Source organism: Delphinapterus leucas, chromosome 7 (genome assembly GCF_059928025.1).
Source record: "Delphinapterus leucas isolate spDelLeu-1000000601 "Yukka" chromosome 7, BTC_Dleu_Yukka2, whole genome shotgun sequence".
Taxonomy (NCBI): Eukaryota; Metazoa; Chordata; class Mammalia; order Artiodactyla; family Monodontidae; genus Delphinapterus; species Delphinapterus leucas.
Window position 1 is genome coordinate 70,433,332 of NC_143135.1, and position 138,931 is coordinate 70,572,262.

At 42.2% G+C, this 138,931-nt stretch overlaps 5 protein-coding genes across 8 annotated transcripts; 4 read left to right on the plus strand and 1 right to left on the minus strand.

Annotated features, from left to right (window-relative positions):
• Positions 1-954: 954 nt before the first annotated feature.
• On the minus strand, positions 955-11,784 carry CWC15 (CWC15 spliceosome associated protein). Of its 2 annotated transcripts, none has more exons than XM_022561372.3 (7): positions 11,673-11,784; positions 10,364-10,497; positions 9,661-9,773; positions 9,001-9,089; positions 7,712-7,825; positions 4,179-4,297; positions 955-1,360 (listed from the first exon to the last, which is right to left on the minus strand). In XM_022561372.3, the coding sequence occupies exons 2-7, from the start codon at positions 10,492-10,494 to the stop codon at positions 1,231-1,233; spliced, it is 696 nt and encodes a 231-aa protein (XP_022417080.1). In that variant the 5' UTR covers positions 10,495-10,497; positions 11,673-11,784; the 3' UTR covers positions 955-1,230. The 2 variants fall into 2 exon arrangements, with proteins under 2 accessions (XP_022417080.1, XP_022417079.1); XM_022561371.3 differs by having other exon boundaries at positions 10,364-10,502.
• Positions 11,785-38,340: 26,556 nt separating this feature from the next.
• LOC111171322 (lysine-specific demethylase 4D-like) lies at positions 38,341-40,524 on the plus strand. Its single transcript, XM_022566914.2, has one exon. The coding sequence runs from the start codon at positions 38,921-38,923 to the stop codon at positions 40,484-40,486; it is 1,566 nt and encodes a 521-aa protein (XP_022422622.2). The 5' UTR covers positions 38,341-38,920; the 3' UTR covers positions 40,487-40,524.
• Positions 40,525-54,490: 13,966 nt separating this feature from the next.
• On the plus strand, positions 54,491-55,858 carry LOC149748765 (lysine-specific demethylase 4D-like). The gene has a single exon (XM_089915414.1). It carries the CDS (start codon positions 55,010-55,012, stop codon positions 55,736-55,738), a length of 729 nt encoding a protein of 242 aa, XP_089771540.1. The 5' UTR covers positions 54,491-55,009; the 3' UTR covers positions 55,739-55,858.
• A 26,854-nt stretch (positions 55,859-82,712) lies between these two features.
• LOC149748766 (lysine-specific demethylase 4D-like) lies at positions 82,713-85,239 on the plus strand. The gene has a single exon (XM_089915415.1). The coding sequence runs from the start codon at positions 83,165-83,167 to the stop codon at positions 84,728-84,730; it is 1,566 nt and encodes a 521-aa protein (XP_089771541.1). The 5' UTR covers positions 82,713-83,164; the 3' UTR covers positions 84,731-85,239.
• A 2,725-nt stretch (positions 85,240-87,964) lies between these two features.
• ENDOD1 (endonuclease domain containing 1) lies at positions 87,965-123,451 on the plus strand. Of its 3 annotated transcripts, none has more exons than XM_089915416.1 (3): positions 87,965-88,382; positions 113,851-117,875; positions 121,108-123,451. In XM_089915416.1, the coding sequence occupies exons 1-2, from the start codon at positions 88,083-88,085 to the stop codon at positions 115,051-115,053; spliced, it is 1,503 nt and encodes a 500-aa protein (XP_089771542.1). In that variant the 5' UTR covers positions 87,965-88,082; the 3' UTR covers positions 115,054-117,875; positions 121,108-123,451. The 3 variants fall into 3 exon arrangements, with proteins under 3 accessions (XP_089771542.1, XP_089771543.1, XP_089771544.1); XM_089915417.1 differs by having other exon boundaries at positions 113,851-115,253; XM_089915418.1 differs by lacking the exons at positions 87,965-88,382; positions 121,108-123,451 and adding an exon at positions 112,220-112,613 and having other exon boundaries at positions 113,851-115,108.
• The last annotated feature ends 15,480 nt before the right edge of the window (positions 123,452-138,931 follow it).

The following is a 138,931-nucleotide window of genomic DNA, read 5'->3' on the forward strand; positions in this document are numbered from 1 at the left end:
AGTTGGAGATAAAAGTGCTTCAGTACTATTAAAGGCTTTAAAAAAATACTAGTCAAGGTATTCAAATTTATGTGTAAATTGCTCAGTTGGAAGAAAAAAAAAAGCAGGGTATGAACATGGTCAAGACCTGGGCTATGATTCCAGCTCTACTCCTGACTCAGGTTACATACAACCTGTGTCCAAGCTTCCACTGGGGATCCTAGAGAAGGGGGTTTAAATAAATAGCCAGTGATAACTAACACATTATTTTTGCTTTAAAAGTTTTATCTTTAACCTTACCAAACTCAACATCATTCACAGCTGAGGAATCCTATAAATGCGTCTCTATCTGTAGAAGGCTTAATTTCTGGTGTCACATTTTCTATCAATGTGACATCCTTAAAATCCCAGCCCAGGTTTAGGGAAACTTCATTTTCCAGCTGTGTACAGACCCTCCCACTTCCTGTATCCATATCCTCCAAGATAACAATTCTATTTCCAAAGGTTTTATTTCATGTATTGTTTGATGTTAAACTCTCCAAGGTTTTGCATCTAATGAGTGTCAGTGTGCAAGCTCTACCTATCTCATTCAAGAGAAACATGGCAGTTGAGTAACCAAAACACAGGTGAACGTCACGTGCTTCCTAGGCATGCTTAAGGAGCTCTTGTTTTGGGCTGAGAAAAAAGAAAGGGGCGCCTGCACAAGTGAGAGGTACCCCATGCTCCCTGACACACACTCAGGGTGCTTCCTGTTTGATGACACTCTTCCATACCAACATGGTGGTCCAAAATGGAATCTCTTTAATTTTTCATCACACTTCTAAAAGATACAGAGGAGATATGAATTAACTGACTTTAAGCCAATGTTAGAGATATGAGGAGAAAAAGTTAACACAAAGAAATACAACACACGAAAGAAAATATGCAATGTTTTATAAGCTGCACACATTTCAACAAAAAAGGTGGGGACACAGATTTGACACAGATTATTAAAAATATTTATTAAAAGCAGATTCCTTTTCCCATATTCAAAAGAAAAACATATGACTGGAAATACTGAGATGGCAACTGGTTAAACCAATTCCCAGTCCTTATCAAGTTAGGAATCAATAAAGGAAAAGATATTTTGGAACTTAAAATTAGGGAAGCCTATACACAATTTTGATGGCAGGGGAAGAGAAAAACAAAACAACCAAAATAAAGTCATATCGTTTACATTTTAGAGCCTTTAATTAAGCACATAAAACTGTACTATTTAATATATTTCTCCATGAACTTTTTGTGAAATTCAGATCGCAGCGTATCATTTACAAATCTTTTGTCTTTCTTCTGATCATCTACACCTTTTGCACAGTTCTTGAAAACAACATCATCATCCCACCTGAAAGAAAAAAAGAAAATAGAACAATCTTACAATGCTTGTATCAACAGACAAGAACACCCTGTGAACTGTAAAGCTTATTCATCACACAAAAAGATGCTCAACCTGTACATCATTCAATGTAGCAATTACACCCAAAAGAATAAAGTAATTCTTAATAGGCTGTTAGCTTGCTTTTTTATAATAGGAAGGGTAATCCTTATTTAGAACATACACAACATTCTTATCATTTCTCCAGTATAAGAAACTTTGAGTTAAAAAGAAGAAATTACATAAATATTTAATGTTTTCAGGTCTAAAACAAAGAGGCAGTACCTGGTTCTACCCTGATTAGTATAGACAGCTCTAGATGATAGCTGGACGATTTACTATAGTTAGATTATGTGGTTTTAAGGATTTTATACATACTCTTTTATCAGTTAACATTTAGTAATCATTCACTGTAGTATTTACAATTTAGGGCAAAAGAAGAAACTATTTGGGTAAAACAATTAAGGCTCATATATTGGCTCACATCTACATTAAACACAAAGCAAGAGCAGCTGAAGAGCTTAGGGCAGGAATCTCTAGTTCTTTCTCCTGGCTGGATTTCATAATGTGTAAGCTTAAAAAAAAAACCAAAAAAACACCCATGGATGGGCTACAAAATACATGTTTTATAGAAAATAAAGATTATGATTTGAAAATATCATCTAGCATATAAAACACAAACCCACATATGTAATACATAAACTCTCAAAAACATATATAAAATGAAAGCCTATATAATGTGTGTGTTTGCCTGTGGACGTATGCACGCTAGAAGAAACTGCACATCGAAAATAAGCAAAGAACGTGAGCATCTTTGAAAACAGTGTTTTAAGTCATCACTGGTGCAGTGCAGAGAAATGTGAAAAGCTGAGCAGAGCTAGGTCAAATGTGATCTGCACATTAAGACAACATGTTTCAGTCTCCAAACGATTTTATCTGCATCCAAACAAGGCAGAACTATATAGCTTAATACAAATATAAATCAATGTAGTTTTTTCTCTACCCACTCTCTCCTCAACTCACTCCCCACAGGCTTTGACCCCTCCCTCTCAACACCAGCACTGCTCTCCCAGGGCCCAAACTCCAACCGCCACTTTGCAGTACCCACTTCACTTGGCCTGTCAGCAATATCTGACCTAGATAAATACTCCCCTCCTCTTGAAACTGTCTGTGTGGCTCCAAGGCACCTACCAGCCTCTTTCGGTTCATTTCTTCCCCACTGGCTGCTCCTTCTCAGCCTAGTTTTTTTCATTCATAATTCATATAATCAATATTTACTGAGCACCTAGTATGTACCAGGTACTATTCCAGGTAGGGACAGCTAATCATCTACCCGACCTCGAAATATTACCCCAAGCTCAGTCCTCTGGCCTCCTCTCTGGCTATACTCATTCACTAAGTAACCTCATCTAGTCTTCATGGCTTCAGGAAACTTCTGTAAGTTGACAGCTCCCAAATTCATGATCTCTAGCCTGGGCTAACTCCAGAACTGTGTATCAAGCTACCTACTCAACATTTCCACACAGACATACATATCATCCCAAAGTTACCATGTCTTAAATCGGTCCCTCCGCCTCCCCACCTCAGTTCACATTCTTCCCCATCTCTATCCTTTCAATAGCTCGGGTCAAATAACTTGGAGTCTAGTCTCTAATAAAATGTCACCTTTCTTGCAAATCCTCCCTTGCTTACGCAATTGCCATTGTAAAGACTTGTTTTTGTTTTTTACTATGAATGAGTCAGGAAGCCACTGGATGGTTTAGAACAGGATTGAGATCTTTTATTTTAAAAGGACCATGATGCTGCTATGTTAAGGAAAAAAACTGGGGGTAGGGATGGAGAGGGTGGTGAGCATGCAAGCAGACCAGTTAGGGGGACTGCATCACTCTGGATGGAGATGGCAGCAGTGGAGGTGGTGAGAAATAATAGATATGGTTTAAATGTTAAGCCTACAGCAGGGTTTCTCGAACACACACACACACACACACACACACACACACACACACACACACACACACACACACACACACACACACACACACACACACACACACACACACACACACACACACTGTTGTCCTTAGGAAGGTCCCTGGCTGGCATCTGGAAACTTGGATTGCAGGAATCTTCTCACTGTCACTGTGTCTAGACTGTCTGTACAAATAATGTGGTTTATGAACACCTGCTTTCTTTCCGGGACTCTCAATTTTGGTATGTACTAGGCAGAGGTTGCCTATATGAGCAGCCAATAAAAACCCTGCGAGTCTCTAATGGGTCTTCCTGGGCAGCAACACTGCACAAATGTTGCTGCATTTTCATTACTAGGGTAAAGAATGTGCTCTGTGTGACCCCTTATAGGAGGGACACAGCATAAGGAAGCACACACACTTCCTTCAGTGCCTTTTCCCTTTATGATCTGGCTGTGTATCTTCACTAAGTTAGTCATGAGAACAGCTACATGCTGAGCCCCCTGAGACCTTCTAGTCTCTGAATGTGAAGGATGGTTTTGGGGACCCTTGACATATATGTAAGCTTTGTAGGGTCAAGGGCTTAGTGCACTGCTCTGTCTCTAGTACTCAGAACAATCTCTGGTACACAGCTGGTTACTATAAATATATACTGAAAATAAGTTTATTTTCTTTCATTCTCCTTCCATTATTCCAAAATGTGATGGAGAAAAATATCAGTGGAAAGTGGGTATTAGAAGCTTTACATAATATAGTTTGCTATAAAACTCATAATGTGTGTGTGTGTATACATATCTCTCCAACCCATTATTGTACAGTACCTTCTTTTAACTTTGAAGTTGGCCTGAGGTTGGGATGGGCCAGTGAGATTAAGGAGAGGGTTTCCGCTCAGAATGTTTTCCATACGAATCCTTTCTTCTTCAGCCTTTTGTTCTTGTTCCTGCCAACAAGAGGGGAAGATTCATATTTACTTATATTACTTCTGGCATCAATCCTATAACTCATATTTTAAAAGACTGTTAAGATTTTAAGAGGGAGATTGGGATAAGCATCAAGGTAGTATTGCTTTTTCTTTGTTTTTAAGACATACCAGAAAAGTCTCACTTATCAAAATAAAATAATTGGGCATGTTCATTATAACCATTTCATGCTTGCCATCATACATTCATTAGTCTCTTTCTGACTGACATTCTTGACTTGCATATTTAAATCTATTTTCTTTCTTGAAGTACATACAAAATTACATAACTGTTTAAGAGAGTACATCTATAAATATTCTAATAATTTAAGAAGATATTAAACATCAAAAAGACACATTTAGCAAAGGAATTATCTCAATTTTTAAGGAAGGGTTATATATAACTGTGATTAAAAATAATTTTATTTTGAATTACTAACAATGTAAACTCACATCTCTAGGACTGGTGACAAGTTATTATTAACCAAGAATTATGTCATAAAATAAGATAAACCATCGTGTAAAAAATTATATTCAGTAAACATGCATTTCTACTAATTTACCTGAGATTTACCCATTTTATTCTTATGATTTATTGTTAATGACTTTCTATTTTTATCTCTCTCATCTGTTATCAGTTACATGCTTGTCTTTCTTCACTTTTATTTTAGCATTAACCTCTTTAAACTCAAATCACCCTCAGTCTCCTTCTTAGAATTAGAAACATAAAATGTCTAAAATCCTTAGCCATAACTTCTAGATCTATCTGATTCCATGCTATCTTAAACCAAAGATAGATCCCACTTTGCTGTGTTTTGGGGGTGACAAAGTTGATGACTTAATATACCAAGGGAAAAAGGACTTTCTGGAAGTCTATTTATAATGAGCCTGTGTTAGACCACTCGGAAAAATAACCTGATTTTCTATACAGGTTAAAGATACTTCATTTTAATAATCAAGTGTGAACAACTGATTTAATTTTTATGAGGCCAAATAATTGGGAGGTGAGAAGATGCAATTTTCAGGGCAATTAACAGGAAAATTCCTTTAAGTCATCTTCAGACTTTAAGCAAGCAAAAGTGAGGAGCATCCATCATAGATTAAGAACAGATAGCTTTCTAAAAATTATATACTTATTTTTAACAAATTATATTGATGCTAAAAGTAAAAAGACATATCTCTGAGATGCTAGACAAACAGGAGCTCAAGCATACAATGTATCCAAATTTATAATATAACAACATAAGTGATGTAATAAGGTCCTGATCATTTTACGTTCAGAATATTATTTCCTTTAGAGTTACTGGTTGTCATACATGGCACTGGGGAAAAAAGGTGCCAACTCTTTCCATACTCAAGTACCAGATACACTGTTTCACGACTATAGGTATAAAGGATGGACAGCCTGTGGTTTGGTCAAATCTGAACCATCTTGTTTTGTAAATAAAATTTTACTGGAACACAGTCACAGCCATTTATTTATGCACTGCCTATGGCTGCTTGTATTACAGTTAGCTGAGTTGAATAGTTGTGACAGAGGCTGTATGGCCTGCAAGCCTAAAATATTAACTATCTGGCTCTTTACAGAAAGTTTCCCAGCCCTTGACACAGGCTGACTGGTTTGAAAACATTTTGGAACACCTCAAAAACCAGCCACTAGAAAGCCAGACAGGGAAATGGGGGACAGATGGAATAAAACTGTCATTCGAATCCAAAAAAAACACCAACACATTTTGTACAAAGAAATCAGAAGAACCTTGCAAAATTGCCAAGATCTTCTGTCTAAAATGTTTATGCTCCTTAAAGGTCAACCAAATGCATTTAAATGTCTCTTTGCGTATCCACAGCTATTAGGGAGGCCAAAAGAATTTGGAACAGAACAACTGCCCTCTTGTGGTGAGCCAGTGTAGGAATGGTCTTATAATTTTACAGGAGTTATGCTATCATATGCCAAATTTTGACAAGAATTGTATTTTTAAATATTTTTCTTCTTCAAATCTGAATTCTAGCAGTCTTCAAAGCCTATCCCAAAATCTTCCTCTTTTCTGAATTCTTCCCTGACCCTTCTGATCCATTTGAACTCTACCTCCCTCGGTTCTAACCATTAACCTACACCAGTCTTTTCCCCAAGTCTCTTTCCTTTTTTTAAATAGAGCAATTCTTGGTTCAAATGAAATCTTACACAGAAGCCCATTAAAAAAGCTGCTCTTTTCTGGTTGAAAGTGGAGGCAGGGACTTCCCTAGTGGTCCAGTGGTTACGAATCTGCACTGCCACTACAGGGGACATGGGCTCGATCCCTGATCGGGGAACTAAGATCCCGCATGCTGTGCAGTGTGGCCAGGGGAGAAAAAAAAAAAAGTGGAGGCAGATATATCTACTTGAGTGTCTCACAATACATCAAGTTCAGTATGTGCCAAACAGAGCTCATTATTTTTCCCTCCACTGAAACATGCCCATCCTTGGGCATTCCCTGATTAGTGTATAGCACCAACATCAACCCAGAAACTGCCACAGCTAATCAGTCACTTTCTCTGGTCAATTTTATCTCCTTGATAGCTCTATCAGCATCTGTTGACTTCTCTCAAATCCAACTCCTATCATGCAAGGTTCTCATAACTGCATGTGAGGGTTATTGGAACAGTCCCCTACTCAGTTCTTTCCTCTACCCTCCACACCTCAGCCAGAGTAATCTTTCTAAAATGCATGCCCAACCTTACCATCTCCAGCTGAAACCGACTAGTTCCACAGGTCCTTTGGAAGAGAGCTCAAACTCCTTTAGCACTGGTCTACAAATCTCTAGTGCTCTGACTTGCTCTTGCCTCCCAAGTTTTGTCTCTTACTGTTACTACAATGGGTAATTCACTCAAAGTTTAAAGGTACATACTATGGATCCTATTTAATTCGTCTATCTTTGAGTTAGACATTCTTTCCTTCCATTGTGTAAATGTAGAGACTGTGGGGACTCAGAGAATCTAGGTTATATAAAATTTATTGACAGATGGCCTCAGCAAGTGCCTGGAAAGAAGGCTGGGTCAGAAGACAAGGAGAGAGATAAAGACGGCCTCACTACACCTGTGGGTTCTTTGTAGACTATGACTACATCTTAATCATCTTTGATTCTTCTGACACTTAACACACTGACTATATATCTATTGAACAAATAACTGAATGAAGAGCATTTTGATGAGTATGTCTGAACTATTTGGAAAGAATTTCTAACATAACCAGGAGACTTAGGATGTCATAGGAATCACCAGATTTATAGTCCTACAGGTCTTATAATATTGAGACATGGTAAGGATGATTTCTAATATAAGGTGATATTACTTGATTTAAAAAACACTTCTACTTTAGTTTACGTGAGAAGATGTAAATATTTAACATGCTGGTTTTACCTTCCTGGCCTGCTCTTCAGCTCTTTCTTTTTTTATTTTTTCCAGCTCTGCAAGAAGAGCTGCAGTATCATCATCATCACTCTCCTCTTCAAAATCTTCATCTTCATCTTCCTCCTAAAAAAGAATGGTGATGGCCCAGGAGATGGGAGACAAAATAGATTATTCATTTTTTTCCATAGAAGTGGCACTCATCAAATCTTTGGAGCAGGATTAATTTTCCTAGAGGGAAAGATAAATGTACCTAAATACGGTTAAAATTAGCAACAACCAAAAAATAAAATAAAACCCCACAAAAAAGCTTACAATTACTTACTAAAATGTCAACCTCTGATGTATTTTAGACATTATAACAGCAAAGAGTATAATGAAGTACCTTTCAAATTTACATAGTCAAATGGGAATTTACATATGAAAATATTTCTAAAACCAGAAAAGGAACACTTTATACTAAGTGTTACAAAGTATGATACACACTACATACTTTGACCCTGGGAGTCAAAATAATTTTATATAGCTCAAAACAACTAGGAGTTAAAGACAGTCAAAGATACAGAAAAGGGTGCTAAATTCTCAGAAAAAAATAGTTTCAAATGAATAATCATTATATCTCACTTAAAACTGAGTTCCTTATATTGAATTACTGAGTTAATTTTTAATTTAGTCTGTCAACTCTAGAATTACTAATATATATGCTTATTAGATGCTACCCTTGAAAAGTCACTCAGATTTTTCCTCTGTATGTAGAAAACTGCAAATTAATTACAGACTGTGCAGTCCCACTAAATTTTAATGTAATTAAAGTGCCAATCCTTAAAAACCTTCCACTTAGATCACATTCCTCCCTAAGCACAGAGCGAGCCATTAAGTGCATTGAACATCTGGAAGGGGCATCATTGGTAGCAAGTATGGAAAGGCCCCTACATTCACTGCAGGGGATGCTATCAATAAAGAGCCCAGTCTGAAGAGTGCCCTCTGAAGAAGAATAACTAGTCCAATTTCCATGGTTTAATACAGGGAATTATTTTTTAGGGAAGCGTATCTTTTAATAGATCTCTTCCTTCTTTGGCTCTCCAGAGATCAAACTTGAAGTTTGATTAACCACAAGATAATGCTTTTTGTTTTAAAATAAACTATAGAGTTTAGCATTGAAGTCAGAGCTATAATTGAATAATAGTAAGTAAAAATAAATACAAATCGCTTCTTAAAGCCAAAAGAATAGATAAAAAGGTATTTCAGAAAAATGGTAAGTAAATTACTACATGGAGATGAGAGGAGGAAGTAAAACATACATCTGTTAGAGGGTCGTCTGCATCGAGGTTGGCAGCGGGAATCTGGTCCAACCGAGGCTTCTTTGACACTGAAGAGGAGGTTGTATGTTCTGGGGGAAAACAAACATTATCTAGCTTACTGAATCAAATCCTGCATTTCTTATAACATTTTAGGGACCTGTGGGCAAGAAGAGCTTAGGTCTTAAGCATGACAGTAGGGATTATAACCACAGTGCCTGGCAAATAAGCCCTTGGCAGATATTTACTGAATGAATGAATAAAAGTATTGATTTTAATATGGGAACTGTAACCTCTCTCAGGAAATTTAGGAAATAGTTTACATATGCTAGAAATAAAAATGGAAGAATTTCATAGACAGAAACCATGGGGCCTCAAAAAGTCTGGCTGTGTAAGCAGTTAAAAACTCCTTGATCTGAACTGAAACAATGGTTGCTAAATATCCCCAGATCACCTATTTCTTTCTAAAACATAAAAAGATGGAATTGGAATCAACTTCATTATCATCTCTAATCCAATCAAATCTTTCAAGAAACTGTTATAGCTCACACCCATATTTAAAAGCAAACAAACAAAAATAGTAATCCATTCCAATTACCACATGAAAGAAAAACTACTGTCAACATAACGTTATGAGAGAAACGTCTGGGGTAGTGTTGGCACCTCGGGTTGGCCGGTCTCTGTTCTTTTCTCTTGCAGCAGCTCTCTCTCTCTCTTCCAACTCTCTCCTGAAGTCACGGTTCCGAACTTCTTCAGGGGCATCCTGAGTAGTCTGTCTAAAGTAGAAACAAAACAGGGCAGAAATACTTCTAAAAAACACATGGCTGTAGTAATGGAAGACAATTCACAAAAAGCAACTTTGTCCTGAGTCCCTGAAGCATAAAGTCCCATTGGGGGAAAGGGACAAGATCACCCTAATCTGAAGGTTACTAATAGGCATCCTGTGATGTATCCAATATTTCAAGAAACTCAAACTAAATCACATACTTTCTTATAATAAGGCTGCAGGCTGATCAAAATGTCTTTACTTTTGGTTAGTATGTTAATTCACAGCTGGTGAGAGTAACACTTTTAATCTTATATTGATTAGTACTGACAGAGCCTGGTGCCTCTGAAGTAATGTATTAGTTACTGTTCCATCTACATATGGAAATTCATATGTTAATTGGAATTTCTGCTTAAGGAATATCTAGTAGCATTTTACAATCATAGAGCATAATTTTAGTGTCAGAAACACTATTGCATTCTACTCCTATGAAAATAGGTAAGTAATAATAACCCACACATGGTACTATCTCATGACCATGTCATTCAACAGATTTGGTCTTGCTTTGTGAAACAAGAAAAACAGAAAAGGCTTCATTACCTATATTTTATCTTTGTATGAGAGGGTAGGTCTCTGCTTGAATATTGCTTTGAGAGTTGGCTCAAATCACCTTCTCCTTTTCCTCTCCCCCCTCTTGCAGGTTCAAAAGTTGGCCTAGCTGCTGTTGTCATCTTCTATGCTTTGAAGAAAAATAGTGTCAAGTTATTTCCCATATGATGAACTCTCATTTTATAAAGTATTAATCAATATCCCTCCTTGTGAAACAATTTCCCTAACTTATTCCCCAAAACTTATAAAATAACCTCAAAAGCTCTGAACAAAACAAATAATGAGGCTCAGGGTGTACAAGGAACATGGCAGATATCTAGTCTGTCATGAAGATATGAGTTTGTGTTCCTGTTCTCCTTCTGGCTCTGTGACCTCCGGCAAACCACCAAGCTTAAGTTTCTGTCATCTGTGGAATGGGGATACTCCTAATAGGATTATTAAGAAATGATGAGACTTGACATGTCAACACCCTCGTAAAATACAGTACTGCCATGTCCGAGTTTTAAAAAATCTCAGCTCAACCTTACTCCACCAGACTCCTTAAGGTTCCCATTTTATCTAAATCTCACACAGCAGAAAACAGGATAGTAACTACAAAAACTAAAAAGATATATAAAAAAATCACTGACAAAGCTACCGAGTGTCCTGGAAAAAAAGCTAGATTTTGATGACAGTTAGAGGCAAAGTTCTCCAACAACCTTTTGTTGATCCAATTTTCTCCAGCAGCCAACGTAATACAAATCAGATCTTTTGCAAATTACAATTTAAGAAATGCTCAAAACACAGGAACCCACCCCCAAAGGTTATGCTACTTTTGCTTTTGAGCAGCTAAAGGATACTGCATAGCAGACGTGGCTACTAAAACATCCTCAAGCGTCGGAAAAGCAAGTGTCGGGGAAACTGGGGGAAATGGTCCACTTCTCTCGATTTTCAAAAAAACGGGAGAGCGATGTACCCAGAGAGGGAGAAACAGGGTTGCCGGCCTCTGGGGGCGCCGCCGCCCCCCACATCCCCCCGGGTTATCATTACCAGCGCCTCTGGGGGGTTCACCTTCGGGCTGTCCCCGGGAACCCGCTGACCCTTCACCCCTGCCCCACTCGGCGAGGGGTGGGGGAGCCCGGACCCTGCTTAACGCTGTCTGCAGAGTCATCTTCACGTTGCGCTCTCCGCTGCCAGCCCGGGACTGGGGACGCTCCTGACAAGCGCTGAGCTCCACCACCCGCCCGCCGCTCCAGGGCCTCCTCTGCCCGCGCTCGCTTCTCCGCCTCCGTCCCCAATCGCCCTTTCCCGCCCCACTCACAGTCTGCTTTCCTGCTGCCGCTCACTCTGGCCGAGCTCCGATGCAGTTGCCTCAGGAGATCATACAGACGCCATTTTAAATCTTGGCTCCCAGAAACCTCTGCGCCCAGCGCTAAAGCCCAAGACCCGGAAGCAAACCCCAAGCTCTTTAGCCGCCTTTCAGAGGCGGAGGCGGGGACCAATCAGCGGAGGCCAAGGTGGAAGTCGGCGTGACGACATCAAGGGGCGGGGCTGAAACTGCCAAGGGGGCGGGCATTTGAAATCAGTGCTTAAGAGTAGACCCTAAGCATCATTTTATACTTTCAAGAACCAATTACTTAATGTCTCTTCCGTCTTTTACTTTTCCGACCCCCTCCCAGACGCCTTCATTCCGGTACTGCGTGGACGGAAAGCCCCGGGTAGCAGACACCACGTCCCCGGCTAGCGAGAGAGAGCGTAGAAAAGGATTACACCAAACTGTTTAAATCCAACGGCTCCAGCTCCTTTCTCCTGAGCTAGACCCAACAACCCTAGAGAGTTGGGCTACGGAAAGACTAGTATTTTCATTTAATTGGATATGAAGAAAGAACAAATATGTACGGGGGCAACCACGATCTTTATAAAGGTACCATTCCTGCAAAAATATTAGTCTTCAAAGCAAAGGTTGTATTCGTATTGTTTGTTAAAATTTTTATTTTTTAAAAAGCCTGAGTTCTAGTGGGAGGGAAGGTGTCACTGTTAGAGCTTCCTTATGTATTAACCGACATGGAACTTTTAGAACGGTGGGCCCAACTGCCAGGAGCACTAGATGCAGTTATTAATGTAAGATGGCTACTCAGGTGTTAGGTGAAGTTTTAATAAGGCAGCGAACAGGAAAATGAGAAATCACCAATCGTGCTTACTCTTTCCCCGTAAAAAACCACTCTGGGAGCAGGGATCTTGTTTGCTTAGTTCATCTTGGTATCTGATCACATAGTCCTTGGCCACAGTAGATGCTCAATAAATATTTGTTGAACAAATGAAAATTCAACTCCCCCAACTTGGTTTCAAATGTAAAAAGCTCATAAAATTGAACATAGAAAAGCTTTTTACCCCTAGAACTCTTTCTTTGAACTTTACATGAAACAAAACAATAGAAAAAGTCCCTTGCCCCATAAAGTTCAAATCTTGATTTTTCTTGGGGAAGCTATTACTCCCCTAGTCTTACACATCTCAGTAAAGGACACTACCATCATACTAGTTACTCAAACCAAAATCCCAGGGCTCCTACTTAAGTTCCTTTTCCTTCATTTTTCTCATCCAGTTTATTTGCAAGTCGTGCCAATTCTACTTTCAACATACACCCTAAATTTCATTCCACTGCCCAAGTCCAGGCCACCATCATTTTCCGCCTGGATTGTAATTGCCCCCTAATGATCTTCCAGCTTCCACTTTTCTCCCACAGTCAGTTTTGCCTGTAACAATGAGAGTGATCTTTTAAAATTGTGAATCAGGTAGTGTTACACTCCTGCATAAAAATCCACTGCACTTAGAATAAAAGTCAAATTTCTTAATGTGACCTGAGGTTTCTTAGGGTCTGGTTCCTACCGATCTCTCTGGCTTCACTTCTAATCAATCACTTTCCTACACACTAAGCTCTAGCCACAGCCAACCCTGCATTTCTGTTTCACAAGCAAGATTCCTTTGCACTAGCTTATCTCTGCTGTCTGTGCCCCAACATAGCTGTATTATCATTCTTCAAGTCTCAGCTCAAATAATCACCTCCTCAGTTTTTCCCTGACATCTACATTTGCACCCCTGTCCCTCCAACACACAAATACCATCACATCACCCGGTTTTATTTTTTCATAGTACTAAACACTACTGAATTTATTCTGTTCATTGTTTATTGCCTTGTTTCTTGTCTGACAGGCAGCATAGCAAAGTCATTAAGAGAAGGGGATCTATAGCCTGACTGTTTTGGTTCTAAATTCCAGATCTGCCCTTTCCTAACTGTATCCTCAGGCAAGTTATTTTCCCTTTCTGTGCCCTCAGTTTCCTCATGTATTAAATGGAGATAATTTCTAGACACTACCACATAGTGTTATTATAAGGATTAAGCGAATTAATACTTGTGCTTAAAACTGTCTCAGCAAACAGTATTTGCTAAACAAATGTTAGTTATTATTATTAATATTATTTTTATTATTATTGTCTATCTTCCTGTATTAGAACATAAGTTCCAGGAAAGCAGGAACCTTGTCTCTCTTGTTCACTGGTGTATCCTCTGCATATAGAACAGTGCCTGGCACATAATAGGTGCTGAGTAAGTATTTGCTGAATGAATGAATGAGTGATTGATGCACTGTGAAGTAGAGGAATGACATAACAATGGCAAGGAGGTGACACAAATATAGAAAATACCCCTGGTTTTTATGTTCCAACTGCCCTTATCAGCCCTGAGTCAATCACCTGGATTCATTTACCTCCCATTTAACCACCTTATCTTTTGGTCACCAACCATGATTAAATAATCATCCCTGTGATTTCATTAACACCAACGTATAGTATAATCAGTCCAAAAAGCTTTGGCTTAAATGGTCTGAAAGTATTAATAAGAAAAAGAAATTTAAAAGTTTACTTAAATGATTTTAAAGTACTAGTAAAAAACCAAAACTCTATAAAGTTTTTTACTTAAATGACATGAAAGTATTAGAAAAAGAAAATAAAAGTAAGTAAAAAACTTAATTCACCCTCTCAGCTGACAAAAAGCATATATAACCTCCCAAGAATCCTCATAAACCCATTACCACAAAAATCTAGTTGGGCCCTTAATGCTGCCTGCAAATCTTCTCATACTCCCCTAATTGTTTATTTTCCCACTCTGCAATATTATGATTTCCCACATTCCCCTCTTTCTTCAAATCTACACACCTCTTTCACCATCCTTTCCCTCATTTCCTTTCTCAGGAATGGGTGATCTGACTTCTCTGAGAAAATAGAAGCTCTTTTTCTTGGAGGATTCCTCATCTCCCCGCAAGCAGATCTACCGAGCTGCCTTTGACTATTTCCTTACATTCAGCTTTCATGTGCTGGTAGAGATGAGGTGACCCTAACCTTCTCCCTGTGTTCTGGGTCCAAATCCCTCCAGCCTTCTTAGTGATTGGCATCCTGCTATATTTTCTGTCTCTCATAATCTATGAATCCATATCTTTCAGATGATTCTTATCAGCTTTTGGATATGTTGTAGTATGCTTTAACCTTAAAAAATGCTTCTTCATTTTAATATGGCAACGGTCATATTAATTCAATGTGAAAAGGACTTTTCATATCATAACTGTGAATACAAAACTGACTATTCTTATGTCAGGATATAACGTAGGAATTCCAGCTTCAAAGTTTAAACAAACACTGCAGCCAGTTGAATTAAACATCTGAAAGGGCAGAAAGAAATCATAAAAACCTAGGAAGAAAATTTAAGAGACTATTTGTACTACTTGGGGTCTGTAAAAGGCCTTTTGATCAAGGCAGAACACCTAAGAGCTGTAAAAGAAAGAATTTAAAAAAATCATCTATATAAAAATTTAATTTTATGGCAGAAAATGCCCAAAATGAAGTCAAAAAATAAATGCTAGATTAACAGGTAAATCCTGTAATGCCTATAGCATATAAAATATTACTACTGCTAGTACTACTACTACTAATATGCATAATATAAAAAATACAACAACTCAGTAAAAAAATGGACAAAGAGTATAAGCAGGCCATTCAGAAGAAGCAATTCCAAGTAGATAATCAACACGAATGACACACAACCTCTCTATTAGGAAAATGAAGGTAAACTAACAATAGATCATCACATTACAGCATCAGATTGGCAGCAATTTTTGAAAGTTAATAATACAGCTGGATGGGATAGGGGAAAAGGGGATCCAATCAGACAGTGAGGAGGCATTGGCTCCCATTTCCCTCACAATAAAAATTAAAGGTGCTCACATGACCTATCATAAGGCTCCCCCGTACTTAGTTGACCTCCTGTCTTGCTCATACCTGTCTAGGCTACAAGCCTTCCTGGTGTTGTTTGAGCATAACACCTGCCTTAGGGCCCTTACACTAGCTATCTCCTTGGTCGAGAACACTCTTACCTGTCTTCAAGTCTTTGGTCAAGTGAGGTCAGCTAACCATGACAGCCCTAATTAAAGTTGCAACCATGTTCCCACTTTGTCCTTCCAAATCTTGCACACCTTATATCCCTTATCCTGCTCAACTTTTTTACGTAGCACTTATCATCATCCATGATCCTATATAATTTAGTTATGTTTATTATTTCTTTATCTATCCCATGCAGAATATAAACTCTACAAGGACAGGAATCTGTTTTGCCTGGTGAGGTAGGCCAAGCATCTAAAACAGTGCTTGGTACCAATAGGTGCCCATAAATGTGTTCCAAATGAGTGGATAAATGAATGAATGAGTGAGTGAGTGAGTGAATGAGTTTTAACAGGAAAAAAAAAATCACATTTGGATGTAAAAAGTTATTGCCTTGGGCTTCCCTGGTGGCGCAGTGGTTGAGAGTCTGCCTGCCGATGCAGGGGACACGGGTTCGTGCCCTGGTCCGGGAAGATCCCACATGCCGCGGAGCGGCTGGGCCCGTGAGCCATGGCCACTGAGCCTGCGCGTCCGGAGCCTGTGCTCCGCCACGGGAGAGGCCACAACAGTGAGAGGCCTGCGTACCGCAAAAAAAAAAAAGTTATTGCCTTAATCTCTTTTATATTTTAAAGGAGAAAAGAAGTCATTTTCATTCTGCTAGTCTGAAATCCAGATTCGAAATGAAGATACGCGAAGACGCAGAAAGATGATTTCTTTTCAGGAAAATGAAAAATCATGTGATTATCAGGCTCTATATGTGTTATCAAAATTCTAATTCAATCAGCCCACCCTTAATCCAAGCTCAGCTCTAATTCAATCAAGCCTCCCTCCTCTTCCAATTGAATCACTTCCCCAGTTTTAGTAAACCCTCTCATTTGCAAAGTTACCAACCCACAAAGTGTGAAACTTTTGCTTGAAAATGAAGGAAAAAAAAACAATGGTCACAAGTCAGAAATCACACTTAAAAAATAAAGTGATATAAAATGACATCTGTTTAAAATTTTTAACCTGAAAATGACCAATTTTCTAATATAAAAAGTTGGTGCTTTAATCTGTTTTGAAAAGTGAAAAGAATAGAAAAATAAAGTAGCTTGCTTTCTACCAACAAAATCCTGTTTTTAAATGAAGATGCTCTGGAGCCCAGAGAGATGCTTTCCTGGTGATAACCTCAAGATGAAATTTGCTGATGGTACAGGCTAGGTTACTGGACAGTATTATAAGTTAAGCACTTCTTACTTAATCGGAGCACATGGCTACCTCACTAGCTGGCCAGTCAGTTATTACTAAGACAATTAAAAGCAAACGTATTAAAAAACAGTTAAAACTAAACAACTAAAAATATAGAAAATAAAGGGGTAGACAAAAACAGGCCAGGCAAATTCTAAACAACAAAGAACCTTATGTAGCAATATTAATTATCAAAAATATTCTTTAAATAGTATAGCATTAACAAGGACATTAATATGGGCATCTTATTGCATCACAGAAATCCACTAGGAAATTGTTACAATCATGAACATTTATTCAACTAACTACATAGTCTGGAAAAAATATGAAGCAAAAATAAAAAATTAAAAGAAAAACTGCAAATCCACAATCATGGTGGGAATTTTTTTAACATAAACTTCTCTCAGTTTGATAGATCAAGCAGACAAATTCACAACATTGATACACAGAAACCAGATTGTGTATAGATATGTATGCTTATTGCATTTATTTATGCATTAATATATATTGCATTTATATATGGATATAAAATCCTTCAACCAAAACAAGAGAATACACGTTCTTTTCAATAAACAATGAACATGTACAAAATTTAATCAAGTATAAAGCCCCCAAATAAATTACAATAAATGCCTATTCATTTTTAAATGATAATATTTAATCTTGTCAATTTTGAACTTTATATAAATGAATCATATGTGTTCTTTTGTGCTTTGCTTTTTCCCTTAATGTGTATTATGTGTAGCTGTGGTATAATATATAGAATTTCATTGCATAAAAATACATAGTATAACCTATTTATTCTAATAATTATGCTTCCAGTATGTGTTTATTACACATAATGCCACCATGAACATTCTTGGAAATGTGCAGAAGTGCATGTGTACACATTTCATATATATATATCCCATCATCACGATAAGAATTCTTCTTGTCCCATAATCTCACCACACTTGATATTGTCCAACTTTTCAATTTCAGCTCATCTGGTGGGTGTATAGTGATATCTTATTGAGGTCTTAATTTGTATCTCCTTGAGTACTAATCTCCTTTCATATTTTTATTGTCCATTTGGATTTCCTTTGTGAAGTATCTGTTCAGTCTTTCTATTGAAATTTTTTTCTTATTGATTTCTATGAGTTCTTATTACTTTGGGCATCAGTTCTCTGTTACTTGTTTGTGCTGTGCATAAATTTTTCACTTCTTGGCTTCTTTTTTTGGTATATTTTGATATACAAAAATTAATATGAGGGTAGTTCAGTTTATTAATCTTTTCCTTAGTACATGGTATTTCTTTATTAAGTAATTCTTCCCTACTTTAAGGTTACATTGATATTCTCAGATGCTATCTTCTGAAGGTTTTATAGTTAGGCCTTTCACAATTCTACCAGGAATTCATTTTTGTGAATGGTGTAATAGAGGGGTCTTGAAATCTGGTAAAGCAAGCCTTCTCAGCTTGTCCCTCTTTTATGAATACTTTGCTATTCTCTGCCCTTTGCACTTCAATATAAAATTTAAAGTGTCATGTTCTATGAAAATACTTTTGGGATTTTGATTGTGATAATGTTGAATCTGTAGATCAATTTAAAAGTTGACATTTATACAATATTGAGTCTTAAAATCTATTAACAGGTTATGTCTTTTCCATTTATTTAGATTTTCTTTAATTTCCCCTAAGTAGATTTATATTGTCTTCATAGAAGTCTTGCAAATTTTTGTTAGCTTTAGCCTTAGATACTGCTTAATTTTTAATGCTATTATAAATGGCATCTTTCTTAAATTTTAGTTGTCTAGTTGTTCATTGCTGATATGTATAAAGATAATTGTTTTTTGTATATTGCTATTTTAAATTCAGAGACTGTTCTAAACCCTCTTATTAAGTAAAATAGTTTATTCATAGAACTTTTCAAATTTTTACATATACAATCACTTCTAAGAATGACAGCAGTTTTGTTTCTTCCTTTCTGATCTTTTCTCCCCTCCTCCCCTTTTTTTCCTTGCCTTCTTACATTGGATAAGACATCCAGGACAATGTTAAATAAAAGAGGTGATCACAGGCATCCTTGTCTTTTTCCTGCTCTGAAAGGGAAAACTTTTAATTACTAAGTATGATGTTTACTGAAGGTTTGGGGTAGATGTACTTTATTCAATTAGAAATTTCCCTAGAATTTTTGGTTTGCTAAATGGATGGCAGATTTTATCAAACACTTTTCTGCGTCTAATGAGATTGTCTTTTGATCTGTTACTGTGTGTTATTATATTAACTTATTTAACTATAAACTAACCTTTCATTCCTGGAATAAACCCATCTTGATTATGATGAATATATTGCAGGAATCAGTTTACTCAGATTCTATTTAGGACTTCTGCATCTATGTTCATAAGTGAGATGCCTATTATTTTCCTTTCTCATCATGTCCTTGTACATACAATTTGTATCATAAAATATGTTGGGAAATATTCTTTCTTTTTCTGTTCTCCAGGAAAATTTGTCTAATATTGGAATTACTTCTTCCTTGAATATTTGGTAAAATTTGCTGGTGTATCCATTTGGGGTGTAGAGTTTTCTTTGTGAAAAAAGTTTTGATTACTGCTTCAGTTTCCTTCATGGTTATAGATATACTCAGCATTCTATTTCTTCTTGTGTCAATTTTGTTATTTACATTTTTCTAAGAATTTATTTATTTCATCTGAATTTTAAAATATGTTGGCTTAAAGTGCTTTTCAGTATCTTTATTTTCTTTTATATGCCTGCAGAATCTATAGTGATGACCTCTTTGTCTTTTCTAATATTGGTTATTTCTGCCTTCTATTTCTGGTCTTTACCATTTTCGCCAGGGGTTTGTTGATTTTATTAGACTTCTCAAAACAACCCAGCTATTGGTTTTGTTTATTCTCTTTATTTTATATTAGTTTTCTATTTCATCAATTTCTGGTCTTATTTTTATTGTTTTCTTTGTTCTACTTTCTTTTCTGTACTTCGACTTTCTGTGATGGATGCTTAGCTCATTTAATTTTCCAGTCTTCTTTCTTTTCTTAGATATTTATTTAAACCTATAAATCTCCCTTTTAATACAGTTTACCAGCATCCCATCAGGCTTGGAATGTAGCATATTCACTCTCATTTGGTTTAAAGCATTTTCTAATTTTATTTTTATTTCTTTATGATTACAAGGTTTATTTAGAAATATATTTTTAATTTTACAGAATTGGGAGCTACCTAGTTATATTTTTAATATTAATTTCTAACTTTATTATTTTGTGGTCAGAGAACATGTTCTGCCTTCTTTCAACCCTTTGACATTTGTTAAAACCGCTTTATGGCCAGAGTTTTATGGTCAATTTTGCAAAATTTCCATAGTACTTGAAAAAAATTATATTCTGCAGTTTGGGAGTACAAAGTTCAATATATGAACTTTAGGTCAGTTTTTAAATTGCCTCACTCAAATATTCTATATGGCTTTTCAGCTACTTGATCAATTAGTGGGGTCCTATTTTATGCCTTTCTTCTCTGGGTCTCTGTCATTCTCAAAAGTATCTCAGATTAGGTGATAAATGATAGGATGCAACGTAATGTTAAAATTGAGAACCACTCATGAAAATCTGAAATGAGTGTAGAATTTCTACTAACTCAGCCAATAGTCAACATTTTACTGGAGATCATATCTAATTATATGACTTCCATTCCTAAGCAGCTCAAAAAAAAAAGAAAGAAAAAAGAGTAAAAAAAGCTATGACTACTGGAAAAGAAAAGATATATTTTTTGTATATATTTTCAGAAAATAGTATCTACATGAAAAACTCTAGAATCAATGGTCAAGCTAATAGAACTAGTAGGACATAAGAGGAATAAGGTTTGAAAAGAGATATAAGATCAATTAAAAATTAATAGAGAAAACTGTCCATAAATTACTAAAAAATTACACTAAAAACTACAAACTTCCTTAGAATATATCTGAGGAAACAATTATATGTCTTTATGGATAAAATTCTGAAACTTTATTGAAATACACACAAGATCTGAATAAATGGAGGAATATACCAATTAATGGGTGGGAATGCTATGTCTACACCAAATTTTTATTTAACTTAATGCAATTTCAACTCAGATCAACAAGGTTTTTATAGAACTTGAAAAATTTATTCTAAAATGTATACTGAGATTTAACTTTACTAATCTAGTCAAATTAATTCTGAAAAAGATGAATAAGGACATTGAGACTAGCCTTACCAACTATCAATACTAAGTATAAAGCTATAGTAATTTAGACAATGTAGTTTTGGCACAGAAATGGACAAAGAAATCAAAGGACTTGAATGGAAAGGTTAGAAAGAGAACCATACTTATTTTGGAACTTGACATATGAGAGTGAAGGATTCCAACTCAGTGGGAAAATGGTGGTAGACAACTGGACTTCTACAAAAAAACCGCAACAACAATATAGATCCCTACCTCCTAACAACAATGTTCTAAATGAGTGAAACTAACATGAAAAACAAAGAAATTAAAAGAGAATAAAATCTTTGTGACTTCAAAGATAAGTGGGTTACTTAAACAAGACATAAGGGAACAAAACATAATGGAAAATATTAATAAATTTAGTTATACTTAATTTTTCAAAATAATCTGAAAAAGATACCATAAACAGATTTAAATGGAGGTGGTGGCTAGGATAAGATATTTGAAACAATACAATAGACATAGAATTAGTATCCCAAACATTTAAAGAACTTTTACAAATCAGTAGAGAAAGAAAAACACTCTAACTTAAAAAATAGGTAAAGGATATAACATAATTATCAAAACACATAAAAGGCCAATAAATCAATGAAAAAGCATTCCACCAGGAAACAAGTCACACATTAATATTAATAACAATATAAAGGAGATCAATTGTTTTGCCAATCAAATCACCAAGAGCTAAAAATTTGACACTGTCAAGTGCATCTGGGGATATGGAGAAAGAAACTCTCTTACTCTGCTAGTGAGTGTTAATTAGGAAAGTCAATAGATAAGCAACATGACATTGCCTAATAAAATACAAAGTGTAGTTTCTCTACAACTTCTCTACAGTTTCTCTAAAAACCAAAATATCTAACCTAAATTCTCACATATAATCACTAAGACACATGTAAAAGGTTTTTAATGCAGCATTTTTTACAATAAAAAACACTGGAAGTAGTCTAAGTACCCAGAAATGCATAAAAAATATATTCTTATGACAGACTATGTATGTATATATATGAATACATCTTGAAGCTATTAATGTTTAATTTAAAAATTAGAAAAATATTATATATTTGATATAAAATAATTTATAGAAAAAGCAGATACACAAAATAACACTATATATGTGGATACACATTACACACACACACACACACACACACATCCACAGGTAGAAAATACACCAAATTCATGGTAGTTGTTGTTTCTGGCGTTGGGGAGGAGAAGGAGATTAGGATTTGGGGTTTAGATCTGAAAGGGACTTCCACTTCATCTGAAATATTTATTTCTTCTATTTAAAAGTACTTGAAACAGGAAGAAGACCCTTCAGAATGTCTGTTCAACATTACACTGGGGATTCTAGTCAGAGCAGTTAGGCAAGAAAAAGAAATAAAAGGTCCAAATTGGAAAGGAAAAAATAAACCTACCTTTATTGATAGATGGCATGATTTTATATAGAGAAAATCTTAAGGAACAACTACTAGAACAAATAAGTTCAACAAATTGTGGGATATACAAGATCAGTATACAAAAATCAGTTGATTTCTATACACCAGCAATGAATAATCTGAAAATTAAACTAAGAAAATATTCCATTAACAATATTGTCAAAATGAATAAAATGCTTAAGAATAAATTTAACAAAAGAAGTGCAAGACTTCTACACTGGAAACTACAAAACATTGTTAAAGAAGAGCTAAATAAATGGAAAGACATTCCATATTCATGCATCAGAAGACAAAATTGTTAAGATAGAAATACTCCCCCAATTGATCTATGGATTCAGGGTGTTCCTTATTATAATTCCTGCTGGCTTTTTTTCCCCCAGAAATTAAAAGTTGATCCTGAAATTGATATGTAAATACTAAGGACCCAAAATAGCCAAAACAGTCTTAAAAAAGAATAAAAATTTTGGAGGAGTCACACTTCCCCATTTCAAAACTTAACTGCAAAGCTACAATAATCAAGGCATTGGTATAAGGATAGCTATATAGTTTAATGAATAGCTGTATACTTAAATGGAATAGAATCAACAAAATTTGAAGATATTTCAACAGTGAAAGAATAGTCTTTTCAACAAATGTTGCTAGAATAATGGATATCCACAAATGGAAGTCTGAAACCGACTCCTTACCTCACACCATACACAAAAACTAAGTCAAAATTGATCATAGACCTAAATGTAAGCTAAAACTATAAAACTCTTAAAAGAAAACATAGGAATATATCTCCATGATTTTGAGCTAGGCAATAATTTCTTAGCTAAAATACCAAAAGCACAAGCAATAAAGAAAACTGATAAATTAGATTCATCAAAATTCAAAACTTACGCACTTCAAAAGACATACTTAAGAAAGTGAAAAGATAACCCACAGACTGAGAGAAAATATTTGCAAATCATATATTCAATAAAGGACTTATAATTAGGATATACTAAGACCTCTTGCAACTCAATTATAAGACAAATACAAAAATGAGCAAAGGATTTGAATAGAAATTTCTTCAGAAAAGATATATGAATGGCTAATAAGTATCATAATAAATGTCCAGCATCATTTGTCATTAAGGAAATGCAAATCCAAGCAATGAGATAGGACTTCACACTGACTAGAATTGCTATATATAAAAAAATAGACAAACAGTAACAAGTGTTGGTGAGGATGTTGAGGAATTGAAACCCTCACACATGGCTGATGGAAATTTAAAATGTTGCAGGCACTTTGGAAAAACAGTACAGCAGTTTCTCAAAATGTTAAATATAGAGTCACCGTATTATGACCCAGCATTCCACTTCTAGGTATCTATAAAAGAAAAATAAAAGCATATGTCCACTCATAGACTGTACATGAATGTTCATAACAGCATTATTCATAAGATCCAAAAGATTAAAACAACCCAAATGTTATGAGCTGATTAATGGATAAATAAAAATGTGGTATATTCATGATAATGGCATATTATTCAACCATAAAAAGTAACAAAATACTGATACATGCTACAACATGAACCTCAAAAACATGCTGAGTGAAACAAGCCAGACACAAAAGACCACATATTATGATTCTACTTATATGAAATGTCCAGAATAGGCAAATCTATAAAGACAGAAAGTAGATTAGTGGTTGCCTGGAACTGAGGGTGGATATGGGCTGTGACTGCAAGAAAGTGGACATGAGATTTCTTTTTGGAGTGGTGGAAATTTTCTAAAACTAGATTGTGGTGATGGTTGCACAGCTCTGTAAATATACCAAAAATCATTCAATTGTACACTTAAAATGGGTGAAATTTTTGTTATGTAAATTACATCTCAATAAAGCTGTTTAAAAAAACCACTTGAAGCAAATATGACAAAATATTAAGATGTCCATTCTGGCTGGTTGGAATGCAGGGTTTTGTTACACATTCTATTTTCTTTATTTTTAATGTTTCTCAAAAACAAAAATATTAAGACACCATAAATTCCTGGGCCGCAGTTTCAAATGAGATGGATGCATAAATTTACAGTCTTCTGATTGTACTCTTACCTTCAGACACTGTCAGTTGTCCCCATTCCCAAAGGAAATGACTTAGAACATTCTTAGTAAAGCTTACCAGTCATACATAGCAAACCCAACTCTTTAGTGCCTGTTAAACATAAGCCAAGAATAACTAGATGTATAAGGAAAAAATTTAACATGCAAAACAGAAACCAAAACATCCTAGAAGAGTGAATTCAGAGAAAACAGACATATGTAGAGAGCAAATAAAACTTTTACAAATCCCTATTAATATTTCAAGAGAGAGAAGAGAACATCTACAGCCATGAAAAATATGAGAAATCTATAATAAAAGGAATATTCAGAGAACAAAAAGAATTTCTGAAAGTCAAAAATAATTGCTAGAATGTTTGGAAAATAAAAGAACAAAGATGGAAAATAAGAGAAAAATAACATAAGAAAATTAAAGGATCAGTCCAAGGGGTTTAATATCCAATTAGTTATATTTCCAGAGAGAGAAAACTGAAAATATAGTGGGAAGAAATATATTTTTTAAATGGAATAGAAAAGTTCTCAGCAACAAAGAATATGAATCTACATCAAATCTACCACAATAGTTGACAAAAAAGACTTACCAATCATATTTTAATGAAATCTCAGAAAATAAGGAACAAACAAATAATCGTAAAAGTGTTCAAGAAGTGAAAATAGGTTGCACACAAAAAAATCAGAGAACAGATTTTGGATGTCTAGAAAGTAGAATTTAATGCAACGATATCTTCAGAATTCTGAAAGAAAAGCATAAAGGTAGAACACAGACATTTTCAGACATGTGGACTCTGGTAGACTGTTGTTATATTTGTGGCCAATAACTTTAGAATGTCCTTTTTATATTTGAGGAAATTCCCGCATTATGACCCCTGCCTTGCCAAGGTTGAAGTCATAGCTCAGTTATCCAGCATCTATTGCAGCAAAGACATAGGCATATGACATTGGCTCTTCCAGACGTTTCCTTGGAAGAGCTCAATCTGAAGAAACGTGTGGAAGTCAAATTTGCACAGGATCTGTCCCTAGAGGAGGGTGGTGAGACACTGAACTTTCAGAGGCAGCAGTGGCATAGCTTCTAGTTGGTAATGTCCCTTGCTCAGGGTCTTTGGTGCCTTTGACCAGAGGAGGTATAAGAATACTTTAATATGGATGGTCGGATAATTTGGGTGTTGTTCCTGGAAGCACAGTCACCAAACCCTATTCTCTGGTCCTCCTGGAGATTCTGTAAGCTACTTCACAATCTCTAATGAATCTTCCAAGGATGCTTCTGGTGGATGTGCTCCACCAACACAAGGAAGTAAACCAAGAAAAAAGACTGAGATGGGCGGGGGGTGGATTAAGGGATCTAACATAATAGGGAAAAAGAATCCCCAGGATTACAGTGGGTAGAAACCCCAGGATGCAGGCTGTGCAACAACCTAAAGACTAAGCAGTCCAGATTCAGTTAAACATATGGAGGGCTCCAGGAAGAATATTTCTGAAAAGAGAAATCGGATTTAGTACGTGTTGTGTTTTATGTATTTAGAAGAGATTTGCACTGCTTGAAATGAGTTTGGGAATGAATTAATATGTATAAAACCGAGCAAATGAAATAAGACAATTACTAACTATAGGATAAATAAAATTTTGTTTATGAAAGGCAGTGCAATCATGGTACACTACATGACTCAGCTGTATCTAATATTACATGGTAAAAATTCAGACTTGATTTAACCAAAAAATTTGATATGAGAGGCTGGGGTAGAGGAAGTCTATGTGTGCTGGGATGGAGCATAAGAGAACTAGATGGACGTCTTTTTTGTTTTTTTTTTTAACATCTTTATTGGAGTATAATTGCTTTACAATGGTGTATTAGTTTCTGCTTTATAACAAAAGTGATGAGTTATATATATACATATGTTCCCATATCTCTTCCCTCTTGCGTCTCCCTCCCTCCCACCCTCCCTATCCCACCCCTCTAGGTGGTCACAAATAGATCCACGTCTTTTATAGTCTGTGTCCACAATATCTAAAACTGAAAAGTCTAGAAATACCGGAAAAACAAAACATAGAAAATAGCTAAAATATGTAAGAGTGGTTGCCTTTGAGGAGTGGGAATGAGGGAGAGGAATTATATTTGTCAGGGTTCTTTATTTGCATTCTACAGAATTTACTACAAAGCAAAAGAGGTGTGTTCTGTTTTATTTTTAGTTTGTTTTTAAGTATTCAGTAGTTTATGGAATCTCTGGGAACATTTCAAGAACCAGGATTATCTGCTACTCAAGAAATATATTTAAAATTTATTTAGAGTCCAAAGAAGCATATGTTAGAAGTTGCCTTAAAATTCGAGTGGCTGTGTCTTGGAGATAGGGGTTCAAGAAGACTTCTGCCCTTCTGCCAGATACCACTGTGGCTGCCACAGTATCCATGTAAGAGGAAAAAAAATAGAGAAATCTCTGAGGTTAATATTCCCAGGCTCAATTTATTATATGTCACAATGAAGTCATTATGTGACATTTAAGTTGCTGATTTAAAGGCCAAGTCCTCATCTTTGTCAGGATTTAATTTATGCTGTTTAATCAGTGCTGTGCAGGTCTGACACTTCTCCTCTATATCCATACTCCTGGATATTCCTAACTAGGGAGTCCACATCAAATATTGGCATTCGAGATAAAAAGGTCCAGGAAAAGGCACCTTTTAATCTTCTCTTTTCCACGAAGCTTCTCAAGAAAGGAATGTTGAAGCTTGTGGAGCAGAATCATGCAGGTATCTTAGAGAAAGAAGCAAGCACATCTCATTGAAGGGATTTATGACTTTAGACAAGTGCCCATTAGAGGTGAAAGCAAACTGTCAAGTAAAACAGTCTGGAGAGTTCCCACATCAACAGTTTGTTTTAAGCAAACGACTGTAGAGGACAGTCGTTTCCGAGACCTAGGGTTTGTAGAGAAGAATCCCTCAAGTAGGAGAGTCTTCTTGAAAGCAGGGATTGTAATTTAGATAAGGGTAAGAGAACAAAAGTGAGGGAGGAGGCACATAGAGTCAGGGACAATGGCTAGATGGATTTGACTGAAGCTGGGAGCTTGTTTAAGGAACTATTGTGAGACACATTTGGGGAAACAAGAAGAGATAAAGATGGTGGTTTAAACACAATCGTTTATTTGTTCCCTCCAAAACTACGCTGGAGTGACGATAACAGGATTTTTGTTTTAAGAAGTAATATACCAAGAAAATGGTAAAGGAGATAATATAGTAGCAAAACTTGAAAACAGATGGACAAGTAGAAACTGATTTGTCAAACCCAGGAAATTTGAATGCTAAATTGGCAGTGACGAAAGCCAAGAAGCAACACAATTCCTTAATTGTCTCTAAGAACCCAGAAGGCTTAGGATTTCATGGCACCAGGTGCCTCTGGAAGTGGCAGTTAAAATGAGGCTAAGGAGGGCTTGTGGAAAGTCTGTCTTAGGAGCAGTGAGAACCTCAGATCCCCTCCCTCTGGGCAGCAGGGTAAACTGCTCTCTCACCCTGAACAGAAGACTAAGCTTCATTTTCTAGAGCAGGTGAAAAGGATGGTCTCTGGACTGGGAATTTCCAGGAATTGTTGAGAATGTGGTTGTTATAGGGAAAACCAATTGATTTAGTGAACTTCCCAAGCTGGATATTGGAAAATTCAGGATGCATTTTCCATGTGGTGGGGAAGCCAGGCCTGTCCCCTCAGGAGGAAGATTAGAAGATTCTTCACTGTTGAATATCACCAGTCATAGAGATACTAGCATCAGAGGATCAGCCAGGAAACAGCCCAGCCAGATCACCATACAGGGAAGCATAATCTCCAAACTCATCCACACACCCTGAGCTTCTAAACAGTTCTTTATGCTGTACTCTTATATGTGCGCCTACTAGTAAGGATCACCAGACATTTGAGGCAAACCTTAAACATGAAAGATAGAAACCAAAACAAAACAAAACAAAAGAAAAAAAAATAAAAAAGAAGTTTCAAAGAAACACACTGTACAGGAGGGAAAAATACCTCCAAAAGCCACTGACATTTTAGTATTTTCTGAGACATGAAATAAGTGCACCTGTGAAACAAAAATAGGACAATGGTGGGGGCAGGGAAGGAAGCTATATACACCTGAAAAAGCTAAGGGGACAGAAATGAGCTGTTAAAAATTAAAAAGTTTGATAGGAGAAATGAAAAAGACAATAGAAGTAGGTTTATAAGATAAGGATGAGAGAAAATTTCAGAAGATAAAGCATAGTGAGTGATAAAGGGATAGAAAATTAGAAGAAGAAAAGACACAAAAATTGGAGGTCCAGTCCATGCGGTCTGATATCAAAATACAGGAGTTAATGTACAGAGGGAAAATCTAGAGGAAGTTGTCAAAGAAGTAACTAAAAAGTTTTCATAAACTAAAGAACCAGAATTTTGAGATGGAAAAATTTAAGAGCACTGGGACAAAGAAAAGCTCCTATAAACTAATAGAGAGGAACACAACAAACTAGGACTAGGAATCATACTTACATCTCCCTTATTCCTCATACCATACTCGCAAAACTATAAAAAAAGTTAATAAAACAAACCCCAAAACCCCAGTTAGAATTAAAGGTATAATTAAAATCCAAATTAAAAATACAATTAACATATAAAAAGGAAAAACCCCATAAGATAATATTTATCTGTCTCTGGATGAGCAAATAACTTCCTAAGTTTCTAAACATAAAGGCCATGAAAGGCATTACAAAGGAAAAGACCCACTCAACATTTTAATATATTAAACTGAAATATATGCCTAAACCATTTAAAATTAAATATAAATTAAAGAAATGGCAAACTGGGAAAAAACTATGAACAGATAAAACAAAGGGTTTAATATGTAAAATATTCACATGAGCAATATGTAAAATGTTCATATACTGTGTAAAATATGTGAAATAGTCACATAATGTATAAAATGTTCATGTAAGTAGATGAGAAAAAACACTAGAACCATATTACAGAAAAATGGGCAAAGGATATGAACCAATACAAATGGCTAGATTCACTGAAGAAGAAAAAGTCAATCTTAGTTGTAATCTAAGAAATATAAATTAAAATTAGAGCTACATTTTTCACCAAAATTTTTCACAATAATTTAGTTTACAAATTATTAAAGATTGTTTTTCAGAGTAAGTTAACGGTGAGGATGTAAAGTGATATGTTTCTGGAAAGTTTGGGCAATACATGTTAAGGATTTTAAATGTTTAAAACTTGCAATGCAGTAATACAATTTCTAGAAATCTAATCCAAGGAATTTCATTATTTAACTACTGTTATACCAAATATACTGATCTAGTTACTGAAAAATATAGGATATTTATAAGGGATTAGGAATACTTGTGGGAAAGTAAAAAACAAAATAACTGTCCAATAATAGGGGGAACGTTGAGTCACTTATCTCCATCAAATAGAATTTATTTAGCCATCAAATATTATGGTTATAATTACTTTCAATAAATGGTAAGTAGACTTTCTAACTTGAGAAGAAATTTATTAACCACAGCATTTAGATATTGGCTGTCAGCAGAAACAATGGCTAACATCTGAGGCATTCTGTCAACAATCCTCATTTGAAATAATAGCTTTGAAATATGCACGGAACATAAAAGACAAGAAGGCTTTCCTGCTGTCTTGAAATTGTTGAGCAATCTGTACAATAAGCAAACAGGACAATAGCCACAGTGAGAGGATTTATTAAACTGACTTCACTTCTTACCTTCCCCAGTTTAAAACACACACACACACACACACACACACACACACACACACACCAGGAAAGCTTGGAGGAATTATTTTTGAAAGACTCCTAATTTCCAGAAATCCATCAAGTCTAATCATTCTGCTCAAAATACTTTTCTTCAATTGTCAGGTTTCCTTAGATGAAGAATTTCTGTGTTACTGGGGATACCATGAATAAGGGTAAAATGGAAGAGTAACTGAAACGAAAGGGTACTTATTCTCAACTAGTACCTGGGGTTCCAGTTGAAAGAAACATGGAGGCGGTTTCACAGTAAAAGCAACCATCTGAGACCCATAGAGAAGACATTTGTCTGGAGCACTGAAGGATCACCGTAATTGTAACTGGCAAATTCTGAGAAGTTTTGATTTGCGCACAGAGTTACTCTTACAAAATCAGAGTGTTTCAGTTGGATGCTCAATATCTGAAGACTAATGTGTATCTAGATTATTTATTTTGTACAGATGGAAGCCCGGCCTCATTCCTCCTAGGAGCCTTAGAAATGTAAAAAGGAACTAATTTAGTTTATAAAACAAATACAGGGGACTTCCCTGGCAGCCCAGTGGTTAGGACTCTCTGCTTCCACTGCAGGGGCACGAGTTTGATCCCTGGTCAGGGAACTAGGATCCCACATGCCACGTGGCAAAGCCAACAAAAACAAATATGCAACTCTAGCCTTGTTTTCGTTGTCTATTAATAATTCAATAAGAAATGAGGGCCTGTGTGATCTTCATAATCAGCATTTTATGGTTTATTACGGGAAAGGCCCTTAGCATGGTATTTAAATTTTTGACATTAATTTTCCTTCTAAATTGTTTCACTTTTCACATCTTTAGAGGAAGTTTTCATATAAAATGAAAAATTTGATTATAAATTTATATAGTTTTAAATAAAATCATTGTAGAAGAATTTTGAAGATTAAAAATTAGGGTGAGATAGGCAGATTATCACGATACAGGTAACTGCTACTTATAGATCCTCAGGGTCTAGCTTGAGTGGTGACAGCTATAAGTAGGAGAGGAAGGCAAGCTGGATCCTTGGTTCCTTATATAAGGAAGGAGAGCACAGGAAGCCTCCCTGGGGTATCCAGATGTCCCTGGGGCCTCACAGTAGGCTGTTGTGGGATCCCCTGTCATCACCGACTCTATGTCTAGGGACAGGGAGATGTAATAGCCAATGGTAACTAGGATACTGTATTCCCATCCTTAGAAAAAAAGATTTCTAAAGGAGGAAGTGAATTTCAGGAGAAAGATGATCAATTTGTACTAAACAAGTTGATTTTCAGGGGCTCAGTGGCCAGTCAAGAAGGAAAAGCAAATCAGAAGCGCAGGAGTAAGTCAGTGCTATTCGAGAAAGCTATGGCACTAAATAATATCTTTAAAGAGAGAGTGTGATACTAAAGAATGCCGTGAAGATAAAAAGGAAATTTAAAGGGAGAAAAAAAAATAGTTCAAAGAGAGATGAGAATTGAGCTTTGAAATAAGACTGCATTTGTATAGTAGAAAAAGAAGTGGGACCAAGGAGAAAGAAAAGAACCGGAGAAGACTATCAGTACCCTGGAGGTCAGAGACATTTTAGGAGGAAGGAGGTGCGCCATGAATCAAAAATGTAGAGAGATAAAGTGTAACCCATGGAGCAGAACTTGGGAGACAATGTGATGATTTACAGAGATGAATTTCAGTGGAGAAGTGGGGTCAGAATCAGAAGACGAGAGAGACGAGGAAATGCTTTTGTAAATGTAGATTATTTTGTTTATGTTTTGACATGTTGGGTATTGAAATGAAGGAAAGAGAATGGATGCAGCTTAAATCAGGAAACAGACTGATGACTGATTATTTAACACTTTACAGAGGTGATAGTGATCATTTAATTGACCATAGTTTTGGAATGCATGGGAAGAGTCCATTTAAGGAGTTTAAATGGCAAGATTAGCCCTGGAGAGGGGGAGTATCGTCTCTTCTCCTGAGATAGGAGAGTAGGAAGAAAAATGGGGTGTAACCAAGAGGAGAGAGAATGCAGTGTGCGCCAAATGATTTTAGTTACTTATTTTTTTAATAAACATTTTTGGAGTGTGCACTATATAAAGTACCAAGATCCCTTGGAAAATATGAAGATGAACAGTACCTAGACAATGCCCTCAATGTGGTTTTATATGGAAGATAAGACAAGTGCAAATATAATTCTAGAGATTGAGAACACAACCTATTAAGTTAAATATAAATTTTTCTACACCTCAGTTTCTTCCTCCATAAAATGGGAATAATGATAGTACCACCTATGTTTCAAGCATCCCATTCTCTTTCTAGCTTACATTTCCTAGTGTTCTAATAGAAGTATTTGACCTAATGGAGACATTCAGCCCATGAATCGAACACTGTTTCATTCTCTCTCATTGCCCTCATGTTCTCATTTCCTTTTTTACCCGGGATAAATTTACTGGCCCATCATTTTAATCACTCTCTTATCCCTCCATCCAATCCAACAAGTCACTTGTTCCTCTCTCCTTGAGATACACGTGGCTGGAAAACCCTAACCCTGATGAAACCTTACTATTTGCTTTCTTCCCATCTTTTGAGTCCCTTTCTGCATGGAGGAAAATTCCACAGAGTCATACAATATGAGTTCAGGAAACACATCCAGACCAAGGCACACATAGGCTCTGCATTTCTTCAGCATCTACATGAAGAGGCGTCTCATGTTGAGGAGAGTTTTGTTCTAGTGGAAGCCCCTTCCCCATTGCTCTTCCTTCATATAGGGCTTTGATGACAGCCACTTTATTAGGAAAGGGACCTTCAGACTGCTTGGGGAATTAAGCTGCCTAGATATCATGTCAGCCATTTACAGGAGCTGTCTGGGAAAGCCAGCAGCCCTGTACTTTAGGAGGCACCTGGAGACTTTGGATCCTTTTGGATGCTATAGCCGTCCAGTCATAGAAGGAGTCTAGGCTAGCCTACTGTTCAGGCATCCTAGGATGAACATCTAGGGTCATTTATGAACAATCCTTCTCCTTCATAACAATCTATCCCCAAGAAGCTTGAGTGCTCATCAGGTGTTTCTGAAATAGGAAGAGAGACATCATTTGATTTCCACCCAATCTTTAGAGGCTGAGTTAACTGTATTTGTCACACTCCCTCAGGGATGAGCTAGATTGTCAACCACTTCCCCTCCCCACCATTTATTACCAATATATTCTATAGAGACCTCGAGATTGTTACTTTTATCCTTTGACATTAAAGTTGGAAAAGGAGAAGAGTGCATTGATCCTCCATTACCTACCTTCTGCGTATTCCATGGTGCATGAGGCTCCAGGGCAGAGGTACAAGGAGCTAATACGGCTCACTCAAAGGGCCCCTGCCATCAGTATTCGGGTCTGCAGCAAATATTAATTTGATGCACTCTTACAAAAGCTACCAGCAGGGGTCACAGAGAGCAAGCCCTTCCTTGGCTATTATTTTGTCCTTGATCCCAGACCCAAAGGATAAAGGTTTTATGTTAAAGCCCAATAGTGGTGACCTCTTTGGGGAGAGGGGTGGTAGAGGATCAGGCCCCAGCCCCAGCTTCCTCTTGTCTTGAATGGACCCCAGATAACATATAGGGACCTCTGGCACCTCTTGCAGACCACAGGAGATGTGGGGAGTTTCTATTACTTGGAACAATGGCAGGCCAGCTGATTTTAGTCTTATTGGGGAGACTACAGGGTGAGGAAGGTTAAATGCCTTTGTTCTCTAAAGACAGTTGAGCTCTTCCTCACAGATTTCTTTAGCATGGTTTTCTTCTCTCCCTGGTTCTTGTGCTGACCAGATACTACTGGTGTTTAATGCCCTGACCACTGTGCTAGCTTCTCCCATTCTGGCAGCTTTCCCAGGGAAAACCCTTTGTTCCTAAAAGGACCCTGAAATTTGTATTACCTTTAGATCCCATATATTTTCTTGTAAGAAATCTTAAAGGAAAAATTTCAGGCAAAATACCTGTGCTTTGTGGGCTGATAACATTAAAAATGAGGTATTTTACTAGACAGTTGGGAGAGATGATTGCATTCAATTGTGTTGGAATAGGGAATGATGGAGTTAGGGTGGGGCTGATTTGAGTAGAATCTGGAAGAGATACATGGGTACTGACCAACAGTTCAAGTTTCATTTGGAAATATTTTCTTGAGAGAGTACCTGTTTTCCTGGAAGGAAAATTGTCTCTACTTTTATCCAAAGCAAGACGATCAGAGGAGACTTCACTGACAAGGTGATGTTTGCGCTGAGGCTTGAGAGTTGCCTGGGTGCAAAGACCATCAGACAAGAGTATACCGGCCTTTTTTGAGACACAGCCAGGAATGTGTTTGGAAGGAGAGAGCAAGGAGCAGGGTAGAAAGGGGTGAGGTCAAGAGGTGATAGTGGGCCAGATCACTTAGGGACTTTTAGGACATTCGAAGGATTCTAAGTGGGGTGGAATAGGTGTGCCTGACGTTTGAGGACAGGGGAAACTGAAAGAGAATATTTGAACAGTGGAAATGAGGGGAGTTTAAGAGGATTAGGAAACAGTAGTAAGGGAACACTTGTAATTCGGTTAATGAGATAGTTTGCTTCGTTTTTTTTTTTTCTTTGTTTATTTGTACACATATATTTTTTGTCCTAAAATTATAACTATTACATATGCTCCATACAGTTCAAGTTGAACTTGGCATATACATAGTGAAATTTATATTTGGCATTGTTTTCAATATGGTTTTTTTTCACACACACGCACTGTATTTTATTTTTACAGGAGATAAATAAACTGACACCAAGCATTGTAAATGGATGAGCACAAGAAAAGCAACAATGACTGCAGTTACCAAACACGAAACACACTCATACTATGTCATAATAGCGACATTCAGTCCAGTAATCTTCCGCTGTAACAGCTCCTTTACTTTGCAGTGAAAATTGACTTGTATAATATTTGCCTCTGAGTTCTTGTGGGATTGTTTTTTTTTAATTCAAACAGAAAGTCACAAAAATGATAATCATCTTCCTAAGTTCACTCATTCCCATGTAATTATTTTTTTTTCTTCTTGATGTTTTGTAAGGCACTTTTATGAATTCATCAGTTTGCCATTAGAGTTCTGAAAATGCTTATTCGTTCAGTTACACAGGATAGATAGTTACCAGAAACCTGTACTTGTCAGAGTGTTTTCCATGAATTCCTTGAAGATGAAACCCTTTCATAGGAACATTTTTGCAAAAGCATCAGAGTACACGCAGTACTCTCTGTAAATGATAAAAGACTTAAAAATGACCACAGTTAAAGATTTGACGAAAGTTCATAATAATGCAATTGACAAGGAAATTTACTTATTTCTGAGATATACATTTTAAAGTAATAACTAGAATTATGACTTATAACATTATACCAGAACATATAAGATTTTTAGAAATTTCATGTAATGTCAGAAACATTTATATTAACGTATTTCCATACAAATAACCCAAAAAAGTTTATTATTAGTTTTTTTGTTGTTGTTGTTTGTTTGTTTGTACTGCAGGTTCTTATTAGTCATCAATTTTATACACATCAGTGTATATATGTCAATTCCAATCACCCAATTCAGCACAAGCACACCAGCATCCTCACCCCACCACAGTTTTCCCCACTTGGTGTCCATATGTTTGTTCTCTACATCTGTTTCTCAACTTCTGCCCTGCAAACCTGTTCATCTTTACCATTTTTCTAGGTTCCACATACATGCATTAATATACGATATTTGTTTTTCTCTTTCAACTAACTTCATTCTGTGTGACAGTCTCTAGATCCATCCACGTCTCAACAAATGACTCAATTTCGTTCCTTTTTATGGCTGAGTAATATTCCATTGTATATGTGTACCACTACTTTATCCATTCATCTGTCAATGGGCATTTAGGTTGCTTCCATGACCTGGTTATTGTAAACAGTGTTGCCATAAATATTGGGGTGCATTCGTCTTTTAGAATTATGGTTTTCTCTGGGTATATGCTCAGTCGTGGGATTGCTGGATCACATAGTAATTCTATTTTGAGTTTTTTAAGGAACATCCATACTGTTCTCCATAGTGGCTCTATCAACTTACATTCCCACCAACAGTGCAAGAGGGTTCCCTTTTCTCCACACCCTCTCCAGCATTTGTTGTATGTAGATTTTCTGATGATGCCCATTCTAACTGGTGTGAGGTGATACCTCATTGTAGTTTTGATTTGCATTTCTCTAATAATTAGTGATGTTGAGCAGCTTTTCATGTTGATGCATCTCTTTTTTCTACCTTTAATGAGAATGTTACTTCTGTTTCACTGTTAAGAATGATCCTTGGTATTTTTTACCTTGAAATTCTTTATCTTACAAAACAAGTTTCTCTTGATGCTTTGCAAGTAAGAATTGTAAAATCATGAATGGATTTTGCATTTCATCAAATGCTTTTTTGATACCTATAAGACGATGGTATTTTTCATTTACTTTGTTAATATTCTGAATTATATCATTAAATTTTCCAATGTTGAATCATCCTTCCATTCTATTTGGTCATGATGTATTATAATTTTATTATATTGCTGTATTTCGTTGGATAACATTCCATTTTATGCTTTCATGTGTGCTTATAAACAAAGATGGCCTGTAGCTTTATATTTTATTGTCCTTTTTTCGTTTTGCTCTCAGAGATGAGAATAGCTTCATCTGAGTAGCTTTCCAACTTTTTCCATACTCTGAGACAATTTGCACAATAAGAGTTAACGTTTCTTGCAACTTTTCTAGATTCACATATAAAATGATGTGTCTCCTGGACTTTCAGCAGTCATACTTTGAACCAGCTTCTTATACTGGGGTATTATTCAAGCTTTCTGGTGTTTCTTGGATCCATTTTGGGTATGTTTCCTCTCCAGAAAATTATTCTTTTCTCTTATCTTTTGAAAATCTTGCTGTCAAGTTCCTCCAAGGATTCTCTTTTGAGATTTAAAAAATCCTTTTGTGCACTATTTCATTCCTAGTGGTTTATTTTCCCCTTCTTTCTTAGGCTCAGTTACGCCCATGGTTTACTGCTATCATTAATTTCTTCCAAGAATAATTTTGGTCATCAGTGTTTGGTGTTGTATGTGTTTTCTTTCATTAACTTTGTCTTTATTCTTTGTTATTGTTTTACTCCTACCTCTTCTTTCTCTTCTTCTATTTTGTAGCTTCTTCAATTGAATGTTTAGTTCATATATTTTCAATCACCCTTCCTTTTCCTTTTGGTATGATGAAAGATATCTGTCTCCTTTAATGCTTTTAACCCTAAACTATATTTCAAATTTTACTTAAATAATTTAAATAAATTTAAAAAAATTATTTCACAGAAATTTGTAAAAATCATCATAGCTTGATGACTTATGACAATGAGCCATTCTGATGGCTGTGTAACCAGCACCTGGCTTCAGGGTAGAATATTCACATTATTCTAGAGACTTCCTCACACCCCCCACTCACAACCTGTCTCTCTCACAAAAGTAACCACTACTCTGACTTCTAACATAGATTACGTTGCCTCCTTTTTCTCTTTATATAAATGGAAGCAAAGCATAGGTATTCTTTTGGGTCTGGATAATTTTGCTCACTATTCTGTTTATAGAATTATTCTTATATTTTCATGTACTTCTTCTTTATCTTCATTGCTGTATTGTATTCCATTGTATGAATACACTACAGTGTACTTAACCATTCTAATGTTGACTGGCATTTGAGTTGTTTCCAGTGTTTGGCTACTGAAATAATGTTGTTCTGAACATTCTTGGACTTGACTTTCATTGCACAGACACACACATATCCTAGGCATGAATCATAGCACATGGGTAAGTTCAGTTTTAGTGGATTCTGTCCAAATAGTTTTTCAAAGTGAATGTAATGATTTCCATTCTCCTTACCAGAGTACAGGAATTTCCAGTGTTCACAACAGCACCATTTCTTGTACTGTCAACCTTATGACATTTTAGCCTTTCTTTGAATATGCAATTATAGTCCATGGTGGTGTGTTATTTGTAGTTCCCTAGTAACTATCTCCAAACGTTAGTTTGCAACCTGTCTGTATTGTATTTTTTCTTAGGTTTTGTTTCCAATACTGCCCTGAAGACACGACATTTGGGATACCCACCCAGGGCTGGGTGATTCACTAGACCTCAAGAGGCCAGAGCCAAGTGTCGACCAAGGACATCACAGACTTGCAGGCTCAGCCAGCATCAGTCCTGAGCAAGGCTTCTGCCCAGCGTGGAGTCCCCTGCTGAATCAGCAAGCCTAAGAAATATTATCAACTCATTGCATTAAAGTCTACTGGGGGTTCCTGCTGATATACTCCAACCCATTTTTGAAAAAGTAGTGTTTTCCATCATCCTCACCTATTCAGAACATAAGTAAAAACCTGGGAGTTTCTTGCTTATTAATGAAAGCTATGAAGTCTAAGTCCAACTGGGCCCAGAACCCAAGTTGTAGCATAATGGTATTTCATCCAACCAAAGAAGAGTTTAATGATTTCAATACATACATTGCTTATATGGAATCCCAAGGTGCACACCGAGCAGGCCTGGCCAAGGTAATTCCACCCAAGGACTGGAAAGCCAGAGAGACCTATGATGATATCGATGACATCTTAATAGCTGCTCCCCTCCAGCAGGTGATTTCTGGGCAGACAGGAGTGTTTACTCAATACCACAAAAATAAGAAGGCCATGACTGTGGGTAAGTACCGCCACTTAGCAAAGAGTGAAAAATATGGGACTCCACCACACTTGGATTTTAAGGACCTGGAGCGAAAATATTGGAAAACACGCCCCTATGGTTCACCAGTATATGGGGCTGACGTCAGTGGCTCCTTATTCGATGAAAACACGAAGCAGTGGAACCTTGGACACCTGGGAACCATTCAGGACCTGCTGGAACAGGAGTGCGGAGTGGTCATCGAAGGCGTCAACACCCCCTATCTTTACTTCGGCATGTGGAAGACCGCATTCGCCTGGCACACGGAGGACATGGACCTTTACAGCATCAACTACCTGCACTTCGGGGAGCCCAAGACTTGGTACGCGGTGCCCCCGGAGCACGGCCGGCGCCTGGAACGCCTGGCCAGGGAGCTTTTCCCGGGCAGCTCGCGGGGCTGTGAGGCCTTCCTGCGGCACAAGGTGGCTCTCATCTCGCCCACGGTCCTCAAGGACAACGGCATCCCCTTCGGTCGGGTCACTCAGGAGGCTGGAGAGTTCATAGTGACGTTTCCCTATGGCTACCACTCTGGCTTCAACCACGGCTTTAACTGCGCGGAAGCCATCAATTTCGCCTCCCCGCGCTGGATCGATTACGGCAAAGTGGCGTCGCAGTGCAGCTGCGGGGAAGGCCGTGTCGCCTTCTCTATGGACGTCTTCGTGCGCATCCTGCAACCGGAGCGCTACGAGCTGTGGAAACGCGGGCAGGACCGGACCGTGGTGGACCACACGCAGCCCACGGAGCCCAGCAGCCAGGGCCTGAATGCCTGGAGGGAGGTCCCCGCGCCCTGGGGAGCCGCTCTGGGCCTCAGGCACCACCAGCCACGCCGCGCTCGGCGCCCCCGTGGGCCTGTAGCCGCGGACGGTGAGACCCGCCACCGAGTCCCTGTGACTGCTGTGTCCCGGCGCTCCTCGCCGCCCTGGGGTTCTTGCTCGGCCGCCCAGTTCGAGGCTGCGGCCACCTGCACCTCCGGGGAGCCCAGCCCAACCCAGCCGCCGACCCCAGGTCCATCCGCCCCGGATGGCCACCCAGCTGGAAGGTGTGGCCCTCGTCGTCGTCCTTGGGAACAGGGGACTCAGGATCCAACTGCTCCCCCCAGGGCTAAGAGGAGGCTTTCCTTAGTCATTGCTCAGGACCCAGAGGCTCAGCCCCTGCCTGTGGATGCACCCTCGCTGGACAACGCTGACCCGCTCAGCCCTGGGCTCCAGCATCCCGCCAAGGCTTCTGGGTGTGGTTGTGGCCCTGTCCCCTAAGCCCAGGGGATGCCTTTCTACCCCACTGCTCTTGCGTGGGGATCCTTTGAAACTGGTCGCATTGACATTTCAGAGCTTTGGCTATTTGCAGGTCACTAGTCTTGCATGAGAGTCCCTCCCGTGCTACCGCTGGACCTGCTGGGTCCGTGGTGCTTACCAAATTGTCCAAAGTTTTTTCTTCCTTCCAGACCCTGGAATCTTTGGACACTGCTAACTCCTGTGTCACAAACTGAGGATTCATGCACTGGACACTCTAGTGTCTCTGGAAACTAGGTCCTGCTGAGGTCGCCAGAGCCCAATCTACCTCAGACTCCCATCCCGTGGGCCAGCTCTGGATGCTGCTCAACTTCTAAAGAATCCTGGGCTTTGATTAGCCTCCAGTCTCCCTCCTTTTCCTCTTCCCCCTTCCCTTCCCGCTTTTCTTGCCAAACTAGGCCCTTGTGACCAGTTAGGTCAGTAGAGACTCAGATAATATTGATAATCTTTCTGAGTCTTTGATGTATTTAAAATGTGTTCTCTGCCAGTATGGTAACCAGAAAGATAAAATCTGACTTTACTAAATATATTAAAGGTAACCGGAATATTAAAATCTGACTTTATTTTTTGTGTTGTTCATTCAGTCAACTGAGAGTTGGTCGTTTTTCTTGCACTTTTCTTAATAATTATATCAACACATTTCAAGCAAAACTTATTTTTCTGAGCTTGTTGCCTTGTGTGATGTTGGTGAGTGAGTTTGGGGTTGATTGTTGGGTTCCAGCTGGCTGGCTGGGTTGGGGGATTTGGTTTGCAGTCTTATCAGAAGGGAGACTTGGTGGAAATCACCTGGCACTTGGCTGATCCAGGTTGCTAGGAGAGATGAGCAAACACAGGGCAAAAAGTGCCAGCATGTGAAAATCTTCTCTCCAAGTCTCCACTGCCTTCTCAGTGCACTATGTACATTTCACATGGTTAAGTCATTGATACATCCCAATATAAAAATCCACAAATAAATGAACAAGACAATTTCAAGTGGGCATATGTTCTGTGAAGAGAGTAAAGGGGATGGGGTGATAGTACAGAATGGGCAGTGTGGTTCCGGTGGTCAGGGAATACTTCATAAAGCAGGAGACATTTCTGAGTCCCAAATGACAAGAAGGAAGGTCCAGAGCTGATTTCTACTTGGAGGAAACAAAAAGGGTAACAGTCTTAACATAGAGCTTGGTTATTTTGTGTGGATAGAGAGGAAGCTCATTTGTGTCTGGGGCATAGAGAAGGGAGAGGCAGGGTCCAGGGTATGTAGGGCCCTGTAGCTCATGTTAAATATTTGATTTTTTTTCAACATGAAATGAGAAGGCATTGGAAGTTTAAAACAGCACTTGACATGATATAATTTGCATATTTAACTAATCACCTTAATTGTTCTGTGGACCCCTTGGGGGCAGGAGAAGTAGGTAGAACATCTAAGTAATACAGGTGAGAATCGATGGTTACTGACTTAGGCCATAGTGTTGAGAATGCACAGAAGTGGCCAAACTCAGAATAAATTTTAGAAATTGAAAATGATAGTTTGGATGCAGAAGGAAACATTTCGGAGAATCAAACCGCATCTCTCTTCCCTCCAGCTGTCCCCTACAGAATTTCAGTAAGATTCTGGAATTTGAAGCACCATGTAAAACTACAGGCAGGAGCAAGGAAAAAGTAAGCCTTCTTTGAAGTTCTGATTGAGCAGTAGCAAAAGCCCATGTGTCCTCCCTATCACCATGCAGCTAGGCAACTCTGTGGTAGTATATTCTGTGGAAAACTGAAGCTGAGAGACTGAACTCAGGATCCTCAGTGGAGGATGGCAGTGACATGCTTGGTTGAAAAGATGATTAAGCCCTGTATTGAGATGGTGGAACTACATGATGGAAGCAGACTGGAATTACTGGGAAGGCAGCAGCCCTGGAGAGCAACTGGACCATAGTAGATCTCATATGAGCCAGGAGTAACCTTTCATGTGATAAGTAACTGAGATCTTGAGGGCTTTTGGTCCTTTAATTTAGATCAGTTGTGGATATGGCAGTGCAGAGAAATATGGGAACTCTGAGAAGCCTCTATGAAGACAGTAGCCTGGCTCGTATTGCTATTTTAAATTTTAGAACCTGAAATTTTCCTTGTTACATTTCAGGGATATCACAATCTCTTCCCGGCAGATACATGCTCCAAATAGCCTAGGATAACAAAATTGGGGGTTTTGAAGGAAAAGAAACAAAAATAAATCTCAGAAAATATTTCTTCCACTATACTCCTTATGTTGTCACTCACTTTCATAGTTGAAACAAAATTTCCTTTGCCCAATAAAAAGAAACAATGTTAAAAATACAGTTCAGTTTTACCAGTACACTTGTTCCTAAATTAGTGTCCTTGACCTAAGTAAGCAGCTTTCAAAAGAAGATTTACAAATGGCCAACAGGCCCATGAAAAGATGTTCAACATCACTAATTATTAGAGAAATGCAAATCAAAACCACACAGGGATATCACCTCACACCTGTCACAATGGCCATCATCAAAATGTCTACAAATAATAAATGCTGGAGGGGGTGTGGGTGAAGGGGAACCCTCTTACACTTTCGGTGGGAATGCAAATTGGTTCAGCCACTATGGAAAACTGTATGGAGGTTGCTTAGAAAAACTAAAAATAGAGCTACCATATGATCCAACAATCCCGTTCCTAGGCGTATATCAGGAAAAGATGAAAACCCTAATTCGGAAAGATACATGCACACCAGTGTTCATAGCAGCCTTATTTATAATAGCCAAGACATGGAAACAAACCAAGTGTCCCTCAACAGATGACTGGTTTAAGAAGAAGTGGTACATACATACCATGGAATATTAACCAGAAAAAGATGAAATATTGCCACTTGCAGCAGCATAGATGGACCTAGAGGATACCATACAAAGTGAAGTAAGACAGAAAAAGACAAATATATCACTTACATGTGTAATCTCAAAAACGATACAAGTGACTCTATATACAGAACAGAAACAGACTCACAGACATAGAAAACAAACTTGTGGTTAGCTAAGGGGAAAGGGAGCAGGGGAGGGATAAATTAGGGGTATGGGATTAACAGATACACACTGCTGTACAGAAAACACATAAGCAACAAGGATTTGCAAAGCAAAACAAAACAAAAACAAAAACAAAACAAAACACACAAGGATTTGCTATATAGCACAGGGAACTGTATTCATTATCTTGTAATAACCTATTAGGAAAAATAATCTGAAAAAATACGTATATAACAATCACTTTTCTGTACGCCGGCGACTAACACAATATTGCAAATCAAGTATACCTCCGTTAAAAAAAAATTAGTCTTCTTGAAAGGATCAGGAGCTGGGGGTGGTAATGAAGGGGGTTCATCAAGCAATTCTGTTGAAAATTCTATTTTATTTCAAGTCAACCGGCACACTCAGTTTGGATACTCACAATCTGGACCACTCTTCTCAGGAAAAGATGCCCAAATCCAGCTGTTCTTCCATGTCCAGTAAGTTTTTGCTATACTTAATCTTGGAAAAGCAAGGGACATTGACAATGACAATTACATAGAGGCAAGGATAGAGCCACCTTTGTTCTCACTGCCACGATCTATCCTAGGCCTCTCTCCACTTCTGAAAAATAACAATCAGGAATCCAGTGTATATTCATCAAGTTTGTAGACAAAAGGCTATGAAACCGAAAGTAGTATGTCGTGTGGTTTTAACAACTTACCCCCACCATCACCTTTTAGAAAAGTCAATATTACAGTTACAAGATGTAAAGACTTTCCTATCTGTAGTTCCTAGTCAGTTCAACAAAGTCAACTAGATCTGTGTAATTTATTTTATTTTATTCACTCTGCTGACGATGGACAATAGGGTCATTTCCAAGTCTTTGTTATTTCAAACAATGCTTTAGAGAACAGCTTTGTATATAGGATTTCTGGGTTGTATTTATGTTCACTTTTAACTTTTTAGGAAAAGCCAGCTTGCCTTCCAATTTCCACCTCTATTGGCAGTGTGGGAGAGTTCTGGTTTCTCCATATCTTGACCCACTATTTTATATTGTCAGACCTAATCAAAATGGGCAGAGAATAGCTTCTCTGATTGCTAGGGATCCTGCACATCTTCTTGTATTTATTGGCCATTTGGATTTCCTCTTTTCTGAGTTACTTATTCTAAAGCTCTGCCTACTTTTTTTGGTTTGACTATTTTTTGTTGTTGTTAATGTAGAAGTTACGTGATATTCAGAATACTAATTTATTGTCTATTTCATGCATGATGACAAACTTCTCCTAGACTGTAATTTCTTTTAATTTTTGACGTCATTGTATTAGTCAAGGTTCTTCAGAGTAATAGAACCGATAGAAGATATATGTATAGCTCTTAGTAGGGGAACTCATTCATTTGGTTATGGAGGCTGAGGAATCCCACGATCTGTCAGATGGGCCGTCTGCAAGATGGAGAACGGGGAATATGGCTGGGTCTGGGTTCGAAAGCCTGGGAACCAGGAGTGCCCATGTCAGATGTCCCAAAGCAAGAGAAGACGGATGCATCTGCTCAAGCAGAGAGTAAATTCACCCTTCCGCTGCTCTTTTGTTACATTTGGGCTCTCAGTGGTTTGGGTGATCCCAGCTGCAGTGGTGAAGGTGATCTTTACTCCGTCTACTGATGCAAGTGCTAATCTCTTCCCGGAACAGCCATGCACAACACACAGAAGTAATGCTTTACCAGCTATCTGGGTATCTCTTAGCCCAGTCTACATGTGAAATTAACCATTACAGTCATTAGTTTGGAATCATTTAAATATATCCGACATTCCCATCATGGTGCTTTTGGTTCTCTAAGACATTGTTACACCCTGAGTTCATAAAGACATTTTTCAATATTTTCTCTTAAAATTCTATGTTGTATCCGTCTTTAATGCACCTCAAATTTATTTATGTAAGTAGTATGCGGTCAAGCTCCAATTCTACCCCCCCCAATAGTGCGAATGCCACTACCACATATTGAATAGCCCATCCTTGCCCACTGGTTTGGTACACTACTTCCATCATAGGCAGACTCCCACATATCCATCCATGTGTCTGTGTCTGGCCTCTCTATTCTGTACGTAGATATATTTGTCCATTGCGGCTCAAATATCACAGTTCGGTGGAGGAGAAGTCACCCCTCTTTGTTCTTCTTTTAAGGAATCATCTTGGAGATTCTTGCTTGAATACTTCCCTACTTACTAGATCTGTCACCTTGAGCAAGTTTCTTAATATCTCCTTGATGCGGTTTCCTCCTATGAGAAATTGGGTTCATAGGATTTCCCTTATAGGGTCACTATGAAGATAAGGCATAAATAAATTCTTCTATGCAGAGTGCATTGAATAGTGTCTGGCCTTAGATAGTCATCATATATTAGCTTTTTTTTTTTTTTTTTTTTGCGCCGACGCGAGGGGTCCCGGGAGCCATCCTAAGGGCCAGGAAGCGATTCGGCCGCCAGGGCTCCACACGGGGTCTCACCGCCAGAGGCCTCCAGCGCAGGGGCGGTCCCGCAGCACCCAGGACGCAGACTGGCCTCCTCGCCCCCCCCCCCAGGGGCCCCCGTCGCGGGGCTCGGGACCACCACCGCCAAACACCCACGAGCCGCGGCCGGCTCGCGACAACGCTCTCCCGCGCGCACACCGGCCGCCCCGCGGGCCCCACCCACACCTCCGCCGGGCCCGACTCCCCAGCCTCGGGAACCGTGAGCACTCCACCCGGGGACGCCGCCGGCCGAGGCGGCCAGGAGGGCGACACCCTCACGTGGGCGAGGCCGGCTCGGTCCCAGATGGGGAAGGGGGCGCGGAGGAGTGGGGGCAGGTGAGGGCTGGCGGCGCCGGGGAGGTGGCGGCACGAACACACGGCGAGGGCCGCGGGGCAGGGGCGCGGGGCGCTGCCCAGGGAGAGGAAGGGCCGAGACACGACCGGGCCAACAGGAAAACAAGCGCGGGGTCCCACCGCCACACACACGAGATCGGTCCCACGACGCCTGAGACGCCGGCCGGCCCCAGCCACCCTGGGGACTCCCACGACCCGGCCCCACCGTCAGGGCTCGCGTGCGACGGTCCCCCCGCGTGACACGGAGAGACCCGTCCACCCAAACTCAACCCCTCCGCCCTCGCCAGATCCGCCTTCATCTAAGTCCGACCCCCGGGGCTCGCGCCACAGGAAAACGCTCCCGAGCGAGGCGACGCGCACCGTGCCCACACACCGCCAACGGCTGCAACTCGCGGTGAGTGCAGGCGCGACGGCCTCCTCGGGACTGCGGGACTGGGGAGACGGGACATCCGGGCGTCCCCGCCCCCTTGGGCTCGCCACCGGGGTCACCGCACGCGCACGCACACGCACACGCGCACGCGCGGCCCCGCGCCGTACGCAGACCTGGCGGGACTCTCCACCGAGTCAAAGGGGGGAGGCGCGGCCCGCGGTACGCAAAGAACGGCGCTCGGCCACACCGCTGGGCCGGCGCAAGCCCTCCCGCGAAGGCGAAGGGCTCTGCCCACGTGCTCTGGCAGTCGCCACCGTGACCACTGCACGCTTGGGAGGGGCAGCGGCTGGGGGTCCGGTACCCCAAGGCTGCCTCTCGGATCGCTAGAGAAGGCTTTCCCACCTACGGTGCGTCATCCCCCACCCATCGTCTCTCCCCTTCGGGCCCAGGGAGGCGCTCCACGAGCCGCCAAGTCCACGACTGGGCGGAGGGTGGGCGGGGGGGTCAGCGGTATGGGTAAGCACACGGCCCACAGGAGCGTTCGAGGCCACAGCCGGGGGCACAACCTCTGCCGCCCCCAGGCTCGTCCATCGGGCTCCAGAAGGAGGGAGCGCGCCCGAGAAGCGCGACAGACACCCTTCTCACAGGCCCGGGCCCAACATGATCGCACCCACGCCCGCGTGCTTGCCCCCACACACACAAGTGGTGGCGGCACACGTGGCGTTCACCTGGCCACAGCCGGTTCCCCCAACAGCACACCGTGGGAGGACGACGGCGACGAGGCGGCACCTGTCCCCCACCGAGGGAGAGAAACAGAGGCACGCCTCCCTTTACCGTCTCGACCCCCCCAGGAGAGCCACTCACGGGACACACCACTGCGGCGGGGACCCGAGGAGCACGCTGGGAAAAGGGAACGACACCACCGCTTGGCCTCGGGCACCTGAGGGACGACCTGGAGCACTCCAGGGGCACCACAGAGGACCAAGCAAGGCACGCTTACGCGCCGGCAGGGGCGCGCAGCGCAGCGGCGGGACTGCCCCCCACCAACGCGGAGAGGACCGCTCGCGAGGCACACGCCAAGGAGGCGAAGCGAGAATGTCTTCTGCGTCCCAGGACCACGTCCCCGTGCACGCCGTGAGGCAGGGTGCGGGAGACCGAGGGTCAGGGCCGGAGACCACCACCCCTGCCTTCCACACACCCCTCGACAGGCCGGGAGGGCGTGACAAGAGAGACGATGGGCCCGCGGACAGAACAAGAAGTGTGGTCCCGTTTGCCAAGAATGTCCGTCCCTTGTCTGGCGTAACTTAGGCCCCGGCCAGGAGACCAGGACATCACCACATCGATCAGTCAATATTAGCTTGGTTTTTTTTTTTTTTGCCGTACGCGGGCCTATCACTGTTGTGGCCTCTCCCGTTGCGGAGCACAGGCTCCGGACGCGCAGGCTCAGCGGCCATGGCTCACGGGCCTAGCAGCTCCAGGGCATGTGGAATCTTCCTAGACCAGGGCACGAACCCTTGTCCCCTGCATTGACAAGAGGACTCTCAACCACTGCGCCACCAGGGAAGCCCAATATTATCTATTTTTAATAATATTCTGATAGAGGTACAGGGAAACTTCTGTTGATCAAAAATAAATAAATAAATAAAAAGAGCGTGAAAAGACAAATCAAAGAGTGAGAACAGATACCGTGTTACTCATACCCAGTAAAGAACTAATAAGCAGAACATATAACTACTACCAAGACAGACAACCCAGCAGAGAAATGGACAAAATACTTGATGAGCCACTTCCTGAAGGAGCACCTCCAATCAGCCAATAATCATCAGAAAAATTGGTTCACCCCTATTAGTAACCAAGTAAATGCAAATCAGTATGAGGTACCCCTATGCCCTCACCTGATCGGCTAAAACTGAAAAGGCAGAAATCACCAAAGGTTTGCAGAAGTGAAGGGTGATGAGCACCCTTGCATGCAGCTAGTGCGTAAACTGGTAAAATGTGTTGAAAATTTTTGGCAAGTTTAAGTTTACGTATTCTATGGCCAGTATACACGTCAGAGAATTTTCAGAGCAACGCTGTTTGTGAGAGGCCCAATGTGGAAGCAACCCAAAGCCCCATCAACAGTAGAAAGTTTATATGGTTGAATACTTTACAGCACTGAAACAGAAAAGTCCAGCTGCATGCAAGGGCGTAAGTGATGAAAAACTACACCAAAAATACGCTAACGGACATAAATACAATTGTGTTTCTTCAGGGTTATATAAAGTTTTCAAAAATGGGCAGAGTTTTAATTTTATAATGTTAACCAAAATTACTATGTGAATAGTTAGGATAAGGTCAGTCCAGGAGGCAGAAGGGGCTGTAATCTGGGCAAAAGAGCACAAGTCAGGCAGCCAGGTGCCTGACAATGTTGCATTTTTTGACCTGGGTAGTGGTTCCACTTCTGCTCACTCTATAGTTATTTGTTGAAGTGTACATATATGCTTTATAGATTTCTGTGAACACTTTATATTTCATAATTTAAAATATTTTAAAACGTGCTCTAAAAGATTATGTCACATAGTGGTTCATAGAATCATTTGGTTTATAATGTGCTATCGTAGACTGTTTCCAAAACTCAGATTATGTTTCAAATTTTTTTCATTCTAATATTGTTTATTGATGCCGTCTCCTGTTTATTTACAATATTATATTTAGTAATACCTAAATTTTGGGGCAGTTTTAGATTTACAAAGCATTGAGCACATGGATCAGGGAGTATTGACCCGACCCCACTCCCATGTCCCCCTATTAGTAGCATCTTAATTCCCATGGTATATTGATGACAATTAATGAACCAATGTCAATATGTTATTGTCTACTAAAGGCTATCATTGGTTCAGATTTCCTCACCTTTTACCCAACGTCCTTTTTTTGTTCCAAGATCTCATGTAAAATATCAAATTACATTTACTTTTCATGTCTCCTTAGGTTTCTCTTGGCTGTAACAGATTCTCAGACTTTCCTTGTTTTTGACCAAAAGTTTGTATAGACACCTGACAATCTGGGGGAATACTTGTCAGGTATATTGTAGGATGCCCGTCTATTGGAATTTGATGCTTTTCTTATGATTATCTTGGGTTTCTCTGTGTTTTTGGAGGAAGATTACGGAGGGAATTTTGTCACATTTTAATCACATCATATCAAGGACATATACTATCAAAGTAATTTATGGCTTTTTTTTTTTTTTTTTGGCCACGCCTCGCAGTTTGTGGGATCTTAGTTCCCCGGCCAGGGATGAAAGCGCGGAGTGCTAACCACTGGACTGCCAGGGAATTCCCAGTTTATGACTCTTGATGTTGACCTGGTTAAAATGGTGTTTGGCAGGGTCCACCTCTATAAAATGACTACCCCTCCCCGAGTCCCATCACCACTTGCCACTCTACACCAGCTTCTCACACCCAGGGAGCACTCTCTTCCTGTAGCAGGGAGTACTATATAATTTATTAACCGGTTCTTTCTTTATTTTTTAAGTAACAGATTCTATTTTATTAATCATTTATATCTTTGTATATGGTTGTTTTCCCTTTCGTTTTTTGAATTGTTTTATCTTTTTTTTCTTTCAAATAATTCTGAGGTATTTTGGTTTAGTTTTTACTAACTACTTGCAGACAACAGAAAAATCAATAGATTTTTAGCTATTATATGGATATTGTAGGTGTTATGTGGATATTCATTTTTAAATAAATATGGTGGTGTTCCCTTTTTTCATTATTGACTTTCAATTTTATTTCATGATTGAAATAATAGATTGATCAAGATGGTACTCAATACGTTGATTCTAAGGAATTTTCATTGAGATTTATTATGTGGTCTTAACAGCGGTAAATTTTTGTAAATGTTTTATATGTGTTGAAAAGCATTTTGCTATGTGGTTGCTGCAGGAAATATAATCAAAGTTTTAAACTTTATTGTTTAAGCTTTTATAACTTTATTAATTTTCTTCTCTCCTCATGTATCAGTATCTGGAAGAATGGCATTTGAAAAAAAAAAAAAAAAACCTCACACCATGATTGCAAATATGTCAGTTTTACCTTATAATTCTCAGTCTTTGTGCTCTGTGTCTCAGTGCTATGTGTCTAGGTGCGTAAAGTGCATCATTGTAATCTTTCCCACGAGTTTTTCTTTTTCATAACTATAAGCTGCCCTTCTTTTACCTTATAAATACATTCGATATTGATTGCTGCTAGACCAGGTTTCTTTTGTTTAATATTTGCTTGGTTTGACTTTCCCACTTCTTTTATTTTCAACCTCTTATTTCTCTGTAAGTTTGGTTTAAAAAATCAAAAGTGCGCAGACAAAGTGGGCTGACCAATGAGAGCAATTACCGTTGACTGGTGCTGATCAAATTATACCTTTGCCCAGGTAGAAAGCCAGAGCCATCAGGACATGGGTCTGCATTTGGAGGCCAGCTGCCCAGAGAACACTGTCTCTCTCTCTGGGTCCTTGAATATCTCCAACTGGATTCAGGATTTTGTTGGTAGAAGGTAGGTCACTTTATTTCTGTAATTTGTGCTTATGAGCAAAAGAGTTATTTTCCTACCAGAAGTTTTAAAAAATGACACTATTTATGCATATAGAGAGAGAGAGCGAGAGAGAGGGCACTATACATTGGGATATCCTTTCCTTGAGTTTTTATTTTTAAACTATTTTCCAACTTGTGAAGTTAAATGTTTTCTTAATATTTTCTTGGTAAAAATCACAAAGATTTTCAGGAAAAAGCACCTCATTTAGTGAACTGCGATCTAATGGGAATGAGAGGGTTTCTAGAACTGGGTAAGGAGTGTGTCAATTGGAAGGGACTTGTAAAATATGTGGGATCAAATTAGAGATTTTGATTAGATATGAGGTTATTAAATTTGGGGTGGTACTGATTGAATTGAGATTGGTGTGGGACATATATAGCCAGCCTTTCACACAGCCTGTTTCATTCAGAGGCTGAATCCTTCAAGGAAACCATTTTCTGGGTCCTGTGTATCATCATTTGGAATTAAGATTTTAGACTGGCAGAAGGCAAGCACTTTTTTGGCCTTTTTTTTCTTTTAAAGCATAAAGATGAAAAGGATGACACTTTATACCAGAAAGCAACTTTTTTTCCCTGGTAAAATTCACATTTACTTATGCATTTAAAGTACAAGCATTGCATGCATATCATTTTCAGATTTCTTCATTGGGGCCATGTATTTCTGCTATTAAAGGGATTAAAACCATTTTACTCTTTCACTTTATAATTGATTGTTAACTGGTGTATGGGATCTATAGATTTTGTTTGCTGATCAGTGTCTAGAAACTTGGTTGAACCCTATATTTCTTTTTTTTTTTTAACATCTTTCTTGGAGTATAATTGCTTTAGAATGGTGTGTTAGTTTCTGCTATAACAAAGTGAATCAATTATACATGTGTGCCCATATCTATTCCCTCTTGCAACTGCCTCCCTCCCACCCTCCCTATCCTGCCCCTCTAGGTGGTCACAGAGCACTGAGCTGATCTCCCTGTGCTATGTGGCTGCTGTCCACTAGCTATCTATTTTACATTTGGGAGCGTATATATGTCCATGCCACTCTCTCACTTTGTCCCAGGTTACCCTTCCCCCTCCCATATCCTCAAGTCCATCCTGTAGTAGGTCTGCATCTTTATTCCCATCTTGCCCCTAGGTGGCAATTTTTTGACAATTTTTTTTTTTTTTAGATTCCATATATATGTGTTAGCATACAGTATTTGTTTTTGTCTTTCTGACTTACTTCACTCTATATGACAGGCTCTAGGTCCGTCCACCTCACTACAAATAACTCAGTTTCATTCCTTTCTATGGCTGAGTAATATTCCATTGTATATATGTGCCACATCTGCTTTATCCATTCATCCTGTTGATGGACACTTTGGTTGCTTCCATGTCCTGGCTATTGTAAATAGAGATGCAATGAACATTTTGGTACATGTCTCTTTTTGAATTATGGTTTTCTCAGGGTATATGCCCAGTAGTGGGATTGCTGGGTCGTATGGTAGTTCTATTTGTAGTTTTTTAAGGAACATCCATACTGTTCTCCATAGTGGCTGTATCAATTTACATTCTCACCAACAGTGCATGAGGTTTCCCTTTTCTCCACACCCTCTCCAGCATTTATTGTTTGTAGATTTTTTGATGATGGCCATTCTGACCGGTGTGAGATGATATCTCAGTGTAGCTTTGATTGGCATTTCTCTAATGATAAACGATGTTGAGCATTCTTTCATGTGTCTGCTGGCAATCTGTATATCTTCTTCAGAGAAATGTCTGTTTAGGTCTTCTGCCCATTTTTGGAGTGGGTTGTTTGTTTTTATAATGTTGAGCTGCATGAGCTGCTTGTAAATTTTGGTGATTAATCCTTTGTCAGTTGCTACATTTGCAAATATTTTCTCCCATTTTGAGTCAACCCTATATTTGTAATAATTTGTCTATCAATGCAAATTAGTGATTAGATTTTAATTAGAATGTTTCAAGTATATACACATTAAGGATAATGCTTGTTAAGGATGTGTCTATTTGTGTTCTGTACTTTTTTCCTGCTTTTGTTTACATAGGCACTCTTTCTATAATGGTAGATTTTCATCTGTGTCCCCTGTTTTATTATAATGTGATATGCTTGTACTTTTCTCTCTTTTCTCTTATGCTTATGTTTTTACACTTTTAATGGTCTACAAATTGCATTTTGGTTTCAGTCATCATTTCTATTGGGTGTTATATTTTCTTTTGTAATTGTTTCAGCTTATATCATTGTTTTCTGTTCCCTAATTTATCTTTTGGGTTAAGCCATCCAATTTCTTGAGTTGAGTGCTTAACTCCTTTCTTTTCAAGCTTGTTTAGTGTCCTTACTGTTCAGTTAGATATTCCTCTTTTTCTGTCTTATGATTTGTCCTAATTCTTTATTTTTAAATTTCAGCTTGATTGCTGTATAATTGACTTTTAAAATTGTAAAATGTTCAGTCAGTTTTGTGGTGATTTGATATACATTGTGAAAGGATTCCCCCCCATCTAGTTAATTAACACATTTCCTTCATATATTTACTTTCTTTGGTAAGAACATTTAAATCCTACTCTTCTGGAAAATTTCAACTATACATCACATTGTTATCAACTATAATCATCATGGTTAACATTAGCTCCTGAGACTTTATTCACTGTGCACCCTTTTACCCTCCCTTCCCTGCCCTCCCCTGCAACCACTTTTCTACTCTGGTTCTGTAAGTTTTACTCTTTTTTTTTTTTTTTAAGTTTCCACATATAAGTGATACCATGCCATATTTGTCTCTCTCTGTCTTACTTAACTGGACATAATACCCTCCAAGACCATCCATATTGTTGCAAATGACAGAATTTCATTCTTTTTATGGCTGAGTAGTATTCCATTGTATCTAGGTACCACATCTTCTGTATCCATTCAACCATCGCTGGACATGTTGGTTGTTTCCATATCTTATCCATTGTGAATGTGGGAGGGCAGATAGCTCCTTGATATTCTGTTTTTACTTCCTTTAGCTATATACCCAGAAGTGAGAATGCAGCATCATATGGTGGATCTATTTACAATTTTTGAGGAACCTCCATACTGTTTTCCATAGTATGGACCATAGCTGCACCAGTTTACATGCCTACCAAAAGAGTGTACTTCTTGCCCTTAAATTCAAACTTTGAGATTAAGATTGCTATACAATTTTCTTTTACTTGATGTTAAATCAGTTTGTTTTGTCATCCACTTATTTTCAATATTTTGTACTTTCTTTAGGTTTGGCTTGGAAACTTCCATGAAGAGACTTTCTGCTACAGTGAGGTGAGAAGCCACCCATACACTCAAGCCTGGGAATCTGGAGAGGTCTCAGGCACTTATATCCTCAACAGAGGAAACTCACAGAGCTGCAGGCTGAGGCAGGACTTGGCTCAGAGAGCCGTCTCCTCTGGGAAATACTGGATTTCCTTTGGCTCCACAATGCTGACAAGAGTGGAGTCCTTCTGGTGGATTGACAAGCCTGGAGAAGATACCACCTCGTTTGTTTAAGAGTTCAAGTCTGAGTTCCTGCCTCTCAGCTATATCAAAACTTCTTTAAAAATAAAGGAAGTATAGGGAAGAGGTTACTCCCCAGCATTCTCAGGTATCCAAAGCATACCTAAGAAGCTGGCAGTCCGTTGCTTATTCTATTGCCGCCATACAGTCTAAGCACTTTGGTAGCCAGAACCCAAGTTGTAAGATTACGATCGTCCACCCAACCATGGAAGAATTTGAAGATTTCCGCAAATATATTGTTTTCATGGAGTCGCAAGGTGCACACCGAGCTGGCCTAGCCAAGGTAATTCCACCTAAAGGATGGAAAGCCAGACAGACGTACAGTGATATCGATGACATCTTAATAGTCGCTCCCCTCCAGCAGGTGACCACTGGGCAGGCAGGTGTGTTTACTCAGCACTGCAAAAAGAAGAAAACCATGACCGTGAGCGAGTATCACCTCTTAACAAACAGTGAAAGACACCAGACTCCATTCTACTCTGATTTTGAGGATCTGGAGCGAAAATATTGGAAAACACGCCCCTATGATTCACCAGTATATGGTGTGGACGTCAGTGGCTCCTTATTCGATAAAAACCCGAAGCACTGGAAACTTGGACACCTGGGAACCATTCAGGACCAGCTGGAACAGGAGTGCGGAGTGGTCATCGAAGGCGTCAACACCCCCTACCTTTACTTCGGCATGTGGAAGACCGCATTCGCCTGGCACACAGAGGACATGGACCTTTACAGCATCAGCTACCTGCACGTAGGGGAGCCCAAGACTTGGTACGCGGTGCCCCCGGAGCACGGCCGGCGCCTGGAATGCCTGGCCAGGGAGGTTTTCCCAGGCAGCTCGCAGGGCTGTGAGGCCTTCCTGCGGCACAAGGTGGCTCTCTTCTCTCCCAAGGTCCTCAAGGACAACGGCATCCCCTTCGGTCGGGTCACTCAGTAGGCTGGAGAGTTCATGGTGACATTTCCCTATGGTTACCACTCTGGCTTCAACTGCGTGGAAGCCATCAATTTTGCCACCCAGCGCTGGATCGATTATGGCAAAGTGGCCTGGGAATAGGGCTCTGACCTTTGGAAAGATCTTCATCAGAATAAGGGAGATTTCAGGTGAGCACCCTTAGGATATTAAAAATGTGTGGTTGGGTGGGGATTCTAAAAGGGACCTATAATTACCCACTGCGAAGGGAGTTGGATGTTAGAATAGTAACATTAAGACTAGAGCTTTGAAAAGTACTGAAATTGTGTGTGTGTGTGTGTGTGTGTGTGTGTGTGTGTGTGTCTTCTATTTTCCTGAAGCAATATGGAATGGAGACTTTGTTTTCTTGGAGCAGCAAGGAAATGGAAGGTGGGGAGGCTTTATCTTCCTTTCTAGCCAGGCTTGGAGATGGAACAATAAGATGAGTGTGGCCATGAAGAGGTGAGGAAGATGGGCCGTGTCCCTGGCATGCACTGTAGAGAAGAAAGGAGACTTGGGGAGGTCTGCATTGTAACCAGACTGTGAGGCCACCTTCCCTGGCCCCTCTCCAGAGCTGCAGAAGCTTTCCTTCCCCATATGGCAGAGAGGGTGACACCCAGGGGAAGCTGACTCTGTCCATTATGAAGTTTTGTCCTTGGTATGGGAAATGCCAGAAAGGCTATTACTCTGGATAGTAGTAAGAATTCTCTATTCAGTTCTCCTTCCCTATCACCTCCCCTGCAGCCTCTTATTTTTCTTTTAATGGTGAAGTAAATAAATGTGATGCTATTGATGTGGTTTTGTGCTATCCCTCCAGCCACAAACTCACTCCATCCATGGACCCCCTCTGTACGCGTATGTGCAAAGTTGAATCTGAAGCGTGATGTGTTTCGTAAAGCAAACTTTTCGGTAGTCACTGCTTTGAGCTTTCCAGCAATTACTTAGAGGGGAGAACTGGACTTAGAGTCAGCAGAAATGGCATTCAAACCTGCGCTTTGCTACTGTCTAGTCGTGGGACCTTCAGCCAAAAAATCATTGATTTTCTCTGAGCCAGAATTACAGTGCGAGAATTTTGTGAAGATACTGGGGATGTAAATGTGACAGGCATGTAAGAGGTGCTCAGTTAATTTGATGTGCATTCATACACTCTCCTGGCCTCTAGGGCCAGCCCAATGCCTAGGACATCTACTCGTATTCTTTCTCTGATGCTCAGTTCTATTGTTGTTTTCCTCACCACACCCCCAGGCTTACACGTTACTTTACTTTTAAAATAGACTTTATTTTTGCAGAGTACTTCGCAACAAAATTAAGTGGAAGATACAGAGGATTCCAACATACTCCTTCCCAGCCTCCTCCACCAGCATCCACACCAGAAAGGAACATTTGTTACAGTCAAAGAACCTGCACTGACACCTCATTATCACCCAGAGTCCTTAGTTTAATTTATTCACTCTTGGCGTTGTACAGTCTATGGGTTTGACCAATGTATAATGACATGTATCTACACTTATAATACCATACAGAATAGATTCATTGCCTAAAATCCTCTGTGCTCTGCCTAATCATCCCCCCTCCCCTGACAACCACTGATCATTTTACTGCTTCCATAGTTTTGTCTTTTCCAGATGACTTCTTTCACGTAGTAATATGCCTTTAAGTTTCCTCCACGTTTAGTGGTTTTATAGCTCATTTCCTTGTATTGGTGAATAATATTCCATTGAATGATGTATGACCCTTTATTTATCCACTCACATGCTGAAGGACATCTTGGTTGCTTCCAATTTTTTCTGCAGTTATGAATCCAGTTACTATAAACATTTGTGTGCAGGTTTTGGTGTGGATGTAAGCTTTCAGCTCATCTGAGTAAATACCAAAGAGTGTGACTGCTGGATTGTATGGTGAGACTATATTTAGTTTTGGAAGAAACTGCCAATTTTTTTTTTTTCGGTACATGGGCCTCTCACGGCTTTGGCCTCTCCCGTTGCGGAGCACAGGCTCCGGACGAGCAGGCTCAGCGGCCATGGCTCACGGGCCCAGCCGCTCCGCGGCATGTGGGTTCTTCCCGGACCAGGGCACGAACCTGTGTCCCCTGCATCGGCAGGCGGACTCTCAACCACTGCACCACCAGGGAAGCCCTGCCAATTATTTTTACCGGTAGAAAACGGATCTTTTTTTTTTTCTCATGATCTACTGCATGTTTGCACAAAAGTTCACACATACCCATTTGGAAATTCCACTCCTTGTCGTATTTGTCCTTGTTGCAGTGTTACAAAGACTAGGTAAAGATTTCACAATCAGTCAAGAGCCAGAGGACCCAGCCTTTATTCAGACTCCTACACCAGCTTGTTTAGTAGTCTTTCAACAAATCAGGTTTCGATGGCTCTCCACTTGCCAGTTTAGGCAAAATGAGCTCTTAGCCACATTGCACCTCTGTTAGAGTTTGCACATAACAAGTTCAGATCAGGGCAAACATAATTTGTGCTAAATCATATTACCTATTATCATTATTACTTAGGAGCCCAGAGTTGTAAGATGGACATTAGAACCTGTACTTAAACGTATCTCGTAGAGGTTGGAGTTCGGGTCTTCGGACTCCTGTAAGATTTATGTAAAGCGTCAGTTATGGATCTGTCTGACTACCTGGCCACAATGAATTATTCGTAGACATTAACAATTATACCAATTCAGTTTCCGTGTTGGTAAGGATTCCTTTCCAGATATTTGGAAATAACTTCACCATGATATTTATGTCGTTAGATTGTGACCATATATGGATCTTGAAGTTACTTTTCCCCCCAATGTTTGTGTTAACTTTCATGACTTTAACTAGGAAAGCACAAACAGTTGGTAGGAATTGGCTACCGAGATAAGAGGAATGGACACTGATCTGAGTTGAACAGATCCTGGTGAGGAGCAGCCCTTGCCCATCCCGCTCTGCTCACCAGCCGCTCAAACTGAAATGCCTCCCAAGCTCCTTGTCATTGACCTGCAGTGATTACAGGGTAATAGTGAGACCCTTCTCACGGTTCCTCAGCAAGTGGTGGGTTTTAGGGGGATAAGCAATTTCAGAGAGGACAGAGGAAGGGCAGAACTGAGCCCTGTTGGGCATGGGTAACATGTTGGAGATGCCACTCAATGAAAATGCAACATTTGTGTGACCGGGTTTCTGGATTTTTCTAGGATCCCGGCATCCAGTATCCTCGTGCCCTAAGTGTTCAGGCCCCTCTACCTAAAAAATAGCTACGTCCAGTCCTATAGACCTCAGAGAGCATCTTTTCTTTGTCCCATCTCTCAGAGAGCCTCTTCTCAAAAGCTTCACATGGTGTCTGTATATTTCAGTGCCTGTTCACTCACTCTCTTATTAATTCATTCATTCATTCAGCACATGTTTGCTAAGCACTTACCATGTACCAGGCACTGTTTGTGGAATTCGGGACACAACAGTGAAAAAGGCAAAGTTTCAGTTCTCCTGGAGCTTATATTCTCATTATAAAGAGAGACATAACAAGTCAAGCAGTCACAAGGGCTAGGAGAAAAAATAAAGCAGAGTAAGGGGTTAGAGAGTGACAGGACTGCTGTGTCGGAGAGGGTGGCCTCTTGGGAGTGTGGTCTTCGAATGCGCGCTGTGGACAAGGGAGTGAGAGCATCATTCTAGGCAGAGGGACAACACATGCAAATACCTGCGGTGGGGGCACCCTTAAGGTGCTCACAGATTAGCAAAGTGGCTGGAGAGCAGGAGAGAGGCGGCGGGAGCTGAGGTGGGGGGAAGGAATAAAATGTCATAACTCAGTGAATGCAAACTCCTCCCACTGAGTGATTGAGGCTATTGGTGTTTTAGGTGACCTGGGGATGGAGAAATTTGGGGGCCACAGAGTCTTTGAAAGCACGGATAATTCACAGCCATCCCTGGAAATGGCTCTATCGTTCCTACCAGAAGCAAATCCCGAGAGCAGAATGTCTGTATGTTCTCGTTTCCTGCTGTACCAGCTGACATGTCACGTTTCTGACTTGTATTGCATTAGGTGGGACTTTAACAGAGCCAGCAGATCACTGACATTCACTAAGTTGACAACAGCCATTCCAGCTATGTATGAGCAACAGCAAATCACTGCAGTCAATATTTTGGAATTGTGCTGAGGCCCATATTCACATAGTGTGGAGGGCAGGGAAGGAATCTCCTCAGGAGACTTAAGGAGAAATCCTCTGGAAAAACAGCAACCAGGGGAGGGATCAGGTGTGAGAGTTGAACGGCCTATAGATTTAGAATTTGAGGCTATGCATGGGAAATCCTGGCGCCAGAGACGGATAATTTTTAGGAAAGAGCTAGGATTAAGAATTTGCAAAGAAAGAGGTTAGGATCCATTCCCTGGGAATGTCAAGGGTCTATTGCATAAGTTTCTTTTTCCTTAGAAACTCCTTAGTAACCAGGTGACCTAACCTCAGCTCTCTTGTGGTATATCACCTTGACTGTACTTACACACGACCCTCTAGGACCCTGAGTACTTTATTAACCTATGGTTTAGCTCATGCATTGAACCAGATTAAAACAGTAGATAATTATCTCTCTTGGCTTTCTCTGTTTAGTGAGGACTCAATGAATATTTTCGATTGAGTGAATGACTTGAAACCACCAACAGAAATGAAAAAAAGAGCTAGTATCATAAGAAACACCTAAAATAAATAAATAATTCCTATTACAGCATAATTGCTTTCATGTTAATTGTCTTTTAAAATAAGATATCCGGTTCTCAGCTGGGGTTTGAAATAACTTACAGAGCCAGAGAATAATCTCTGTTTGTCTTATTCCAATATGAGACCTTCATTCATTGACTCCACAAATATTAAGCACCCTCACCATGCCAGGCTAGTCCTACATGCTAAGGAAACATAGTATGACGTTTATGATCTGCTTGGAGACAGACAGGCAGTTAGGCAGTTTCACCACACCACAGCTTCTTCCCAGCTACCATAACCGTAGCCAGGCTCTCCCCCAAACTGCTGGTTTTAGAGCCTCTGAAAAAAGGTGTCTTTTACTGGGAACAGTCAGCCTCAAGTTCAGGGCCAAAGCCTCTTGGGGCTCTCAGAGCTGTTTCAGTCTGTTCTCGGGCTCATGGCAGCTCTCTTGTTCACTTTTCTCAATCGTACCTGACAAATGGGCACAGGTCACCTTTTTGGGAGAATGATGGCTACTCTGGGCATTCCTTTCTTACCAGGTGTGCAGGGGGATGGGACTGGCTTTGAATGCTCCCACTGGCTGCTTCACTCTAGGAAGTGAGTGTGGCTTACTGTCAAATCCCTCCCTTCCTCCACTCATGACATTGACATTCGTTGGCTCCTTTAGGGAGCCTGGTCATTTCAATGCCATTTCCTGTGTTCCATTCCGTTTTCCCACCATCTCCCCCCTTGCTATGGACCGAATGTGTCCTCCTTAAATTCATATGTTGACACCTTAATCTCCAGTTAGGGATTTGCAGGTGGGGCCATTGGGAAGTAATTAGATCATGAGGGTGGAGCCCTCATGAATGAGATTAATGCCCTTCTAAAAAGAGACGATTATCCTCTTCAGCATGTGAGGATGCAGCAAGAAGGTGGCTGTCTGTAAACCAGGAAGAGAACCCCCACCAAGAACCTGACCGTGCTGGCACCCTAGTCTTGGACTTCCTGCCTCCAGAACTGTGAAAAGAAAATGGTGCTCAATCCCCCCACTGTATGGTGTCTTGTGATAGCAGCTCAAATGGATAAAGACACCCCCGTAACTGCTTGTCTACAGTTCACACTGGCTACTCTAGGAGAAAGGTAAAAAGAAGTAGGCTAGAGACAGGAAACGTGGTTACCATATTATGAGGGTCTACAATGTGTCAAGAACCCTGACTCCCAATTTGTATACATCGTGCATTTTCTTTCCAGAAGCTCAGTCTGTAGAGTCGGGAGATGGAGATTGGAAGCCCAGCTCTGCCTTTTGCTAGGGTGACTGGCTAGTGACTCAGCACTCCGAGGCCCCTGCTCCTGGGAGAGCCGGCGGGGCCCAGCACACACCCTGTGTCCAAACACAAGGGCTGCGCTCATAAAACCGTGTGGCCTCGGCGGGCTGCTTCTGGACATGATAATAACAGAACTCACAACAATAGGATGGTTGTGAAGCTCAACTGACTTAATATAAGTAAGAGACTTAGAGTAGTAACTAGCTTGAGGGAAAACAAGCTATTATTTCACATCTAGTTGAAGATTTGTTTTTAAAAAGTGTGATTTCAGCACAGTGTTCGACGAGAAGCACACAGCAAAGTCCAGCCATTATTGAAGTTATTATTATTACTTATTTTATATTACTTTAATAATATTATTCATTACTATTATTAGTTTCAGACTTAGAGGTGACAGACGTGGGGTTGTCCCTGCTAAAGTACTTGAAAGGAGAATGACAAAGGAAAAGACTATAGCTTCTTCTTCCTTTTTATTCACATTTTATTTTATATTGGAGTATAGGTGATCAACAATGTGTTAGTTCCAGGTGCAAAGTGATTCAGTTATGCATATACATGTATCTATTCGTTTTCAAATTCTTTTCCCATTTAGGTTGCTAGATAATATTGAACAGACTTCCCTGTGGTATGCAGTAGGTCCTTGTTGGTTATCCATTTTAAATATAGCAATGTGTACATGTTAATCCCAAACTCCCTAACTATCCCTTCCCACATTCCCCCCAGTAACTGTAAGTTTGTTCTCTAAGTCTGTTTCTGTTTTGTAAATATGTTCATATGTATCATTTTTTTTTAGATTCCACATATAAGCGATATCATACAATACTTGTCTTTGTCTGACTTACTTCAGTAACTATGACAATCTCTAGGTCCATCCATGTTGCTGCAAATGACATTATTTCATTCTTTTTAATGGCTGAGTAATATTCCATTGTATATATGTCCCACATCTTCTTTATCCATTCCCCTGTCGTTGGACATTTAGGTTGCTTCCATGTCTTGGCTATTGTAAACAGTGTTGCAGTGAATATTAGGGTGCATGTATCCTTTCAGACCATGTTTTTCTCCAGATATATGCCCAGTACTGTGATTGTGGGATCATATGGTTGCTCTATTTATAGTTTTTTCCTTTTTTTTTTCTTGCGGTACACGGGCCGCTCACTGTTGTGGCCTCTCCTGTTGTGGAGCACAGGCTCTGGACGCGCAGGCTCAGTGGCCATGGCTCACGGGGCCATCCGCTCTGTGGCATGTGGTATCCTCCCGTTCCGGGGCACGAACCTGTGTCCCCTAATTTGAAAGGTGGACTCTCAACCACTGCGCCACCAGGGAAGCCCCCTATTTATAGTTTTTTAAGGAACGTCCATACTGTTGTCCACAGTGGCTATACAATTTATTTTCCCACCAACGGTGTAGGAGAGTTCCCTTTTCTCCACACCCTCTCTAGCATTTATTAAGTGTGGATTTTTTGATGATAGCCTTTCTGACTGGTGTGATGTGATATCTCACTGTAGTTTTGATTTGCATTTCTCTAATAATTAGCGATGTTGAACATCTTTTCCTGTGCCTCTTGCAAAAGGCTGTAGCTTCTTATCAATCAAAGCGTGACCAGGATTCACAGCATGGACATCGCCTTTGACTTCGGTGAAGTTCAGGAGCTCAGACTTTGGCCGCAGACCTACGACTCAGAGTCTGCATGTTAAACTAGATCCCAGGTGAGTCAGGGGCATGTTCAAGGTGGAGAGGCACTGCTCCAGTGTGCTGGACCTCAACTTACTGGAATCACATTTGAAACACACTGATGTCTAGATCCTCCCCCCATCCTCTCACCACCCCAAAATTCCAGCTCCATTGGCTGCAGTACAAATGTTAAAACTGCTGTGCAGTCATGCTTGACACCCACGCATCTATCTTTTGGTCCATGGGCAGTTAGGCTGCAGGGGTGGATGGGAGTTTAGTTTCTTCAGCAAGTGCCAGTGAGAGGGTTTGTTTTTTTTTTCTCGAAATGCCCAGTGGAAGGATGGAGGGACACGGGCAGAACACATTCTTCTCTCCCGCCCCTGCCATTCCCCGTCTTCATTCCAACTATGGACACGTGACAAAGCTCTGTGCAGGCTGCTTGGCCAATGTTTCTGTTTCTCTGGTTGCTGTTCACAGTGTCCAGGCTCTGCTGGTGACAGTCTATCTGTCAGTCCCGTGTACCTGGGGCTTGGCTTTTTGGTGGTGGGAGTTTGTATTTCCTTGAAATGGGGTTCATCTCCTTCCTTCATCCACTCCTGCCCACTGCTCAGAACACCCAGAGACTGCTGACCTTTCCTGTGAGACCCTTGACCCCTGGTAGAAAATTCCCATTGCCACCCGGCTCAGGCCGGTTATCTAAGTGACTGTTGCTGTGAGGAGGGCGGCTCATGCCCCATCGTAAAGCCAAGGACTCTCCTGGGGGCCAGTCTACTATTGTTTTGTGGGAATGAGGGTCGTGGGATTGTCATTTTCTGAATTTTCCAGAGAAGCTAACAACTTGGGATTTTATGAAAAAAATCATGTAAATGTTGACAGCTAGTTTAAAAAAAACTTCCAAGTCCTGGTAGCCAAACAAAACATTTCCGGAGCTCAGACTTGCCCCCTGTCCTAAACAGCCCATTTGGATTGCAAAGACTGCACAAACCATAGAAGCTAATCCAAATGATCTCGCTGGACCTTTGGAGCTGCTAGAAAAGGGGAGACACCCAGAATCCCCTAAGCCACGTGGCCAAGGGTTTTTAATCCAGTGACTTGTTAGTTTGGTAGCCCCTCTGCTGAAGGCACGTCTTCCTTAGGCCTAAGCATGGCTGTTTCTCACACTCACATCTAAGGCCTCTGTATGTCTTCCTAGGGGGACAGGGGACCTCTCTGCCTGACCTGAGGCCAGATATGGTAGGAGTTGTGCAGGGCAGTTGGATTTCCCTAGGACAGCAGTACGGAACGAAAGAAAGGGCGGGTTACACTCTCCAATCTTCTCCCTCCCCTCTCTTCTGCCCTCCCTGAATGACAGACAGCCCCAGCATTTGACAGAGCCCCTTGTTTAACGCTGCCACGTCTCTGCTAGTGACCGAATGTTTCTCCCTCAGTATTGTCTTTATACAAGATGATGTGACCTGTGTTTGTTGCTAATATTAGATCTGTAACAGATGCCCTCATTGTTGGGCCCTCGGTCCATGTGGAACAGATTAATAATGCAAAGACAAAGGCCTCAAGTACTCGGTGACTTGAAGAGCAGAATTTGCCGCAAGGGACAGGGGCCTTGCACTGTGTTTGGCACGGTGATCGGACAGGCCTGTGAGAGAACAGGAATTGCGACCACAGTCTAAATGCCATTGGAATTATAGGCAGAGCTCTTGGGGTAAACGGGCAGGGAGCATAAAGCATCCAGAAGAGGCATCCGCATGTGGAGACAAAGAGTAATGTGGTTAAAATGACAGGTCATGTAGTCACCACTGGTGGACAAAATTAGGAGACGGGGAACCAGGTAGTAAGTCTAGGGAGACGGTAGATAGTTCAGTGAACATGGCCAATGTCGTGGTTCTTTTTGCTCCTTTCCATTTTTCTCAAGAAAGCCTTTTAAGACAGATCAGAGGAGGGTGGTCACCTACCATGTACCTCCTGGATCTTAGCATGGACCACTGGGACTTTCCTTGCTCCTCCCTCATCTTCTTATTGCAAGATAATTTGTGTTTTATCTTTATTTTATTATAGTATAGTAGATTTATCTCTCCAATGTTGCATTAATTTCTTCCGTACAGAAAGGAGATTCAGTTATATATATAGATTCTTTTTCATATTCTTGTCCATTATGTTGTATCCTAGGATATTGCTCATACTTCCCTGTGCTCTACAGTAAGCTCTTGTTGTGATCCATTCTATACAAAATAGTTCGCAGCTGCTAATCCCACACTCCCCGTCCTCACCCTGTGTTGTGTTTTTCAATATCTGCTGAACGTGGTTTTTTTTGCTTTTTTTTTTTTCCGAATTTTTTTTAGTTGCGTGAACCTTGGCAAACTTACTGTTGCACAGCGAGGTGGAGATCGCGTCTCATTGTCTCGCCTGCTACACGGGCCCACACACTAGCAGGCATTGTCCTAATGAGCACTTCCTGCCCACAGTGATCCCAGTGCTAGTGCCCCGGAAGGCTACCTGAGACTTGGTCAAGGCCAGTGGATCAAGGGTTTTTCGGCCTCTGGAGGGTTGTGCTGCAAAGGTTCTGTGCTCTCTTGATTTGCAATTGAATTGTCAAGGTGAATCCTGCAGCTAACCTGTTTATAATCTGAGTTTAATCTTTCTGAAAAGAAAACAAGAGCCCTAAAAATACCTGTCTTGTAAAATCCAGATTTTTATAATTGCATTTTTTCCCCCTAAATGAAAGAGTGGCCACCTACCTACAGTGAAACTATATGGAAGGAACAAACTACCGTTTGCTCAGTTTTGCTATAGTTTAAGTGCTTCACATTGTTTAGTTCATTTCATTCTCATGTCCAAAATGTGACATAGGTATTATAATTCCAATTTTACAAATGAGGGACTTAAGGCTCAGAGAGCTCAAAAAGCTTATAAATGGCAGAGCTTAGATTTAAATCAAAGTCTCCTGATACCCAGACCTCTGCTTTTCTCATTTATCTGCACTTCTGGAGTCTTCTGCAATTGCCAGATGCTGTTATATTCAAACTAAGACAGACACATATAGACAGAGATAGGACTGAATGTTTGCCTTAATGTTTTTTGCAGTGTTAAAAATAAACAGCAATTATTTTAAATTCATAAGTAGTTATAATGGAATAGATACTTAGGCAAATAGATTTCTGAAATGAATGTTTAAAGTTCCATGTAGAAAATCAAGATGACCTGGTAGAAAGCTGAGATTGTGAGTTCCAGGACAGCTGAGACCATGTTTTATACACTCTATGTCTCCCGCAATTAGCCCTGAGCCTAGCCCACAGTGGGGAGGAAGGCACTCAGTGTCTGCTGAATGAATAAATAAGTGTCTCCTGTATCCACATCAGTATTTGGAAAAAAAGAGACCATCTACTTAAGTCAAATCTTCCTCCTTCACCCACTGAACAGACTGTTGTCTTCAACATTACTGCCATAGACTGAGTGTTTGTCTCCCTCCAAAGTTCATGCGTTGAAACTTAAGTGATGGTATTTGGAAGTGGAGCTTTGGGGAGGTGATTAGGTCATGAGAGGAGAGCCCTCATGAAAGGGATTAGTGCCTCTAGAAAGAGACCACAGAGAGCTTGCTTGCCCCTTCTGCCATGTGTGTATACAGCAAAAAGACGGCCATCTATGAACCAGGAAGTTGGTTCTCACCAGACACTGACTCTGCTGGCCCCTCGATCTTTGTCTTCCCGGCCTCCAGAACAGTGAGAAATAAATGCTTGTTTCTAAGCCACTATGATATTTTGTTATACCATCCTGAGAGGACCATGAAAATACTAAATAATATTAACAGGGGTTACGCAAGAGAGCCAAGCCAAGCAGTTTATCCATATCTGGAGAAGGTGGATTTTGGTCATCTTGCTTCATCAGAACCTCCATTTCCTGTTTGTATTATAAAATGACTCAGGGCTTTCGTGATCTATGAACAACTAGTGAAAATGAAATACTCCTGTGAGTTTTTTAAAAATGTATATTTACAGAACCTACAGTGGTTTCTAAACTTCCACTGAATTTAATACTATTTGCTTTGAAAATGAATTTCATTTTCCCTCTTGTAAGTTTTTCTGTATAAAATTTTAAATACAGAAAAATGAAACAAAATAATTTTACTTACCTATGGTGCAAAGCCAGTTATTGAGCTTTTCTCAGTCTTTTATTATCCTTTGCGTATGTTCACATCCCGTGATCATACCATGCATATATATTTTTATTCTACTCTTCTAACTATTCTTTCTAATATAAACATATTGGTAGAACTTCATTTTCCTTTGTTCCTGGCAATTAAAAAAATTTCATAATACAAAGGCAATATGTTTTTTCCAGTTAAAGAGAAAAATACAGATGAAAGATACACGGATTATTCAAAATGAAGAAAATTTAAAATATGGAAGTTTAAAACAGAATATTCTGCTTTGTCCCGTTGACAGTCGAATACATTTTAAAGGGGACACGCAATCAGCAAGAAACAAAAGGCCAGGGAAGCTCCTTTTGATCCCCTGTCTAAATATATAATATTCACTCATGTCTGCATGTCTGCCATCTGAATAAACTCCTTTTGGGGCCCAGAGTTGAGCTGAATTAAAGTTGGTCGGGGAGGCTTAGGAGTTGCTTATAGAACTAGTCTCCAAGGTGCACTAGGGCATCACTGGAAATTTGCTGGTATTTAAAAAATGTGTTTATTGCAGGTTCTCTTACGGAAAGCGGGGTCTACAATTGGAAAACAAGACTTTCATTAGTCACTTGGGGAATGGTAGTCCAAGTATCACTATCCTCTTAAGAGGAGAAGTTGGTTAACTTAGGGCTTTGGATTTGTTCCCTGCTGTATGCAGGTTTGGGGTGAGAGCTGGATTTCTGAGCCTCAGTGTCAGAGCTCCTATTTCTCTGCTGTGTCTCAGAGTATCAGTCGCTCTAATAAATGATTAGGAAAAGAATGTTGACCTAAAGAGGCATAAAGCTTTTACCTGTCCAAGGTATCCACATCTCAGTGGGTCTCAGTTACATCACCTTTCTGAGTTCCTGACTAAGATAAAGGGATGTGTACCAGATGCTTCCACAAACTCCAGGCTAAGTATTAAGTGCAGCTTCTCTCTTTCCTGGGAAATGGGTCAGTCATGTTATTATTTGCCATGGATATCTTGGACATTGGTTTAAAAATGAGCTATATAGCTTGGCTCTGATGAAGTTAGAAGACCTATATATATTTTATATCTATATCATCTATTAAATATTCATTTAGTACTGTTTATGTGCTATGTATTTTTCTAAGCTCCTTGTATCCTGAATTTTATCACATCTAAGATGCCACTGATTATAAGCTACACCATTATTTTTCCTACCACTGAGGCAACTAAACTCTGCTATGCTATTGACTGTAAATTGCACCTCAATTTCAGACATGTTAAAATGTGAAAAATGCATGTCCTTGAATCAATGACACATGGTATATTAATGCATGTTGTCATAATTAAAACAACTCTAGGAGGTAAGTTTTATTATTATCCTCATTTTGTAGATGAAAAAACTGAGGCATAGAGAGGTTCCACAGTATGCACAGTGCACACTGCATTTGCACCCAAACAGTCTAACTCCAGGGCCCAGCTCATAACCACTACACTCTTCTCCCTGCAGACAAGGAAAGCGGGAAAAAAAAGTTTCAGAAAAGTTATTTTAAATATTTCTCTGCATGAGGAGACTCAAAGTTATTCCTGTCTGCAGTTGTCCCCTAACATCTGGATCAATATCCAAAAGCTGAGCAATCCGGCAGTGCTCAGGAGTTCTATGGACCATATGTCTTTGTTAGTGCAAGCTCATGGGATGAGAGAGTGCATGAGGACACGTGGCTTCTTCTATGAGGACTGAGGTTGTGTAGTGTTACTTCTAGACATCATCCAAGGTTTAGCTTTGCCAGAAAGAAGACACTTCTGCCCACAGTTTCAGGAGAGCGTGATTCAGCCTCCTGTTGGCTTGGGTGTCAGCCACCACTTTTGACTCTGAGGCCTTCTGCTTCTCACTTGAGGGTTGAGCCTGATGTCCTTTCTTAGGTTTAGTCATGATTAGGAAAATGAATCAGGCATCCTCACCCAAATAGGAGCTACTCTTCAGCCTCCTTGCCTCTTCTCATAATCCAAATGGGGTTACGTTCCTCACTACCTGTCAATTTCATACAAGGGTTTGACACTCAACAGAGAGGAGTGACAAAGAAGTAGCTTCAGGGAGCTAGAAATTTAATAATTATTCTAGTTTACAAGCCACAGTTTCAACATATCTCATCATTAATATGATTTTACACCATTGCTACTGTCTTTCCAGAGCTACTTCTCCCCAGATTAGCTTCAGCGACCCTTCTCTGCCCTCATAGCACATAGCTCTCTTAAAGAGCACTTCTCACACTGTATCGGAGCTCCTTGTCTGTCTGTCTGTCTTCCCTACCTACTTCAAGTTCTGTGGTACAAAGTTCTGTATCTGTCTTCCACTGGACTAGAGGTGACACCGCATAAACTGCACGTTAGAGAACTCACTGGGGGCGTGAAAATTCCTCAGCGTTGCCCTTCCTGTCTAAGGCAGAGCATCAGTTAACTTCTGCTTTCTTTTCTGGTTACCCATGGAGCCCTGCGAGGTGCTGGCATGAGAGCAGGGACAAACTCAAACCTCATTCCTCCCTGAATAGTCGGAATCTAGCCAGTGCTCATGGTAGAGGTTTTAAAAACCTTTTGAAAATGAATGAATGAACTAGAGCCATGAGACTCCAAATGAAATTTCATGGGTTTTCTCCCTTACTTTTATTCATTTATTTACTCAGTGTATTGAATCCTTACTGTATAGCAGGCACTATGTTTATGTCTGAGGGGCAAGGTAGCAATTAGATACAGGGGAAATACTGGCATTAATAGGCACAATCAGGGAGTTCCCTGGTGGTCCAGTGATTAGGACTCCGTGCTTCCACTGAAGAGGCCTGGGTTCTATCCATGGTCAGGGAACTAAGGTCTCACAAGCTGCAAAAAAAAAAAAAAAAAAAAAGGCACAATCAGAAAAGGCCCTTAACATCGCGTAGGGCAGGAGGAGGGCAAGTGCTGAGTGAGGACATGCTTGTTAGGAAGATGGATGGCTTGAGGACCTAATGTTTAGCTGGATTGTGTTTTAAAAAAAAAAAAAAGTAAATGAAAGAGATGAAGGGATGGGAATACAAGGTGAGAATTCCAGGCCAAGGGTAGTATTTTATGATGCAAAGTCTCAGGGACAACAGAGTGTACTCTCTGTGGTAGAAACGGCAGGAAGTTGAATAGTACAGCTCAGAGCATTGACGGCAAGGTGGCACAGGCCAGTGGTGAGGCCCAAGAGGAAGGGATCAGATGTCAGTGGTTTTGGGGGTCAGGTAGGGAGCAGGGTTTCATCCTAAGGCACATGGAGAGCGATTGACGGGCTGTTAGAGTAGGATGATGTCATCAGATTTATTTTAGGAAGTCACTCCCGCTGCAGAATGAATTGGTGGGGATGAAGGGATTCAAAACTGGGTATGAGAGATGAGGTGGTGAGGACTGCAGGGCTGGAGAAGGGTCCAGTTTGACTCATGTCTTCAAACAGCTTGGAAAAGAATCAAGCAAACCACTGAAATCCAAGTAGAATGTCATTTTATTCCACATCAGCCATTACACTTCCCCTTCAGGTCTTTGTTGACAGCTATGGACAGATGTTGGATTGGCATGGGTGTGAGTGCAGAGGCCTAAGAGGATCTGGGTTGAAACCTCGTCCCCAGGAGAAGAGAGTCAGTGGCAAAGAAAAGGGACCAGAGGTGATCAAATGGAGACAGTGAGTTATCGCTCATAAACATGCTGGGAAAGACAGGCTTCCCCTAGAATGAGCTGTCAGTAAAAACTTTAATTAGATCAAGGTACTCCCATGACGTACTGTGTTCTAGGATCTTGGGGTGAGGACATTTGTTATTTGCAAAAGTAAACTTAATATCATCATATAACTTCTCTTTGGAAAGCAAGCTAACAAAACGAAGCTTTCTTGTTTGTACTATAAACTAAAAGGAACTAAAGTAGACAAAATCAGCCTGGCTGTGGGATGTGCAAATGTTCTGTATTATGTGCGTGTTGGTCACTGACAGGGGTCTGAGGAAAAAGTAGAATTTGCCGAAGGGGGTGGGGGAGTAGTGGCAGAGGTAGTTATGCTTATCAAAGGGGGGGGCAGGGATCAAGAAAGTTTGAAAAACAGTGAATTAAAATCATATAAATGCTTTAGTCATAAAAACTGAAAATTTATTTATATATTCTGCATTTTTTGAAACAACATAATTATCAAATTTGACATCTATTACTCCAGAATCTGTGGTAGCCAATGGGACCCAGAGACTAAGGAGGTACAACCCTGTACCCCAAAGGACATGATCTACTAGAGAAGACAGACAGAGGAATGATTAATACCCTTACATGACAAGTAGCATAATAGAGCATGTATAAAGAACATGAGAAAGAGAGGGATTGATTTCTAGTTGTTTAATTGTGTTTAGAGTTGACAACATGAATCGACTTTGGGGAACATGTATAATCCTAGATAGTAATATAAATATTAAAAAATCCCATGAAAACCCTAATCCTCACAGCCTCGCATGGAGGAAATGGCAGAGGTGTACAAGGGTAAGGATGACCTAGCTGAGGGACAAGTACCACATGACCAGGGTCATCAACTCCAGATCAAAGGGGACTCCAAGTCAGGTTGTTACTGTGACATCACACTGTATGTGCGTTTTTTTAAGTAAGAAATAAATTTAGGTTTCATTTCAGGGGCCAAACATAGTCAAACATTTCAGGTATTGAAGCCTCCAAGGAATTGGTTCTTAAGCTCCAAAATGTGCTCTTCTGACAATTTCTCTCCTATTTTATAGGCTCACCTCATGGATTTGCTGTGACTTAGAGGAAAGGCCAGACTTAGGAAGCAGACAGGCCTGGCTCAATTCTGGCTCAGGCCTCACTGATTATGCCCTCTTGGACAAGCATCTGAACGCTCTGGTCCAGTTCCCCACGTGGCACACTGAGGAAATAAGATAAAATAATAAGATGTGAGTGAAGGCACCCTAGTAGGCTCTCTGCTTCTGTCTCTACCACCACCCCAGTTCAAGCGACCATCTCTCATCTGGATCTTTATAAATGTTTTGCTTTATCCATTCTGGGCTACTCCAGTCTGTCCATTTCTGCCCAGAAAACAAATGTGATTGTGTCTCCGCCATTGAAAGATCAAAAGCCTCACCATGATTTATATAATATTTCTTTCCAAACTGCAGGACATGAGCCATTAGTGGGTCATAGAAACGACTTTATGGGTTAGCAGCAGCATATTTTTTAAACGGGAACACAATAGAACACAGCAGAAATACGAGATTGCGATGTCAATTTCAAGCATAAGGATTGTTACATGAAGCTTGTTTTCTCAATATGGGTCCGGGTTTTAGTATTTTCTGAGAGAAGAAATAAGTGCACCTGTTAAATAAAAATAGGACAATGGTGGGGGGCAGGTAAGGAAACTAAATACACTTGAAAAAGCTAAGGGGACAGAAATGAACTGTTAAATATTAAAAGTTTGATAGGAGAAATGACAAAGACAATAGAAGTTGGTTTACAAGATAAGGATGAGAAAAATTTTCAGAAGATAAAGCATAGTGATAAAGAGATAGAAAATTGGAAGAAGAAAAGACACAAAAATTGGAGGTCCAGTCCATGAGGTCTGATATCCAAATACAGGAGATAATGTACAGAGGGAAAAACTAGAGGAAGTTGTCACAGAAGGAACTAAAAAGTTTTCATAAAACTAAACAACCAGAATTTTGAGACGGAACAAACTTAAGAGCACTGAGACAAAGAAAAGCTCCTATAAACTAATAGAAAGGAACACAACAAACTAGGACTAGGAATCATACTTACATCTCCCTTATTCCTTATACCATACTCGCAAAATAATAAAAAAGTTAATAGAACAAACCCCAAAACCCCAGTTAGAATTAAAGGTATAACTAAAATCCAAATTAAAAGTACAATTAACATATAAAAAGGAAAAGCCCCATAAGATAATATTTATCTGTCTCTGGAGGGGCAGATAACTTTCTAAGTTTCTAAACATAAAGGCCATGAAAGGCATTATAAAAGAAATGACCCACTCAACATTTTAATATATTAAAATGAAATATATGCCAAAACCATTTAAAATTAAATATAAATTAAAGAAAGAGCAAACTGTAAAAACTATGAACAGATTAAACAAAGGGTTTAACATGTAAAATATTCACATAAGCAATTTGTAAAATGTTCATATACTGTGTAAAATATGCGAAATATTCACATAATATATAAAGTATTCTTGTAAGTAAATGAGAAAAAACACTAGAACCATATTAGAGAAAAATGGGCAAAGGATATGAACCAATACAAATGGCTAGATTCACTGAAGACGAAAAAGTCAATCTTAGTTGTAATTTAAGAAGTATAAATTAATATTTGAGCTACACATTTTCACCAAAATTTTTCACAATAATTTTCTTAACAAATTATTAAAGATTGTTTTTCAGAGTAAAGTTAATGGTGAGGATGTAAACTGACATGTTTCTGGAAAGTTTTGGTGATACATTATAAGTATTTTTAATGTTTAAGTCTTGCAATGCAGTAATTCCATTTCTAGATATCTAATCCAAGGCATTTAATTATTTAATGTTTTACCAAATAAACTGATCTCGGTACTGAAGTATAGGATATTTATAAGGGATTAGGAATACTTGTGGAAAAGTAAAAAACAAAATGACTCTCCAGTAATAGGGGAAACGTTGAGTCACTTATCTTCATCAAATAGAATTTATTTAGCCATCAAATGTTATGGTTATAACTATTTTCAATAAACAGTGAGTAGACTTTCTAACTTGAGAAGAAATTTATTAAACACAGCATTTAGATATTGGCTGTCAGCAGAAACAATGGCTAACGTCTGAGGCATTCTGTCAACAGTCCTCATTTGAAATAATAGCTTTGAAATATGCACGGAACATAAAAGACAAGAAGGCTTTCCTGCTGTCTTTAAATTGTTGAGCAATCTGTACAATAAGCAAACAGGACAATGGCCACAGTGAGAGGATTTATTAAACTGACTTCACTTCTTACCTTCCCCAGTTTAAAACACACACACACACACACACACACACACACACACACACACACACACACCAGGAAAGCTTGGAGGAATTATTTTTGAAAGACTCCTAATTTCCAGAAATCCATCAAGTCTAATCATTGTGCTAAAAATACTTTTCTTCAATTGTCAGAATTGTCAAGTTTCCTTAGATGAAGAATTTCTGTGTTACTGGGGATACCATGAATAAGGGTAAAATGGAAGAGTAACTGAAACGAAAGGGTACTTATTCTCAACTTGTACCTGTGGCTCCAATTGAAAGAATCATGGAGGCGGTTTCACAGTAAAAGCAACCATCTGAGACCCATAGAGAAGACATTTGTCTGGAGCACTGAAGGATCACCGTAATTGTAATTGGCAAATTCTGAGAAGTTTTGATTTGCGCACAGAGTTACTCTTACAAAATCAGAGTGTTTCAGTTGGATGCTCAATATCTGAAGACTAATGTGTATCTAGATTATTTATTTTATAAACATGGTAGCCCGGCCTCATTCCTCCTAGGGGCCTTAGAAATGTAAAAAGGAACTAATTTAGTTTATAAAACAAATACAGGGAACTTCCCTGGCAGTCCAGTGGTTAGGACACTCTGCTTCCACTGCAGGGGGATGGGTTTGATCCCTGGTCAGGGAACTAAGATCCCACATGCCTCGTGGAAAAGCCAACAAAAACAAAAACAAACAAAAACAAAAACAAACAAAAACAAATATGCAACTCTAGCCTTGTTTTCGTTGTCTATTAATAATTCAATGGGAAATGAGGGCCTGTGTGATCTTCATAATCAGCATTTTATGGTTTATTACGGGAAAGGCCCTCAGCATGGTATTTAAATTTTTGACATTAATTTTCCTTCTAAATTGTTTCACTCTTCTCTTTTCATTTCTTTGAGGAAGTGTTCATATAGAATGAAAAATTTCATTATATATTTATATAGTTTTAAATAAAATCATTGTAGAAGAATTTTTAAGATTAAAAATTAGGGTGAGATGGGCAGATTATCACATGATACAGGTGACTGCTACTTGTAGATCTTCAGGGTCTAGCTTGAGTGGTGACAGCTATAAGTAGGAGAGGAAGGCAAGCTGGATCCTTGGCTCCTTATATAAGGAAGAAGAGCACAGGAAGACTCCCTGGGGTATACAGATGTCGCTGGGGACGCACAGTAGACTGTCCTGGGATCCCCTGACCTCACCGATTATATGACTAAAGAGAGGGAGATGTAATAACCAACGGTAACTGGGATACTCTATTCCCATCCTTAGAAAAAAAGATTTCTAAAGGAGGAAATTAATTTCAGGAGAAAGATGATCAACTTGTACTAAACAAGTTGATTTTCAGGGGCTCAGTGGCCAGTCAAGAATGAAAAGAAAATCAGAAGTGCAGGAGTAAGTCAGTGCTATTCGAGAAAGCTATGGCACTAAATAATATCTTTAAAGAGAGAGAGTGTGATACTAAAGAATGCGGTGAACATAAAAAGGAAATTTAAGGGGAAAAATAAAAAGAGTTCAAAGAGAGATGAGAAATTAGCTTTGAAATAAGACTGCATTTGTATAGTAGAAAAAGAAGTGGAACCAAGGAGAAAGAAAAGAACCGGAGAAGACTATCAGTGCCCTGGAGGCCAGAGACATTTTAGGAGGAAGGATGTGCACCATGAATCAGTGATGTAGAGAGAGAAAGTGTAACCCATGGAGCAGCACTTGGGAGACGATGTGATGATTTACAGAGATGAATTTCAGTGGAGAAGTGGGGTCAGAATCAGAAGACGAGAGAGATGAGGAAATGCTTTTGTAAATGTAGATTATTTTTGTTTATGTTGTGACATGTTGGGTATTGAAATGAAGGAAAGAGAATGGATGCAGCTTAAATCAGGAAACAGACTGATGACTGATGATTTAACTCTTTACAGAGGCGATAGTGATCACTTAATTGACCATAGTTTGGGAATGCATGGGAGGTGTCAATTTAAGGAGTTTAAATGGCAAGATTAGCTCTGGAGAGGGGGAGTATCTTTTTTTCTCCTAAGACAGGAGAGTAAGAAGAAAGATGGGGTGTAACCAAGAGGAGAGAGATTGCAGTGGGCACCAAATGATATTAATTACTTATTGTTTTAATAAACATTTTTGGAGTGTGCACTATATGAAGTACCAAGATCCCTTGGAAAATATGATGATGAAAAAGGCCTAGAAAATGCTCTCAAAGTAGTTTTATATGGAAGATAAGTCAAGTACAAAAATAACTCTAGGGACTGAGAGCACAAGCTATTTACTTAGATATAAAATTTTCTACACCTCAGTTTCTTCCTCCATAAAATGGGAATAATGATAGTACCACCTATATTTCAAGTAGCCCATTCTCTTTCTAGCTTACATTTCCCAGTGTTCTAATAGAAGTATTTGACCTAATGCAGACATTCAGCCCATGAATCAAACACTGTTTCATTCTCCATCATTGCCCTCATGTTCTCATTTCCTTTTTTACCCAAGATAAATTTACTAGCCCATCATTTTAATCACTCTCTTATCCCTCCATCCAATCCATCAAGACACTTGGTCCTCTCTCCTTGAGATACACATGGCTGGAAAACCCTAACCCTGATGAAACCTTACTACTTGCTTTCTTCCCATCTTTTGAGTCCCCTTCTGCATGGAGGAAAATTCCACAGAGTCATACAATATGAGTTCAGGAAACACATCCAGACCAAGGCACACATAGGCTCTGCATTTCTTCAGCATCTACGTGGAGAGGCATCCCATGTGGAGGAGGGTTTTGTTCTAGTGGAGGCCCCTTGTCCATTGCTCCTCCTTCGTACAGGGCCTTGATGACAGAAGCTTTATTAGGAAAGGGACCTTCAGACTGCTTGGGGAATTAAGCTGCCTAGATATCATGCCAACCATTTACAGGAGCTGTCTGGGAAAGCCAGCAGCCCTGTTCGTTTGGAGGCACCTGGGGACCTTTGGCCCTTTTGGATGCTATAGCCCTCCACTCATGGAAGGAGTCTAGGCTAGCCTACTGTTCAGGCATCCTAGGATGAACATCTAGGGTCATTTATGAACAATGCTTCTCCTTCATAACGATCTATCCCCAATACCCTTAAGTGCTCATCAGGTGTTTCTCGAATAGGAAGAGAGATGTTATTTGGCTTCCACCCAATCTTTAGAGGCTGAGTTAACTGCATTTGTCACACTCCCTCAGGGATGAGCTAGATTGTCAACCACTTCCCCTCCCCACCATTTATTACCAATACATTCTATAGAGAACTCGAGATTGTTTCTTCTATCGTTGACATTAACGTTAGAAAAGGAGAAGAGCGTATTGATCCTCCATTACCTACCTTCTGCATATTCCATGGTGCATGAGGCTCCAGGGCAGAGGTACAAAGAGCTACTACTGCTCACTCAAAGGGCCCCTGCCATCAGTATTCGGGTCTGCAGGAAACATTCGTTTTATGTACTTTTTTTTTTTTATTCTTTATTGGAGTATAATTGCTTTACAATGGTGTGCTAGTTTCTGCTTTATAACAAAGTGAATCCGTTATACATATGCATATGTTCCCATATCTCTTCCCTCTTGCATTTGATGCACTCTTACAAAAGCTACCAGCAGGGGTCACAGAGAGCAAGCCCTTCCTTGGCTATTATTTTGTCCTTGATCCCAGACCCAAAGGATAAAGGTTTTATGTTTTAGCCAAATAGTGGTGACCTCTTTGGGGAGAGAGGTGGTAGAGGATTGCGCCCCAGCCCCAGCTTCCTCTTGTCTTGAATGGACCCCAGATAACATATAGGGACCTCTGGCACCTCTTGCAGACCATAGGAGATGTGGGGAGTTTCTATTACTTGGAACAATGGCAGGCCAGCTGATCTTTCTCAGTTTTATTGGGGAGACTACAGGGTGAGGAAGGTTCAATGCCTTTGTTCTCTAAAGGCAGTTGAGCTCTTCCTCACCGATTTCTTTAGCGTGGTTTTCTTCTCCTCTCCCTGGTTCTTGTGCTGACCAGATACTAGTGGTGTTTAATGCCCTGACCACTGTGCTAGCTCCGCCCATTCTGGCAGCTTTCCCAGGGAAATCCCTCTCTACCTAAAAGGACCCTGACATTTGTATAACCTTTAGATCCCATATATTATCTCGTAAGAAATCTTAAAGGAAAAATTTCAGGCAAAATACCTGTGTTTTGTGCACTGATAACTTTAAAAATGAGGCCTTTTACTAGACAGTTGGAAGAGCTGATTCCATTCAATTGTGATGACATCAGGAATGATGCAGTTAGGGTGGGGCTGATTTGAGTAGAATCTGGAAGAGATACATGGGTACTGGCCATCAGTTCAAGTTTCACTTGAAACTGTTCTCTTGAGAGAGTACCTGTTTTCGTAGAAGGAAAATTGTCTCTACTTTTATCCAAAGCAAGAGGATCAGAGGAGACTTCACTGAAAAGGTGATATTTGGGCTGAGGCTTGAGAGTTGCCATGGTGCTAAGACCATCAGACAAGAGTATACCGGCCTTTTTTGAGACACAGCCAGGAATGAGTTTGGAAGGAGAGAGCAAGGAGCAGGGTAGAAAGGGGTGAGGTCAAGAGGTGATGGTGGGCCAGATCACATAGGGACTTTTAGGACATTCGAAGGATTCTAAGTGGGGTGGAATAGGTGTGCCTGAAGTTTGAGGACAGGGGAAAGTGAAAGAGAATATTTGAATGGTGGAAATGAGGGGAGCTTAAGAGGATTAGGCAACAGTATTACGGAAGCACTTAAAATTGGGTTAATGAGATAGTTTGCTTTGTTTTTTTTTTTCTTCGTTTATTTGTACACATATATTTTTTGTCCTAAAATTATAACTATTACATATGCTCCATAGAGTTCAAGTTGAACATGGAGTATACATAGTGAAATTTATTTTTGACATTGTTTTCAATATGTTTTTTTCACACACACACACTGTATTTTATTCTTACAAGTGATAAATAAACTGACACAAAGCACTGTAAATGGATGACCACAAGAAATCAACAATGACTGCAGTTACCAAACACGAACCACACTCATACTATGTCATAATAGCGACATTCAGTCCAGTAATCTTCCACTGTTAACAGCTCCTTTACTTTGCAGTGAAAATTGACTTGTATATTTTTTGCCTCTGAGTTCTTGTGGGATTTTTTTTTTTTATTCAAACAGAAAGTCACAAAAATTATAATCATCCTCATCAGTTCACTCATTCCCATGTAAGTAATTATTTTTTCTTCTTGATGTTTTGTAAGGCACTTTTATGAATTCATCAGTTTGCTATTAGAGTTCTGAATCGTTCAGTTACACAGTATAGTCAGTTACCAAACATCTGTACTTGTCAGAGTGTTTTCCATGAATTCCTTGAAGATGAAACCCTTTCATAGGAACATTTTTGCAAAAGCATCAGAGTACACGCAGTACTCTCTGTAAATGACAAAAGACTTAAAAATGACCACGGTTAAAGATTTGACGAAAGTTCATAATAATGAAATTGACAAGGAAATTTAGTTATTTCTGAGATATACATTTTAAAGTAATAACGAGTATTATGACTTACAACATTATACCAGAACATATAAGTTTTTTAGAAATTTCGTGTAATGTCTGTAACATTTATTTTAACGTATTTCCATAAAAATAACCTAAAGAAAGTTTAGTATTAGCTGTTTTTTTGTTTGTTTGTTTATACTGCAGGTTCTTATAAGTCATCAATTTTATACACATCAGTGTATACATGTCAATCCCAATCGCCCAATTCAGCACACCACCATCCCCACCCCATCGCAGTTTTCCCTACTTGGTGTCCATACACTTGTTCTCTACATCTGTGTCTGAACTTATGCCCTGCAAACCAGTTCATCTGTACCATTTTTCTAGGTTCCACATACATGCGTTAATATACGATATTTGTTTTTCTTTTTCAACTAACTTCACTCTGTATGACAGTCTCTAGATCCACCTATGTCTCAACAAATGACTCAATTTCATTCTTTTTTATGGCTGAGTAGTATTCCATTGTATATATGTACCAAAACTTCTTTATCCATTCGTCTGTCAATGGGCATTTAGGTTGCTTCCATGACCTAGTTATTGTAAATAGTGTTGCAATGAACATTGGGGTGCATGGGTCTTTTAGAACTATGGTTTTCTCTGGGTATATGCTCAGTCGTGGGATTGTTGGGTCATATAGTAATTCTATTTTTAGTTTTTTAAGGAACCTCCATAGTGTTCTCCGTAGTGGCTCTATCAACTTACATTCCCACCAACAGTACAAGAGGGTTTCCTTTTCTCCACACCCTCTCCAGGATTTGTTGTTTCTAGATTTTCTGATGATGCCCATTCTAACTGGTGTGAGGTGATACCTCATTGTAGTTTTGATTTGCATTTCTCTAATAATTGGTGATGCTGAGCAGCTTTTCATGTTGATGCATCTCTTTTTCCTAACTTTAATGAGAATGTTACTTTTGTTTCACTGTTAAGAATGATCCTTGCTATTTTTTACCTTGAAATTCTTTATCTTACAAAACAAGTTTCTCTTGATGCTTTGCAAGTAAGAATTGTAATATCATGAATGGATTTTGCATTTCATCAAATGCTTTTTTGGTACCTATAAGATGATGGTATTTTTCATTTACTTTGTTAATATTCTGATTATATCAGTAAATTTTGCAATGTTGAATCATCCTTCCTTTCTATTTGGTCATGATGTATTATTCTTTTATTATATTGCTGTATTTCGTTGGATAACATTCCATTTTATGTTTTCTTCTATGCTTATAAACAAAGATGGCCTGTAGATTTATTTTTTATTGTCCTTTTTTCGTTTTGCTATCAGAGATCAGAATAGCCTCATCTGAGTAGCTTTCCAACTTTTTCCATACTCTGAGACAATTTGCACAATAAGAGTTAACTGTTTCTTGCAACTTTTCTAGATTCACATATAAAATGATGTGTCTCCTGGACTTTCAGGGGTCATACTTTGAACCAGCTTCTTATACTGGGGTATTATTCAAGCTTTCTGGTGTTTCTTGGATCCATTTTGGATATGTTTCCTCTCCAGAAAATTATTCTTTTCTCTTATCTTTTGAAAATCTTGCTGTCAAGTTTCTCCTAAGATTCTCTTTTGAGATTTAAAAAATTCTTTTGTGCACTATTTCATTCCTAGTGGATTATTTTCCACTTCTTTCTTAGGCTCAGTTATGCCCTTGTTTTATTGCTATCATTAATTTCTTCCAAGAATAATTTTGGTCATCAGTGTTTGGTCTTCTATGTGTTCTCGTTCATTAACTTTGTCTTTATTCTTTGTTATTGTTTTACTCCTACCCCTTCTTTCTCTTCTTCCATTTTGTAACTTCTTCAATTGAATGTTTAGTTCATATATTTTCAATCACCCTTCCTTTTCCTTTTGGTATGATGAAAGATATCTGTCTCCGTTAATGCTTTACACCCTAAACTATATTTTAAAATTTAGTTAAATAATTTAAATAAATTAAAAAAAATATTTCACAGAAATTTGTAAAAATCATAATAACTTGATGATTTATGACAATAAGCCATTCTGATGGCTGTGTAACCAGCACCTGCCTTCAGGATAGAATATTCACATTATTCTAGAGACTTCCTCACACCCCCACTCACAACCTCTCTCTCTCACAAAGGTAACCACTGCTCTGACTTCTGACATAGATTACGTTGCCTCCTTTTTCTCTTTATATAAATGGAAGCAAAGAATAGGTATTCTTTTGGGTCTGGATAATTTTGCTCAGTATTCTGTTTATAGAATTATTCTTATATTTTCATGTACTTCTTCTTTATCTTCATTGCTGTATTGTATTCCGTTGTATGAATATACTACAGTGTACTTAACCATTCTAATGTTGACTGGCATTTGAGTTGTTTCCAGTGTTTGGCTACTGAAATAATGTTGTTCTGAACATTCTTGGACCTGACTTTCATTGCACAGACACACACATATCCTAGGCATGAATCATAGCACATGGGTAAGTTCAGTTTTAGTGGACACTGTCCAAATAGTTTTTCAAAGTGAATGTAATGATTTCCGTTCTCCTTACCAGAGTACAGGAATTTCCAGTGTTCACAACAGCACCATTTCTTGTACTGTCAACCTTATGACATTTTAGCCTTTCTTTGAATATGCAGTTATATTCCATGGTGGTGTGTTACTTGTAGTTCCCTAGTAACTATTACCAAACATTAGTTTGCAACCTGTCTGTATTGTATTTTTTCTTAGGTTTTGTTTCCAATACTGCCCTGAAGACACGACATTTGGGATACCCACCCAGGGCTGGGTGATTCACTAGACCTCAAGAGGCCAGAGCCAAGTGTCGACCAAGGACATCACAGACTTGCAGGCTCAGCCAGCATCAGTCCTGAGCAAGGCTTCTGCCCAGCGTGGAGTCCCCTGCAGAATCAGCAAGCCTAAGAAATATTATCAACTCATTGCATTAAAGTCTACTGGGGATTCCTGCTGATATACTCCAACCCATTTTTGAAAAAGTAGTGTTTTCCATCATCCTCACCTATCCAGAACATAAGTAAAAACTTGGGAGTTTCTTGCTTATTAATGAAAGCTATGAAGTCTAAGTCCAACTGGGCCCAGAACCCAAGTTGTAGCATAATGGTATTTCATCCAACCAAAGAAGAGTTTAATGATTTCAATACATACATTGCTTATATGGAATCCCAAGGTGCACACCGAGCAGGCCTGGCCAAGGTAATTCCACCCAAGGACTGGAAACCCAGAGAGACCTATGATGATATCGATGACATCTTAATAGCTGCTCCCCTCCAGCAGGTGATTTCTGGGAGGGCAGGTGTGTTTACTCAGCACCACAAAAAGACGAAAGGCATGACCGTGCGTGAGTATCGCCGCTTAACAAACAGTGAAAAACACCAGACTCCATTCTACTCTGATTTTGAGGATCTGGAGCGAAAATATTGGAAAACACGCCCCTATGATTCACCGGTTTATGGTGCGGACGTCAGTGGCTCCTTATTCGATGAAAACACGAAGCAGTGGAACCTTGGACACCTGGGAACCATTCAGGACCTGCTGGAACAGGAGTGCGGAGTGGTCATCGAAGGCGTCAACACCCCCTATCTTTACTTCGGCATGTGGAAGACCGCATTCGCCTGGCACACGGAGGACATGGACCTTTACAGCATCAACTACCTGCACTTCGGGGAGCCCAAGACTTGGTACGCGGTGCCCCCGGAGCACGGCCGGCGCCTGGAACGCCTGGCCAGGGAGCTCTTCCCGGGCAGCTCGCGGGGCTGTGAGGCCTTCCTGCGGCACAAGGTGGCTCTCATCTCGCCCACGGTCCTCAAGGACAACGGCATCCCCTTCGGTCGGGTCACTCAGGAGGCTGGAGAGTTCATAGTGACGTTTCCCTATGGCTACCACTCTGGCTTCAACCACGGCTTTAACTGCGCGGAAGCCATCAATTTCGCCTCCCCGCGCTGGATCGATTACGGCAAAGTGGCGTCGCAGTGCAGCTGCGGGGAGGCCCGGGTCACCTTCTCTATGGACGCCTTTGTGCGTGTCCTCCAACCGGAGCGCTACGAGCTGTGGAAACGCGGGCAGGACCGGACCGTGGTGGACCACAGGCGGCCCACGGAGCCCAGCAGCCAGGGCCTGAACGCCTGGAGGGAGGTCCGCGCGGCCTGCGGAGCTGCTCTGGGCCCGAGGCACCACCAGCCACGCCGCGCTCGGCGCCCGCGTGTGCCTGTAGCCCTGGACGGTGGGACCCGCCACCGAGTCCCTTTGCCTGCTGTGTCCCGGCGCCCCTCGCCGGCCCGGGGTTCTTGCTCGGCCGCCCAGTTCGAGGCTGCGGCCACCTGCACCTCCGGGGAGCCCGGCCCGACCCAGCCGCCGACCCCAGGTCCATCCGCCCCGGATGGCCACCCAGCTGGAAGGTGTGGCCCTCGTCGTCGTCCTTGGGAACAGGGGACTCAGGATCCAACTGCTCCCCCCAGGGCTAAGAGGAGGCTTTCCTTAGTCATTGCTCAGGACCCAGAGGCTCAGCCCCTGCCTGTGGATGCACCCTCGCTGGACAACGCTGACCCGCTCAGCCCTGGGCTCCAGCATCCCGACAAGGCTTCTGGGTGTGGTTGTGGCCCTGTCGCCTAAGCCCAGGGGATGCCTTTCTACCCTACTGCTCTTGCGTGGGGATCCTTTGAGACTGGTCGCATTGACATTTCAGAGCTTTGGCTATTTGCAGGTCACTAGTCTTGCATGAGAGTCTCTCCTGTGCTTCTGCTGGACCTGCTGGGTCCGTGGTGTTTACCAAATTGTCCAAAGTTTTTTCTTCCTTCCAGACCCTGGAATCTTTGGACACTGCTAACTCCTGTGTCACAAACTGAGGATTCATGCACTGGACACTCTAGTGTCTCTGGAAACTAGGTCCTGCTGAGGTCGCCAGAGCCCAATCTACCTCAGACTCCCATCCTGTGGGCCAGCTCTGGATGCTGCTCAACTTCTAAAGAATCCTGGGCTTTGATTAGCCTCCAGTCTCCCTCCTTTTCCTCTTCCCCCTTCCCTTCCCGCTTTTCTTGCCAAACTAGGCCCTTAAAATCTGACTTTATTAAATATATTAAAGGTAACCAGAATGTTAAAATGTGACTTTATTTTTTGTGTTGTTCATTCAGTCAACTGAGAGTTGGTCGTTTTTCTTGCACTTTTCTTAATAATTATATCAACACATTTCAAGCAAAACTTATTTTTCTGAGCTTGTTGCCTTGTGTGATGTTGGTGAGTTTGGGGTTGATTGTTGGGTTCCAGCTGGCTGGCTGGGTTGGGGGATTTGGTTTGTAGCCCTGTCTGAAGGGAGACTTGGTGGAAATCACGTGGCACTTGGCTGATCCAGGTTGCTAGGAGAGATGAGCAAACACAGGGCAAAAAGTGCCAGCATGTGAAAATCTTCTCTCCAAGTCTCCACTGCCTTCTCAATGCTCTATGTACATTTCACATGGTTAAGTCATTGATACATCCCAATAAACAAATCCACAAATAAATGAACAAGACAATATCAAGTGGGCATATGTTCTGTGAAAAGATTAAAGAGGATGGGGTGATAGTGCAGAATGGGCAGTGTGGTTCCGGTGGTCAGGGAATACTTCATAAAGCAGGAGACATGTCTGAGTCCCAAATGACAAGAAGGAAAGTGCAGAGTTGATGTCCACTTGGATGAAACAACAAGTGTAACAGCCCTAACATAGAGCTTGGTGCTTTTGAGTGGATAGAGAGGAAGCTCATTTGTATCTGGGGCTAGAGAAGGGAGAGGCAGGATCTTGTAGCTCATGTTAAATATTTGAGTTTTTTCAACATGAAATGAGAAGGCATTGGAAGTTTAAAACAGCACTTGACATGATATAATTTGCATATTTAACTAATCACCTTAATTGTTCTGTGGACCCCTTGGGGGCAGGAGAAGTAGGTAGAACATCTAAGTAATACAGGTGAGAATCGATGGTTACTGACTTAGGCCATAGTGTTGAGAATGCACAGAAGTGGCCAAACTCAGAATAAATTTTAGAAATTGAAAATGATAGTTTGGATGCAGAAGGAACATGTGACTCCAAGTCTAGTTGTTACTGTGACATCACATTGTATGTGTCTTTTTTTTTTTAAGAAATAAATTTAGGTTTCATTTCAGGGGCCAAACATAGGCAAACTTTTCAAGTATTGAAGCCTCCAAGGAATTGGTTCTTAAGCTCCAAAATGTGCTCTTCTGACAATTTCTCTCCTATTTTATAGGCTCACCTCATGGATTCGCTGTGACTTAGAGGAAAGGTCAGGCTTAGGAAGCAGACGGGCCTGGCTCAAATCTGGCTCAGGACTCACTGATTATGCCATCTTGGACAAGCATCTGAACGCTCTGGTCCAGTTCCCCACGTGGCACACTGAGGAAATAAGATTAAATAATAAGATGTGAGTGAAGTCACCCTAGTACGCACTCTGCTTCTGTCTCTACCACCACCGCAGTAAAGGTACCATCTCTCATCTGGATCTTTATAAATGTTTTGCTTTATTCATTCTGGGCCACTCCAGTCTGCCCATTTCTGCCCAGAAAGCAAATGTGATTGTGTCTACGCCATTGAAAGATTAAAATCCTCAACATGATTTAGATAATATTTCTTTCCAAACTGCAGGACATGAGCCATTAGTGGGTCATAGAAACAACTTTGTGGGTTACCAGCAGCATGTTTTTTAAAGGGGAAAAAAATAGAATACAACAGAAATACTAGATTGCAATGTCAGTTTTAAGCATAAGGATTATTTCATGAAGTTTGTTTTCTCAATATGGGTCCGTGTCCTGCTGAAAAATGTTTGATGGCCTCTAGCCTATGATCCCCTGAATGCTGTGTCTCCTGCCTCCTTTAGCCCTATTTCTCATAACCTTCTCCCAGGTCTCTGTTCTCTACCCACACCCACCTTCCTTAAATTCCTCCAACATATCATGTTCCCTTCTGCTGGGAGACCCCTTAGCACATGCTGCTTTCCTCTTTGCCTAGTTCATGTCAACATCTTGGTCTCAGACCAGACAACACTCTTCAGGCAAACACGCCCTGAATCCCCGGAGGGGCAGGTTCTCAGAGCTCCACGTTCAGTGTGTGTCATTATTCCTTTAATAGCTTGTTTCTTTGATTAACGACAAGCTTCCCCACTAGTTTTCGTCTGCAGGACCGCAGGGACCCTACTCTTGTTTACCACTGTACCCAGTCGCTGAACCCAGGTTGGCACATAGGCACTCAAGAAAGAAATATGAATCAACCAACCTACCAACCAGTGATGTTGGCCGGTCTCGTTTCTTTCTTGGTTTTGGTTTTGATTCTAAGCCTCGCAGCACCAAGTAAACCACAAGAGCTGTCCTATTTCCCTAGGTTAGGAATTTCCTAGAAGAGGATTTTTAACTTGGGTCTCCTGGCTTCTGATCTGCTGAAACTTCATCAAAGTTGTGTCCGTGTGTTGGCGGATGAGCATTTCGTTGGGAAGGGGGAGACTGATTTCCGTCGGATGTCACTGGGGGTCTCTGCCCATCAGAGCCAAAGAGCCACAGCTCTGTGGGCATCTCCTGCCGCCTCTTTGCATCCTTGAGGATCCCTGAGGCGCGCTGGCTCAGGAGGCTTCTAGGCTCCCAGCCCCAGGGAAGGTTCCTTCCCGTTTCCTCCGATTAAGCCGACCCGGTTCATACCTTTCAGTCTTGGGAGCGCGCGTCCCCGAGCCTGCGAGCGCAGACTGCAGAAACCAGGCGGTGCAAGTCCGGGTGCATCCCCGCGCCCGGCGCCGGGCCTGCGCAGCCATCTTCAGGGAGGAGGGTGAGAGGGAGGCGCGGCCTCGGGACGCGGACCCGCCCCTGCCGCCGGGGACGCCCAGCTCGGCCAGCAGAGCGCTAGCTCAGCCGCGCCGCCCCCGGCTTCCGACTTCCCCGCGGACCCGCTCGGCGGCCTCGCGCTCTCCCCGCCCGGCCCGCAGACGCACCATGGGCCCCACGCGCTGTTTGGCGCTGGGCGGCCTCCTCGCTTTGGCGGGGTTGTTGGAGGGCCGGCTCGTAAGCGAGCAGGAAGCCGGCTTCGGCGAATGCGACCGATTCTTCTACGCCGGGACCCCGCCCGCGGGGCTGGCGGCCGCTGCCCACGTGAAGATCTGTCAGCGCTCCGAGGGCGCCGAGCGCTTCGCCACCCTGTACAGCACCTGGGACCGTATCCCCGTGTACTCGGCGTTCCGCGCCGCGCGCCCCGCGCCCCTGGGAGCCGAGCAGCGCTGGCTAGTGGAGCCGCAGGTAAGCGAGGCGCTTCCCAAGCCCGGCCGTTGGGCTGGCCTCCCAGGGCACTTTGCAGCCACCGTGAGCGGTAGGGCGGGGAAGGGCAGCCCCAGACTTCGGTGCCAGCGTCGGGAAACCCGGGTTTCCACCCGCCCCACCGCGCCCCCGGAGTTACAGACTGCCTCGTCCCCTGTCAAAGCCACGGCCAGAGCTGGGCGATCTGCGAGCTTTCGCTTAAGCCTCAGGGGTCCGAGGCCCCCAGTGGGAGGTGGTTCTCTCTGCACTTCAGAGGAGACATCTGCAGTGTCTCATTCACTTCCTGAATAATGAGGACAGTGAGACGGAGACCCAAGAGACCACCCAAATCTTCGGGATGCCTAGGCTGGGAGCGCACAGGTCGTTGCCACAATTCTGTGGGATGGGTGGGTGAGTGGGCATTTTCATGCCCATTTTACAGAAGAGGAGATCAAGGCTCAGCGGGGCGATGAGACTTGCATAAAGATGGGGCAGGTCTTTTGGCTAGAAGTTCACTGCCCTTCCTACTAGGAAAAAGCTTTTCTTCTGCAGAGGCCACCTGAGCCTGAAAAGCCTTCCCTTCTGCACAGGACATTGAGTAAATTCGATCTGAAGTTAATGTTGGGTTAGGACAATGAAATAAAGGTATGGATTTTTAGAAATGCGATGGGATAGTTACAAATAGTAGGGACATTGACTACCTCCTACTAATGGGAAGAACAAACCTGTTTCTCCTGGCTCTTCATATCTATATTATCAGACCACTTGGAAAGTGTGTCATCTCTCAGGGTTTTCTGTTCTGTCTGGTGAGAGTGACCAAACACTCCAAGAGGCTCCCAGAGGTCCTGCTGAAGCTGCCTTCACACACCCTGCCCTAGGTCTGCGCAGCCAGCCTCCTGTGGAGAACACCCTGCCAGGCTCCCCTGTCCCAGCAACCAAGGACACCCGATCTGGGGGAGGAGCTGAACACTCAGCCCACCCATTCTTTTTTTTTTTTTTTAGAACTGGTTGACCTTGATCTTTTCTTGTTTTACTTTTTTTAGTTGAAATATAGTTGACTTACATCAGCCTGCCCATTCTTGATGGCCACAGCTGCCTAGGCATTGTGAGCAGGGGACTGGCGTTCAGCTGTTTTATTCAGAGCCCTGGGTTGTAATTTCTTTAATATCATTCAGTTATTTCTGGCTCTAAGACCTTGACCAGCTCTCAGGCCATCTGCACCTCCGTCTCTTTACCTTCTCCACAGCCTGTTGATGTCAGAACCTTTGAGATCAGGCATGTGAAAAAGCCTTTGTAAAGTATACACACTTAAGGCATATAGTAACCTAAAGTTAGTTTGCCCCCATCTGCACCCCTAGAGCTCTCTGCGTTTCCCCCAGTTCCCCAGTATGCATGTGATTGCAGACCTGTGAGGAAAATAGATGACCTGGTCCTTTCTCACCGAGGATCTCATGGATGGCTTGGGGAGACAGAACATACATGTGAGGAAGACGTGGGATGCATGCTGAACAAGTTTCAGTTAAATCCAGAACCACCACATTTAGTAGTCACCCACTGTGTGCCAGGCACTTGGGGTGCCAGGGGAACAGAGCGTAGCTCTGGGACTCAAAGGCTTCCTGGTCTGCTGGGTGACGAGGTGGCGACACCTCTGATTAGAGCCACGCTGCCTGGGTTTAAGCCTGTTCTTCCACTGACTTGCTGTAAACTTGGGCTGGTTGACTTAGAGGTAATAACAGGGTGATTTTGAGGATTGCATGAATTACTCCATATAAGGTTCTCGTGCCTGGTATATCAGTCCTAGCTGTTATTATGACATAAGCAAAACATCCTCAGTTTAAAAGGGTAGAAGAAGTCTTATTAGATTTAATCCGTCTTGGAGGTGACGGGGTAAGCCTTTGGGTCAGGGTGACGTTTGTACTTTACCTGGGAGGATGAGGCAGAGTTCAGAAGGGAGACAAGGACAAAGACATTCCCAGCAGAGGGGACATGCTGTGTGAGAAACGCGTGGCTGAGTCAGGGATTAGTGTGTGGGGAGTGGTTGGGGCAGCTAACCCAGTACAAGTGAGTAGATGACTCAGTGAGTAGATGACTCAAGTGCTCAGAATAAAGAGGAGTGATGGAAGGGAGGGGTCGGGTATGAAGGAGTGATCAAGGAAGGTTTGGGGCCGGGGTGTGGAGCAGAGCCATTTATGCAGTTATTGAAGGAGCCCAAAGGAGCATGACTCATTCAGCAGGGAGGAAATGGACAGAACCTTCACATAGGCAGTGGAGACCGTGGACCCTGGTAATGAGGGATAGGACTGGAGAGGTAAAATAGGATGGGGAAAGAGGAAGGAGCTGGTGGGGTGGGAGGGAATAACTCCAAATGGCAGCTCCAGAGGTGAGAGGTACAGTGGTTCAGAAAAGCACAGGAGACCAGAGTTCCCGACTGGGGAGGTGGGAAGGGCCCAGTGGCTGAGCACAACTGGAAGGATGCTTTTCTCTGCAAGACAACTTTGTGCTGCCCGTCCCTTCCCACCGCAGTGTCCAGTCAAGTCAGCCAGGAGCCAGGGGCTATTAGGAAGGAGGCAAGGAAGGAGAGAGGGGGAGAAGCCGCCAGATTGCCATGCTGGCAGGCTCTGGAGCACACTGCAGCAAACCTGCCCCCCCAAGACCTGCCTCCCAGCCAGTGTGCCCACTGCAGAAAGATGCTCAGGGCTCAACGTGGACTTCTGGCTGCTTCCAAGCACTCTGTAATGCTGAGTCACCTTGTGCCCACATCACCTCTTTAGAAAGTTAGTGTTACCAAGAGGCCCAGCAGATAGAGGAAGAGGCAGGGGACCAAAGGAGCTGGGTGCTTGCCTTCCGTAGTTAGTCAGGTAGGGCTGTTCTGACCCTGAGGCTCCTGAAGCTCAATTAGGGCAGCTCGCAAGGCTGTCCTGCAGTTTCCCTTTGGGGGAAAAATAAAAGACAACAACCGAAAACCTCCTGAATCGAAGATGATAGAAACTTAAGTCACTCGTGCGTAAAACCTTTAGGGTGTTGTAAGCACTCTTGTGCTTAAAAACACAGGGACCCAGAATTCCACCCTGCAGAATGCAGTTTACAGGGGCCCCGTGCCCTGGCTCCTGTCTGTAGCTCCAGCCTGTGTCCTACCCCTCCCCACCCTCATGTGCTCTTCTAGCATTATCTAGCTGCCTGGAGTGCCTCTCATAAACCATTCTGTTGGTCACATTTGTTCCTTTGCTCATGCTGATTCCTTTTGCCCCAAATGCCCTTTCTACACTGCCCCCGTCTTGCCCCTCACTGCCTCCCTACTCCATCCTTTAAGACTGCCGAGGTGTCACCTCCTCCAGAAGGAAGAGCCCACCTGAGTGAGGTCCACTTCCTGAGTTAGGTCCACCCCACAGTGCTCCCTGTAATTTCTCTATATTTTTACTTACCACACTGTTTTATACCTACCTGCTTGCGGGTCCGTATCTCCAGCGGAGAGACTGAGGGCTTGCATTTCTAGTGCCTAGGACACAGAAAGCACTCAGTAAGTGTTGAATAAAATCATTTGATGTTCGGAGGTTCAGTCAGGCAACAGTGGGTGAGATATTCTGCTTGGGCTTCCTTGGTGGAGAGCTGCCTGCTTTAGAAGCTTGCCTCCCAGCTAACCAGCAGCCACTGTTCCAAACATATTCCATATGCAGTGCTGGAACCTTCCTCTAAATCCACCCCACCTGTTCTAGCTCCGGCCTTTGGAACTACCCCAGATGATTTCGATCTCTTTAGCATCAGATGACAGGATCCCGCATCTGAGGGGCCTTCTGAAGGACATAATGAGAACTTTAAAAGGAAGCGGAGGGACTTCCCTGGTGGTCCAGTGGTTAAGACTTTGCCTTCCGGTGCAGGTTCAATCCCTGGTCGGGGAGCCGAGATCCCACATGCCTCCTGACCAAAAAACCAAAACATAAAACAGAAGCACTGTTGTAACACATTCAATAAAGACTTTAAAAATGGTCCACATCAAAAAAAATTATTTTAAAAGGAAACAGAGAAGACAGAGGGCTGTTGTGGGTTTTATGTGGAATGTGGTCACCTTTAAATTGAGAATGGGGAGAAGGCGAGAAAGAGATGAGACAGTGTGTCCCTATTAGCAGGACAGAGATGGTCCTTAGCAGGACAGAGATGGTCCGGAGGGTTTGCAGTCAAAATTGAGAACTGGGCTCTGGTTTAGTACAGGGAGCCTCAAACCTTTTAGTTGCTTAGCTCATTTCTGTTTAATGGAAGAATTTTTGGATAAGGTACTAGTGATGCCTTTGCAAAGGATGTTGTCTATTCACGCTAGAAGCCAACGTATAAGACCCTGTCATTTTTTAAAAACAATTTTTTTTTTTTTTTTTGGCCATGCCACGCGGCATGTGGGATCTTAGTATCCCGACCAGGGATCAAACCCGTGCCCCCTGCAGGGGGAGTGCAGAGTCTTAACCACTGGACCGCCAGGGAAGTCCTCAAGACCCTGTCATTTTGTAAATGTGAATATTGGAAGGAACTGGTTTTATATTCTGCTTATACTTCTTTAATCTTACAAAAATACTGTGAGGTAGATCTTATTCTCTTCATTGTAGAAATGAGGAAACTGGCTCAGAGAGGTTAATTGTTGTGCCCAAGGCCACACAGCTTGGATTTGAACTCATGACTAGTTGCTCCTAGTCCGGAGCTCTTTTGATGAACCATGGAGATCTTTGACTTCCCATGGATCCACTGCATTAATGGTCATAGGACTTCAATTCTCATCTTTTATATGGAAATCTTCATTTCTACTCCATTTCTCTTTCCCAACAGTCGTAGGACAAGTCAGAGCACATGTTTGGCCACGTGAATGTTGCTCAGGTGTCAGTGGCTCCGGAGAGAAGCGGATAGTCCTGCTAACGGCAAAAGTATTTTCCGAAAGGGCCCAATGAAGTCATATTTCAAATCTTAGTAAATGTATGTGAACAGTTGTCACATCTAGAACCTCGATTAAGTCCTTAATTTTTAATTTCCATCAGTGGCTTCTTGCTTGCACTTCCTGAAACTGTTTGACACACTGTTTCATTTGTTCTAACATCAGCCCTCTTTTAATTGTGTCAGAGAACAGATATAAAGAAGATATCATACACATCTCTGGGTAAGGGACACAGCAAACAGGACAATTCTGATTCTTCCTTCCTCGTTAAGAAACGTGACTTTAGGGGCTTCCCCGGTGGCGCAGTGGTTGAGAGTCCACCTGCCGATGCAGGGAACACGGGTTCGTGCCCCAGTCCGGGAAGATCCCACATGCCGCGGAGCGGCTGGGCCCGTGAGCCATGGCCGCTGAGCCTGCGCGTCCGGAGCCTGTGCTCCGCAACGGGAGAGGCCACAACAGTGAGAGGCCCGCGTACCGCAAAAAAAAAAACAAAAAAAAAAACAAAAAAAAAAAAAGAAAAGAAACATGACTTCAGATCCCTGCTCTGCCACTTACAATCTGTGTGATCAAATTCTTCCAGTCCTATTTTTCTGATCTGTTCATTAAGATAATAACAGTGTTGACTTCACAGAGTGGTCGTGACACATAAACGAGATAACACATATAAGCACGCAGCATAGAACCTGTAATATGGTGAGGTCTTAATAAATAGTAATGTGTACACTACTAAGGTCTTACTCTAATAGATGTTAAACACGCACACACACGAATGGAATGTTGGATTAGATAGGCAACTCCTGCAATTCCACAAATCTCGCCAACAACCTAAAACATCCATCTGTGTATCTTCTCAAATGCTCGGTGTATGTCCCACATTCACATAATAGGTGCTCAGAAGGTACATGGTGAGAGATTGAATGAATGGACGATGGAATGGACAGGTGGATGGGTAGATGGATTTAGGTGATTGGAAAAACAAAAACAAAACAGGTGCCAGAGCACCTCCACCCTCCTAGACCTGAGCAACCAAGAGGTGTGTTGTCATAAAACGAACAGTGAGCAATTGCGTTCCAGCCTACTCTGCTAAGCCCGAGGAGGGCCAGGAAGCGCCGGGCTCACAGGGATGGTTCCAAAATCAATTGCTCACAATTTCTTCCTTACTGGAGTGCAGATAGTAAAAACAGTCATACATGCTACCCTTCACTCCATTTTTCTCCTTTTCTGGCTTTTTCTTCATCTTTGAATTTAGTGTTTCCATCTGATTCGTGGTCATTCTCAGAAGCGAGTTAGGGTACTTGCCCTGTATCGGCAGAACATTTTAGTGATGTTTTGTCCTGGAACAGTCTAGTGGTGATGGAGCTGTGCACCATTCTTTCAGCCCAGACTTAAATTTGGACAGTCCAGGAAAGGAACTATCATTTACTGATCCCTTACTGTGTGCAAGGATCTTCACAAATTAACTCATTCACAGAACAACTCTAGGTCCTATGACCCATGGTTTATAGTTTAGGAAACTGAGGTTCAGCATCGTTAAATAACTTATCCAAGGTCACAAAGCTGCTAGATGGCCGAGTCTGGATTGGAGCTTATGGCTGTCCCACTCCAGAGCTCTTAGCTCTCTTTCTGCTCTACCATGCTGCTTTCCACTGACAATGTCAGTATTTTCTCTCCGGATTCCAAATTGACTGATTTGTTATTTTATTTTATTTTATTATTATTATTTTTTTTATTGCGGTACACGGGCCTCTCACTGTTGTGGCCTCTCCCGTTGCGGAGCACAGGCTCCGGACACGCAGGCTCAGCGGCCATGGCTCACGGGCCCAGCCGCTCCGCGGCATGTGGGATCCTCCCGGACCAGGGCACGAACCCGTGTCCCCTGCGTCGGCAGGCGGACTCTCAACCACTGTGCCACCAGGGAAGCCCTGTTATTTTATTTTTATTTTACTGAACTAATCCAGTTCTTTGGATGATGTCTGGCTTGGCTTCTAACACACCATCCTGGAAATTTCAGTTATAGCTCATGGTGATTGAATGGAGCATTCCTTGAGGAATAAAGATTTTATTTGTTGGGCTTTAATTCCTCTTCCTTTTAAACTGTCAGCTGTACAAGCGGAAATATGAGAAAATAAGTCCTCCCGTTTGCCAGTAGCTTTCACTGCCAGTGATCTGATCTCGCTCCTAGAATTCCTGTTAGTTCAAAAATGTTTTTCCTTCATGTTGTGTATCATGTCTCCTGAGTGGTCACGTACCCTTTTGGTTAGTAGAACTTGACATCTATGGCAGCAATAATTCCTTGCCTGCTGACATATCTATTTGGCCACTGAAAGGAAGGAGAAATAAAAAAGAAACCAAATCATAGGGTGAACCCAAAATAGAAGCACCATTTAGTATTCCAGTCATGCTTTTATTTACCCAGTGCCTGACAGACGTGTGGCTCATTCAAAGGAGGTCAAATGAGGGCATTTAATATTTTTAATCAAAACTGAAAATATGAGTACTTCACCTTTTGCAGAGTAAATAGTTGGATGAAATAGGATTTGAAAACATAAATTAGATTACATGTTCCAGTTGACTTGCACCTTCATTTCAGGGGTGGTTGAATTGCCCAGGATGCATGATTGAACAGGGACCATGTAAGGAAATGGCCACTGTTTACGTATCTGAAAGACTGGGCATCCATCATAGTCTCAGGACACACGGAAACACAGGGAAAGGAAAGCTGGGTTTATGAACCATAAACAGGTCTTTTGTCATTCTTGGATATTTGTGTTGTATCTGGAACCATGGAACCCATGATAACATTGGACACCTCCTTCACAGCCAAGTGGACCGTTTGGGATGGTTGATGGTCTTGCTTCTGCACCTCAGTTGACAGACTTCACCCCTCTAATCCCTACCATCTGCATCCAGGCCTCTGCAAAACAGCTTCCTGACTGGCTAACCCATCCCACCTGGGTCTCCACCTGGAAGCCAGAGAAATTCAAAACATTCATCTCATTGTATCTCCAGTGGCCTCACTGGAAACCCTTCAGGGCTCCCCATTTCTCTTCAGATAAAGACAAGTCCTTATCAGGGTCTCCAGAGTCCTGCTTGGTTGGTCTCTCATTCCCCTTCTGGCCTTATCTGGCGTCACACGTTGCCAGGCCTTAACCTCCTGCCACTTTGGCTTCTTTCTATTTTGTTTTTGTTTTTGTTGTTTTTTATTTCTATGTTCTCTCCCATCATAGGACCCTTGTACCCGCTGGGCTTTTTTGTCTTCCGTGATATTCCCACCTAGGTCAACTGCCCATAATACTCTCTAGTGGCACCAAACACACCTTTCTTTGCTAGTGTGGTACAATAATACATTTGTTGTGTGACTGATTGAGTGCCCCCGTTCCATGAGTGCAGGGCTCAGGCCTGTCATACTCACCATCGAATCCTCATTGCTTAACGCACTGGCCAGCAACCTTTTCTGTAAAGGGCCAAATAGTAAATAGTTTAGACTTTTGGGCCGTATGGTCTCTTCTGCAACTATTCAACCCAGCTGTTCCAGCGCAAAAGCAGCTGCAGACAATGCATAAATGAGTAGGTGTGGCTATGCTCCAAGAAAACTTTATTTATGAAACAGGTGGTGGGTCGGATTTGGTGCACAGGCTGTAGTTTGCCAACTCCTGGTCTAGCATGATGCCAGCACTGAGTAAGTGCTTAATAAATGTTGAGTTGTGAGCATCCAGCAGATATGGGTTGAACACCAGCAGTGAAATTTGAAAGCTTTGCAGTCTTATTCCTATCATGGCATGGCAGCCTTAGATCTAGACCTACAGACAGTTTCCTTGAACCTCTTTAATGGGGTGCTGGTGGTGGTTCTTTATCATATTTAGGGTTTTTTTTTAGGATTATAAAAGTAATATGTGCTTATGGTAAAAAGATTCTTCTGAGCATTTTGGAAGTATATAAAGAAAAAGATCCGCTTTTCACAGATAGCCAGTCTTCACAGTTTGTGTGTATGGGTGTATGTGTGTGTGTAACATTCCAGAAATTTCCATTACATATAGAGAGACGTGCACTCTCACATCCTTTATTCTAGTCAAGGCTTAGCACCCTTTTGGACTCTGTGAAGCCACATCTAACGAGCCTCTCAAACGGCACACTTTTTGATGAGCAAGTCTGCACAGAAACATAAACAATTTGTCTCATTAAGCATTTTCGCTAGAAATAGAAGGCCTGGGGACTTGAAATGCAAAGTCTATTTCATCACCTTTTTCTCTCAAGTCTGTATCATGTATAACTGACTGATGGCCTGAAATAATCCTGCTTTCTTCCCCCTCTCCTCATTCCTGAGCACAGGAGGTTATCCTTCTCCTCTTATAGAAGAGACAGGGGCCCGGGGAGTCACTGGTCTGCCCGAGGTCACAAGGCCAGTAAGTGACAGAGCTGACAGATCTCCTCATTTCTAATCTGGTATTCTGTTCGGTCACTAAACCCTGCTGCCAAGTAGTCTCACCTTTAGAGGAACTTGAAAAGCTCACAAAACCCAAGAGAAGAGGTCAAAGAAATGGAAATGATTTTGCCTGGGGGCAGATTTACTAGCCTCAGAGGATATATGTGACACAACATTGAGAAGCAGATTCTGTCTCTTTTGTGCTAAAGACAAGAGGTCTTAAGCTTCAACAGCTTGAGGAGGGTTGAGGTTGGATGCAAATAAATCATTCCTGACGTGAGAGCTATGATGCTGTGGAAAAGGGTCCAAGGGCTATCAAGTCCCCTTCTCTAATGATCTTTAAGATGAAGGGTACGTTTTGCCTGTTGGCTTTGGAGAAGGGCCATGTCTTATAGTTAGTTACAATCTTGTGTGGAGATTAGCTATGCGCCTTCCCCAGTTTTCAGATGAGGGTGATGCATAACTGAGTTGATAGTGGTACCTCATAGGCTGCCGTTCTGCACCCAGGGAGCTCTTTGACCAGGCTCACTGCTCTTGCTTTTCTGCTTCCGTGTTGGATGCCCTTCTGCTCCTGGGGCCTCCTGCCCCAGGCCAGTCAGAGCCTAGGAGTTTCCTCTCACTTATTTACATCATAAATGTGGTCACAGCCAATCAGCAACAAGAGTTCATCATCAATTTGTTCTCTTCTCTGTCAATGAATTGGGGTTTAAGAGGTAGGCATGCAATTAGAGGGATCTTCAGGGGCAGAAACAAGCTCACCCTGTTTATTATCTGTTCATCCCTTTATTCATTCCTGGGCAGCAGGGGGAGAATGTTAGCGTTGCAAAGGATGAGTCCCCAGACCTCGGCTGCTTGTTGATCCTTTTATCAGTGTTGTTATTGTCGTCAGCATCACAACCATTTATTGAGCTCTTGGGTCTAAGCCCAGAAATAGGAACCCATGATGTGCCCTGCCCTCAGGTGTCTTGTTAACGTAGTCGGGAAGGCAGACCAGGCATAAGAAGTGGTTTACTTAACTCTCTCCCACCAGACTCTTAGGCCTGAAGGGGCAAGGATTGGGCATACGGAGTTGTTAAGGAGATTGGTTTTATAGTGAGACAAAACTGGGCTGAGTCCCAGCTCTGTCAGTTACCAGCTGGTTGACCTTGGAAATGTTACTGAATCTCATGGATTCAGTCCTCATCTGTGGCCTGGAGCTCATAAATCATCCCTACCCTGTGGATGAGTTAGGGCGGTTCAGTATGACTGCGCTGTGTCTACACTCTCAATACGTGTATGTTAAGCATGTGGAATGAATAAGTAACCTTTGCTTCCCAGCCAGTGCCTGCCTTGGAGACAACCAGGATGAGGGTTACCGTGCCCTTAGGTCTGACCCAGTGTTATTGCTGAAATGCCCTTACTTCCCCCGTACTCCTGCTTCATTGCCGCCTTGCCTGTGACAGGTCTCCATTTTTTCTGAGTTCAGCTGTTCCTGCACTATACTCTCTGTTGAAGAATTTAGTAGAAGTGCCTTCTCTCAGTCCCCGGGTGCCCCTCTGATCTGTTCCAGATCTTCTGCAACCAAGGCACACGTGTCTCTTCCTTTGTGCCCGAGATTTAATCCAGGTGTCTAGACGGTTCGGTTCCTGGCCTGCAAAGTCCCTGTCCCGATTCACTTGGGTTCTCATAAGAGTAAGACTCCTGAGGTTTCAGGCTTTTTTTTTTTTTTTTTTGTGGTACACGGGCCTCTCACTGTTGTGGCCTCTCCCGTTGCGGAGCACAGGCTCCGGACGCGCAGGCTCAGCGGCCACGGCTCACGGGCCCAGCCGCTCCGCGGCATGTGGGATCCTCCCGGACCGGGGCACGAACCCGTGTCCCCTGCATCGGCAGGCGGACTCTCAACCACTGCGCCACCAGGGAAGCCCGTCAGGCTTTTTGATACATGAATCATAAGCTTACCCAGGCTTATTTGGGTGAAGGGCAGGACCGTTGTATGAGATCACTGGTAAATTCACAGGCACAGGAACAGGCCTCAAAGGATCCAGGACAGGGAAGCTTCTAGAAATCAAACAGTCCCACAGAGTCTTCAGGATCTTTCTCCCACCCTCCTCTGTCTTTTCTCTCTTAACGAGTTCTTCTGCTTTCCCATGGGTCAGGCTGGCTGCCAGTCCTAACGTCCATCTAACAACCTTCACACCCTGTTGTCAGGCTTTGAGCTTCTTGTATCGAGAACCCAAGAGAGCCATCTGGTAGGCTGCTGTCCCTACCAGGCTGGCTGTCCCTTGGTTATGCCTGGCAAGGAGGTGGGTAGGAGAGGGTCATGTGCTAAGAAATACCACTCTTTTAGAGATAGTGTCAGAAGTACTTGGTTAATTTAGAAGTAGGGGTTGAATGTGGTGCATTGGCTGACAGGGTTGGCATACCTGGTGGTTGGCTGGGAGAGCCCAGAGTGGGCAGCCAGATTAGACTACTCAAGGGACCCCCACTACTCAACAGAACCCATTCTGCATACCAACCGTGTGTGTAATTCATGCTACGAAAGGCCCCGAGGTGGGTGTGATCTCCTAGGACTGGGTGAGCTGGGGTCTTGGGAAGCCTCTTACTGAGGCTATATCAGCCAGGGTCTGGGAGGGAAACAGGTGGAACTCTCAGAGTAGTTTAACTGACAGAATTGAATGAAGAAACTATTTGCCGAGAATTAAGGGAGTCAACAAGATGTGGTAAAGTACCCAGGGCCTAGCCATCGCAGGAAGCTGTCACCATCCCAGGCCTGTGGGGTCAGCGGGGAGCTGGGGAGAGCTGTGACTGCAGAGGAACTCAGCCAGAGCCAGGACCACAGCAACCAGGTGGGAAGGGAGCAAGGGAATACATCCTCTCTCTTCCCCCCTCCCACTGGCTGCCCCAGCCAGAAGCCAGAGGGCCAGAGAGCTCAGATGATGTGGTCCCGAGAAATCAGCCTCCTGGGACACAGAGCAGAGCACAGGAGAGAGTGGAGAGTGGATCTGGGGGGCCAAAGGAGACCACTCAACACAGGAGCGGTGAGGTTGGAGCTGGGCCCGGGCACCCAGCTAGGATATAAGTAGCGGAGTGGAATGGTGAAGGCCCCCCTCCACCAGTGTTGACAGGGGCAGCAGTACAGAGGGAAGCAGGGCAGCATTTACATCACAACCATGTAACTGACTCGGTTGGGGGACAGGGATTGTCCTTTTCTGGTTGAATGTAAGGGAAGACTTGAGAGAGGAGGTTGGAGAAATTGGGGGTGGGGGGAGTCATGACTATGCTAGTTTGTCATTTAACCCGGAAGTATAGGATGCTACTGAAGATGTTAGAAAGAGCAGTGAGGTATGACCCGAAAAGTATAAATAAGCAAAAAGAGACTTCTCACTTCACATATGAATAAGGCAGGAAATTCATGTTTATCCATCTTGGGGATCAGAATATTAGCTGCTCTGATGGGTGGAGGATCCAAATGGCCCTGTAGTACTTTATTCTCTTTCTTGGCATTATCATCCCAGCTCTTGTGATTTGTGGATAATACCTCTTGGAAAGTATTAATAGCGTGTGAATAAATTAAGCCCCGCTGGGCCACTACCAGAAAGGATGTAGTAAGCAATTGTGTTTCACTGCTGTCCATGGACCCCCTGCATCAGCATCACTTGGGGTGGTGGTTAAAAATGCACTCTTGGGGCTTCCCTGGTGGCACAGTGGTTAAGAATCCACGTGCCAATGCAGGAGACACGGGTTCGAGCCCTGGTCCGGGAAGATCCCACATGCCGCGTAGCAACTAAGCCCGTGCACTACAACTACTGAGCCTGCAGTCTAGAGCCCGCAAGCCACAACTACTGAGCCTGTGTGCCACAACTACTGAAGCCTGCGTACCTAGAGCCCGTGCTCCGAAACAAGAGAAGCCACCGCAGTGAGAAGCCTGTGCACCGCAGCGAAGAGTGGCCCCCGCTCGCCGCAATCAGAGAAAAGCCCTTGCGCACCAACAAAGACCCAATACAGCCAAAAATAAAATAAATAAAAATAATTTTTAAAAATGCACTTTTGAGCCCCACCCCAGGCCTACAGAATACACCTCTGGTGTGAAGTACACAAATCTACGTTTTTAAATGATTTATTTTTTATTTTTTGGCCGCGCTGCGCAGCATGAGGGATCTTAGTTCTCCGACCAGGGACCAAGTTGCTTCTAATACAGATTGAATTTGGAGAACTCTAGATTTAAGGAAATATCACTAATTTGTTGTAATAGCTGTCCAGGCAGGGGCTTAATTCCACCAGAGACAAAGGAGAATCTGATAGGGATCCAGCCCAGGGGTTCTCCATTTAGAATCACCTGGAAAACTTTTTAAAAAACATCGTGGGGCTTCCCTGGTGGCGCAGTGGTTGAGAGTCCGCCTGCCGATGCAGGGGACACGGGTTCGTGCCCTGGTCCGGGAAGATCCCACACGCCGCGGAGCGGCTGAGCCCGTGAGCCATGGCCGCTGAGCCTGCGCGTCCGGAGCCTGTGCTCTGCAACGGGAGAGGCCACAACAGTGAGAGGCCCGCGTACCGCAAAAAAACAAAACAAAACAAAAACAAAAACAAAAAAACCCACATCGTGCTGATCTCCAAGCACTACCCCCCCACACTCAAGCTTTTTAAAGCTTCCAGGTGATTCTAAGAACCTCTGATCTCTGAACACAGAAGGTGGAAAAAATTAGAAATGGAGATGTCTCAATTTAACTGACTTGTTTGAATTCTATAACACATTGTCAAATGCTAAGAATAATTGCTCTGGGAAAGAAAACAAGAGCACAGAATGGAAAACTGGCTTCAGTGAGTGAAGACGAAGATGACCAGGGGTGTTGTAACTTGAGAAGGTACCGGAGGTCTGGAGAGGTCTTAAAGGCGCCCGCGCACTTTCTCAGGCTCCCGGGAGGAGCAATTGGAGGCGTTCCGCGGGAATTTGCTCTCGAGGCCACCCCCTGGCCTCTTCTCAGGCCTCCCTTGCCTGTACCCAGTGCCAGTTTAGGATTGGGGCATTTTTTTTGAACCTCCCCTCTTTCATTTTTATTTTTTCAAATTCTGAAGACAAAGGAAGGTCTGAAATGGAAGTGCAGCATCCTTTCATTCCCTCCTGTGTTCCACCACCTTCCGACTTAGGAGGAGAGAACTCTTAGGCCGTTTTTCTCCCTTCTGCACGGTTCACCCCACACAGACATGTGCCACGCGCCTACGATGTGCACAGCACAAGGACAGCTGGAGATGCTTGCTGCTCCCCAGAGGCAGGGAGGTGTGTGGGCAGCTTGGGGAGCCCAGAGGAAGGGTGATTCAGGGGGAGGAAGGCTGTTCAGGAAATGGAAAGCCCTGCATTTCTCATTCCTTATAAAAAAAAAAAAAAAAAAGGGAAAAGCATCCTTCTAATTCTTCTAAAGCTGTTTCTGTTCCCAAGAGGATAAAGAATATTTTAGATGCCAAGCAGGGAGGATTTTTTTTTTTTTTCTTTCTGAAATGGGTGGGTCGGAACTCTGCTTACTTCTTTCCTGAGAGCTGAAAGGCCTGGTGGTTTATTCCTCCCCAAACGTCCTTCCGCAGCTCTTATGGCCCCTCTGGCCTCCTGTTTCTTTTCTGAAAGGCAGCTCTTTCCCAAGCTGGGTATTTTTTGTGGTGGGTCCTCAGATCTAGTTCATTCTGACTTGTGGGAGTGTGCAGAGGGCCTGTCTGCAGCGTCCAGCTCCAGCTCTGATAAGATTATCTGATGTTCCGATTTCAGCTGCAGTTTTAGTTCCTTGTAAGGGGGGGGCCCTCTGACCCACCTGGTGATGGGCAACAGGGTGACAGCAACTCTTTAATGTCTGTGTGTGTGTGTATCACAGTTCACACAGCAGAAACAAAATTGGAACACCCGCTGTTCCACTCATCTAATGATTTAACTCTGGTTGAAAAATAAAGCAAACCCCAAAGGAAATAGCCTCTCTGTCCCCACAGAGTTAGATGGGAGCTCACTAGGTCTCCCCCATCACAGGATCTTGTCTGAATCATTCCCAGCATGTGCTTATCTAGCTTCAGCCTAAGATTCTGCTGAGGAAGGAAACTCCACCCTTCCCAGGGCGAATCAGTGCAAAGTTTCACCACCAATTTTTTTTTTTTTTTTTGCGGTACGCAGGCCTCTCACTGTTGTGGCCTCTCCCGTTGCGGAGCACAGGCTCTGGACGCGCAGGCTCAGCGGCCATGGCTCATGGGCCCAGCCTCTCCGCAGCATGTGGGATCTTCCCGGACCGGGGCACGAACCCGTGTCCCCTGCATCGGCAGGCAGACCCTCAACCACTGCGCCACCAGGGAAGCCCCTCACCACCATTTTGATCATCCTTCTTGAGGACCAACTTTCCCAGGGGGAAATCCTGGAGCAGAACTAGAGGACAGTCCATTTGCTCTGGAGCCCCTCTTTTCTTGTCTGCAAATTGGAGGAAAGCATATGTGCATGTGTAGGTTACTGTGGAGCTCAAGGGAGATAATTCTTTCAATGTGTCGCAATTAGCTCACTGGTGTAAAGGGCAGACCCTTCCCCACTTTGTCTTTGGAGATCAGCCTGCCCAGCAGGATGGTTCCCTCATGTCCCACACTCCTCAGCGCTGTCCGCACTCCTGGCGGCCGCTCAGCAGCAGCAGGGCCCCCCGACCCCTGCACCTGCCAGCTGCTGACACGATGCACCCAGTCTTCTCCCCGAGCCAGACTTGCTTCTCACTGCACTTGCTTGGTCCCCTCACATCAGCAGGGCCATTAGCTGTCACCTGCAGCCCTTGGCCCCGTCCCATCCGGACACCGACAAGTGCTGAAGCTTCATGTTTGTGTCCTGCAGAGCACTGCCCCTGTCCACAGCAGCTTCCTTTCCCCCCGCCCCAACCAGTGACAAATTCCCCCATGGCAAATCTGTACCAGGTGACGTTGGTTCCTGAGGTGTGCGTGGATTTCGCAGCCCAGGAACCCTCAGGGACAGGGGCTTCTGTTCACTGGCCCCCTGCCCCTCCAGCCCGTCACCTTGTCATCGTCCCCGTGAGATGCTCTCAAGCCCCAAGATGCTCCGTTGTATGGAGACCTAGGTAGCCCCACCTTCCCGATGCCCCCTCTTCCTTGGATGCAGGTGGGGGGCTGGAGGACAATCTTTGCTTAAACCTGTAAGCCCTGCTTCTCCAGCTAAGGCTGTGTTCCTCTCCTGCCTTTACGTAAAAACTTCTCAAACGGAGGTCTGTCTGCAGCCTCCTCTTGCCCATATCCAGTCACTTCCACCACCTGTCTTCCTTCCTGAGCCCCCTGTGGAAATCGCCCTTTGAAGCCTCACTAATGACACTTTAATCATCAGGGCCCTCAGGCTGTGTCTCCATCCTTCCCTTTCCTCTCCGAGCAGGTGCCACACACTGACCCTCCTCTAGGAGAAGCTTTGTCCTCCCTTGACTTTCAAGTGACACTAGAAGATTAATTCTCCTAGGCTCCATCAGTTTCCCAGTTGCCCCTTCATCCCCTCCCTCCCCTCTCCCCCATCCTCTAGCCTGGCTTCCCTGTGGCTTTTGGCCTCCCTTCTTCACCTAGAGGCATGGGCAGGGCTAGGAGCTTTTGATTCTGCGATGATGCTGGGCATAGGCTTGGCTCTGCCACTTATGAATTGGGTGAGCTTGTAGCTGTCACTTACCTGAGTTTTAATTTTCCCGTGTGTAAAGTGGAGATGATGATAATACTTACGTGGTAGGGTTGTATGAAGAGCCAATGGGATGCAGCAGCGCAGTGTTTTCTAAATGATAGTCATTTGCAGCCCTGCTTCACAAGAGTCGTCCTATACTAGCATTTACTTGAAATTTGGTCTTTGCATTGACTTTAAATCAACTCATTGGAAAATAAATTTAGTCTTATCCTAAATAATCATATCCATGAAATCATGTGTAGGAAATGCTGGTTATATCTTTCCCAGAACACGTTAAACATAAATGCATAACTATTAAAATACCAATAGAAACATCCATTGGTTCACTTCTCATTGTCCACAAGGCACCATGGGGTTACATGCACTGCAGTGCAAGTCTTTTTTTTTTTTTAAGATTTATTTATTTTTATCTATTTATTTATTTTGGCTGTGCCAGGTCTTAGTTGTGGCATGCGGGATCTTTGTTGGGGATCTTTGTTGAGGCACATGGGATTTTTTTTTTGGCCGCATTGGGTCTTCGTTGCTACGTGCAGGCTTTCTCTAGTTGCGGTGAGCAGGGGCTACTCTTCATTGCGATGCTCGGGCTCTAGGCATGTGGGCTTCAGTAGTTGTGGCACGCGGGCTCAGTAGTTGTGGCTCTTGGGCTTGGTTGCTCCGTGACATGTGGGATCTTCCCAGACCTGGGTTCGAACCCGTGTCCCCTGCATGGGCAGGCGGATTCTTAACCACTGTGCCACCAGGGAAGTCCCACATGGGATCTTTTAGTTGCGGCATGCAGACTTCTTAGTTGTGGCACGTGGACTCTTAGTTGTGTCATGTGGGATCTAGTTCCCCAACCAGGCATCGAACCCAGGCCCCCTGCATTGGGAACGTGTCTTACCCACTGGACCACTAGGGAAGTCCCCTACAGTGCAAATCTTATGTGAGTCACACCACAGTGCCCAGACCCCAGAAAGTGTGTGCATCAGGTTGAGCCTTTGTAACTCCTCTGTGGCCAATCTCACCTTTGTGCCCAAGCTCCAGTTCTGTATCTCCAGCTGCTATCAAATATTTCTGCCTGTCAGTGTAGTCTCCTCTAAAGATCAGCCTGTCCAGTTTCCCTCCACTGCCCCTCATTTCCGGGTGACCTTGGATCCAGCCTTGGACACCATCTTTTACCTTCCACGGACTCTCCTGCATCAGCCTTCACATCCCGACGCTCCTTCCTTCCAGAATCTCGCACATGTCCTTCCCTATCCATTCCCTCAGCTGCCTTGTGGTCCAGGCTTTCCTGGCCAGTGCCGGCAGGTGTATGTCTCCCTGGAATTATGCATCCCTAATGATGCTCCAGCTTCAGAAGCCATCAGGGAATGTCCCCTGTGTACAGGTCAAGTTTAGACTTGAAAGCATAGCATTGAAAACACACAGAAAGCAGAATGGAGCAGTAGTGCGTTAAGGTCGCTGAGGTCACACCATGTGGGTTTGCGACCTCACCCTCCCTCACCGAAAGTGTGACATCCTCACGCTACTCAACGACTGAGCCTCAGTTACATCTTCTACAAAGGAGGTCATAGGGCTCCTGTTAGGATTTAAAAGGATACGTTCTGTAAAACACTTACCATGGTGCCTGCTACACAGAGAGCGCTCTATGAGTCGCAGTTATAATTATCCTATGATTAGTTATCTGTTGTGTCAGATCATTTATAGTCTGGCCCCCAGCTATCCCTTCCAATTAAACCTTTCACTTTTCCTTACTCAGAGTTGCATTTTCACAGGCTGCTCGTCTCTGCCCTCAAGCCTTTGTGTAGACGTCTCGTGAAGCCTTACTGACCTTTCTATTTTTCTAAGTTTATCAAAATCTTGCACATCCTTCTAACCCTGCCTCAGCTTTTGTTTTCTCCATAAAGTAAGATATCTTCTCTGACCTCATTTATTGTGCCCTTCCTTCCTCTGGATCCGATTGCTCTTTTTCTTCATCACATTTATTTGGCACTTAACTTTATCTGCGTTGCACTGTTGTTTTTTCTTGGTTTCCAATTTAACTTTGTATGTAACCGTATCTTGTTTCCTTAAGTTGAGCGTGAGTTTCTTGATGTGGAGGCCTATTTTGAGGCATATGAAGCAGTGATTAAGAGCAGCAGCTGTGGGGATGGACTTCCTGAGTTCATGCCATGACATCACCACTCACTAACTGTGTGACCTTGAGTAAGCTACTTAATCTTCACGTGCCTCAGTTTCTCCACCTATCAAAATGTGATAATAAAAGTACCTAGTTTTCATGAGTTTAGATGAGTGAATACTTAGTGCAGCCACTTACTGATTTAGTACAAGTGAAATTCTTAGAATAGGGCCTGGCATATAGTACCTGATAAGTGTTGGTGGTGTTATTATTACCAGTCCTACTGCTTTCTCCTACAGTAGTGATCACACATAAATATGCCTAATACATATTGTTGAATGGGTGCCTACTTTCCCTCCAGCTCTCCTCAATTTTCTATTAGTCTACTTTTCTTACATGCATATTAGCAGGAAAATTGAAAGTCTCCTTTCATTTAATTCCAAAGCAAAAAAGAAACCCCATGGGTTTAAATAGCTTTGGCTGTCTGGTTAAAGGAAACAGACCAACTCGTTGAGAGAGAGAAACAGTTTTGCTTTTTTTTTTTTTTTGGTACTAAATTTGAAGAGGAATTTTTTTATAAGATTATTTATGGGGCAGGATGCTAGTGGTTGGGGAGCACACATTCTTCTAAAACCTACCTAGCATGCTGTGATTAGGAAAAAAATTTTTCCATTAAACCCAGGAACTGTATCAGATTATATCGGCAGCCCCGGAGGACTAGGTCCACAGGGAGGTGGATTACACAGAGAGCTTTGTGCCTGTCCCTTCATCCAGCGATTCCGCTGGGAAACCAAAGAGAAAGATTAGTGGTGCTTGCAAAAGGGCAAGTGCAACCCAGAAATTGTAATCTGAAATTACATCTTACATCATAGTTGTATTTTTGTCTTTAGGGAGCAGTGTTGTCGGTAATTTACTGTAATTACTATAACCAGATCCTTAAACTATGTCTGCAGAGAGCATGGCAAAAAACACCTGCCCTTTATGTGACAGTGCTACATGAAAAGACAAGAGAATTATAGGTGATAGATAATGCAAAGGAATTGGTAAAAAATAAACAAAGAAAAACCAGACAGAATCAGGTTGTTTGTACGCTGGCTGATGTGATTTGGCAAAGATCTGGGAGTCCCCATATCCTATTCTTAGTGAGAGATTTCAGCCTGTAAATTTCTTGACACATCAGTAAACGTGTTGGAAGATACTGTTCTACTTACACCAAACAGGTATCCAGTAGGTGGCCTAAATAGAAAAAAGGAGATTTAAGCGAAGTAAGTAAATTTGGGTATGATAAATCCATAATAAGTTATAAAAGGAAACAAGGCATACTTTAGGAGAAACTTTATAAACCTTAGATGGGGAAAAATCAAGTTTCTGGGCAGATGTGGAATGCCTCTCCTTCCACTACAAACACACAGAAATGTTGTATTAAAAATATTATATGTATGTATTTAAATTAAATTCATATTTCAGCAAAAAAGTAAGAAGAATTTTCAGGTGCCGGAAATATATAAGAAATCAATAGCCAAAGCTATATGTGGGAAGCCACAGGGATGGTAGGGACTAGGGCTCTAACCTGCCTGGGGACAGGAGTCAAGATTACATAACCTATTCATGACATGGGTCTGGAACTAGGCTCACCAGGTAAAGCTGGGGGCTGGCAAACTGTTGCAGCACTGGTGAACCAGGCATGAAAACTACCTGCAAGTTGTTATAGGAAGTAGCTGCCCACATCATGTCATTAGTGGAAATAGTCACCCTCCAGAAATAAGCTTAAAGCCATCATCTTTCTTTTGTATGGGTCCAAATGTGCACTGCTTTCTCCATGTGGAAACCCTGAACTGAGAAAATAACTCAGAAACTAGTGCAGAATCATTGAACTCTTTAGGGCTCTGGCAGAGGCAACTGTGGAAGCAATCCTATTAGATTTGTTTTTGTTTTCATTTTTGCCTTTTTTTTTTTTCAACAAAACACCATGGACCTCTTATGAAGACAAGCTTATGAGCAAAAACTGCTAAGCACTTAAGTATACATACCACCTTGAAGTCAACCAATAGAAGCAACAAAATAAACTGAAAAACCAAATAAAATAGACAGATCTTAAAGGGACTTTAAGAATGTCTAAACTATTGAAAGATAAAAAAGAATTCCTCAAGAGAGGAAAAATAAATAAAAAAGGAGACTATGAAATAGAAACAAATAGAAATGCTAGAAAAGAAAAAAGATTCATTGAAATGAAAAACAAAAAGAAAAACACCTCAACAAAGTAGGCAGTAAACTAAACATAGCTAAAGAGAGATTTAGTGAATTGGAAGATAGATCTAGGGACTCGCCTGGAATGCAATATACAAAGTTAATAAGGTATAAAGTATGAAAAAGAACATAAGTCACAAAAAGGATAGAAGGAGAGGCTTTGATGTAATTGGATTCTCAAAGGAGAGAATAGAGGGTTCATTGAAGATCAGTGTGTGGTCTCATAAAACATTCTTTGGTATTTTTGTCAGAGATTTAAGACTGTATTAGGTAAGCCTTGGGAGGTTTCTCTATTATTTATTTTATGTTTTAATTTTGACTGGTAGCATCCATACTAATTTATATACATTATATACATTAGTGTATTGAACTATGGCCAGACAAGACAAGCCTAGAATGCCTGACACAGTCTTCCTCCATGAACTTCTGCTGTGTTTACTGTTCCCTGTTACAGCTGCTGATGTAGAGAAAAACAGCAAGTAGCCAAGTGAGGTGCTAACAGGAACAGTGCTTCTGGGGGAACCAGCCAGCTGACCAGTTTCTAAGGGTAGTAGTACTCTGGAAACTACTCTGGCCAGTTGCCTGCTGCCTGTGCTGCCACATTTCTTAGACTGTGAAGCTAGAGGCTCAGCTTCCATGTGCTCTGGGCAAAGGCAGAAAGGAAGCATGAGGGCCAGCCTGTACATGTACCCTTTTACCTTCTCCTTTCCACTCTCTCTCCATTCTGGGGACTGCAATCCCAGGGGCTCAGACATCAGCTTCTCTCCCTGAAATCTTAAGGAACTTCATTTATTCTGTGACACAGAGAGAAAAGGAGACTTCAGTGGTTATTTTTTACTCTCTGGTGGAGAAAACTGGTACAGCAGTGTTCTTTAAGATGGGCGAAAATATGGCTTAGTAATAAAGAATATGTACCTTAGGAATAAAAAGACTGACCTCCGTTCAGATCCTGTCCTGCTAATTATTGGATATCTTTTGAAAGTTACTTCATCTTTCTGTGTTTTAGTTTCCCCGTTTGTAAAATCAGCTAAAAAGTACCTTCTGTAGAATGTTATATTGAAAGCATTTACTTGGCAGTTAAAAAAAAAATTAGTTCTTGACCTCCTGTTATATCACTATGTAGGTACAGAATTCAGGCATTCTGTCTTGATTTCAAACACTATAGTCTACCTTGTCATCAAACCATAGGGCCAAATTTGGGGTTCATAAGAATACAGTGACCATGGATACGGGGTTCTGAAGAAAGCAAGGGGAAGGGGAGGGAAGATGTGCTCTCTTCTGCCTGCACATCCAGAGCATATTGTTTAGTTTCTGCTTTGCCTAGGGAGGCCCAGGGCAGGGAGGTGCACAGCGCCCATTGTGGAGTTGGGCCCTGGCCTTCCTAACCACTTCAGTTCATACTGGCCCATTTCCCATGTACCTGCGAACTGTGGGCAGAAAAGGCTTAACCACGGCAGCCCCTTGAACAAGTGGCATGAGAAGATGCAGAAGCAACCAGCTCAGTCTCCTCTGACCTTGGCAGCTGGGAGACCATGCTCTGAAGTTTGGGAGTAAATCAACCCACAGTCCTGGTTTCTGCCTAAGAGCAGGATATTGTGTTGTCTCTTACACACACACACACACACACACACACACACGAGTCTCTCTTTTTTTTTTTTTGCCTTCTCCCTGTCTTTTTTCCCTCCCCTTTTCCCTTCCTGCCTGACTCTCTTTTGTTCCTTCCCCTTGCTCATCCAAGAATCTCTCTTTTCTCGTGTTCCAGCCTGCCTTCTGTCCTCGTAGGCATTATTTCATCCCTGGGTGGCTCTCGGGCAGAAGGCGAACCACTGTGTTGACCTGTGCTCTGTCACACAGCTACCAATTAAAAAACCAGCTGCAGACTTCCGCTAGATGGGATAAAGCAGCTACACCAGGCTAAATGCAGACACAGTTCCCTAGTAACCATGGAGAAACATGCATCCTAAAATTCCTGACCTTCCACCCAAGACTCCATAATCTTGGCTCTGTCATAGCTTGATCTCATGATTCAGGAATGAAGTTGATATTTCCATAGGGTGTATCTTTCAGCTATAGAAGAGCAGCGGCAGCCGCTCTGCAAAATGAATGTGCTTCTTATTTCTGTCCTGTGAGGATGTGGTAGGAGTGGAGACCATCCAGGAGCGTTTCTAATTCTAAGACTGGGGGAAGGGACAGAACAACCTTGAAGGGTGAGGCTATGGCTTACTTCATCATTAGACTTCAGTGAATATTCCTGCTTTCATACCAACTTGCTCATCTGTTGCCCTGCTAACCCTATACAGACATGCATGAGCATGCCTACCTTTGCCATTGCAGAGCTGGAGAAATGCAGAGTTGGTTGCCATCCCGACAGGAGGTGCAACAATCACATGACCTTGACTCCCTTGGATTTAGAGACAGGTTTAGCGAGTCTAAACCTAGGGAATCAATTAGTAAGAATTTACTTATTTTAATTAGTTTCTTTTCCTTTTGAAAATAACATATAAATAATTTGTGGGTTGATGTGGGTAGGAGAGGTACAGGGAGAGAAACAAGAAAATAGGGGGAAAAAAAAGTATCACTTTCACCCTCAGGAGTCAAACAACCATTGTGGACATTTTCATGTGTTTCCTTCCAAAGTTTTTTCATGCCTATTTTTAGAATTTAAAAAATTGTTATCATTTAATTTTATAATCTGCCTTTTCCTTTCAACATTATAGCACATATTTCCCCATTATTACAAGTGCTTTTTAATGGCTTTGAGATATTTCTTTAATGGATATAACACCATTTATTTAACCGTTCCCAGTTTCTGAAAATGTAGGTTGATTCAACTTCCTGCTATTATAAATACTGCCGTGATGACCATCTCAGATGAACGAGAGTGCCTTGAGATTCTAGTAGGTGTCAGTCCTTGACTGCGTCCTATATACAGGGTCTCTGGTGTCAAGGAATTTATAGCCTAGTTTGGGAGCAAAAAATAGAGTTCTAGGTTAATCCTGGGCTCCTTCCTTTTATCTTTTCAGATTGGCAAAGGGAAAGTATGTATTATACTGCTGAATTTAAAAAGAAAAGAAAAAAAAACCAGAACCAAGAGGGATGTATATATTGATCATTATTGATATATAACACATAGCTAGATTGGCCTGGACAGAAAATGCATTGTTAATGATAGCAAATATTATGAGGAGATGAAATTCAAAGAGAACTTGGTCTAATTTTAGCTTGGCCTGGGAAGTATCTAATAACTGACAATAATCTATACATTTTCCCCTGTTTGATTGATTGATTTATTTTTAAAATTTATTTATTTTAAAATTTATTTATTTTTGGCTGCGTTGGGTCTTCGTTGCTGCGTGCAGGCTTTCTCTAGTCGCGGTGAGCGGGGGCTACTCTTTATTGCGGTGCATGGGCTTCTCATTGCGGTGGCTTCGCTTGTTCCGGAGCACAGGCTTTAGGTGTGCAGGCTCAGTAGTTGTGGCTCATGGGCTTAGTTGCTCCACAGCATGTGGGATCTTCCCAGACAAAGGCTCGAGCCCGTGTCCCCTGCATTGGCAGGCAGATTCTTAACCACTGCGCCACCAGGGAAGGCCCGCCCCCACCGCATTTGATTTAAATGCTCTGATTAGAGTTAAATGTTTTTCGTATATCCCAAAGTATGTAAATTTCATTTAAGAATATGTTCTTTAAATTGCAGCTAACATTTGTGGCTGACTATCTGAATTACAGTTATGATTTTTATGGGCCTGCTGAGATTTACTTTTCCCCTTGTTTTCATTTTTAAAATCGATTTGAATCTCATGGAAAAATATTCCCAAAAAGGGCTATGAAATTTATAAAACCACAGCAGACTGAAAACCAATGTCCTGATGGTGTATTTGTGAGTGTGTGATGGGGTATTACTGCAGGGCAGGAGTGGAGTGTACACAGAGAGTGAAATAGGAAACAGCCCATTTGAAAGATGTTTTCAGACACCAGGATTGTGAGATATTAGAATGAAGTGTGTGTACCCTTCCAAACCTAAGCCTTGCAAGTGTTGGTGTGATAGGAACTTTGCTCGAGTCTTGGCAGAATGATCCAAGGGCACCCTGTCTGCTGTGAACAGGGACGCATCTCAACCTCTCTTTCTTCTTTCAGATTGATGACCCCAACAGCAGCCTTGAGGAGGTGATGGATGAGGCTGATGCCATCAGTTCTGTGAACAATCTGGGAAGCAAGCAAGCCTTGCATGCAGATTACCTGGGTTCTGAATACCAGACAGGACAGCTGTACCCGTTCTCCCTCAGCAGTGACCCCGACACGGCCACGTTCACTCTCACAAATGCAGCTCCAATGACCCCATCCTTCCAGAAACGGTGGTACGTGAATCTCAACAGCCTAATGGACCGGGCGCTGAGCCCACAGTGTGGCGATGGGGAAGAGCTCTACATCATCGCAGGTGCCGTGCCTTCAGACCTCAGGGTCAAAGACAAAGTGACCATCCCGGAGTTTGTTTGGCTGGCAGCCTGTTGTGCTGTCCCTGGAGGAGGCTGGGCCATGGGCTTTGTCAAGCACACCGGGGACCGGGAGGTCATAGAAGATGTGATGGTGAAAGAACTTGAGAAACTGCTTCCATTCACGCCTCAGCTGTTCCAGAACAACTGTGGGGAAAGTGAACAAGACACAGAGAAGATGAAAAAAATCCTGGAAATGGTCAACCAAGTCCAGGATGAGGAGCGAAGGGTAGACTCTGAAGGGGACTCTGGGACCCTCTCCAGCATGAGGAGTACCAGAACCACTCTGCTGCCTCCAGAGGCACCTGGGGAAAGGAGTAGCCTTTTGAGAAAACTCTTGGGCTTCACTGCTACCCCATTCATCAAGCTTTGCCAATTAATTTATTTCCTTGCAGTCAGAATCCTGAAGTACCTTGTGTATTTCCTGTGGTATGTCACCAAACAGGTGACTCGTGGTCTAGAAAGTTGTCTTTACCGCCTGGGGTCAGCCACCGTCTCCTACTTCTTGACCATTGGGGAGGAGCTGGCCAGCATTCCCTGGAAGGTACTCAAAGTCATGGTCAGGATCACCAGGGCCATTCTCCGGATCCTTTGTTGCCTGCTGAAGGTTGTTTGCCGTATCGTGGGCATCCCTGTCCGAGTCCTTGTGGACGTGGCCACTTTTCCTGTGTACACCATAGGCGCAGTTCCAATTGTGTGCAAGGACATTGCAATGGGCCTTGGTGGCATCATCTCTTTGTTCTTTGACACTGCTTTTGGCACCATGGGTGGCCTATTTCAGGTCATTTTTACTGTCGGCAAGCAGATTGGCTACAAGATTACTTTTGACAATCCTGGGGAGTTATAGAAAAAAAAAAACTGAGTGCCCAGTCACAGTGAATTTGATTTTTTTTTTTTTAATAGAGACAGCTGGAATATTTTGCCTATATAATGGGTTTCTGTTCACTGTCAATTATTGTAATATTTTGGCCTTTGGTGGGGGGTGTCTGCCTGTTTTTGCAAAGGAAGATGATACAATTTTGACTTCACCCACGAGAAGTGTTCAAGGTGAGATTATGTGTAGGTCGCCTGCTGTGATGTGGGTGAACTTCTAAGCCATCACCTTCAGTTATTCACTCTGATACAAGTGACCGTGTGAGAGACTCAGGTGTTCATCTGTGATAATTAAAAATTACAGGAAAGGAGGACAACTTTAAACCAAAGGCTTTCCAAGAAAAGTAGAAAGGAGTCTTGTTCCTCCTATTAATCTCTGAGACTTAAGGCAAAACTGATATAAATATTCCTGGCCAATTTGTTATCATTTTGCTTCTTTTTCTTCCCAACTCAGCTGACCTGGTGAGGTAAAGACATGCTTCCCTGTTGAAATAACTTTCTTAGGACATAGAATCTGCTATATCTCTTAGCTTTCCATGGCTCCCAAGGACCTGTAAGTTTGTTTTGTTTTTTTTCTTCAAAGTTGAATTTCGCTGCACTTTTTCTTTTAGGTAATGATAAGCATTTTATGGCAAACGTGGCATAACAAATTCTGAATGCAAGGACTAAGGTTGTTTGCCCCTTGAATGCTATAGTACAGTCCTCCCAGGTAAAAAAAAAAAGGGAGTGCATAGGTCAGACCCCTGCTCTGAGTAGGTGCTGTAGGTCCGAGGATATCCTTAGCCAAGCTTGGATTAACTTGACATATATTAAATCTCTGGCTGAGAAGACAGAGCTCAAAGACCTACATGTTAAGCTAATATGAAAATTCATATTCTGCAACATACTAGATCATTCTTTCTTACACTTCAAACGAGTACCCAATACCAAAAGTAGAAAGTAGTAAAACACTCTGACTTCTGTCCTTAAATGATTGCTTTGGTAGAAAGGTATAAAAAAGAGCCCCCAACTAAAAACTCTTCTGGCCATCTCGGAAAAAAAAAAATCCATATACGTATATATAAGTTTACATATGGATAACCTTGATTCAGAATCATTATCTCAGGAAATTATTTTTTAGTGTGTTTGAGGCTAGAAAACATAACTCTCCCATTCATTCAAGTTCTGTGTGAGAGCTAATCCCCGATTTTTTGATTAAGCACTTGTCATTTTAAATCTTGCACTGAAAATGATTGACAGGAAGAAGCTGAAGCTCCCAGACTTTGCTCTGCCTTCCACAGCTGAGATGGAATCACCTGGATTTTTCTGAGTTTTCTAAAGAATTGCTGTGGGGTATAATAGAAAAGGACCAAGGGTAAACTACTGATTTGGGGATTGCAGGCCACCATGCATCTGAAAGTTGGATGCAGAAACTTGGGGTCCAGAAAGGCAACAAGGAGAGAAGGGTGGGCCAACCATTTGCATCAAGTCGGTGGACAAGAAATGTGAGTGTAGTGAGAGTTACATTTTGTAGAAAAATAATTGAATTGGACCCAGAGTGGAAGAGCAGCCAGCAAGCTGCCATCCTGATCAATTTGTGATGCAAGGTAAGGTAGTATGACACCAGACTGCGAACGTGTCATAGGGAGCTATGCACCAGATTACCTAAGACTCTGAAGCAGTATTTTACCAACACTTCTGTTAGTGAGCATAAAAATCTGTAGTCGGACTTTCCTTCGTTTTAGCAGCGTGAAAGTACACGAGGAGCAAGGGTTTGCCTTGGTACTGATGGGTCAAGAATCCTGCTGGACGAAAGGAAGGGAATTTCAGAAGGGACCAGCGAGATGGTCTGACCAAAGCCTCATTTGATGAGGAAGCTGAGGCCTGATGCTAGGTGATGGCATATCAGGAGCCAAGGTCTTCTGCATATGTCCCGTCACACCTGGGATGTCAGATCTGTGGTCCAGCTGCCTCCCTGGACCAGGGCAGAGTTTTCTCCATCATCCATCAAACAGACTAGGCTCTGATGGATCAAATGGGTTTGGCCTATATGATGAAACAGCTAGCCATCCATGCATAACATCATGCTTACTGCCTCCCATGGACTCGATATCCCCTCAGAGTACTTATTTGCATACTGAAAGACCCAAAGAGGGCATCCATGGTAGCTTGGGTCCCTTGGCACCATGGAAGGAGCAAGGTATTTGAACTGCTGCTTGAGAACCATTTGAAAATGTCTTCCTTTTCAGTTCCAGTTGTTTAGCGTCTTATTTATTTATTATGGTGTGGCCTTTTTTGAAATCTGGAAAGGAAAAAATATCCCTAAGTTTAGGTGGCTGAGACCCTTTGCTCTGGACCACTGGTATTGGCTGTGCCTCTGGTTCACTGGCTGGACTGCTGGCCTGTTCCCAGTGATCTACTTTGGGCTTTGGGGTGGGAGTTTGGGTTGATGAGCCCCATCTCTGGCTTGAAGATTTTTCTGTGGCTCCGTTGTATTCTCAGGCCTTTGGGGACGTCAGCCAACTCTTCATCACTGTGGAGCTGATTTTCTAGTCTGGATCAGACATGTCTTTGGACACTTTTCTTTTCCATTGTGCCTTTTGAGTGTTTGCTTCTCAGCATCAACACTTGCCCCTAAATGCAGACGACGGTGTCAGGAGAAGGAACTAGAGTGAAACCCTGGTCATTCATTCATCCATCAAATGTGTATTTGGACAGCAAAGTTGCAGAGGTCGACGATACATGGACCCCATGTTTGAGGAGTTCAAACATCTAGTGGTGAGGACATGGTGCAGCTGATCCATGTACCACATCATGGTAAGCCTGCAATGGTACTAACAGCATGAGCCTGAAGCACAGCAGGAAAAACCACGAAACCGTGGACACTGGGGAATCCTTTACAGAGGGTGTGACAAAAGTCAATTTGACATTTTAAAGCTATGTACAATGCTGTGCACCTTACAATGCTCAATAAAGTAATTGTTGACAATGCGTCAACCATTCTGGAAGATATCTAAAGGGGGAGAATCCTGATGGCTGTAATGAGGTTTGGGGGGTTATCTGTGATTTTAATTTTTTTCCCATTTTCTTCTTGATCGACATTAACTCAAGCTGTCTCCACTCCCATCTGGATTTTTTTTTTAAATTTTGAATCATATGTGAGAAAACAGAGAAGGTTAGATCAGTGAAACAAGCCCTAGAACTTCTTTTCCATGTTGTTTCTCTGAAAAACTATCTGGGACATGAAATATTTGAAGCACCCGGGGCTTATTGCTTCACTGACTCTGAATCACATAGCAAGTTATAGAAACACTCTGATTTGTTTATTCATTAGGAAACGCCCCCCCCCCCCGCCCCCGCCAGTGTGAGAAATGACAAGCAGTCTCTGGAGGGAGGTGGTCCTCTCTGTGGCCTTTATTAGGGCACCCAACCTTGGGGTGGAGGTGGCAGGAATTCTTGGCTGCCTTCCCAGTGTGGGCAGGGTCTTATGTGTGATTCTGTGTCTTGCTCAGCATTTCACCTAAACTCATCACAGTACGAGCTTTTCAAAATGTTACACTATGAGCCGTATAGTGTGGACTCCTTGACCTTTATAAATGGGTTCTCAGATAGAATTCTCGTTGTCTCTTTCTGTTGTTATTTACTCCCAGATTGTGGCTTGATTTCTAATAATTACACTCCAAACCTCTTGCTTTTAAGCTTAAATTTCAACAAAGAAAGCACTCATGACCACTTGTCTTCATTGATTTTATGCAGTGAGTAGGAGTTCACAGAGAGATGCTCTCAGGAGGGGATCAAGGTCACTCCTGGAGGCCGTGCTGCCTAATGGTTAAGAGCGCAGGCTCTGGAGTCCAAATGACTTAGGCTTGAATCCTGGCTTCCCTGCTCAACAGCCATGTAATATTGGGCAAGTTACCACCCAAAGCTTTAGCTTCCTTGTCTATGCAATGGGGCTAATTATTAGTACCTACCTCAGAGAGTTGTTATGAAAATTCAATGAGTTAATGAAGATAAAACATTTATCCCCATGCCTGTCACATGGCGAGTGCCCAGTAAATGTTAATTGTTGTCGATATAGCTATTGGTCATAATATCCATACACCTTGGATGAAATGATGAAGTTGCCTTAGACCTCAGGATGTTTCTAGATCAGAGCTGGAAGGGTTAAAGTACGGTCTGGGAGTTGAGGTTATGAATGCAAATGAAGGAATCCAGAGCCCCAGTGGGGTCAAGATACCTGAAGAGACAGGTGACGGCTGGACCTAGAGTCTAGAGAAAGGAGATTCTGAGAGCAGGAACTCTGCATGTTTTTTAGCACCTATTCAGGAAGGGAGGCATGAGCATTTCTGGTCAGCCTCTGGAGTAGAGAAGCATTTCCCCTCCAGACCCTTCCTTGCTATGTCCATAGTTTTATAACAGACTCAGCTTCCCAAGAACCCTATTACTTGGAAGAGAGTTAACTAGACAGAGAGCGTGTACACATTAGCGGCTGAAAAGGATGATGACCCTCCCTGTAAATAGTCAATACTATTTATTCTTCAGCCTCTTATGGGTTAAGACATTATGAATTAGTGCCCAAAGACTAACTGATCCTGGAGTATTGATTAGATAGAATTTCTGGGCCCTCATAGTTAATCCTTAGACCTTGCACTAGAATGACCACCCTCCTTCCTCCACCAACTCACTCTCACCAGGTACAGCCTCCAAGAGGCCCTGCCTGTCAGCCTCAGTGCCATCCTCGGGTGATTTCATCCCATCCAAAGCAGATTCTGACAACACATTCGTACTTTGGAGGCTTGAGTAGGATATAAAACTGCATGCTCTCTCTGAAGATGGCATACCTTTCAAAAATGAGATTATTTTTATAAAGAAGAATCCATAGTAATTAAATGAACCAAAAGATAATTTTGATAAATAATTAAGAAATTATAAGAGGTCTACTTATTCTCTGTGTCCTAACTTGGCCCACTTCATGGATCACTCTGGTTCAAACATTAAAATTAGAAGGGTCATGCTGGCAGATGCCCAGAGCTTGTGGACTTAGCTCCTGAACCACCCTTTTCACTGGCAAGTTCCACCCTCTTCTTGACCACTTTGCCAGGTATCTTTTCATCCCTCTGCCTCCTGCTGTAACTGATGCACGTATTAGGTACCTTCCGAGTTTCTAAGATTTGACCCTTCAGGACCAGTCTTGCTTCATTTGATCTTGATCTAGTTACATCCCCAGAGAGATCACTTTTCCAACCAGAGCGCCTTCCGATGGACAGTTCCTCGGGCAGCCCTAGCCAGGAGGGGTCCTGCCTCATGGGCACTTACACAACCTGAAGGCTCCTGAGCAGTGGGAGAGGTTCATGAGGGTAACAAAAGGGCTTTGGCTCATGCAACAACCCAGAGCTAAACTTATATGAGTCTAACTGGCCTGACACCCTTCTCCAGGGAAGACCTGTGAACCTGATCCAAAGGGCTGGTGTACACTTGTTTACTCTGTAAGCAAGAGGAGAAGAATGTGTGATGTATAGTGGAACCTTGTACAGAATAAATAATAGCTTTGAGAAATAAAAAAAAAGTATAGAAAAATGTAATTCATGCTTAATGAAAAGGGCTTTGAGAGTAAAATAATTTGGTGGTGGTTGGGATAAGGTGATACCTAGAGATGTTTCAAACCAGCTCTCATTAAGATTCTCATGTATGTCTATAAGTCCTTCCTAAATACAAGTATAAGTTTGGACACTCCTTGCCCATCTAAACAAGTTTATTGGTTTTCTTTTCATCTGAAGGTGGCAGACTCACCTACATAGAACCCTAGAGTTTTCAGAAGTACTTTCGTCTGCAGGGATTCGTCTGATCTTCCCAAACATTGCATACACTGGAGTATTGACAGGTGTACCCACAGTCGTCTAGACTTTGACAGCAGGAGTCTAGAGTTCCTTAGGGAGTATTTCTCTTTTGGATAGGAAAGGGCACACTTGCTAAGATGGAACAATATTCAGTGTAAAAAAAAAGGTTTTTAGGTTTATTTATTTATTTACTTTTTACTTTATGGGTGCAGAGAGAAGTTCCATCCAGTACTGTATGGATCAGTGCTACTCTGATTTGGAACATCACTATCTAGAACCATCCCGAAGACTCCGTGTTATAGGAGAGGCCATGTTCTAACAAGAGCTTCCAGGATTTCAGGCATCTTCGGAAGAAAAACAAGGAGCTCAAGATCAAATTTGCCCTGAATTCTGCACTTCAGTGCTTCTACAAAGAGTTACGGTATAGGGCTTGGGGTTGGTTTTGTTTGTTGTTTGTTTGTAAGCCTGCACTCTGGATTCTGTAGACCCGGGTTCAACTTTTAGTTCTCCTACGACACTTTTGGGAAAGTCTCCAAACTTCTGTGAAATTTAATTCCTTATCTGTAAAATGTGGATAATAAAAGTATCAACCTCAAAAGGTTTATGTAAGAACCAAATGAGGGGAATTCCCTGGTGGTCCAGGGGTTAGGAATCGGCGCTTTCACTGCCGAGGGCTGGGATTTAATCCCTGGTCCAGGAACTAAGATCCTTGCAAGCGGCGAGGCGAGGCCAAAAAAAAAAAAAAAAAAAAAAAAAAAACAGAAGAATCAAATGAGATAATATGCTTTGTAAACTATAAAGTATCACAGAAATATAAAGATTTATTATTATAGAAGGCTCCAGGTTTGGTTCTTTTTTCTGAAAAATCAGTGCATAGTTCTTTTTTAAAAAAGGTGAGTAGACACAAATGAAAATTAAAGCAGTTATCCAGAAAGTGTACATGGCTTAGCCAAAAATTGGGTTTGACGGTAAGCGTTGTACACTATGCCCTGAAAAGGCTCTGAACTTCAGGTCCTCAGAATTCTGCCTCTTGTCTGTCCTTAAGTCCTATGTTCTTTTTTTTAAAATTTACTTATTTTATTTATTTTTGGCTGCACTGGGTCTTCGTTGCTGCGCGCGGGCTTTCTCTAGTTTCCGTGAGTGGGGGCTACCCTTCGTTGCGGTGCATGGGCTTCTCAGCGCGGTGGCTTCTCTTGTGGCAGAGCATGCACGGGCTTCAGTAGTTGTGGCACGTGGCTCAGTAGTTGTGGCTCTCAGGCTCTAGAGCACAGGCTAACTAGTTGTGGCACAGGGGCTTAGTTGCTCTGTGGCATGTGGGATCTTCCTGGACCAGGGCTTGAACCCGTGTCCCCTGCATTGGCAGGCAGATTCTTAACCACTGCACCACCAGGGAAGCCCAAGTCCCATGTTCTTAAAGTCAGTGAAATCCGTCTTCAGTACACTGCTCTGCAGTCACGTCATGCCTGCTTGCTTTCCTCCCGTATGAGTAAGCCGAGTCCCTGAAATATTAGGCATTAAAAAGAAGACACCATATGAGTAATAAATAATAAGAGCTGAACAAGAAATGGGTGTCAGAGAGTGAAAAGTCCCAGGAGAGTCTCTGAGAACCGGCAGAAACACCCAGACCTCCCCTGGCAGCCTGCCAATGGAAGGACAGCCCGGGCCTGCCACTGAGTCACTGTCCTCAAGAACACCAGACAGCAGCTCCTGGGATTATGATTCTGGAGGTTGTCTCAAGTCTCTGATTTCCCAAGCTATTTGTTAATGAGGCATATCCAGGTGTATCCTGTTCATGGCATTTAGAAGGAAACTTCCAGGGAAGTGAAAGTTCCAGGAGTGAGGAATCAGCAGGCTGGTCAAAGGGGAGGGCGCTCCTGGGACCCAGGAGATCTGAGTTTACTTCCTGTGAGTCACGACGCCTTTTCTGGATGCCACTGCAGGACCATCTTTAGGATCTTGCCAAACTGCAGGTACATAAATCATTGCTTTTCAACAAGTACTTACTTTCACATTAATGAGTCACAGAGATTAAGTTTTATCAATTTCTCTCTCCTATTTGAGGGTTCCCCAAAAGTCGGAGAAATCTCCTGGGACATTATTGCGACGACAGCAGAACATTATCAACATCGTCACCATTATCACTTTCATCATTATTATGATTGTCATCGGCTCTTCCCCGACTTGCAAAATTGATGAGCGGGGTTACCCTTAGGTGGCAGCCAACCTGAGAGCATTTAAGAAATGTTGTGGGCTTCCCTGGTGGTGCAGTGGTTGAGAGTCCCCCTGCCGATGCAGGGGACGCGGGTTCGCGCCCCGGTCCGGGAAGATCCCACATGCCGCGGAGCGGCTGGGCCCGTGAGCCATGGCCGCTGGGCCTGCGCGTCCGGAGCCTGTGCTCCACAACGGGAGAGGCCACAGCGGTGAGAGGCCCGCGTACCGCAAAAAAAAAAAAAGAAATGTTGTAACACTCATGCTCCCAAATAACCGCCCTGATCCCACCCCCAGCAGCCTGCAGTATTTCCAGAAATCTCCCCCCTTGGCTCCCTTCCCTTAGGCTGTCTCTTTCCTGTGAAAATACAAAGAGCAGCCCATTGTGTTAATACTAGCAACTTAGCATAAATGATCCTATGAAATCCCGCTGGCTGGATCAACTCCCATAGGCAGTAATTGTTTTGCCAGGTGAGAGGCGTGGTGGGAAGCACTGTGCTGAGAGGGTCAGGAAGTGCCTTAGACCAGCTTCCCATGGGGCTGGAGCCTGGCCTAGGCGAGCCCTGTAATGTGACGGCTAGGGACAAAGTGAGGTGTCCTCTAAAATCTTAGAAATAATGCCAACAAATTGCTCTCTACTTGTCAAATAGAAGATCAGCCCATAATAGATCAAAGTAGAAATGTACACCTGAAAGAAGGCTCATCACCTGTAGTGTGCTAGTTAATGGTGAACAACCAGCTTGCTGAGGGAAAAGAAAGACCCTGATTTGTAATGTTTGCCAATTTCTCTGGTATAAGCACCCTCACCATGCCTGATTTCCAGCTGCCAATGTAACACCACTGAAAGCAGAGTGGTGAAGAACAGTCTGCTCTCCAGAGCTGGCCACACACACCACAACTCCAGAATCCAACCGAGGGCATTACGACATGTATAGAAAAAGTGTTTCCAGCACAAAAGGAGGTGCTCGGTCATCGTATGGCAGGGAAAGAAAATTTGCCTAGACAGACACTGACTATGCCCAGATGAGTACTCTCCAGGGGAGAGCAAGGCTTGGCAATTTGAACTTTGGATATTTCCAAATCCAAAGACTACATCACCTGCCCCGCAAAATGAATGCATCATTATTTTTCGCTCAACGCCATTAAACTTTGACCTACCTAACACCTCTTATTCTATCCCATTCCCACCAAGAAACTTTTGATTGTGACCTGACTTCGGATGATGGTTTGCCTCCAAGGCGAGTGTACACCAAACACATAGACTTCAACCCCCCTCAACAATGCTTTATTTCAGCAAAGTTTTTACAAAGTAGCTTTGAATTATGTTTTGATTTCCTGTGTAACTTAAGAACATAATGTATTAAGACACTGGTGGAAGTGTTCCAGTCTACAGATCAGTTCTATTTTTCAGTGTAAATTAATAAAATATCATAGTGGTGTCCCACTCAATCTCTCATGTGTCCTAGTGTAAATCCCTTTCTAAAAGCCCATCACTTCTGGAAGCTCATTAGAGCCCACATCTGAGCTTTCAAATACGAGAAAATACCTCAGGGTGCAGTGTCCAAACCAACACAGAGAATTCTACACAGCCCTGGTTAGCTTCCCCTGAAACGCCATGGCCACCTTTCCATCTCCTTCCTCAAGACTCACTTCTTAGCACTGTATCCTCTCTCCATGAATCAGATATCATGAGGATGTATTGAAAATCAGTGAAAACTCATTTGCTGCCATCGTACTTCAAGATGGCAAAATGCATTTGTCAGGATCCTTTCTTTGCATGCAACAGAAACCTCTTTGAAGCTAGCCCAGTCCCAAATTTACTGGATCATGTAACAGAAGCTTGGAGAGGGTCTTTTGATATCAGGGACTCACATGATGATGGAATTCTATCGCACTATGTTGTCTTTATTCTCCCCTAGAGTAGACGGTCTCTCTTTGTACAGCATGGAGCACGGTCACAGGCAGCTCTGGATAGTCATCCTTATGGCCGCATATCTAGAGAGGGAAGGAAGCTTCTCTGTTAGCTCTGGCTAGGAGAATCCCCAGGGAGTTATTTTTTTTTCTTTTTCTTTTTTTGCCCAGTTGGGTACATTCTTTCTTGGGCCAATCACCGTGGCCAGGAAAACATGATAAGATGATTGACCCAGTCTGGGTCGTGAACCATGTGATGTTTGTGGTACTTGTCATAAGAAAGATGAAGGAGGGGGTGTAGGACAGACACCTACAAGAGACCCACATGGACTGACTCACAGCTTGATTTAAGACAGAGTGACGCCCTTTCAATATATAAGGTGAGCTGTGATTTATATAGTCCTTTCACATTTATCAGTAGACATCTGAACCACACCTATTTTGATTTCTGACTTCTCTTAAAAAATAAAAGCTCTGGTAACTCTGGGCCAGCATTTTTCTAAGGCCATAATCATCTAGAGCTGATTAGACAGTTCGTTATTTTTTCTTGATCACCTCTCTGAACCATTTTGCTCATTTAAGTTACTTGCTTTAGCTCCTATAGCCACCTGGGTTTGCTAATCCCTAACATCAACTCATTTCATTTATATTTATCCTGTGAGTGCTAATTATCCAAATTGTATAGATTTTAAACCAAGAGTCAGAGATTCAACTGACTTTCCTAGGATAACACAGTTAGAAGGTGAGATTCAGAACCTAGATCTTAGATTTAGGGTTGTTCAGGATTACCATATAAGGTTGTACAGGTTGTACACTGCACATTGTGTCTATGTGAATGGAGCCCTCTAGAGTTGTGTAGTTAACACTATATGTGGAAGCCCTAAGACTATTTTCCCTTTCATTTCACCATAGTTATAATACTGTCAAATATTTGGTTAAAAGAAGTCAATTGTCAATTCCTTCAAATGTTTATTATAGAACAAATACTCAGATGACTAAGAGAAATGATGAATGATCAGCTTGGAACAAAGACCAGCAAGTCTTGACATGGATAGATGCTTCATCCGACTTATGGAAATGGTGCAGCTAAGTCTGCAATGAAGAACTTGCTCCCTAATGGCCATAATTGTGTTAAGGGTGATTTCTCTGTCTTGCAATTTCCCTTACTTTACAAGTAATCCAGTCTCTCCCCAGATTTCAGTTTCCACATAATTAAAATGAGAGATTTGTACTCAATTTTTCAGAAAGACAGTAGTAGTGCTTAATCCCAACTGAACATTAGAATCACCAGGGATCTTTTATTTACTTTTAACAGATGCTTAGGTCCCATCCCTAAAGATTTGAACAGAAACTTGACCAAGAAAGATATACATATGTTGGGATTTCCCTGGTGGTGCAGTGGTTAAGAATCCACCTGCCAATGGAAGGGACATGGGTTCGAGCCCTGGTCCAGGAAGATCCCACATGCCGCGGAGCAGCTCAGCCTGTGCGCCACAACTACTGAGCCCGCAATCCTAGAGCCCGTGCTCTGCAACAAGAGAAGCCACCACGATGAGAAGCCCGTGCACCGCAACGAAGAGTAGCCCTTGCTCGCCGCAACTAGAGAAAGCCCACGCACAGCAACAAAGACCCAATGCAGCCAAAAATAAATAAATAAATTTATTTAAAAAAAAAGATCTACGTATGTCAGAAAAGGAAAAAAGCACATGAAATATGCTCTCAACATCATTAGTCATTACAGAAATTCAAATTAAAATCACAATGAAGTGCATTATACACCCACACCCACAAGAATGGTGAGGATGTAGGGCAACTGGAACTCTCATTAACTGTTGATGGAAATGTAAACTGGTACAAGCACTTGCAAAACTGTTTGGCAACATCTTAAAATGTTAAACATATACCCACCGTATGATTCAGTCACTCCACTCCTAAATATTTACCCAAGAGAAAAGAAAACATACATCCATACGAAGACCTGTACATGGGTGTTCAGAGCAGCTTTGTTTATAATAGTCCCAAACTGGAAGCAACTCAAATGTTCAGTGACAGGTGAATAGATAAAGAAATTGAGGTATATCCACACAAAGGAATGGAATACTACTCAGCCAGTGAAAGGGAATTGACACACAACCACATGGGTAGATCTCAGAATAATTCTGAGCTAATGAAGCCAGACCGAAGAAAAAGAAAATACCGTATGATTACATCTGCGTAAAATTCTTGAAAATGGAAACTATAGCAACAGAAAGCAGATAAATGTCTGCCTGGTGGTGGGATGGGGGAGGATTACAAAGGGCATGAGGAAACTTTAGGTGGTGATGTCTGTGTTCATTATCTTGGTTGTGGTGATGTATACTTATGCTGACAAATTGTTTATTATATACCAGTAAGATAATGTATACAATACAATGTATATCAGTACAACTACAAAAATACTGCTACCTGGATCTCAGGTGCAAGATTCTGATTGAATTGGTCTAGGCATAGGTATTTATTAAAAACTTCATATACAATTCTGTTGTACAGCTAGGGCTGGTTTTATGATTTTAGGTCATTACAGTTGTCCTGTGCCAGGTACTTTGAGAGAGTCCTTCCCTACTTTGTGGACTAGAGCAGAAGGGAATGTTCCCACCAGAGCTGATTCTTATCCAGAAGGATGCAAAGTGCTCAAATCCATTGCCTCAGTGCCCAGGGGTCAGGTCTGGCTGCTTGGAAGCTGGAGCTACCTTGGATTTTCACAGAATAGAAACATCCCTTCACCCCCAATGTTTATCCATCTTCTCCAGTCACAAGAAGGCCTGATGCCTTCTTGTGACTTCCTTTCCTTTCAAAGCTGCCTTGGGTGAGAATGTTAATGATATTTAACGTAGATAAAGATGTCAGTTGGGAGGGCTTGTATGTGTAGGAACAGTGTGATTTGCCCCAGCAAGCTGCCTTCTAGTAGCACCTGCCGGTACAAGCTTGGGCAGGATGAGAGACTGATACCAGATGCTTAGGCTTCAAAGCTAAGGCAGCAAAGTGCGGATCCAGAATCCCAGGAAGCAGAGGAGAAATCCCCCCCATCCCGATGCTCCCAGTGATGGCAGCGAACATGGCAGTCAGGAACTCTAACCAGGGGGATGCTGTTTTTGCCAAGGCTCTTTCTACTCAGCCCAGAGACACAGTGAGAAAGATATTGCTTTAAGTCCCATTCTATTCTATATTTATTATTAGTTTGGGAAAGTCATTTAACCTCTTTTTTTTTTTTTTTTTTGTGGTATGCGGGCCTTTCACTGCTGTGGCCTCTCCCGTTGCGGAGCACAGGCTCCGGACGCGCAGGCTCAGCGGCCATGGCTCACGGGCCCAGCCGCTCCGCGGCATGTGGGATCTTCCCAGACTGGGGCATGAACCCGCGTCCCCTGCATCGGCAGGCGGACTCTCAACCACTGCGCCACCAGGGAAGCCCCATTTAACCTCTTTTTGCCTCACCTGTAAAATGGAGATAACAAGGTCTTTCTCATTTACTTCCACAGAGATATTGTGGGGATCAAATAAGAACATGGATGTGATCATGCCTTATAAACACAAAGGGATGATTATTTACATGCTTATCTCATTGTTTTATAGAACGTAGAAGCAAAGGCATAGACTCAATTGGTAGGAAACTGGATAAACCTGAGGAATGACATCACTGCACAGTTTCCAGAAACTAGATTTGCTGTGTACATGACATGCTGGTACTGAAATCAAAACATAACAATAATAGCTAAAATTCATTGAACACTTACACTCTAAACATTCTGTTGAAGTGCACATCTGTTTTTTTACAAAGGAATTTTACAAAGGAAGGCACTGAGGATTAGGGAGGTTAACACCTTGTCCAAGGTCACACAGCCAAGAGTGAACTTGGGTCTTGACATGCCACAATCCAGTTTCAGAGCCCATAGTTATAACCAGCTAAGCTTTCTCCTCCAAGGGGATGTCTCTCTGCTCAATATTTTAGTAAATATCTCATGTGCCCTCTGTAGACATTCTCTCTCAATCCCAAATCAGGCAGGGCTCTGCCAGGAATCAGGAGACAATGGGTCTTTGTTCTAGAATTTTCTGTGCTATCTGGAGATGAGACTGGATGTTTGTGATGGGGTTTTCAAAACAAATATTTTCCCTCAGCATCTGAAAATAAGCCTAATGAAATAAGATAGGGTTTTCAGATAGGTTGCAAAATGTAGGGTGATCTGCCTTTAGAGTTTCTGGTTAATATTCATCTGTTGAACACTTCATGTCCTCTAGGCTGTTTGTTAGGCATGGAGGGTAGACCAAAACTACAATTGTGTATTTGTATGCCTTACAGTACAAGTTGGTCAGGGAGAGGGGAAGACTGATAAATGTAATATGGCAGACAGACAGCAAACATCCTTAATATGTACATATTACAAAAATGCCTAAGAAGAACATTGTTGACAAAGTTTCGTTGTTATATAAAGTCACAGTTTGGGCTTCCTCGGTGGTGCAGTGGTTAAGAATCTGCCTGTCAATGCAGGGGACACGGGTTCGAGCCCTGGTCTGGGAAGATCCTACATGCCGCGAAGCAACTAAGCCCATACACCACAAGTACAAAACCTGCGCTCTGGAGCCCGCGAGCCACAGCTACTAAGCCTGCAAGCCACAACTACTGAAGCCCACGCACCTAGAGCCCGTGCTCCTGAACAAGAGAAGCCACCGCAATGAGAAGCCCGTGCACTGCAATGAAGAGTAGCCCCCGCTCGTGGCAGCTAGAGAAAGCCTGCGCTCAGCAACGAAGACCCAATGCAGCCAAAAATAAAAAAATAAATTTTAAAAAATAAATAAAGTCACAGTTTATCTTTTTGTAAGGAATGAGTTTATAGAAAGGCAAATTAGGAATGCAATCTTTCCCAAATGACATCTTTCACTGATATGTATTTTTACTGCCAAATTTTTTTTAAATGGGTAAAGGATTTCAAAATAACATAAGTTCCCATTTTGAGAAGGGAAATGATTTTGTAATGCAAAATTATTACCAAAACACTTACCTTTAAGAGGGGACGCAGATTTACAAATGCCTTCAGCCACTCTGACTAGAGGTGAGGTTGTAGAACAGGGTGTCTGCCCATTTCATCCCCCATGTGGACGGGTGCTTAACTCTGGCCTTCCCTGAGCAATTCCAGCCCCTACATTTGAGTTCTTTGATTTGAAAAGACTGTGCAGAGTCATCTGCAGGCAAACCAAGATTGAGTAGTGCTGATCATAAGAATTGAGGGGGGGTTCCCTGGGGGCTTCCCTGGTGGCGCAGTGGTTGACAGTCTGCCTGCCAATGCAGGGGCCACGGGTTCATGCCCCGGTCCGGGAAGATCCCACATGCCGCGGAGCGGCTGGGCCCATGAGCCATGGCCGCTGAGCCTGCGCGTCCGGAGCCTGTGCTCTGCAACGGGAGAGCCACAACAGTGAGAGGCCCGTGTACTGCAAAAAAAAAAGAATTGAGGGGACCCTGAAAATATTAGAGCTGTGTTCCATCAAAGAGGGGGTGTGCCCAGGTAGTCTTGGGGAATCTCATAGCCTTGCCAGTTTGCAGCAAAATGGTCCAGATGGAAAATTCAGAGAAATCTCGGAGAAAATCCGATCTTCCTTTGAGAAGGACGAAGGATTAGGGCTCAACTGCTAGCCCATGCTGCCTCCTAAGCCCCTCTTGCTGCCTTCAGCCTGTTTAACCTGCCCAGAAACTGTCCTCTGAGTCTTCCAGTGCCTTGGTCTGCAGGAATAAAATTGAGTCACATGAGGAATCCATCCTTAAGGAACTCATGGTCAGGTTGACCCTCTGATCTGTCAGTTCTTCAAGTGCCCTTGCCTCCCAGCTTGTTTACTTACGTGCTCCCAGAACAATGTGACCCTGGAGAATTATTCATTTATTACCAGCTAGTTATTGTGTTGTAAGTGAGAAAATAGATGAAAAGCACTTGGCCCACAGATGGGCACATAGAAGGTGCTTCCAAGACAGCCTCTGTTACAACAGCAGTGTTGTGAGCAATCATGTCTTCCTTCCTAACTCCACGGCAGGCCGTGGAGGCCAGGTGTGAAGTCCAGCTTCAGATTTCTGGTACTGTTGCAAGCGCTCGCATGCCAAAGCCCCAGAGCCATGCTCTTCCTGGGAGAGGTGTTTCATGACGCTCCATGCAACTTCCAAGCTGTTGGGGTGAACAAAGAAGATAAGGAAGGTGATCTGACCATCAACACACATCTCTCACCAGGACACTTACATTAGGACTGAACCGCAGAATCACTCACTTAGAGAAACTAGATATCCTCTAGGCACTTCTCCAAACGCTAACATTATGTAAGGGCACACTATTGCTTTCTTTGCAAGGCAAAGTAAAAACAACTTTAAGGGGTTGGCTTAGACTGAGTCAGTGAAAAGAGTAAAGAAGAAATCAACTTTCGATAATGAGCAACTATGTCCACCCCTATCCACTCCTACTGAGGGAGGTAGTGTTTTAACGAAAACGCACTGAACGGTGAAGAAACTCTAGGACCTCTTTAGATTTAATTACTGAAAAATGTAAATAGATCTTATCCCTGAAAATGATTTTATTCCTAACCCTCATCACACAAATATTCTTTCTCTTGAATGAGTATCCCAGTCAATCAATTGGACAATGACCTAATATCTAGTCAGGCATAGCTGGGTGCAGGTAAACACTGTGATCATGGCTACACATTTTTTTTTTTAATTGGAGTTGAGTTGATGTACAATGTTGTGTTAATTTCTGCTGTACAGCAAAGTGACTCAGTTATACATATATAGGCATTCTTTTTTAAAATATTCTTTTCCATTATGGTTTATCATAGGATATTGAATAAAGTTCCCTGTGCTATACAGTCAGACCTTGTTGTTTATCCATTCTGTATATAATAGCTTACATCTGCTAATCCCAAACTGCCACTCCATCCCTCCCCCAATACCCTCCCCCTTGACAACCCCAAGTCTGTTCTCTATATCCCTGAGTCTGTTTCTGTTTCTGGATCGCGGCTAAACTTGACCCCATTATATGCATTGCTTAAAAAAATAGAGGTGATCCTCTTAGGGACTACGTGAAGTGTTTCCTGAAGCCCTGAGGCTCCGAGTGGAGCCCCACCCTGCTGCATTTCCCTCAGGGCTCTTTAGAAGATCATCTTGCTCTGGGACTTAACACTCTCTGGTGTGGTTTCTCTTCCTTGCCCCGTTAAATCTCAGGAACCCGACATGCTACTTACCCTGGGCAGGGCTCTACCACTCTCAGCAGTCATGCATTTGACGTGTCACTCTTACCTAAGAGATCTTTGCAATCTTTCAGTTGCAAGTGTTGCAAAAAGCAGCTGAAGCCTGGCAGGGCCAGTGGGAGGAAGCTGAAGGTTGTGCACCATGATGTGAGTTGATCATGATGTGAGCTATCTAAACTGGGAAAGGAGAAAGAGGAAGATGATGGAGACTTGCTTGATGGGAAAACAGATGGAGGCCTTTTGGACCAATGCCAAATGGAAGCAAGAATGAAGGTCTGATTTTTCATAGGCTTTCTTGTCCTGACTCCGTGGATCCATCTCTCTCTAGCAGGGATGCAATGATTTCCCAAATCCTTCTCATTCTAGGACGGCTCAGCAAAATATCTCAGACCCATCTCACTCAAGGGGCGTCCATCATGACCCTCCAGACACATTGCAGTCTAAGAGGGCTCTTGACTCCTCAGAAACAATGCAAACTGGGAGAACATATCAACATTCCCCAGATGCAGCTCTTCCTAGGAGAGCTCATCATGACTTCCCAGATCGATCTCTCTCCAGGAAGACCTGTCATACTGACCAGACACACCTCAATCCAGGAGGGCTTTTGACTCCTCAGACACTTCTTTGCAACCCAGGAGGGCCTGTCATGATTCCCCAGTTTTGGCTTTTCATGTCCATTACTTCCTGCCCCAAACCAAAAGAAGTAGTGAGATACTAGAAAGAGCCTCCAGCAAGTCTCTTCCACTTTGGACGAGCTGAGGACTCTCTCATCAGTCATTTTCAAAGGACAGTAAATATAAATATAATTTAGACTCTCTTCTCCATGAAAAAAAAAAGCAAGCAAAATCCTATTCTGGAAGTAAGAAGCTTCATGACTTCAAAGGCTCTTTTCCCAGACATAGGGAATTTCAGATAAACTTTAACTGGAAGTTATGGCTTGGGATCTACTTCCCACTGGAATGAAAGCAGGGTGGCCTCTGACCCAGACCTATCTTCGTTGTAGGATAGACCTTGACCATGGAGCTTTGATTCCGACTCCAAAGGAAACAGGAGACGAGCTTTTCTGTTTCAAACCTGACCTCACTCATTCTGGATGGGTCAACCTCCTGGAAATAAGGCTGGGTACAGGCTTTCTGGGTCTCAAACAGACTTGGTATTAACTGACACACAGTGAGAATCATAGAACCTTAGGAAGTGAGATGAAGGAATCATGGAGTTTGAAGATGAATTCTAAAATGCCAAAGCCATATTTTAAGATAAACCCAATCAGATGAGGAACTTGAAATTGGATTGTTTGTAGCAAAGGAGAAAAGCAGAGAAGATTGGGAGTCTGCCAAGTGGGGTAAGGAGCCAGAATAACAGAACGTAGAGGAAATAATGATGGAGATGCAGCTGCCACTGGAATGTTACTTGGATTGGTTGCTCGGGGAAAAACAGGGGGATCTATGGCCAAACTCACTGAGAATAATATGCCCAAGGAGAACATGAAAAATAAAGGGAAGCCTTGTGGCAGTGGCCTGGCACCTCCTCCCAACAGATTTGAAATCTGGCTTGGATATCACAGGATGGAGTAGATAGATCCAGTATTTTTGAACTAAAGCATTTTGCAGGTTTGTAAGCAAGAAGGTAGTAGAAGAACTTGCCAGTAAGAGGAGTGTTGAGGATATGTAACTCTTGTGACTGAGGGTATGGTCATAGGGGTGTAGAGACCCAGCTGCTGCATCTGCCTCAGCTAACAATCGGGGCTCCCCCAGACCAACAGCAATTTATTGGGCACCAACTCTGATCCTAGAAGAACTTGGGACTGGAGTTCTAACTAGGGGCGCCCTCAGCTTCTCAGATATGTCAGTATAGAGGAAACACTGATTTTTCAATACTCTTAGGACATCGAGAGTTTGTTATGGTTAGGGTTTTTCTCTCTTTTACTTTTCTTAATTAAACAAATGCACATTTATTAGAGAAAAAAAAATCACAAAGGCCCTCAGCTTGAACTTCTGGCATCATGAAGGGTAGAGTCAAGAGCAGAGTTTGGGGGTGTCCTCCCCTCCCCCCCATGATATGAATACACTGTAGCAACAACAAAAAATAAACAAATTGCTAAATAAAAGAGCCCTGTGCTATGTTTCATGTAAACTATAATTACAACCATGCAGAGAAACACTAATACAAACACGAGATAACATTTTCAAATAAGGAGAAAGAGAATGAGCAGGAGAAGGGGTCTGACTTATATGAAGGGGAAACTATAAAGAAATGAAGCAAATGTTGGTCTATTCACGCCCAGGGCTCCTGCTCCCCATGCCTGTGAGGTGTGGGTGGGGCTCTCAGCAGGTGAGTTAGGCTGGGAAGAACAGGCCCAGCTCAGGTGGCTGTGTGCTCTGCCCTGGTGGGTTATACAGTGTTCTCTTCCTGTTTCTCAAGAGAAGACAATAGCGTTCTCAGATGTGCCACAGAACTTATACTTATCATTTAAAATAAAAATTCTAACCCGTAGATTTGTGTAAGTCTCATGGTTTGTGAAACACTTTTTAAAGGTAATTTTAAGAAGCCATAAAACAGGGCTTTTGGGGAAGCCTGTGTGTGGGAAACAGTGACAGCAAATGAACTGTATCAACTATTAACTACCTGGCTGGAATGAACTCAAAGTGAACTTTTTCAGGGTTTTCAGAAACTGGCTTCACCTGTCTATTAAAACCCCAGCCTATTAAAAACTCAGACTCGCTTGAAGCTTGAGAATGCAGCTTATGCTGGTAATTTTCCCTGCTGTCCTTGTTTGAAATGAACTTGAATTAAAGGAATTTTGGGCATTTTTCTGAACCCACACATAACAGGATGCAATTTTGTTTGTTTTTGTTGTCTTTTGTTTTCTCCCCTACTCCTCCCCTTCCTCCCCCTCCCCCTCCCCACCTCCTCCCCTCCTCCCCTCCCCCACCTCCTCCCCCTCCTCCCCTCCCACTCCCCTCCCCCTCCCCCACCTCCTCCCCCTCCTCCCCTCCCACTCCCCTCCTCCTCCCCCTCCTCCCCCTCCTCCTCCTCCTCCCCCTCCTCCCCCTTCTCCTCCTCCTTTCTTCCTGGTTGATCTAGGAGCTGGGGCCCCAACAATGAACAGGATCCAGGTACTGCCCTCAAAGAGCCCATGCTGGTGTTCACGTGCCCCTGATGAGGGTCAGCATGAGAAGAGGTGGGTAAGTGGATGTGTAAATAGTCAACTTCAGGATATGGAGCAAGAAGACAAAGAGCCTGAGAACTGCCATTCAAACTACAGGTTGATACACAGAAAATACAGCAGCAGGAGCCAGTGCACAGGGAGGTGAAATCACCAGAGCTGGCCGACAATGAAATGATTCACCCCATTCAATGCTGGGGAATGTGTCCCTCTTCTCCGCAGATGGTACGCTGTGCAGAAACTGTCCACGTGTTCGCCTCTGGCCCTGGACTGAGTCTTAGGCATCTTTGTGTTTGATTTCCCAGCATTACCATCTACCACCCTTCCCGGCACAGAGCAGGGGTTAATAAATAATTGTTGGGTTAAGCAAACATTCAAGAAGGAATGTCCTCACTCGATGGGAGGTTGAACTAGAAGATTCCTTTCTACTCTGAGGTTTTCTGATTATAGAGAGAGCCTGGCATGTGACAGGTGCTCACTAAATATTGAATCAGGTGATGCCTGCTTAGGACTGAGTTTATTTGTACCCATGTTTTAGCTCCCATATAAATCAGCTTGCCTTTTTCTATAAGTGTAGTAATCCTTAACCAAGCACTTTGCTAATCAGTTTGCATGCATTACCTCATTTACTTCTCACAACAAACCTAGGAGGTAGTATTTTGGTTCCTGTTGCTGCATGACAAACAGCCCCATAATTTAATGGCTTAAAACAACAATTTATTATTATCTGTCATGGTTTGTGGGTTGGCTGGGCTCAGTGGGGCCATACTTTTTGGGGTCTCATGGGGCTGCTGTCAGATGTTGACTGGGACCACATGCGTTTGAAGGCCCAGTGGTTCTGGACGTCAAATATGGCTCCTTCACTTGGCTGGCAGTGATGCTGGCTGTCGGCCGACACCTACACCACGACCTCTCCCAGGGCTTGGCTTCTCACAGTATGGTGGCTGGGTTCCAACAGGGCACATTATAAGAGACCCAGACAAAATGACTTAGACTCATATGATCTAGCCTTGGAAATCCCAGAAATTGCTTCTGTTACGTTCTAATGTTCAAGCTAGTCACTGAGGCCAGCCCAGATGCAAGAGGATGAGAACTAGATTCCATCTTTTGATGGCAAGATCATTTCAGAAGAGCAGTGGGGATGGGAAACACTGTTGTAGGCATTTAAGAAAGATACCATCTGCCCTAAGTATGTACTATTAATAACCCGTTCTACAGGTGAGGAAATTTTGCAACGATTAGCTAGGTGATATGGTTAGCTGGCTTATTTAAGATCACCAAATCCACAGTCCTTCTGATTTCTTCACCATTATGCTTGACCTAAGACAGTGTTCTAGAACTTTAATAATGAAAGAGTCACCCCTTTCAAAGATACAGGATTACTTTCAAGAATATAAAAACAGAAATTCTACTAAAATTTATAAACTAGAACTATGGCTCTAGTGGGATCTGGGATGTCATGTTTGAGAAATACTATTTAAGGAAGGACTAACATTCGTTGGGTTACTCCAGTGGTCCACGTTCTTACACACTATATATAAACTCATTTAATCCTCACAATAATCTTTTTCCTTCAGATGAAAAATGAAATTTTGAGAGGTTAAATAACTTGCCTAAAGTCACACCATCACTAAGTGACAGAGGTAGGATTTAAACACAGGTGTGTCCCAGTCCACTTTCCATGTGCTTTCCATGCAGCTCCATGGTGCAGGTTGGGATCCCGGGGATCAGACTCTGAGATGAGATTAGCGTGAAGGAAGTTAACTGAGGAGTGCTTAGGGACCACACCTGTGAGGGAAGGCAAAGACACAGGACAAGGCAAAAGAGAAGGTGGGCTGTGATACACTCAGAACAAAGAACTCAGCAGGCCCATGAAGCCCTCTGAAGCTGGCATAGCCCTTCAGCGTTGTCCCGATTAGGGGCAAGGGGTCTGGACCTTTATTATCACCCTATCCACCATAGCAGGCATCACAGTAGATGGCTGCAGAATAAACAAATGCATTAGTGGTCAATCCAGAAGGAACTGTAAAAGGGAGGCAGCATCACAGAGGGGAGGGACCTCGATGGGTAAGGGCAGCCAGCCCTAGCTCTGGGCCAGGAGAGTCTTTCCTGCAGGGCTCTAGAATATTCAGTGCCCCCCTCAAAAGGAGAAGCCAGATCTCTAAGCCTAAACAAAGTGCTAAGATGAACACTCCAATTTCCTCTATGTAACCTGTCCTAGGAGCCCTCAGGGCAAGCTGGTACATTTTTAATGTTGTTGAGTTTAGGCATGACCCCACATTGAATCAACTTACAGTATTGAATTTATTTACTCTAGGATTCCAAGTTGTGACACACACCCAATGAAGAGTTCCTAAAAGTAAATAATTCAGGAGCTGTTCACTCATAGAGGCCGGTGGTGAGAAATTGCTAATCATAAAGACAGTCATCTTCAAAGGGCAGCCACCCAAGAGGGTGGGATGGAATAAAGGAACCGCATGTTTCCCAGTCCTCAACGTTCAGTCTCTGTGGGAAACAGGAAGAAGGAGAGCAGGGAGAATTAGATGTCAAGAGGGAAGAGGAAAAGATGAGACAACTTAAGGGAAATAGGACTGATTTATCGAATATATGTTATCTCACTTAATCCTTATTACAACCCTATGAACTACTTTTTTTTTTTTTTTTTTCGGTATGAGGGCCTCTCACTGTTGTGCCCTCTCCCATTGCGGAGCCTGGGCTCCAGACGTGCGGGCTCAGCGGCCATGGCTCATGGGCCTAGCTGCTCCGCGGCATGTGGGATCTTCCCGGACCGGGGCATGAACCCGTGTCCCCTGCATTGGCAGGCAGACTGTCAACCACTGCGCCACCAGGGAAGCCCTGAACTACTCTTTTTTTAAAAAAAATTTTATTGGAGTATACTTGATTTACAATGTTCTGTTAGTTTCTGCTGTACAGCAAAGTGAATCAGTTATACATATAACCACTCTTTTTAGTATTATTTTCCCATATAGGTCATTACAGAGTACTGAGCAGAGTTCCCTGTGCTATACAGTAGATCCTTATTAGTTATCTAATTTTTTTTAAAGTCTTTACTGAATTTGTTACAATACTGCTTCTGTTTTATGTTTTGGTTTGTTGGCCGCGAGGCATGTGGGATCTTAGCTCCTCGACCAGGGATTGAGCCTGCACCCCCTGCATTGGAAGGTGAAGTCCCAACCACTGGACCTCCAGGGAAGTCCCTAGTTATCTATTTTATGTATAGTAGTGTGTATATGTCAATCCCAATCTCCCAATTCATCCCTCTCCCAATTTCCCCCCGGTAACCATAAGTTTGTTTCCTATATCTGTGACTCTATTTCTGTTTTGTAAATAAGTTCATCTGTACCATTTTTTTAGATTCCACATATAAGTGATATCATAAGATACTTGTCTTTCTCTTGTCTGACTTCACTTAGTATGATAATCTCTAGGTCCCTCCATGTTGCTGCAAATGGCATTATTTCATTCATTTTTATGGC

Excerpts from the sequence above, each read along its gene's own strand:
- CWC15 (XM_022561372.3), bottom strand. The coding sequence starts at position 10,494 with ATGACAACAGCAGCTAGGCCAACTTTTGAACCTGCAAGAGGGGGGAGA. Across the intron at positions 9,774-10,363 it reads CATACAAAGATAAAATATAG|ACAGACTACTCAGGATGCCC; the intron begins GTAATGAAGCCT and ends TTTCTACTTTAG. Across the intron at positions 9,090-9,660 it reads CAGAGACCGGCCAACCCGAG|AACATACAACCTCCTCTTCA; the intron begins GTGCCAACACTA and ends GTTTTCCCCCAG.
- LOC111171322 (XM_022566914.2), top strand. The coding sequence starts at position 38,921 with ATGAAAGCTATGAAGTCTAAGTCCAACTGGGCCCAGAACCCAAGTTGT.
- LOC149748765 (XM_089915414.1), top strand. The coding sequence starts at position 55,010 with ATGGAAGAATTTGAAGATTTCCGCAAATATATTGTTTTCATGGAGTCG.
- LOC149748766 (XM_089915415.1), top strand. The coding sequence starts at position 83,165 with ATGAAAGCTATGAAGTCTAAGTCCAACTGGGCCCAGAACCCAAGTTGT.
- ENDOD1 (XM_089915416.1), top strand. The coding sequence starts at position 88,083 with ATGGGCCCCACGCGCTGTTTGGCGCTGGGCGGCCTCCTCGCTTTGGCG. Across the intron at positions 88,383-113,850 it reads GCTGGCTAGTGGAGCCGCAG|ATTGATGACCCCAACAGCAG; the intron begins GTAAGCGAGGCG and ends TTCTTCTTTCAG.